Source organism: Portunus trituberculatus, chromosome 44 (assembly GCF_017591435.1).
Source record: "Portunus trituberculatus isolate SZX2019 chromosome 44, ASM1759143v1, whole genome shotgun sequence".
Taxonomy (NCBI): domain Eukaryota; kingdom Metazoa; phylum Arthropoda; class Malacostraca; order Decapoda; family Portunidae; genus Portunus; species Portunus trituberculatus.
In genome coordinates, this window is record NC_059298.1 from 18,055,198 (window position 1) to 18,199,376 (window position 144,179).

General features: G+C 39.0%; 5 protein-coding genes across 10 annotated transcripts; 2 read left to right on the forward strand and 3 right to left on the reverse strand.

Moving 5' to 3' along the window:
- Positions 1–5,720: 5,720 nt before the first annotated feature.
- Positions 5,721–23,122, forward strand: LOC123518675 (dnaJ homolog subfamily B member 6-like). 2 transcript variants are annotated; one of them, XM_045279629.1, is made up of 3 exons: positions 5,721–5,900; positions 11,517–11,717; positions 19,461–23,122. In XM_045279629.1, the coding sequence occupies exons 1-3, from the start codon at positions 5,736–5,738 to the stop codon at positions 20,073–20,075; spliced, it is 981 nt and encodes a 326-aa protein (XP_045135564.1). In that variant the 5' UTR covers positions 5,721–5,735; the 3' UTR covers positions 20,076–23,122. The 2 variants fall into 2 exon arrangements, with proteins under 2 accessions (XP_045135564.1, XP_045135565.1); XM_045279630.1 differs by lacking the exon at positions 5,721–5,900 and adding an exon at positions 6,429–6,551.
- Positions 23,123–23,432: 310 nt separating this feature from the next.
- LOC123518676 (nicolin-1-like) lies at positions 23,433–34,734 on the forward strand. 4 transcript variants are annotated; one of them, XM_045279632.1, is made up of 8 exons: positions 24,259–24,409; positions 27,310–27,533; positions 31,123–31,253; positions 31,380–31,631; positions 31,819–31,974; positions 32,242–32,328; positions 33,306–33,402; positions 34,583–34,734. In XM_045279632.1, exons 3-7 carry the CDS (start codon positions 31,131–31,133, stop codon positions 33,357–33,359), a joined length of 672 nt encoding a protein of 223 aa, XP_045135567.1. In that variant the 5' UTR covers positions 24,259–24,409; positions 27,310–27,533; positions 31,123–31,130; the 3' UTR covers positions 33,360–33,402; positions 34,583–34,734. The 4 variants fall into 4 exon arrangements, with proteins under 4 accessions (XP_045135569.1, XP_045135566.1, XP_045135570.1 ...); XM_045279634.1 differs by lacking the exons at positions 24,259–24,409; positions 27,310–27,533 and adding an exon at positions 23,433–23,579; XM_045279631.1 differs by lacking the exon at positions 27,310–27,533 and having other exon boundaries at positions 24,254–24,409.
- Positions 34,488–63,005, reverse strand: LOC123518677 (signal peptidase complex subunit 1-like). Of its 2 annotated transcripts, XM_045279636.1 has the most exons (5): positions 62,893–63,005; positions 62,297–62,457; positions 41,440–41,499; positions 36,090–36,176; positions 34,488–34,685 (listed from the first exon to the last, which is right to left on the reverse strand). In XM_045279636.1, exons 2-5 carry the CDS (start codon positions 62,327–62,329, stop codon positions 34,560–34,562), a joined length of 306 nt encoding a protein of 101 aa, XP_045135571.1. In that variant the 5' UTR covers positions 62,330–62,457; positions 62,893–63,005; the 3' UTR covers positions 34,488–34,559. The 2 variants fall into 2 exon arrangements, with proteins under 2 accessions (XP_045135571.1, XP_045135572.1); XM_045279637.1 differs by lacking the exon at positions 62,893–63,005 and having other exon boundaries at positions 62,297–62,460.
- Positions 63,006–65,521: 2,516 nt separating this feature from the next.
- LOC123519098 (zinc finger protein 568-like) lies at positions 65,522–116,711 on the reverse strand. Its single transcript, XM_045280307.1, is given in 10 exon segments — positions 65,522–66,463; positions 66,466–66,934; positions 67,378–67,595; positions 81,465–81,570; positions 84,725–84,889; positions 111,889–112,002; positions 112,274–112,417; positions 113,305–113,388; positions 113,567–113,703; positions 116,263–116,711. Coding segments are annotated over 10 exon segments (2,397 nt in total). The 5' UTR covers positions 116,423–116,711; the 3' UTR covers positions 65,522–65,663.
- Positions 99,071–102,204, reverse strand: LOC123519099. The gene is made up of 3 exons (XM_045280308.1): positions 102,002–102,204; positions 101,277–101,314; positions 99,071–99,543 (listed from the first exon to the last, which is right to left on the reverse strand). The coding sequence occupies exons 1-3, from the start codon at positions 102,190–102,192 to the stop codon at positions 99,104–99,106; spliced, it is 669 nt and encodes a 222-aa protein (XP_045136243.1). The 5' UTR covers positions 102,193–102,204; the 3' UTR covers positions 99,071–99,103.
- Positions 116,712–144,179: the final 27,468 nt, after the last annotated feature.

Consider the following 144,179-nt stretch of genomic DNA (forward strand, 5'->3'; position numbering starts at 1 on the left):
TCTGTGGGCTTTATACCAGCGTTTAGCCACGACTGTGACAGCCGCATCGAACACTTTTCGTTTAATAAAGGATGGTATATCGTTATTTCTCTTTGCAAATGACATAAATTTCAAAACATGACACATCTTCTTGTTGGCATGAAGCTTTACAGTTTCATGCTCTCCTAAATACATATAGTTCTCACAGTAATCTATTCTACTATCATTATATGTTATTGCCTCTCGATTTTCATTATTACCATTCACAACCATAAGCTTTGTCTTATTACTCTTAATTACCATGCCATGCGACCTACAAAAATCATACAAGATACTAATTTTTCTTAACATTCCTTCTTTAGTTGTAGGCAACAGTACGGTGTCGTCCATCACAACGCCACACACACACACACACACACACACACACACACACACACACACACACACACACACACACACACACTGTGGTATTTGATTATAAGGATAAGTATGTTTCGTGTCGCAGCAGGTGTTTCCAAGTCTCCAGCCAGCTGTGTGCTATCTCCATTCCCTCTCTGGTTAGCCTGATCCGCTGTGATGTGCTAACAGAAATATTAGCAGAAATAAATTACTGATACACTCGTTGACGTAATGAAGAAGCTTGTTTTTCAACTCATTACAAACAGAAACTATTTGGCGATTTCCTTTCTATCATGAAGTGTCTGATTACTTACCACAGGAAAAGTTGTAACCATAAATTCCAGCAACCATGATTTTCATGTGTGTGTGTGTGTGTGTGTGTGTGTGTGTGTGTGTGTGTGTGTGTGTGTGTGTGTGTGTGTGCGTGTGTAATTCACCTCGGTTTTCTGCTGGTCATAGACCGATCTTCGGGTAGGACTGAGACCACATCACACACAACACACACTGGGAAAGCGAGGCCACAACCCCTCGAGTTACATTCCGTATCTATTTACTGCTAGGTGAACAGGGGCCACACATTAGGAGGCTTGCCCATTCGCCTCGCCGCTTCCCGGGACTCGAACCCGGCCCTCTCGATTGTGAGTCGAGCGTGCTAACCACTATACTACGCGGTGTGTGTGTGTGTGTGTGTGTGTGTGTGTGTGTGTGTGTGTTTATTGCCACTATTAACGAACTGCCATCCAAGTAAAGTTTTGTGTCAACAGTTGATCAGTTGTAAATAAGCATCCCATTGGTGAACAGTATCAGTACATACAGCTCGCCTCGCGCTCTGCCCTGCACACCCTTACCTTTACTAAAAGTTTGCTCAAGCAGGTTTTGATATTATTGGAGATTTACTTCCGTTTGCTTTGTTTGTGTGTTTTCATCTATTTTGTTAATCTTTTTGTTGTTTGTCTATTTTCATGGTTTTGCTTTTTACATCCAACAAGAGGTGATGAAAGTAAATTAGAGCACGTTAGAAACTAAATACGCAACCTCCCCCTGAAGCCTCATTAATCACCAGGTGGCAGCAGGTGTGTGAGTGAAGGATTTCCACGTTGACACCTGAATCTCAAGGACTCGCGATGCTTCCTGTCTCTCTCTGATCCTGTCCGTTGCTCCGCGCCTAAATTTAATCAGTGAATCATTCAGTCTCTGATCCTTTAGGTCTTTATGTCTCTCCTGTTGAATTAATACAAACTTCCTTTATCTGGCAAAACTTGTCAGACTAGAATAAATTATGAAATTGCACTCATTTCAGAATATAATGCAACTAGTATGAAAGAATCTTATTCTTAAGAAAAAAGCTTTCGTTTATCTCGTAGTACTTATTGAAAATGACATTAATGTTTTTGATTATGAATTCATACATAATAAGTATGAACCCGATGTGTGTGAACCCCAAACTGGACATAGCGATAATAACATGGAATAATGAACAAATCGTCGGCACCTACCTGCTAGTTCTCACAATCAGTGCATCATGGGATGCTGTGAACTTGTCTTTGAGTCACCTGTAACCTCCCAACGTTTCCCTTTGTGTCTCACAACACAAGAGGACAGTTACATCCTGCCCTATAAAGAGACAACTCTCTTCCTTCATACAACATTACATGCACCTACACGCAAACGTACACTGTTCATCAAAAATTCAAAATCAATAAAAATGGCGACTCCAACACCAGCCTGGGAGTCCTCGTCTGGGCCGCATCTAATATTGAGCCTAAGTATCTTGAAATACTCAACTTTTTCCGCCATTGACTTCTGCTACATTTGCAGCCTTAGATCTCATTTTCAGTTTGTGCAAGGCAAGACGAGTAACGGTGAGTCAAACTGCATACACATAGACTTCATTTTTTTTTTTTTTTTTTTATACCATGTGGGCTTTACACGGGAATTTATGGGCTAAAGGGGATAATCTTAAGAGTACCTCCTATCTCAAAGCCAACCCGCTAAGAAACTGCTGCCCTGAGTGAGGAAGCCCAACTTGCACTCAGACCGTGGACAGGATTCGAACCCGTGCCCTAAGCTTGGAAACTCCTCTGATCACAAGCGCGCATTGTTCCACTGTACCATGGCGACCCCATTTACATGTATATTCTTTCCTTCTCTCTCTCTCTCTCTCTCTCTCTCTCTCTCTCTCTCTCTCTCTCTCTCTCTCTCTCCACCGCAATGCTGCATCTGTTACAGTCTTTTACTGTTATTTTCACGCTAACTGCTCTTCTGACCTTGCTAATTTAATCTTTATACTCTCCTACGCTGTCTCGCAAGACTTTCTACTTTCTCTCATCCCTATTCTATCTACCTTTTTTAATGCAGTATTCACAATTTTTCATTCCTATCACTGTCACCATGTCACCATGGTTCTAGGTGGTTGCACCCAAGATAAGCTTCGGGGGTGATATGGGCCCTAATACGGGTACCACTATAAATAAAATTGCCTGCGCCACTAATGGGCGGAAGCTGAGCAGCGCTTCCCATACACTCTTCAAGTGTGCCTACAGGCGTTATAGGCCTTAGCGTAAAAAATCAAAAAAAATAAAAAAAAAATCTAGAAGTTAGTGCTTGCTTTATTCCCCACTTTCTATGGCTTGAGTTTTCAGCCGAAGGATTTAAACCATTTCTACAATTTTGGTTTACCATTTTGGCCCTTCTTTGAGGACAAACAACTCTGTGTTTTTTTTTTTTTTTTTTCTATTTCTATACATGAATTTTGTTGCTCTTAGCCAGTACTCATCTTACATAAAAAGCAAATGAACAGTTAAACTATTGGATACTGGATATAGATGACTAGATAGAACTAATATAGATGCTGATTATGAACGAAACTGTATTTTGTGCCAAGTCTTTTATTCCATTCATGTATTTCATCCCATTACACTACCATCGTAATTACTTGCTGAGATCCATACAATAGTTTTGTATGAAGGAGTCATCTCACTAGTGTAACGGACAGAAATAAAGATAAAACATGGAAAGGGCGCAGTGTTCCTAGCCGTGAGAGGCACTGAGGCAACTAATCCTTCGCTCTTTCAAACCTGTTACTAAGTATCACATGTCCTTAAGATGCCTTGCTGTTGATGGCTCATGTGTCCTAATGTTTATCACCCACCGCACAACATATGATATAAAAGACTTACGTTGCATAAATTATTGTACGTGCTGCGTCTGAAGCTTATGTTGTATGAATTATTGTAGCTACATGTCATTAAGACCATTTCGCCGCCCTATAGGAAGAACTTTCTCGACCTGATCCAACCTAATGCAACTTAATAAATCGCGTGAGGTATTATTTAGGGGACATTCTGTGAGTGGAATGCTCTCGGAGAAAATCGTTGGTGGTGAGAATATCCAATTTCATGACATATCATCTATGCCTGTCTCTTCCCTAACAGTGTAAACACTTATATTCAAATACTCCTTCAACAACAAAAGAACAACCAAGGTGACGATATACATCCTTGCGCCATTATATATTTCATTTGTATGTTTCACCCACTCTTCCTTTTAAATTAATCCATAGCAAAGGTATTGTCGAATGTCATAAAGGACACACTTATTTTTAATTGTTTGTTTATTTATGTGTTTATTTTTTTTTTGCAAGGTATCATTACTGTGGAATAATATCCTTTCGCTGATATGGAGGCACTAATGTTTATGATTTATGTAGCTATAATGCATGGACTCGCATTCGTTATTCTATCTGACTTGTAGTAAATATTCATTCACTCCGTCCCGAAATTAATACATACGTCTTGCTCTCGTCACAACTATTCTTGACGCTTTTGGGGCGTATTTTTTTTATGATCCCATGTATCATCGACCTCCAGTTTCCGCCACGTTTCCCACCCGCTAGCTGTACTGTTAGCTCTTTGTGTCGCTTAAGACTCATAAAAAACGCTTCGTATCTCTGTGGATAAGTTGTTCGTGTCGGTCAATAATATCCACTACTCATATTCTTCCGCTCGTAGTGGGATATAAGATGCATTATTTTGTTTTGTTTTTCAGTACCTTTCACCAGTTAGTCAGAAAAAAAAATGAGATATACGATAACAAGTATTATGCAATGAAGTACAACGTCAGTTCGGAAAGGTGGTCCAACTGTGCTAACACTCCTACTAAAAACCATGCGTAGATAGCGTGCAAGTGAAAGTGAGCTATGGGACTAGGATGCCGCGTGGCTTTTTTTTTTTTTTTCTTCTTATCTCTTCCTTTCTTCTTTCCTTCCTTCTCTCTTCCTTTCAACTCTCCCTATCAACATTCTTTTTTTGTGGTAATGCCGAAAAGAACAGATCCTTCGAACGCGAGTTTTAGTGAACAAAATCCGCCACCTGGATGATGATATTGTTGTTGTTGTTGTTGTTGTTCGTCATATTCACAATAGAAACTTGCTTGCAGATGTAGTCAGTGTTCTTGAAACAATATGATTCTCTCTCTCTCTCTCTCTCTCTCTCTCTCTCTCTCTCTCTCTCCTTATACTAGCTTCATCAAAGTAGAGTTTACATAGCTGTTAGTGTTTCTTGGAAATTCGTATTACTTTTGTTATTCTGACTTTATCATCATTGGACATTTTGAATTGTTTTCATTTTTACCCATCCTTTTTTTTTTTTTTTTTTTTTTCTTAATCAGTCCTTTTTTTGTGCGTATGTGTGTTGGACTTTCTACAAACAATCCATGAATGTAAGTAGGATGTAACTCACTTTTATATTATCATCTGTATTCAGCTCACAATCCCCATAAGTTTGTAGTTAATTCTCTCTCTCTCTCTCTCTCTCTCTCTCTCTCTCTCTCTCTCTCTCTCTCTCTCTCTCTATATATATATATATATATATATATATATATATATATATATATATATATATATATATATATATATATATATATATATATATATATATATATATATATATATATATATATAACGTAATTAAGGAAACAGCTTGAAAAGATTATTAATTCAAAATTATGGGTGGTATGTGTTGAAGTAGGTCAGCTTAATATATACCTATTACTGTATGTGCATGACAATATTTGTTTATGCCTGTTGAGGATGTATTTCCGTTTAATCCTTTGCTGGTTTATTTGTCCCACAACTAAATGAAAAAAAATGCAAGTGAATGTAATTGTCATATAAGTTACACATAATAATGTAACACAAGTAAAGAGAGGAGACGGAGCGAGGGTGGTGAAACACTCGTTTGCTGGCGATACCCCAAAGAAACACCTTAACAAGGCATTCAAGTCAAATTGTTCCAGATATAAACACAATTTTAGATCATGTTCTGTCGCGACTTTTGTTCTGTTACCATTTCCGTTAAATGCGTATTCAGTGTTTCCTCGCGAGACAGCGCGAGGAACTAAATGTGGTGGCCAGCGACACCCGGCAGTCCCGCCCCACTGCCTGTGCTGGCGTCCTCAGTGTCAGCTGTTCCCTCCAGGCTGTGCCAAAACATTACAAATTACAGGGTCCAGCCGTGTTTACTGTAAGTAGTACATGCATCAAATAAGTATTACACGTCTTACTGCTTAGTTAGTGTTCTAATATTTGACGAAATTGTGTCAGTATTGATATGTCTGAAGCGATATTTATTTCAGTGCGCTTAATTTTATGTTTTATGAGATATAGACTGATTTGCATGTTTTTAGCGGAAAATTAACATCTGCATGGTTAAAGATTGCTTATGTCGTATGAAATGCGCCGATTTTTAGGAGAAACCATATGAGTAAAGTGGAGGGTTTCCAGTATCTGTCATTGCATGAAAGGGGAAATAATCCTGTAGGCATTTGTCCACTAGAAAGGAACTATAAAGTGGACACACCAGTTTATTTGAAATACATATGCGATAACCACCAAGTGAATTGATTAATATATTATGTATTCCTCTTTATTTGGCATTGGTATAACGTGCAGGTTTCTCAAGTAAGGTTATAAATCAACGATTTTTTTTTTTTTTTCTAAAAGCATATACATCAAAAATACATACTTCCTCTGCTTGGGTGAGCTCCAGTAAGTTCCTGAGATGTGTGCCAACTTCTTAAAGCTTGCTGCTTTTAACACTCGGCGGCCGCAGTTGGTTTCCCGGGAGTGAACATAGAGGAAGGGTCAGAAAAGTGAAGTGGTCACAATGAAGCAAGTGAGGATTTGTGAAGTGTTGGTGTGTGGCTGTAGACCGTCAGGATGGTGTGTTATGACCCAGCAGTGTCACTGTGTGCCCAGTGGTGTGAAAAGTGAATGAATGAACAATTTTTATCGAGTTATCCAAGCATATTTCCATAAGTTTTGAGTATCCAACAAAAACAGAAATGTGTTTAAATAGATCTCTTATTATCTTAAAGAAATTGAAACAAGCGCCTTTTTATTATTATGTAATAGCCAATGGATATTTCAAATTTGTCTTTACCTAGAGTCTGAAAGATATTAAAGCTTCAGTCATTTTAAACAAGTTGTAGCAAAGAAAGATTGGTCAGTTTTGAATTTCACTGAACCAAAGAATTTTTGATGAGCCTTATGTTTATCAGGTGATATTTACATAAACATCTTTCATCTCTTGCTCTTTGTAAATGTGTAGTTTTCAAGTTACATAGGTATCTTTGTCATATTATCTCTGTCTGCCACCCTCCTTTCCAACATTACTGAGGAGCCTGTGAGGAATTATGATTTTTGATACGGGAAATATTGAATCAAGAGGCAATTTCAGATGAGGTTCAAATCAAATTAATTGCATCAGAAAAATCAGCTGCAAAATGTACAGTACAGTAGAAGCAGCAATGGCAGTGGTATGTGGTGGCATGACAGCCTTGGGAAATTCAGTGCTCAATTAATGGTTGGAGTAATATACTTTCATTTCAATAATAAGATAATATATGCAGTAATGCCTTATTCATTATTAACATTTCAGTTTGATATTCCCTGTCGAAAAGCCATGATTTCCCATAGATCTTTAGACGTTGTAACAGAAGAGAATAGTACACACAACAGATAAGAGCATAGCTAGAATACTACACATTTTGGTGAAAAGAACATTATAAATCAGTGAACTCTACATCAGAATTTTTTTGCTAGGATGGAAAACTCAGAATATATATATATATATATATATATATATATATATATATATATATATATATATATATATATATATATATGTTTGTGTGTGTGTGTGTGTGATTTGAATAAATATAAAGATATCAGATATCCAAGCTAACTTGTATTTACCAAAACTATAAGGTCCCATATTTTTATTTTGATCTTTGTATAATTTTTGAGAACTGTTTTGATATTAACTTGAATATCTACAGTTGCATAGGTACTCATATTAACTTTGCTGAGCCAAGAAATTCAAAATCAATGAAGATTTTAGAGTAACTATTGTTTTAATGACAAGGTTAAATTAACAGTTACAATTGGTAACTTCAACCACTTGTGGGGTTTAGAGTTAAAAATTCTCTCTTCTCGAGCATTTTTTATATATTAAGAATGATGGTCATTTTGAAAATAATTGTAAAGTTTTGTTTCACTTGTTTGGATATCTGCCAGTGGTCTGTTTGTCTTTATAAAAGGATTTGAACTTCCCAACATTCATCAGCAAAATAAAGAAGCTGATGAACTTTAATCTGTGATATATGGAACTATTTTTAGTTCTCAAGCTTTATCAAACTTTTTAATTGTTTTGAACTTTTCACAGTATTGTACCAACTTAAGAATTTTCTGGACCATTTGTAACACAAGTATTCACAATATGTAGCTAAATAGAAAAATAAATTTTTGCCGTCAGCAACCACAGGACTTGAATTAGATTAGTGATTTGTGAATGAGGAAATGACATTTTCTTAGTCATTTCTTAATAAGATTCTCTAGAAATTTAGATGGGTGGCTATACAGAAGATGACAACAATGTGAGCTTCTGTCAGTTGAAAGTGTCTTTGAAAAGAATAACTTCTTAATAATTAGATTATTGTTTGATATTTGATTACATTTTTAATATATTTTGTTATGTATATGTGTTGGGTAGATCAGTGGTTCTCAACCTTCTTGTCTCAATGATTCTTAACAATCATGTGGCTCTCCTTCATTTATCTCCTAAATCTGACCCCAACATTGTACAAACAATTATAATTATGTACACATATATTCACACATACACATCCAATAGTAATAGGTGGAGAACTGCTGGTTTAGATGGTTTGGACTACTGGAAATAATAGATTGCTGTAAACTATTAAAGAGAATAGTAATGATATGTGAGGTGAAAGGTTAAGAGGAAGATGTGTCTGAAGTGGATGAACTGTGTAAAGAGAGCACTGAGTGACTGTGCTGCAAGGAAGAGACTTGCATTATAGGGGTTAATGGATAGGAACAGTGATGAGTGCAAGAAAATTAGTCTTGTTGGCCCATGAGAGAGGGTGTGGGCAGACATAGCAGAGTTTATTGGCATATGGATCCAGTTAGGTTGTGTGGCTTTCTATATGAAGTACCATGCACTTGCTGTGGTCTCAGGATTGGAGCAGATGCAGTGTATGGAACTGTCATGAAGGAGTAAGAATAAACCAATGAATGTGTGTGCTCTATTGTGCTGTTCCTGGGTCCTGGGTGAGCCACAAGACTAAACTCTTCCAGTGTGGGCTAATGGGGGTAGGATCGTGAATGTTTGTGCCGTATGTGCATTACTTCATGCAAGATTGTCAGTTTGGAAAATAGATAGATAGGTATGGGATATAAACAACCCTGAATGACAGTAGTACTTATCAATATGACATTCATATCTTGTTAACTTTATTCAGTCATTTCTAAATAATTATCACATTACCAATACAGTGGGTAACCTTTAAGGCTGTGAAAAAAAATGCTTGTGAACTGATGAATTGGTATACATGATGAGATACATGTACCTGTCAAAAAGAGTGCTGCTCCTTTCCAATATGCTTTCCTTCTCATGTTTGTGCACATTTTACTGCTCTGATGATGTGGCTAGACATGATGTTTGCCTTATATGGTGGTGTTAATCTCTTGTTATCATCAAATTTTTGCTTGTGAAAGGTACATTTTTGCATGGAACAATATTATTTGACAGTTGCTCTATGGAAAAAAAGTAAATTTTTTTTATTTACAAAAGTAAGATAGTTACCATTTCTTATATTTTTTTTAGTAATCAGTGGCCTCTAGATACATCATGTTTTGTGAAATACTTTGCTTTGCATAATACCAATAGAAAGTTATTATATAATGCCTAACTTACCCCTTTTGTAAAAACAAAAGCACCTTTGTATATACTTGTGCTTTAGAAGTTAGGTAATTATGATTAATTAAAATGTCCTCCATAGCTTTGGAGAATAAATAATTATCATATCACACAAATATATATATATATATATATATATATATATATATATATATATATATATATATATATATATATATATATATATATATATATATATATATATATATATATATATATATATATATATATATATATATATATATATATATATATATATATATATATATATATATATATATATATATATATATCAGGAAAGAAAGAAAATTATGAGAAGCAATTTTTAATATTTACTAAAAGATAGCTTTTGATACCAGTAAAATTATTTTGCTTTATTCATTCATTCTCCCCTTCCCCTGAGGTACAAGGTAGTCATTGCATGGAACGGCAATATATAGAATCAAAGGATATGTACAAGACTGAAATTACGAACTTTGAATTAGTCCCTGAAACAACAACATAAAGAAACACATTGTCAGATGCAGCAGATGTTCAATTATAATGTGAATGGATGGAACTCTGAATTCACCTAAATTTTGCATGGATTGTTACTTATGCTGATTGAAATATAGAGATAGAGAAGAAAAAAAAACTTGTACTAAAAACCAGAGTAATTTGGCAGTCATGGTGGGCTCAGGGTGTGATTACAACACTGCCACCTTGAGTAAAGTACATGTTAAGAAATAATTGTCACATAGCAGATGATATGTATTACTCTTATTCTAAAAATAATTATGAAGGATTTTTTTTTTTTTTTTTTTTTTTTTTTAACTCTGTCTTCCACAACATAGGAAAAAATCAGCAACTACTCTTTACTTGAAGATTTGTGTACTTTCAGGAATAAGACAGGGATATCTAAAATGCTTAGGTCTCCTCTATTTTCTTTATTTCATTGATCCCATTAGTCATCAAGTGAGTTGAAAAGGCATATTGTTATTGAACATATTTTGATTGATTCTCTGAATTATGACACAGCAACTTGTACTGTAAAAGTGTTTAGCATAAAGTTGTTGTACATGTTATGCTGGATGATATGGGAAATTTGCTAAATGTAGTGCAGTGATCATGTGCTATAGAATAGATCATAATGTATAATTCAGTAATGAGTGCATTATTTAAATATTCATATTTTTGTATGAAGACAGATTGTGTATATTAGTAAAATTTTGTTTTTTTGGATTATGATGTGTAGACAGTGGTGTGTATTGAAAATAGCTCAAGAATGTGAGTGTGCTCTGCTTTTGAAAGAAATACTTGTCCAACAAATTAAAAATTCACCTGCAAGCTTAGGATAGAGAGTATGAGTGATGTAATGGTAATGGGCAAACTGTGTTAGCTTAACCATATGGAGAAATATGAAATGGGTAGATTTAACAAAATAAGAAAGGACGTGAAAATCAAAGCATTAATAGGGAACATGTTCAGAACACAACCATAATTTGGTCAGATGATGCCTTGTCTTTCAGATTTATAGCAATGATGGGTATGTACTGTATGTTGATTTTGACCAAAGTATGGATAATAATTTTAAAGTTTTAATTGAATTAATTTAGGCAGGTAAAGTTGTATGAAAAAACTTATGTAGGATAGGAGATGATTATGAAAAGGATATGTTACAGCAGGGTTACATAAGTTCAATGCACCATCTCAAAAAAAGTATGAGAACCAATTCACTTGAGTGTTAGATTGTTTTTTTTTAAGAGAAAGATTAGAATGCCATTCAGGGTTGCAATTACTTGGCTCTGTTCAGATTACATGACCACTAAATCTGAATCTTGCAACTTTTTTTTTTTTTTCTTCTTTTTTTTTTTTTTTCAGAAACATTCCACAATGGTGGATTACTACAAGATCCTGGAGGTCAACAGAAGTGCCTCTGTGGCTGAAATTAAAAAAGCCTACAGACGCTTGGCTCTAAAGTGGCATCCAGACAAAAATCCAGATAACCAAGATGAAGCTACTAAGAAATTTAAGGAAATCTCAGAAGCTTATGAAGTGTTAAGTGATGAGAAAAAGAGAAAGGTAAGAATAAACATATGCATCTTTCTGGTAGTGTGTGTGTGTGTGTGTGTGTGTGTTTGTGTGTGTTTGTGTAGATATTGTTTGTGATTATTTATTCATTACAGATGCAAATGTTTTTCTAAATAGAAATGTGATGATACATTTACATTTATAATATTGCATTGGATCCTCAGACTGGGAACATAATTTATTCCAGAATGCTGTTCCATGTCCAAATTGTTCCAAGTCTAAAACTGTTTTCCTCAAGAAACAATGTAAATCACTTTAATTTGTTCCAAGACCCTAGATTTTTACCTTAGTAAATAAGAATTGAATTATGTAAAATCAATGTTATTTACCTTTTGGTGGCAAGCTACATGTCACATAGATGATGGTGTGGGAGGACAAGGTAGGCTTGGCATTACTTATGTACTAACACAGATGGTTATTTCTGAGTGATCTTTGCTTTTGAGGCTGTTCCAGGTAGGGGCACCTAGCTAACACACAGTAGTCCAGAAGGTTTAACATCTGAGTTACAAAGATTTTGTGGGCAACACAGCATACTTGTATTAATCCAGCCAGATACAGAATAACAAGGGTGGAGTGTAACGGCATAAAACACTACCACCAACTAAGAGAGACGTTGAGGCGAGCAAGAAAACATGAGAGGGCACATGCACAAGGTACATATGTGAATACAATACAGTGCTATTGTAATGATAATAATAATGATAGTAATGATAATAATAATAATAGTAATGAAGATATGTGGGTGACCACCATCACAAGGCTACACCAGTAATGTAAATAATTTTAACCCGTTCTAAGATCCAAAGTTTTTATCTAAATAGATAAGAATTTAACTATGTAAAATCAATATTATTTATCTTTAGGTGGCGAGCTTCACTTAACCAGGTATTAAGGATATACTGGGTTGTGGCAGCACTACCATTATCATAGTCTGCTAGTCCTATGTGGATTCTTTGTTTGATATGTTACACCTGATCACTACAGTAGTTAAGAAATATTATCGTTAGTTACGAGATCAGTGTACTTACTATACAAAATATAGTGGAGACTCAATACTCAAACTTAATGAATTCCAAATGGCTGTTCAAGTATCAAAAAGTTCAACTATCGATACCTATAAATCAGCTAATTCGTTCTAATCTTAGCAAAACCTGAAGTTTATAAAATTTCAGTGTATCTTTTTATGATTTTGAATTATACATACTGTAAGTGAAGGCTAGTGATGGATAACTTAGAAGATGAAGGAAGAAGAGTTAGGGAGAAGGAGGGAATTCGTCTGAGGACTGGTCACCACCCATGAAAACGTCTCTGTAACTTTTCTCCTGGTTTGATTCCTGTGAATCCACTAGCTGAGTGTTGTGGCTCAATAACTTGCACTCTCACCAGATTTTCATCACTAATAAGCCTCTTTGGTGCCATCGTAAGTTTCTAAACTAAAAACTACTGACAACATAAGAATGTTGTTTTCTCAAGACTGCGGCAGGACTAGGGATGCACACCGGCATCCGGTATACCGTTTCACCAGTTTTACCAGTAATACGATATCAGAACGGGACAGTGGCAGCTGCGAGAAGGGAGAGGACAGAGCTTTGTATATGACCAAATGTGCGGCTGTTTAATTACCAGATATTTTCACCACTAATAAGCCTTTAGTGTCAATGTAAGTTTGTAAATGAAAAACTAGAAAGAATGCACAAGAATGTTATTCTGCCGACCATGGCAAGACAGTTGGTGGAAGGAGGGGAGGGAGAGGCCAGGAAGCCTTTCTTTACAACCACATGTGTGGACATTGGTTCGACTATCAAGTATTTTTTTTTTTATTAAATTCAACTTTTGCGTTCAAGTATTGAAAAGTTCGACTATTTAGATGTTCAAGTATTGAGTCTCTACTGTACTACTCAGCTATCATATCTAGTCAAATGGAAAACTGATCAAATGTCCTGATCACAGCTGAGAATAAGAGCAAAGCCACAATGCAGAATCAAAACAAAGTGGCAACTTATGTGTACCTTCTGCCAATGGCATCACCCTCACCCAAATTTATCGGATTCAGCTGCCTTCAGATTATTCCAAGTCCGAAATTTGTTTCAACACTGAGGGTAAAAATTATTGAAATTTTTGTTCCAAACCTGAATTCTTCAAAGTTCAAGGTGTTCCAAGTCCACTGTACCTCATCATTCACACAATAAAATTGACCTTCAGTGACATTGCAGTTAGAAATACTTCATTTCATTCCACAGCAGGGGAACAACTGAATTCTACAGGAACAAAATAATGCAAATGGAGGTGTACTTGGAAAAAAAAATTCTGCTCTTGAAAAGAAATACAGTAACCCCCAGATAAGTTAGACCTATTGGGGTTGGGGGGGAAGGTCAATCCAAGTTAACCTAAATTAGTAGTTTTTTTTTTTTTTTTTTTTTTTTTTTTTTTTTTTTTGGGTGGGGGTAGAGGAGTGTCCTCACTTATGGTCTCAGGCTTAGCCAGGTTCTTAGCTTGCAGTGGTTTGGTGGCTTCACAATCACTTTCACTTTTGCATGTATAATTTTCGATCTAGTAGATCAGCTCATTATTGCTATCTGTTTCATGCCACATCTTATCACTATATAGAACAAAATGTAGATGCCTGGTATACCAAGCTCTTTCATTTTTAGCAGACACCCACCGAAACAATAATTTTCTCCCAGTGAGGTCTAATAGCACTAGTTTAGAGCAAACTTCCCATTAAAGCTGGTTGTGATCTCACCGAACATTTCCCTTTGTGTTCCACAACTCAAGGGGCAGTCACAGCCTGCCCTCTAAAGACAGCTCTCCTTTTCACAATTCTACATGCACTTATCACACACACACCCTTCACTTAAAAATTCAAAATAAAAAAAAAGGTGACTCCAAATCCAGCCTCAGAGTCCCCTTCTGGGAAGGGAACCAGAAATGTCCCCAGGTTGGACTGTTCTCTTGGTGGCAACTTAAAATGTCTTGACACCTCCCTCAACTTTTTCTTCATCCACTTCTGCAACATTCATAGTCTTAGATATAATTTTCAATCTGTGGACCACCACCTCTCCTCTGCTAAACCTCATCGTCTTTTCCTCACTACTGAAACACAGGTTTCTTAGGTAACTGACAGTAGCCCCTTTTCTGTTCCTTCCTACTTTCTCTATCCTAATTTTTGTTCCAAAGCTGGATGTTGCATCAATGTGTGCAACAACTTGGCTTGCTCTCATGCCCACGCTCTTGAATCTTGCGAGTTTTCTACCATCTGGCTTAGACTCGATAGTCACTCTCTAACTAGATTTATCTGTGCTGTCTATCTCTCCCCTAATTCCTCTGACTAGTAAATTCTTTGGCTGTTTAACTTCCAAAGTGGAGAACATTCTATCCCTCTATCCTTTCACAGAAATCTCCATTCTTGGAGATTTCAACGTTCAACACCAGCTTTGGACCATCCTGGTGAACTAGCCTTTAACTTTGCTATCCTTCATGACTTAGAGCAACGGGTGCAACACCCAACTCGTATTCCTGTCATTTTCTCCGTTGGGCTCCTCCAATCACAATCTCATTTCTGTATCTTGCCATATTTTTCCAGTTCCTCCATAGGATCCCAAAAAAAACAGAGGTGCCTCTGATGCTTTACCTCTGCCAGTTGGGGAGACCTTAGGAGTTATTATGCTGATTTTCCCTGGAATGATTACTGTTTCCGTGTCAGAGACCCATCTCTGTGTGCTGAATGCATAACAGAAATGATAATGGCATGGAGGTGTACATTCCTCATTCTTTTTCTCAACCTAAACCTTGATTTAACACAGCCTGTTCTTGTGCTATACATGATTTAGAGGTTGCCCACTAAAGGTACTTGAACCTTCCATCTTCTGAATCTCATGCACTTTATATTTCTGCCCGGAATCATACCAAGTCTGTTCTTCAACTTGCCAAACACTCCTTCATAAATAGAAAATGTCAAAATCTTTCAAACTCTAACTTGTCTTGTGACTTCTGGCATCTGGCCAAAAACATCTCCAATAGCTTTACTTTTTCATCTTTCCCTCCTTTATTTCATTCAGAGGGCACCACTGCCACCTCATCTGACTCTAAAGCTGAACTCTTTTCTCAAACCTTTGCTAACAACTCCACCTTGAATGATTCTGGGTTTGTTTCTCCGTCTCCTCGCTCTGACTATTTTATACAGTCAATCGAAGTTCTTCGTAATGATGTTTTCCATGCCCTTGCTGGCCTAAACCCTTGGAAGACTTATGAACCTGAATAACCTCGGTCTTTCCTTTACTCATAATCTTAACTGGAAGCTTCACATCTCATCTCTTGCTGAAACAGCTTCTATGAAGTTAGGTGTTCTGAGGCGTCTCTCTCAGTCTTTCTCGCCTCTCTAATTGCTAACCCTGTTTAAGGGCCTTATCTGCCCTTGTATGGAGTACTCTTCACACAGTTTTATTAGATAGGGTGGAATCAAAAACTTTTTGTCTCATCAACTCCCCTTGTCTGATCGATTATCTTGAGCCTCTTTCTCACCGGTGAAATGTTGCATCTCTCTATCTTTTATCACTATTTTCATGCTATCTGCTCTACTGGTCTTTCTAACAGCATGCCTCCCCTTCTCCTGCGGTCATGCTACACAAGGCTTTCTTCTTTCTCTCATCCTTATTCTGGCTAACTCTAATACAAGAATTAACCAGTACTCTCAATCATTCATATCTTTCTGGAACTCCCTAGCTTCTTCAGTATTTCCATCTTCCTATGACCTGACTTCTTTTAAGAGGGAGGTTTCAAGACATTTGTCCCAGACTTTCAGCTAATTCTTTAGTATTCTTTTAGGGAGCTTGCATTAAAGTGTTTTTTTTTTTTTTTTTTTTTTCCCTTCTTATGATTTGTTGTCCTTGGCAAGTTTCCCTCTTATAGAAAAAAAAACTTAACACACATTTCACTTCGCCTCTGTAGAGATTAATACTTCACATGGAAAGTATAGAACAATTTTTGTTCAGTTTTCCATATAAGGAAAAGAAATAGCCTTAGGGTGATGCAGTATTTTTATCACTGTGTCCCTAAGCTGTGTCTTGCCATAGCCTGAACATGGTATGCCTTTACACTAAAAATATCTCATCAGGATGGCCACTGTTCATTAGCAAGGTCTCTGTGATGCCAAACATGTCTATGTAAATTGAATTGGTTGCCAATTGACAATCTCATTATCAGACTTTGTAGTCAACCTCCTTGCCTAGAAAAAAAATATATGTTTACAAACTTTGCATTATCAATTGAGTAACAAAGTAGTTTTTGTCCCAGGGATAGAGATGTATGAAAAAATACAATACATGATTATAACATTAATTTAATTAAGGCATTTATGCAGTAGATATGTGTTTGAAAATACTTAAGTTATATTATTATATTGGTATTGTGATAGTAGAATATCCAAAAATATATGATATGCAGTTGACCACCTTTTCTGTGAAATATTACAATATCTTGTGAATCTGGCAACACCAAAGTGAGTTGGATCCTCTTCTGTTGGTAATTTATCACTCCATTTCCATACAATTTGTTATCAGTAATGAAAAAAATATACCAGTGTTACTAAAAACATAGGTAAACCTGTTCATATGCAGTGGAGACTCATTACTCAAACTTAATTTGTTCAAAATGGCTGTTCAGGTATTAAAAAGTTTGACTATTAATACCTATAAATCATGTAATTCGTTCTAATCTTAACTAAACCTCAAGTTTACAAAAAATTTCAATGCATTTTTTTTTTATTTTGATTTGTATATACTGTAAGTGAAGACTGGTGATGGATAACGTAGAAGATGGGGGGAGGAGGAGGGAGATTGTTGAAGGATGAGTCACCATCCATGAAAATGCCTGGTAACTTTGCTGGTGTGATTTCAGTGAACCCTCTAGGGGAGGGCTGTGGCTCACTAACACTTGTATTCTCACTACATTCCTTATTTTCACCACTAATAAATCTCTTTGGTGCCATCTTAAGTTTTTAAGTGAGAAACTAGAGACAGAAGGGAGAAGAATGTTGTTTTTCTCATGACTGCAGGACAAGGGATCTGGTTTACCAGACACCGGTATTTTGCTACAGTATTACTGGTATTACAGTATTAGAATGGGACAGTGGCAGTGGCGGGAAGGGAGAGGCCAGTGCTTTGTTTATAACCATGTGTGCGGCCGTTCGATTACCAGATATTTTCATCACAAATAAGCCTTTGGTGCTATTGTAAGTTTCTATATAAAAAATACAAACAATGCAGATGAATATTATTCTGACGACCACAGCTGCAAAACTGGCGGAAGAAAGAGGAAAGAGGCCAGGGAGCTTTTGTTTACAACCATGTGTGTGGACATTCAACTACCAAGTATTTTTTTTTAGTATTAAATCAAACTTTTGTGATCTAGTATTGAAATGTTTAACTATTAAGACATTTGAATATTGAGTCTTCACTGTATTATTAATGGTTAGATTAAGAAAGTGACATCATTTTATATAGCAATCACCTGACTGTTGACAAAATTATGCTTTAGGAGATTGTCATTAACCCTTAACGTATGGCGATCGTTTCGGGACGACTGTACCATCGCGTGCGGAGAGGCGGGGATTGTTGAGGGAATCATGATTTTTCCATGCTAAACATTTGAATTTCTCCCCCTCACTATTGGTCCTGGGGCAAGTGGAGGTATCTGGCAACTTTTCTCTCTTGCCTTCTCAAGCCTTGAGACATATGTTCCCACACATTATGTCATCTATTCCCATTTTGAAGCGACTTCTGGCAATCCCCATGACCTGGAGGGAGGAAACAGTACTCTGAGTGATGTTATGTCAGTGTTACTAGGTAGTGACATTAAGGATAGTGATGAAAATGAGGACTGATTTTTTTATTGAGACAAGAAAGTGAAGACTCCAGTAGTGATTATGATAGTGATCAGGCAGACAGAGACCAATCCTCACAGCGACATTCATAAACCTCACGTACTCCCCTCGAGCTATGTGCTGGTGTGTGTCAGCCATGGTTGCCTCTACAGGACTGTGCTTGTCGGCCAAGTCATGTGACTCCCATTGCTAATAAGAGTTGCCGAATTCCAATTATTATAGAAATCTACAATACTTGTAATATGTGGTTTCTTTTCCTTTTCCTGTTTTGTACATCATTTCGTATATCTGAGTCCGCATTTTCAAGACATGAAAGTATAAAAGTTCCTACTTTTACATCAGATTCAAATGCCTGAAAGGAGAGAGAGAGAGAGAGAGAGAGAGAGAGCACGCGCTCTGTGTTATCGGAGCTTAGGGGGAGATATTTCTTAGCAGCTGGTTCTGCCACAGGTTCAGGGAGAATTTTTTTATATGCAATAATTTTGTTTCAGAGGTCATAACATGTTGAAAACTACATTGTTGTACTCAGAATAACAAAGAGAAATATGCTTTTATAAGGAACAAAATTTTAGCATTTTCGACAGGTGTGATTTTTACCCACTGTAGCAGATGGAAAGTAAGCTCTTTGGATTTTAAGGGTTAATCATAAAACAAAAACTAGAAAAGTTTGACTTGTGATCCTGCTCATGTAGGACACTTTATAATACTGTGGTAATTTTCTGGTTGGACTAGTGAACTAGTTATGAATTAAAAAGAAATAAGACAACATATTTTTAATTAGTGGTGGAAGTTTATGAATTATTTTCTTCATTATAGAAACATGTATTTTAATCAACAAAACTTTGTCATTCTAGATTTATGACCAGTTTGGAAAGGAGGGTCTGCAGAGTGGTAGTGGACCAGGTCCTACTCGACCCCGCACATCTCGCACCACAAGGCATCACTACAGATTTGATGATGACTTTGACTATACCTTCCCAACCTTCACCTTTAGAGACCCAGAGGAGGTATTCCGAGAATTCTTTGGTGGAGATCCTTTCGCTGAACTATTCAATTTTGATCCATTTGAATCTATGGGCCACAGTAGCAACAGGCGGCGACGGCAAGGTCGCAGAGTTCCTGGCCAGCCGGGAGGACCAGAGCAAAATCATCATCATAATTCCATCTCTAGCGGCTTCTTGTCACCTTTCTCCACACTGTTTGGTGGCCCTATGTTCTCTCCATTTGGAGGACTTGGACTTGAGGGTATTGAGGGTGGTGGAGGATTTACCTCATTTTCATCACACTCATTTTCCAATCTGGGAGGTCCTGGTGTGAAGCGATCTTCAACATCTACCAAATTTGTCAATGGAAAGAAAATAACAACCAAGAAGATGTGTGAGGGTGGCCAAGAAACTGTGATGACCTTTGAAAATGATGTTCTGAAGTCAAAAACAGTCAATGGTGTTCCACAAGCCTTACAGTATTAGGATGAAAAACTTCATGGACAAAACTTGTTTTTGAAAGTTTTGCTGGATTACTTGAAAATACTTTGAAGATGTGAGATATATTCATGCTCATATCTATGTAACATAGGTAACTGTATACTTGTGGAAGCTGGACAGTGATTGAACTTAAGTTACTCTTCAGTGCTTTTAAGTTATTTCTTTGTAAGTGCATATATTAGATTCTAGAGTTTTTATGGTTGTTATCCAGTCATGTACTTACCATTTTTTTTTTTTTTCATCTTAGATTTTTATAGAAACTATGACACTATGTGAATTACTACTCTATTCATTTTGATATTTACATGTATAAGTTATTATAAAAGAATCGCACATTCACATATTTACTTAATTGTGAGAGGAGTGTCTCCCTGTATGGGGAAGTTCTTATTAGCTATATGTGTGTGTATTAACTTCACAATCTTGTATTATGTTGAATATTTTCAATTATTCATCAGAAAAAATGTTATATACAGTATATACCTAAGTTTCATTTAGTTTAAAACTCTATTTTGGGGGAATAACACATATAGTTTTGAAGAAATTATGCATCATTCAGGAAATTTGGAACTTGGAACAGCACTAAAGGTGGTGCATTTTTTGTATGTGATAATAATGAGTACTCAGAAGAAAAAAAAATTAGTCATATCAGTAGCATCCATTGTATCTCTAGGTATTTGAATGTTCATGTTAGATTATAATACTGTGCTTGTAAAATATTTGCATGATCACAGAGGATGAAGAAAGTCACCATAGAGTTATTCTCTAACTATTTCAAATATGATGATGCATCCAGAAAAAAAAAAAAACACTATATTCTCATCTTATTGTAGAAAGAAAAGCAAGATATTACAAACTGTAGATATTGCAGCTTCATTTAGTATACCCAACTACAAACATGGTGCCTGTCACTGTACCTTGCTGTTATCGGTGAAAGTACAGTTGGATCAGTTCAGAATTAAGAAGGGTTCTGTATGTCTTATGTTTCCTGATGGATTATATCCACCCTAGCTTAATGCTGAAGCACTAGTTATAGTTGATAATGCACAACAGGATGTATAGTATTGGCTCCATAAAGTTGTGGACTAGTTTTTTTTTTTTATGTAGTTTCAAATGAAGTTAGAATTATGTAATTACTTTCATTTAAGTAACTTTCACTTAAATAAGGTGAAAAATCCAGTTTCTAATTTTGGCACTACATTGAATTTTTTTCATGATTAGGCTGTGGTTTCAGAGAGTAATTTTTACATTTGCCTTTATTTACTGTGCTAAAAGATCAAAGTATTTTATTTTTTGTTGTTCCTATGTGTATGCAAAGTTATGATCCTTGTTCAGGGGATTGCAGCCTTAACTTCATGCCTTCAAAATACTGGGAGTTTTCATATTTCATCAGCCAGATGTATATTTGTTATCACAATTCTTACTTGAAGTCTAACATTTCTCTCAAACTAAAAACACTAACATTTCTACCAAACTTTTGCAAAAAATGACTGAATATTAAAATGTATGTGTGTGTTTCAGTCTGCCACTTTGTCTATCTGCCTGTCTGTCTGAGTGAATATGTGTGTGTGCAATAAGTACATCTTAAGTGAATTTGTATCCATGCAGGTGTACATGCACATACATTCATGTCTAGCTACATTTTGCTTGGACATCAACTTGGGATGTCTTGTTATACAAATCTAATTCTGTTTCTGCTGCTAACACTCAAACCCTCTTAGTCCCAGAATGTATTGTGAAGAAGGGAAAGGCTGATATTTATCTTGTGATGAATGTTTTTATTTATTACTTTATCAGACCATAAAAAATGTATTCTTGATCATTCTTTTCTGAATACTTTAAGGAACATTTTGCTTTAAGGTATATGCTGACTGAATGTCAGATGTTAGGGAGTAGTTTTTTGTTGAAGTGGTTGTATTTTCCAAAACTGATATTTTATCCAACATGCAACTACTGCCTACCCTTATTAGTATTTATAAGAGCATTTTACTTGCCAAAGATAGATTTGTGCTGACTTGCAAATATATGCATAATTCCAGCATATTCATGGTCTTATAGAGTTGATGCAAGTATTTTATCATGCAAGTTGCTTCTTTCTTAGGTGTCATTTCATTTGTAGGAAAAGGGCAAAAATTATTACCCCCCCCAAAAAAAAAGTAAATACTAATGTATGTACGTACAATGATTTGGCAACATTAAAGAAGAGAAATAGAACTCTTTCCACATAGGTTAGATAAGGCTTCAGTTCCTGACCATAATGTACCAATCAGTCTCTACAATGTACAGTGCTACTCAGCTTCTCTGTGACAGTAAATGATCAACATTGGCTTGAGTGTAATGTTCATTATTCACAAATCCCTCAGCAGTGGACATCCAACTCAGGCTGATTTTCCTTTCTCCCAGTCATATGTTTCATTCATGAAGTACAGAAATTCATAAATTCTTATGAATTTATGAATTACTTTTTTTTTTTTTCCAGAAGTATTCCAAATGGATCCCATTTCTAACACAAGGTTATTGTAGTGATATGTCAAATTACTGATCTTGATTTTTTTCTATTTTATTTATAATTTTACTTATTTATTTTTTTATTTAGTTTATCCATTTATTTTTTTCGTGGTGGGGATAATCAGCAGAATGACTTAGACATACCAATCTTGAAACTCCTTGCTACCAAACTAACGATTTTTTTTTTTTTTTTTTTTTTTTTTTTTTAGCTTACATGTTATTATGAGAGTACATTTTCGGAGTGCATAATTTGTCATCGTTTGCTGGTAAGTCCATGGTTAAGTGAAGTCTATGTTAACCTGTTGCATGAGAGAGCTTTGCTATTTGTCCAAGCTCCTCGCAAGCTTCCACTTGTTTATAAAAGTCTTAATTTTGTGTGGAGTTGTGGGTAGGATGAGGTACAGATGTTTGTAATGCACTTGCAAGGTACCCAAAGATATTTAGAGTAATGCTTAAACATGCTTTAACTGTACATGTAATATTTATGTACACTTGAGTAATAAAGTGTTTATTATCTTTACCTATAGATGACTATGCTTTCTAAGTCATTTTTAAGAATGCTCAGAAATAGGTTACCATCGAGACTAGTCGGGATTGCAACTACTTTATTTGCATGCATCAAAATTATATGAAAATAGTGTTAATACGATCTCTTAACGTAGGTTGCTTGGATGAGATGTGGCAATGTTAGTAAGTCTTCCTCTGTTTATAGCCTCTATGGATGGTAGTACGTACACATACAAAAGGTCAAAATTACAAAAAAGCGGAGAGAGAACGTATACTATGGCGGGGCGAGTGGCTCCCAGGCGACGCCTCGGCAATATCAGATCTGATACGCCAGTCGCCGAGCGTGGGATTGTATGAATCAGTGACTGGCTCGTTGCCTAGTGACGGTGGAGGGAATCTGCCCAACAAACAGTTTCAGTGATGAGTAGGGTCACTGTGACGGCCACTCTATAGTATGGTTGTGTAGGTGCACCAGTAAGTATTTCAACATTTGATAATGGTAATGTTTGTTTTATATGTTTAAACAACTCGTGGTGTTTTTGCCATCAGAAACTCAGCGGCCCAAATTGTACGCATAAATTAGCATTAGATGTCCAACAGTCCAAGGGAAATAGTTTCGGCCTCTATCAGTCCTTTCCCATCTTCCTGTTGATGTCGCCGTAATATCGTGCTAAGTATCGCCTATGCCATTATATTGTAGGAAGGGAAGTACAATTTTGTCGTTAGGCAAGAGATTCAGTATGCTTCGGCTGGTGAATCAATGTAAGCAACAGTGGCTAGCATGTTTATTTAAAAGAACATAGACCTGATGTGGGTCTCTTTGTCCTCTTCTCAGCAGGTCGGTGTACTGGGTGTGTCGTTGACTTGTTTAAATTTTGGCTTTAAGCATAGGTAGGAGTCTAGTATTTTTTTTTCTTATTTTAACCTTTTTTTTTTCTAGAACTTAATTTTGTCAGAAATAGGTTCATTTCCAACAAAACCATGATTAACGATGATGAATATTATTACAAGCTCAAATTTAAGAACCCATTACCTAACTTAAATATGTAGCTACGTTAACTATAAAAAAAAAAAAAAAATAGTAAGGAACGAACCATATTCGAGGTTCCGAAATTCCGTACCGCCGGCCGCGGCACGCGTGACGCATGCCGCACAATGCATTCATTTCAATGACCTCTGTGGTGTGGAGACGTCCCTCCACTTTTTTGTTCCTGCACCTCATTTTGGTTGATTTGGCGCCCCCCCTGTTCTGCTTTGTCAATTGGCTGCAGCTTCAATAGTTCCTTCATATCATGCAACACCTGGTAAGTTATTCCCACGTCCATTTTTGCATAGGCCTTGGCAGACAGACAATTTAAGGTGTAAAGAAGCCTCCGTACATGGCGGCCTCCTCAGGTACCTAAACAAGAACACTTTTAGCCTTAAGAGTAATTATATATATATATATATATATATATATATATATATATATATATATATATATATATATATATATATATATATATATATATATATATATATATATATATATATATATATATATATATATATATATATATATACACACACACACACACACACAATCTATACCCATTCGTTGAAAGAACCCATTAGGTACCAGTCTTAACTCAAATACTAACACCACCACTAATTGTGCCACTTGTAACCGGATACCTAGAATAGTCGGTGAGGATTTTATTGGATGTAACCGGTGTGGAAAATGCCGGTTTTGTCCTACCAGTATTTGTGTTTGCCTCACTGACCAGCAGTGGCGTAGTGACATAAATTTACATGGTGCGAAACTTGGAAATGCTCCCCCCAAAAGTAATAAATATGTGAGATTTGATCGAGTACATTTGTTTATTATACATACATATATTATACTGTACATCACGAACTTTGAATCAAGATTTTGCGCTCCTTCAATTTGCAAAATCTAAAAAAACTATCTGAACATCAACATTCTCAGTAGCCATGCTTGTGCTGCTCCCTGAGAAATGTGCCGCCCTGGGGTATTCACCCCGCTGGCTCTCTCATCTGGTACTCTCACCTGCTAGACCACCACTTGTGAGGTACAGTTCCACAGAGGGGAGAATGGACATGCAAAGTGGGGGCAGCCAAACTCGCACGCCATTCCCATTACGTTTTAATTACAAATGAGTATTACTGAGTTGTGTGCCTTATGCATTAAGTGGTAGTGCAATCTGTCATTTGTAACTTTAGTCACATTACTCAATAAGTTTGAACAACAAAAGACCAAGTGTAGAATGTAGAGCTGTCTTAAAGGCCTCCACATACTTCAAAGCAACAACAGTCATGTGATGAGTTCCACACATTAACACACCTCAAACTAAAGAAACGTTTACAGCATGCAAGAGAAGAGTGCAGGTGAGCCAGTTTGAACCTTTGTCCCCAGATGCCAACAACTGCAGCCAACACAAACAAGTTCTCAGGATGGATACAAGATTTATGGTGAAATATTGCCCAACATTTAATTATATCAGCTCAAAGTAAATGTCCTTGAACAAAATATATGTCCAAAGCAGCAAGTCATTCACTGTAGGACAACAAGACATCCCCTCAATCAGCTTTATCCATCTCCTTTGAACTGACTTTAGAAGACAAAAGTCCGATACTGTGCCACTGTTGACCAGTTAATTGTTAGAATCCAGGAATATGGTGGAGATGCTATGGCATATGAATGTGCTGAATGTCGTGCAGATATTGGCGCAGTGGGTTCCTCACCTGTGAACCCTGATTTTAAGCAACTCCTCCGGACAGTTAAGAAATTATGTGAGACTTTTCAGTCACTTTTGGCAAAGGTTGCTAATTTAGCTAACCCTTCTGAGTCAACTATGCCACCAGTAGCCTCTCTTAATGCACCTGTTGTGAGTCCTGCTCAAACTGAATCTGAATTTTCTGTTGAACAAACATAGCTTATAAGAGAAGAACTCCATGAAATGGATGAAAGACAAAAGTGGGTGTCTTCTCACTGTAAGGGAAGTAAATGTCTCTGACAACAATCATATCATTGGCATCTTTCATTCAGTGATGGAACACCTTGATACTCCTGCTGAGTTCTTTGATGTCACATGTATTTCCACCCAAAAAAAGCTGTATATAGATAAAAAATCAACGGAAGTCATTGTTAGATGAAGCAAAATGCCTTAGATTCTCAGTTCTCTGGCATATACATAAACAAAGATTTAATTTTTACCTAATGTAAGGACTTAGCCTGTCATCAGCAAATATAGATTAACATGAGGATTAATCATGAGTTAGGTAATCAACCCCACAGTGGAGTTGGTGTCAGTACATCTGGGATCAACAATATCTCGCCTGTCAATGATTCTCAATCTACTAGGTGCCACTGCTAGTTTATCTGGGGATGGAGATCCTCTGGTTGCTTGCATTGATGCCAAGCACACTGGATCTCCTGATGCTATGAAAAGATAGTGGGGAAGTAAGAAGTGGTCTTGTGGTGATCCCCACCTGAATAATTTGTCAGCCATCTATATCAAGATTGATGTTCCTATCATATCTAGCCTTGAATGTGGCTATTGATGGAGCAGTTACTAGCTACACTTTCTGGAAGTGCACTCCAAGGGCAAACCAGTTCCCCTTCATAGTGGTATGCTCAACTCTCTGGAGTAGCCTTTGATATGGTTTGTGTTTGACTGGAAGAACTTTGTGTGGGGAATATCCTCATAGCCTTGTAAGATCTTGAAGGTCTTTATCATATCCCCTCTCACTCTTCTCTCCTCCACTGACTGTAGTCCAAGGAAGCGACAGTGTGCCTCATAGGGCAGTTGGGCAAGGTCTGGTACTAGTTTGCCCTCCTCTGTACTCTCTCTAGGGCCTCTTGGTAAGTAAGGGGACTATGACTGAGCTCCATAGTCCACAAAGGGCTGGTCCAGAGATAACTAAGGTGACATCATGATGTCTTTGGTGAGCACCCTAAAATATCTCTTGATAATGCCCAGCCTGCTGTTTGCCTTGGCTGTTTTTGCTGCTACATGGGCTGAGGACCTGAGATCATTGGAAACAATTATGACAAGCTCCTTTTTCCTTGGGTCGACTTATCTAATCTATTGCCGTTCAGCTGATTGTCTATTTTCTGGTTGCTGTGGCTTATATGCATGGTCTTGCACTTATTTGTGTTAAACATCAGTAATCGCTTACTGCTCCACTTTTGGCATTCCAGGTCTCATTGGAGGGTCTCTGAATCCTCTTTGGCCACCAGGATTCTGCATATCTTTCCATCATCTGCAAACAAACTAGCTGTCATCTCAAGGTCATTAACTAAGTCATTGATATACACCAGGAAAAAAACCAGTCCCAAGACTGAATCCTGTGGCACTCCGCTTAGCACTGGCAGCAACTCTGAGCATTCCTTCCCAATGTACACCTTGTGACACCTGTCTGCAAGTAAGCTCTCAATTCAATCCAGGACATTTCCTCCCAATCCTAAGTCCCTCAGATTAACTAGTAATTTTTTACAGGAACTCTGCCAAACAAACACTGCTACCAACCACCTCCAAAACTCCACCTTATTACCTTTGTTTTCAATGGAAAAATTATGTTTGAATAACGCAATTTTGAATAATGCGATGTACGTTTCCAGGACCGTAACCCTCTCATTAATTGAGAGTTGACTGTACATATTTAAAATAGCTACTTCAAATATCATCGGAGGGCATCTTTTTAAGATTAAGCATTCTCATAGCTTCTTGGAGACTAGGAAAAGGTTCTTCTCTTTGAGGTGTGTTAGTCTAAGGCAGTGGTTCCCAAACTGGGGTCCCCGGACCCCTGGGGGTCCCTGAGAAGGTCCTAGGGGGTCCGCTACTTCTCCCGCCAACCTTAGGAGAGAGGATAGAAGGTACCCGTTTTCTTTCACTTTAGCCAGGTGCCGGCGCAGCCGATCGCCACGCACACCGATGATAGCACCTCATTCAACCTGTGATATTTTGGTAACCATAGCATCTAGATGCTTCTGGTTTTTTGCATTGCAAAGAGGAAGAGTCGGTTGTGGACATAATATCATTTGTACTCACTCTTTATTGAATTTCCTAGTATAATCAGTATGTGAATACAAGCTATTTTGTGTGTTTCTCGCCAAACCTCCCGAGTTAGCGCGAGTGAAAAGTCTTAAAGTCCCCGAGGTTTAAGGGTTAATTTGAATTTATTACGACGTAGTGTAATGCTCAAATATGTAGGAATGATTTAAGTCTAGAAAGGAAATTATAAGTAGTATTATTATCTTTAAGTAATCTTAAGTATGGAATTAATTATATAAAAAATGACTCACTACTTGAATTGATCACAAATAACTTCCCTTTTGTTTTTCTTCTTCTCACTAACACTTAAACAAAACACTTAAGCACTTAAAATTCAGCGATTGCGCCATGTGTCGTCAGACTTTTTTGAAAATATTTCAAATGTTTATTTTAAGACTTTCTTCGTGTAGGAATATGCAAATAGTAAATTTACTGCATTGTAATCATATAATGGGTACCTTGGTATGGTAATAGTAACTTCTGATTGGCTGGGGGTCCTCGGATGGGACTTAAATATCTGGGGGGTCCTTAGCATGGTAAAGTTTGGGAACCTCTGGTCTAAGGAACTCCCTTCCTAATGAAGTTGTGTCCCTAAAACTCCATGTAAGCATTTAAATCTGCCATTCATTCATTTTTGGATCCTACTCTGTATTATTTCAGTGAATGATCTCTCCTTCCACACACCCTCCATTATTAATCCATGTAATTCTTTTTCATTTGTTTATATTACTTTTAAACAACATTATAAGGTGACCATCAAACTGATCTGGTTAGAGTACACAACTCAAGTTTTTTTTTTTTCTTAGAATTCATCTCTTCCAGTAATTTCTTTCCTTATAAACTGACATACCCATAGAATTTGGCTATCCACCCCCTTTTTTTTTTTTCCTCATATGTTACTTTTCTGTCTGCCTAACTATAGCAATAAGAGATAGCCAACCAGGTGAGTGGGGCTATGCTATGTGGTCTAGACTAGACACTTGTGTAGCAATTTTCAGCAACACTCAATTCATCCACCAACTGCTCCCAGTGCAACTGCTTACCACTTCATGATGAAATTCTAGCATAGTAAGTGCTCTCAAAAAGTCTCTGGCCTGTGTATTTTTGGGTATACTAGCAGCTGGAGCACCCAGAACTACACAGGCTGCTGTGAGGAATTGTGTGTGCTGTCGCCCCACGTTTAGTGTTCTGCTAAAGTTTCCTGGACTATCTCCTGCAATACTCTTTGCTAAGCCTGGTTGGTTACTTACTTCACTTACATAATCATTATTCATTCTAGAAGTGATTGAGCCTATGATAGAGAAGAGACTTAGATAAGAAATTCTCAATCTGTTAGCAATATGACTGCTCAGAACATAAACAATTTACCATTATTTTACAATTACAACATAAATTGTACACATATTAACATATTAGTATAGGTTTTAGTTCACCGAGCCAAAGCTTTATGGTAAACATACTGTAAGTATAGAGTTTTAAAAACAGTAGCCAAGATAGCATGCCCTCATCCCTCCTACCTATATCTGGCCCTTTTGCAGCCTACTGTACATCAATAATTTCCTTGATCTTTGTTGTGCATGTAACATAACAGGTGTAGATAAAATAACTGGTAAATTACAAAGTAAACTTTAGCTCAATAACAGAAATGTGCTTTTATAAGGCAGAGAGACATACATATTTATTATTTATTATTAATTTTTTTTTAGTTAAAACACAGCCTAAATTAATATTTACGGGCATAGATTACAACATACGTATGTTATAGTCTATGCTACAGATCAACCTCTTCATTTCAATTCCATGTCCTCCAGGTCATCTTTTCCAGCCACAGCAATTTCTTTAAAAATGCTGTCTTTATTCATGTTCAAAATTGTAGCAAAAGTTGCTGAAAATTGATGGTGTGACTTTGCTTAATTTGACTTTTGTCAACCTGCAAACTCACAACTTGATGTTTACATAAAAACATGGAGGCTCTTCTGTGGCCACCTATTTCAGAAATATCCAGAGAACCTCACAAAACAAAATCCAGAACACTAATAATAACCTAAAAAAATAAGAGAAGCTGTAAGCAACCATCAAGTCTTCACATGTTTTAAACATGCATCTTTTTATTTGGAAAACAGTTTCCTTTTTTCTTTTTCAAGCTTAAACTCATTATTCTTCCTTTAACCTAATTACTGATTTTGAGATGTGCTTACATCACTCTTGTTACATCCCCTGTATGACTTAATTAGACCTCAATCAGATTTCCTATTATTACTTTGCGTAGGGAATTGAATTTAAAAAGCTTTAGTCTCGTTACATAAGGAATGTGTATCCTCTATTTCCTGCACTTTTTTAGTCTTGTTGGTAATGATTGTAAAAGATCTACAGCCTTCCTATAAAAAAAGGAATCAGAAAAGCACAACATAATCTAGAAGTCTGATTAGTGCCAAATGTAGAAAACTATAACATGACTTTGGGGTTTCTATTTTTAAGTCCTAAAAATTAATCCTAATATCTGATTTCCTTCATTTCTGCCCTGTATACAAGTTTATCAGAGAAAAACTTTCTGGGCTAACCTATGTTCAGTCTCTTAATATATTGAGGAAGTGATATCCTTACATTTTTTATTGTAAACCTTTATTTAGAACCTTTTAAAGCCAGTAGAAGTTTTTGTGAACTGGTGTCAATGTAATGAAAGTGAAAGCAGACGGTTGACACATTGGGTTAAGTAAGTATTTGTTTTATTTTCATAGATTCAAAATTTAAAGAATCCTAGAATAGAGTATGAACTAGGTTTCTCCTGTGGCTATTCTCTTCAGGAAGAGCCATAGTGGGAGGCAAGGCATCAGAGCTACACAGCCATGTTTTGAGTTTAGCAAGTGAAGCCCAAAGCATATTATTTTACCGTGCTTGCCAGAATGAAGGCTGTTTATAATTACAGTGCTCAATATTTATTTATTATCGTACGTTTGCAGGTGTGACAATGTCCCGAGAAACGGTAACCTTTGCACAGTCTGGGCCTACACCTGTGTGTGTGGATGAGGGCACCCTTCCTTCACGCACAGGCTGCTATGTCATTACTCTCACCTTTCCTCAGCCAACTCAGGTATCAACTTTTCACACCAGTGTTTCTGGAAAGTGATCATGAAGGAAAACTTATCACAAATTTTAACCACATTCATGTACAAGTTAATGTGTGATGTTCTCTGCCACTTATATATATTATCTGCAGGTTGGAGAAATCACCTTCAGAAACCACTACACCTGGGCTGTGGGTGTGCATGTGCTGCGAGCAACATCATCCACTTCTTCGTCAGGAGGTGTTGTAGGAGCCGGATTGTTGGGTGGAGAGGGTGGTGGTGATGCAGCCTGGGTATGGAAAGATCCTGCAGCATGGCAGGTGGGTGTGAGGAACAAGGTCATCATGCCTCATCCTCACACAGAGACTGCCAGCCATGACTTTGTATCCATCACATGTCTAGAGGTGAGGGAAGAGATGTGTGATATACGAGTACAAGATTTTGCCATGTGTGTGACTTGTTTCATATTCTTTGCACACACATTTCTTCTTCCTCTTCTATCTTTTTTTATAAGTTACTTTTGTTATTTTCAAGTACTACATGCATTGTAATCCTTTCCAATATACAGTTACTTTTATTATATATTGTTAGAGTCGCATTGACTGGCAAGATGTGATTGGTATGCGCCTGGTACTGCGGCAACCATCTCCTGTATGGCGCACCTTCTTCATTGAAGAGATTACAGCTTATAGGGAACTTCCTCGTCTTCCTCCTTTCAGTGTCCCCATTATAACTCAGGATGGGCAAGTAAGTAAGTAGGTTTTATTTTTAAGTGTTACATTTTGAGGTTTATTCTGTAGTTGCATCTTTTCCTCTTCTATTGCAGGACTTGCACTTAATTATAATTCTCAGAATGTCTAATTTTTACATAATACACTATTATCCATATCCCACAAATTTTCTTCACTCTACCAAGTTTTATTCCAATTTTGTTACAGCTTACAAGTAGCTTCTCCATAACATGCAAATTAAAGTGTTTTATATATACCTTCTAATGAAATGCTTGTCTTGTAGAGCTCAAGGACCCAGCAAGTGTCTATAATGGAACGTCTGGCACAGCAAACAAAATGTGCCATGCTCATTCCAGATGACTCACTTGAGGTAAGTTTTGCTTTTTCCTCAAAATAAATCTTGTAGTTTTATACATCTGTATACATCTTTAACCATTTTATTGTTATTTGACATTTTCTTGCTTACAAACCACTCTGAAACATCTTTAGTTGTTCCACAGCCACCTCCTAACATTGTAGAGGATATAAAATGCTAAACCTATCATTTTTTGTTTTCTGCTTTCTTGTATATACTTTAAAAGATTTCATATTTTAGTGCTGTAAATTATTGTATATCAGTGAATAGATACACAGGTAATATTCACTATCAAAGCCTTTGTACTTGTCATTGAGATATGGTAAAGTATTTAATTTGAACTAGTACAGGAAAAATCTTAGGTTGAATTAGTAAAAAGAGTTAATTAATTATCCAATGGGTGTCTTCAGCCCTTTGTGTCTTGATGTCATGGGGGAAAGGAGGAAGGTGCAGTAACCATACTACCCAGTGTTGTCAAGGTTTGTAAATTATTGTATATCAGTGAATAGATAAACAGGTAATATTCACTATCAAAGTCTTTGTACTTGTCATTGAGATATGGTAAATTATTTAATTTGAACTAGTACAGGAAAAATCTTAGGTTGAATTAGTAAAAAAGAGTTAATTAATTATCCAATGGGTGTCTTCAGCCCTTTGTGTCTTGATGTCATGGGGGAAAGGAGGAAGGTGCAGTAACCACACTCCCCAGTGTTGTCAAGGTTTGGAAGATTGTAACCACAAAACACTAGTTGTCAGTTTCACTCAAAGCATTCATTGTTAGGAGGGAGAGGGAAGGATAGGTGGCATCCACTCATCCCTTCCACATTCATATCACCAACCAATGAATACTATTGTTTCATGATTACAATCTCGCCAACCTTCTCAGCACTTAATATTTTAGATGAAACTAAATAATACATCAGTGAAAATAAAATAAAAATTATACTGCATATAAGTAGTACACATTTTTCATAAATTTCGCTATTCAACAGGGTGGACTTTCAAGTGGAGGCTACGATATTGCAGCATTACAGTACACCAGCTAGATGGAAGTATGGCAAACATTCTCCCACAAGAACTATTTTCTTGGTTAGTATGAAATGATGTATGCTTGTAAAGTCTTTCGTCAGTTTTGTGGCTTACCTAACATATCTCAAAGTTATCTGCACTGTAACATTTTTTTTATTTATTTATACCCTGTGGGCTTTTCATGGGAGTTTATGGGCTAAAGGGGATACTTTTTGGGGATACCTCCTATCTCAAAGCCCACCCGCTAGGAAACCGTTGCCCCGAGTAAGGAAGCCCAACCTACACTCTGACCGTGGACAGGATTTGAACCCGTGCGCTTGGAGACTCCTCGAATCCCAAAGCACGCATGGTTCCACTGTACCACGGCTGCCCCCCTATTTGTGTAGCTTTGAGTGGTAGAGGCTTTACAAAACAAGCAGTTACAAAATTGAGCTGTGATCATGTAGGGAAAAAAATTAATGAACATACATAATGGGTGTAACAAAGCCTTGGCTTACGTTCAGAAGTAACTAAATGCTACACTACAACCAATCATGTGGGAGCCTAACATCATTCAGGTGCCAACATTTTCTCACATATTTACCCTTAATGTGTCATTGTCTTGGCACTGATGAACATCTGAATCTTTTTGTTGAGTATTGTATGTAGTGTACATACTACACACAGTTCATAGGGAGCAGGTTGACAGGTTAACATGGAGGCAATGAAAGGTAGAGTCTTTAGTGTTATTGGTTACATGCCTTCATTTCTTAAAATATCCACAAGGTTTGAAGAGAAAAGTTCTTGTCAAATGAAACAAAGCAAATGGTACTGATCTTTATTTAATCAGTGTGAGTTACAGTATAGGAGACCAGTATTTGGTGATTTTGTCTAAAGAATGCATCCATCATCAGTAAATCAAATAACATTTTGTCTGTTTTCTAAACAACAATGACTAGACTATTCATTTTTATCATGTGTAGTGGTGGAACAGGTAGTTATTTTCAATGAGAAAGCATTTTTTGTTTTTTGCATAACAGTGTAGATTTCCATTGCATCTGCTGTATGTTAAGTCATGTTACTCAGAATCTTGCTGTGAAGCTAATGAGACTCTTAGTAAAAAAAAAAAGTACAGCATACTATGGATTGGGAGTGAAAAACCTTGATGTGAAGGAGTAATTTTATTCCTTTTACAACAAAGTAAACTTACATATGCCATGAGAGGATTTCAAGATAACCTATTTTTTCTTCTTCTTACTAGATGTGTTTTCTTGAGATGAGGTGGAAGGAGTGGAAGAGGTATCCTGGGATGGAGCCCACTTCAGAGGATAGCGACGATAGATCGGCCATGGGGGCAGAGTCACCTGCAAAACCGAACATCCAGCTGTTCAATAAAAAAGATAGTCCAAGATCTACCAAGTAATTTTTTAATATGAAGGTATAGATTATTTTAGTCCAAGATCTACCAAGTAATTTTTTAATATGAAGGTATAGATTATTTTATATCATCCAAGATCTACCAAGTAATTTTTTAATATGAAGGTATAGATTATTTTATATCACTCTCTTTCTAACATTTGTAGCCACTAAACTTTTTCTCTTTATCAACAATTACTGAAAGGTGGCTTCCTTCAAGCAAGTCATTTTGCAGGCAGAGTTCAGGACACCTGCATAAGAGGAAAAAAAAAAAAAAAAAGTCCAATGAAAGTTTTGTAAATAGTGCTAAAGGCAAAAAGTACAAGTTATTCTAAGCAGAAAATCTTGTGAATTTGGAGGTTTTTTCAAGCTGTGGAGTGTAAATTCAGGTACAATGAGGCAAGATCCAATAGCTATGCTGGTGACTATCATACATACTGTACAAACAGTGTTAACATATCCAACCGTCTTGGTGTGAAACTTACAAATAGGATTTGCTGCCAACCTCCTTCCCCATTTAGGTAGGCAGGGTGTCATGTAGCCTATATAATTCTGTCATTAAGTACAGCCATAGTAACATGGGTAATGTTTATCAGTAGTAAACTGTTTCTCCCTCAATACTTCTTAACTACAGGATACTGCAATACCCTGAAAATTGTAGAAAAGATTTGTTGACATGGCTTCTGTGATGATGAAATTGCAAATTATTCTACCATCACTTCTACAAGTTTTGGAGTATTGCAGTGTCCTGTAATGAAACAAGTATTGATGGGCAGGGGATTTATCAAAAACATTATACAAGGTTAGCATGGCTGTAATTAATTATATAAATTAATAGGCTATGCAACATGTTGCCTCCTGGTTAAGTAGAGAGGGAAAACATGAAGCTAGTCAAATAAATGTTTATTAAGTGTTTTGCAGTGCATTTAGAATATACTACATGACTTTCAGAAAGAGAATAATAAAAACTTGAAAATGCCACACACTGAAAATATTAAGGTGGAGTATATTGACACTGTTTCTATGACATAAAACTGCTGCCCAGCATAGCTGTTTTATCTGTCATCTTACCAAACTTAAATTACAAACCACAGCTACACAAATCCATGCAGCATATGTGTAAAGAAAAAACTCATTCTAACATCTACTTTCTCCTATAACAACGTTTGCAAAAAGTTGTATTACAACACTCTATTTATAGAGAGGGTAGCAATATTGTGAATAGTTGGGAAAATTCTCTCTCTCTCTCTCTCTCTCTCTCTCTCTCTCTCTCTCTCTCTCTCTCTCTCTCTCTCTCTCTCTCTCTCTCTCTCCAGAAAAACAAGTAATTGAGTAAAAGAAAATTAGCTTACCAAACAAGCCAGGAGGAATCCAGCTCCCAAAGTGAGCACTGTCATGGAGAAGTCCTGAATGTAGTACCCATACAACCATCCCACTGCCTGAATAAAGAAAATTTTGATTCATGAAATATAGCTGGAAACAATAATGCTAAATTTAGAACTTCAAGAATAATAAGAAAGACTGAATAATTCACAATTCCACCAAAAGACATCCAGGTCTTTTACATGATGCAGTGGATATCCTCTCAGCCAGGCCAATGTACTTATCACACGAATTTCACACCAAAGTTAAACAGTGCCTTAAACGCATGTATGCAAAGAATCTTTTTGGCATAAATCGCCCTGTACTTTCATCTGTGGCTGTATCCATGAACTTGTGTTACACCCTGTATGAAGGACAACCACCCAGAATTCACCTTACAGTATGACTGTATTTTATACAACTTTGTATGAGGCGTTCAAAACAGTAGTGACGTAAAAAAAAAAAAAAAATATATATATAGTGACGTAAAAAAAAAAAAGAGGCTTTATTCTAACTTTTTTTTTTTTTTGCCCTTGGCTGGCCCTCTTCCCTACGTATAAAAAAAAAAAGTGCCACCCTCGCCGATTTTGAGGTTTGTATAGCATTTTCTTCATCTCGCCTTCAGCGTTCTGAATCTGCAACGTCCAAGTCAAAATTTGGTCCGCAACATGGTCGAAATTCCCATTCTTTGGAGGGGTACGCACGGCCGTCGACAAAAACCTCTTGTGGGCAGTCAATAATGACGTATGTAATCGGGCAGGCAATGGGAGGCCTGCATTTTCACTCAGGTGTGTCTCAGCCAGCTGTGGTATAGCACTACAGTAACAGTAAGTCCTCGTTACACAGTACATAATTATGCGTTCCTGAAAACTTTACCGCATATCGAATTTACCGTAAACCGAACCCATTATAACATGTAATAATAGGGAATACGTTCCAGCCTGTCAAGTCACCCCTACAGAAATGAAAATACATGAAAATAATAAAAAAAAAAAAAAAAAAAGTACTGCGCAAAAGAAAATGTTTTTATTTACCTATCAATTGCTATGTATTCTATCAGATGATGTCCTTCCCGAGGCTAAGAGATTTCAGCCCTTATTCATCTTACGCCGAGTGGGCAGACAAGGATAAGACGTCTTCGTCTGCACTGTCAGAAGCAGATGCAGAAGGGCCAGCTGTAGCAGGGTCAGCAGGTGTGATAGGGACGGCATGTCAGACTGGCTTGAAGAACGAATGGATGAAGGACTGTTTAGTTTTAGTTTTGTTTTTTTCATCATAAATTTTTTGATAAATCTTGACGCTTTTCTCTACGTCATGAGCCACTTTGCAACTCCTGGCAGGGTTTGGGTCATGATCCTTCAGGGTTTCCAGAGCTTTTTCGATACCACCAAGACATTCTCTAAGAGTTTTGATGTCCAGGCCATGCACAGGTTCTTCCTCGTCTCCCTCTTTTTTCTGCCTCCTGTGATGCCTTGTCTAGCTCTACAAGTTCATCATTTTGAGAGAGATTCAGCATGGCTTTCCAAAAGATCTTGAACATCATCATCATCAATTTCATCGAAGCCAGCCCTATGGCACAGATTTACTAAGTCATTTCTGATTGCACCGATGTCGTCTTCAGCGAAGCCTAGGAAGTCATGCGCGCATTCTGGCCATACTTTATTCCACGCCAAGTTAATGGTAGACGTCTTCACTTCGTCCCAAGATGATTTGGCATGCTTGATATTATACAACTTCCACCATTCACTGATAGTGGGCTTGCCAGGCCAATCTGTGCCCTTTATCAGTTGCTGCATGGTTTGCCGCTGGTAGTAGGCTTTTAGTGTTTGCCATGATTATTCTGAATATATTTGTGCTTACAATAGACCCTTTAATATTCCATTTATTCATCTAATAAATAATGTATGTAAGTAATATGTAATGCAGTTAAAAAAAAAAAGGGGGAGGGAAGAGATAATAGGCTCCAAGCGTGGTCAAGTTAAAGTCAGTAGTGTGAGTGGCACACCAAGTTCATGGAAGACGTCTTCACTTCTTCCCAAGATGACTTGATGTTATCTAAAGCGTGCTTGATGTTATACGACTTCCACCATTCACTGATAGTGGGTTTGCCAGGCCCATTTGTGCCCTTTATCAGTTGCTGCATGGTTTGCCGCTGGTAGTAGGCTGTAAATGTTTGCCATAATTATTATGAATATATTTGTGCTTACAATAGAGTTTTTGAATAGACCCTTTAATATTCCTTTTATTCATCTAATTGGTAATGGGCCCTCTCGGATGACATGAGCGGATACCGTATGTGAATTTTTCTTACCGTATATCGAATCGAAGGTATTAATTTCCAAATACCGAAACTGAATTTACCGGATAAAGAACTACTGTATAATGAGGACTTACTGTATCTTCTTCCTATTGTGTTTGGCTCGCATCTGTGCAGTCATAAGTATTATGGTAATAAGGGTGAAATTCCGCTAGTAGGCATTAATCGACTGTTTTGGCATCACATTAAAGTGACCGCACAGTGAATTTTACACCAACGTATCTCCACCCAGGCCACTCAGCGACCAATGGGGAAGCAGGGATGCGGTGACGTGACTGATGACAGCCAATGATTAATGTTAGTACGTAGTATTAAATTTTTGTTCCGAAAACACAGGAAAAACGCAGTTAAAGAGCAACTTCAAAAATTACATTTTGCTTACAATGGTTGCAAAGCCCTGTTATAGAGCTTCATTTTGCAAAAAGCTAGAGCTTTCTACCTCATCTCAGTAAAAAGTGATTGCATTCTGAATGTTGTAAATCTTTAACTGCGTTTTTCTCCGTTTTTTTTTTTTTTTTTTCTGACGCTTACGTCACTACTATTCTGAACACTTCGTATCATATCACCCATAAAGCTCATTTAAAATATTTTGCAAATAGAGGTACTGCAATACTATTCTGATTGCCTGAAAAAGGTGAACAAACCCAGGTATCTTCAGCCACATATGATTAACCTGTAGTAGTCCCATCAAATAAATAAATAAATGGAAAATATCTGATTTTTCATGAAGTGGGATGCAATAAACAAAAAGGAGCCAATCACATCAGTAGCTAAAAGGATACAAGCGAAGGTAGTCACAAGCACAGAGCACCATAGCATGTCATCCTACAAAAATATAAGTAAGGGCAAACATTAAACTGAGAGAGAGAGAATGTCTCCATTAGCAAAGGTGTGAATTCTCTGTCATCTATTTCCTGTTTCTAAGAGAGGAAGATCATTTGTTTATATTTAAAACCCCAAACACTGCTACCACATATACAGAAGAATCTGGTCTCTAGATGTTTATTCCTATAAAATAACCAGTTTTGACTAAAATATACCTACTATAATATATTTTTGTACGTACATACTGGAGGGGAATACGAAAAAAATTGATAGGGCATTGGCCTCCGCCTCCCCAAGCCCATCTAAAATCTAGGCTGCTTCAACCTTTTTCTGCCATAAGATGCATATCTTGTTATATTCTACTACAGGGATTTCTTGAATTATGCACGGGATACATTCCTGAAGGGATCGTGTAATGTAAGAATTGCATAAAATGAAAATGATTACTGAAATAAACTGTACAAGAGAGAGATGGGTAGTAACCACTTTTGATTCTTAGAGCCAGTTCCACCTTAATGGTTCTGCATGAATAGAGATAGTAGATATGCATGAGTTACAAATCACAAACAGTATATTAAGCTTAGAATATACATATTATTTGATATTACTTAGGAATTATTGCAAATACCAGCATCTACAGATGAGCAAGTAGAGTATAATACAATCATAGAGGTATACTTTGCATCCATTATTCAAAGAAATTGCACAAATATATAGAAACATTTCATTCATGCTGGCCATTGGTCAAGAAGAGTAGGCACTGATTTAATGTTGCCAAATCATAATAATTTCTTTGTACAATAAGGCCCCAAATTTAGCGAAATCCAGCTTAGCAAAACCCTTATTTAGCGACTGTCTGGAAAAAGGCCAAGCCCTCAAGTTTAGCGATTTTCTCATATTTAGCGAATGTACCACGCTACACTGTCCCGCCTCCCGCTCGCTCTGAGCCAATTGTCCTGCCTCCCACTTGCTCTGAGCCAATCGCGTGTCTGTTTGGCCATGATGTCAGCCCCACAGTGCCTTCAGCATTCCCGCTCGACACTTGAGCTATTGTGCATGTTAATCCAGCGTGTGAACTCATTTTTTGTGCTCCCATCCTCGCTGTTTAACGAGTTTCACTATCACCATGGCCTCCACTAGTGGTTCGGGGGGTGCTGATTCTCGTGAAGGTGGCGATGTTGCAGCTATAAATGGGGACTCGAAATGGGGACTTTGGGCGGACGAAAGACTGATTGGTATTTTTCCCTATTTAAAATAGTATTCAAATTTGGCAAAATTCCAATTTAGCGATGGTTTCGGCAGACTAATAGGATCGCTAAATGTGGAGGCTTACTGTACTCTGATTGATAGATATCCTATGACATCATAACATAGGGTATATTTACTGGTGGAGTTAAAGGTGCACATAACTAGATTATATCTAAGTTTCTGGTATTAGAAAAAAAAAAATGTATTACGTTCAAATCTAGTAAAACAATGGCATCAAAGCAAAATAGAACACCTCCAGTGTGGAATTACATGGAAAAGACATTGTAGATTATCAAACGAATCCTGTGTGAGATTAAGAGTAATCATTAGGTAAACTGCACATCCATTCACATTGGGTATCCATCACAGATCATAAGGAGTCAGTACTCTGTATTCTATAATCATGCCAACCAGTATTCTAGATGAATCCTGGAACACCACACACTGTCCTGGTAACCATCAAGCAATGCACAGGTGGTATTCACTAGCCACGCTTTACCAATTTCACATGGAACCAGTTCTGAAACCAGTTCTTTGAATACTTGAATTATTGGTACCTACCCACCACTAGTAACAATGAGCTTTGAAGTGCTATGCAAAGGGGCAGTGTGTGTATACATAGGGAACACCTGGTGACACCTACTGGCTGCATCACGGAACTATACCAGCTGAGTAACTTGATTTTCTTGTCATGTTAATCTAAATAATCTGTGTAATATGAAAAATTGACTAGTTTCTTTTACTTCAAGTTATTCCAAAATCACATATTCTAAACATGCATAAATCGAGAAATCCCTGTATTTTTTTCACACCAACTTATTTTTACTTACTGCATTATTTTCTCTTGCTATCTATTCATATAATTCCCCTTTCCATCATTCAAGCTTACATTTCATCACTAACTGCTTGTATATTTCAAAGAAAACACATGAAAATAATGATCCACTTACCCCAAATGCCACCACAATAATCTGGAACAGTCTCTCAGCCAACTTTTGACCCTCAAAGTCCTGTAGAAAGAAATGAATTTGTTTTAAACTTGCTCAGCAGTTACCTATGACGACAGGTTTGAATGTTTTAGTTTCTGTTAAAGAAAATCACACACACAAACACAGACACACATACACACACACATTAATAAATCAATGGGGCCTGATGGCATATCTGGGAGGTTGCTGAAAGAATGTAAAGATCAATTGTTGAACCCCATATTTGATATTGTGGAAACCTCCATACGAACAGGAATAGTCCCGAAAGAGTGGAAAAGAGCTGACATTGTGCCTATATATAAGAATGGAAGTAGAATGGAACCATTAAATTACAGACCAGTATTGTTGACTAGTATATTGTGCAAGGTATGTGAAGAAGTAATTAAAGCAAAGTGAAGTGAGTATCTAAAAAGTGAAAACATTCTGAGTGAAAGGCAGTTTGGTTTCAGAAAAGGAAGATCGTGTGTATCCAATTTATTATGTTTTTATTCAAGAGTGACTGACATACTACAACATAGAGAGGGATGGGTGGATGCTATTTACCTGGACTTGAGAAAGGCCTTTGATAAAGTACCACACAATAGACTGATGTGGAAACTAAAGAAGATTGGAGGAGTAAGTGATAAACTAGCAAAATGGATGGAAAATTACTTAGTGGGAAGAGAAATGCGAACAGTGGTGAAAGGAAAGAAGTCAGAGTGGAAAAAGGTAACCAGTGGAGTTCCACATCATGTTTTTGATTTATGTTAATGATATGCCAGTAGGAATTGACAGTTACATGAATATATTCGCAGATGATACTAAAATTATGAGGAGAGTAAAGAAGTTGGAAGATTGCAACAAGTTACAGGAAGGTCTTGATAAAATATTTGAGTGGAGTAAAAAGTGGCAGATGGAATTTAATATAAACAAGAGTCATGTTATGAAAATGGGAAGAAGTAGATACAGACCAAACAGGGATTGCAGGCTGGGTGATGAGAAAATTGAAGAGACCAATGAGGAGAATGACTTAGGAGTAACCGTGCAAAACACTTTGTCACCGGAGAAACACATTAACAAGATATTTGGGAAAACATATAACATGCTTCAAAATATTGGTCTTGCATTCCACTACCTAGATGAAGGAATGATGAAGAAGATACTATGCACTTTAATAAGACCCTAGTTAGAATATGCAGCTTGAGTCTGGTCTCCGCACATGAAGAAAAATGTGAAGAAGATAGAAAGGGTACAGAGGTTGGCAACAAGGATGGTGCCAGGATTCAGAGAGTTAGACTATGAGGAAAGACTGAGGGAACTGAGGGTGACCACATTAGAAGAGAGAAGAGCAAGGGGAGACATGATAACTATGTATAAATTGGTGAACAAGATTGACATATTGGACAGAGAATTGATAAAGGTGACCACAAGTAATCATCTCCGAGGACATGGAAAAAACCTAATAAAGACATCTGTCTAAATGACGTGAGAAAGTACAGTTTCCCGCATCGTAGTATTGATAAGTGGAATAAACCGAGCAGTGACGTCGTTGATGCAGTGTGTGTCAATCAGATGAAAGAGAGATATGACAGGAATGGACAAGGAGACAGGACACAGAGAGCTTAGCTCGGGCCCTGTAATACACAAATAGGTAAATACAAATAGATAAATACACACATAACGAGCTAAGAGTTGTGGGTTTGGAACACATGGAGTACTCAGAGACTGAAATCACAATTTTTCTCTATTTATAGTAGATTGCTACACAGTGCAATTACAAAATACTAGAAAATTTTTCATAATCATTCAACAGTGCCACGTAACATTTTTACCAGATCAATTCATGAAGCCTTCCTACCCTTATTTCTAAGTACAGCAACATGTCAACTCAAGGGATTTTAATGGGTAAATATCATAGGCCAGAAGTAATAATGTGTCAGTTAAGCTAAATAAAGAAAACTGAAGGTCTGAATGAAGACTCGATTAGGATACATGAATGGTCATTGAGGTGGAGCTGGAGTTTAATGCCTAGAAATACAATGTGCTGGAATTTGGAAAGAGTGTAAAAAACAAAAGGAAACTACCATTTTAGAAATTAAGAAATTACTACATAAAAGAAAAACAGAAAAAGATTGAAGAGCAACCATTTCTAATAAAGTGTCATTTGAGAAGCATATACACAAGATAACAAGAGAAAATACAATCTACTGAGAGATATCAAGATACTATTCACCTATACTGATGAGGACATAAAAAGAAAATGATGACAATAAAGATACGTCCAAGATTGGAGTACGTAGCATTACTGTGGTCATCAAATTTAAAGAAGGCTGTCAGGAAGCTAGAAAGAATCCAGAGATGAAGTTATAGTTATGAAGAGTGACTGAAGGGATTGGGCCAAACTAGAGTGAAAAAATTAGGGAAAGAGGCAATTTCATAGCACTATATAGGATACTGGAAATTGGACATGGACTATCTTGTGTTACGAGATACAAGTAATACCAGAGGATGTTTACCAAAGAGATGTCAAGAAATATAGCTTTCCTCACAAAAGTATAGCAGCATGGAATGAACTTACTCATGAAATAGTGTGTGCCAAGACAACCCATAATGTTAATTTAATTTAAGGAAATTTAATTTAATTTAATGAAAATTTGGATTAAAGTTGATATGGAGATGAAACAGCATAAGCCAAATATAGCTCTTTTCCTGTATCTTATAACACTGAAAACACACACACACACACACACACACACACACACACACTGAGGAAGTGGTTCATAACCCAGAAAAGTACAGTAAGAAAGGACTAAAGAAACTTACGTATGAGCGGAATGTAATGTATTCCAACATAAATGGAGTGATATCGGGGATTTTAGAACTCAACGATTACTTGAGGGACAAGAACCCAGATATTGTGGGTCTTACTGAAACAAAACTGAGAGAGGGAGAAGACCTGATGATGGTTGGAGAAGGGAAATATAATGTTTGGAAAAGAAATAGAGTAGGTAAGATGGGAGGAGGAGTGATGTTGCTGGTTAAAAAAGATATAAAGGTGGATCAAGTGAAAGAAGGTCTGGGAAAGGCAGAAGTGCTAAAGATCAGAGCAGAAACTAATGAAGGAAAAAAGAGGCACTACATAGTGGTGTACGTACCACCTAAGACAAATGCATGGTCAGTACAGGAATATGAAGAAATGATAAGAGATACAGGAACATGTCTGGAAGAAATGTTGGGTGGCTGTGAACAAACTATAATGATGGGAGATTTTAATTGTAAAGAGGTGTGTTGGGAGGACTGGTCAATGGAGGATCAGAGACAACATGGGAAATACACTATTGACACTGGCAATGGAAAATGTGTTAACTCAGTGGGTCAAAGAAGATACTAGGTTTGGAGGAGAGGGAGCATCGTCAAGACTGGACTTGGTCTTTAGTACAGAGCCAATGGTCATTGAGGAGATGAGGGTGGAGTGCCCTTTAGCAAAGAGTGATCATGCAGTTTTGGAGTTCAAGGTGATAGATGAAGAGAAATCTAGAAGAAATGAAGAATATAAAGTGGGAAGATGGAATTATGCCAAGACAGATTTTGGAAACCTAAAGAAATTCTTTCAAGAGACAAATTGGATGAAATTCAAGATTGCTAAGGAGCAAATGAAAAGTGGAAGGAATTTATAAAAATATACAAAGAAGGTGAGAAAAATTTGTACCAATAAGACAACATAGAGAAGTTGGAAAGCAGGACTGGTTTAACGATAGATGTGAAAAGGCTAGAACAAGAAAAGAGGATGCATGGAAGAGGTGGAGAAGGAAAAGACGGATTAAGCAGTGGGAAAGTTACAAAAGAGCAAGAAATGAATATGTGTTGATTAGAAGAGAAGAAAGAAAGAAACAAGAAAAGGATATAATTGATAAATGTAAAGACCAACCAAGGCTTTTTACAGACATGTGAACAACAACATCAAAAATAGAGAAAGTATTGAAAGTTTAGAAGTAAATGGAGTATGCAGTGAGGATCCCAGGAAATGGCAGAGGCTATGAATGGATGCTTTCGGAAGGTATTCACAAAGGAGACTGCTTTTGACAAACCACTGGTAATGGAACAGAAAGGGATTATGAAGGAGTTTCAAGTAACTGTGGAGGAGATCAAGAATATGATGGGGAGTTTAGAAGTGAGAAAAGCTGTGGGACCTGATGGGGTATCAGGATGGATTTTAAGAGAATGCAGGAGCAACTGGCAGAAAAAGTTTGTGAAGTAATTGATGCCTCATTAAGGGAAGGTGTAGTGCCCCAAGACTGGAAAAGAGCTAACATTGTCCCAATTTATAAATCAGGTAACAAAGAGACCCATTGAACTATAGACCAGTGTCACTTACAAGTGTGGTAGCTAAGATGTGTGAGAGGGTGGTGAAGAATAGATGGACAGACTTCTTGGAGAAAAATGACATACTTTGTGAGTGTCAATTTGGTTTTAGAAAAGGGCGTTCATGCACGACAAACCTGATATGTTACTATTCGAGGGTGATAGATGTAATACAGGAAAGAGATGGTTGGGCTGATGGAATATATCTGGATTTAAAAAGGCCTTTGATAAGGTACCACACGGAGACTGATCTGGAAACTTGAAATGGTAGGAGGAGTGCATGGCAGTTTACTAAAATGGATGGAAGACTTTTGGTAGGAAGAGAAATGAGAACAATAATTAAGGACAGACCATCAGAATGGGGCTTGGTGGAGAGTGGAGTTCCACAGGGATCAGTGTTGGCACCAGTAATGTTTGCGGTCTACATAAATGACATGGTGGATGGGGTGTCCAGTTATGTGAGCCTATTTGCAGACGATGCAAAATTGTTAAGAAAAGTGAGATGTGACAAAGATTGCGAACTACTCCAGGAAGACTTGGACAGAATATGGAAATGGAGCTGTACATGGCAAATGGAGTTCAACACGACAAAATGCAAGAAATTAGAGTTTGGCAAGAGTGAAAGAAGAATCAGGAGTATGTACAAGATAGGAAATGAAGACATAAAACCAGTCATGAAGAAAAAGACCTTGGGGTGACAATTACCAATGACCTATCGCCAGAGAGACATATAAACAAAATAATTGGAGAAGTATTGAACTTATTGAGGAACATAAGAGTGGCGTTCAGATATTTAGATGAAGAAATGATGAAGAAAATAATTACTGCAATGATAAGACCAAGGCTTGAATATGCAACAATACAGTGGGCTCGAACTTAAAGAAACACATAAGGAAACTAGAGAAAGTACAGAGGGCTGCAACAAAAATGGTGCCTGACTTAAGAGATTTGACTTATGAAGACAGACTGAACAGAATGCAACTTCCGACCCTGGAAAACAGAAGAGAAAGGGAGACCTGATAGCAATATACAGAGTGATGATTGGCATGGAAAAATGGATAGGGAAGATCTGTGTATGTGGAATGAAAGAATGTCGAGAGGGCATGGGAAAAAACTAAAATGGCCACTTATAGGAGAGATGTGAAAAATATAGCTTCCCTCATAGAAGGGTGGAAGCATGGAATAGTTTAGACGTGGAAGTGGTCAACGAAGGAATATTCATGATTTTAAGAAAAAGCTGGACATTAGTAGATATGGAGACGGGACAACGAGCATAGCTCTTTTCCGTATGTTACAATTAGGTAAATACAATTAGGTACAACACACACACACACACACACACACACACACACACACACACACACACACACACACACACACACACACACACACACACAGAATTAAAAGTCCAAATAGCGAACTATAAGAAATTGATGGAAGAAGGACTCGGTAAAGCCGAGAAAGAAAAGAAAAGCTAAAGATCTAGTTAACAAAGAAGAAGAAAGAGTACAAGACGTGATTAAAAAGAAGTACAAGCATGGAGAATCCAAGATAAGAAAGACAAGGAATCATTTCAAGAAGTATTTCAAGAACAGTTAAAAGAAAGAGATGAAAATATGACAAGCAAAATGATAGGAGTCCTCAAGAAAAAGAAAATTTAGTAAGAGAAATCGGAAAAAAAGAAGAGTGTAATTATTTTGGACTGAAAGAAAAAATGTTAAATATAGACCAAGAAGGGAAAAAGACGAAATGAAATCAGTAAAAGACCTACTAAAACATCTGAATGACGAGGATAGACAGAACTTAGAAGAGGAAGTAGAAGAAATCCATAGAATGGGACCATATCAAGAAGGAATAGTGAGACCAATTAAGATATTACTAAAATCACAAACAGCAGCAGAAGAAGTACTATATAGAAAAACGAAACTCAGACAAACAGAAGGTTGCAAAGATATATATATAAAGAAAAATAGAAACGAGGAGGAAAGGAAGAGACACAATGAACTGGTGGCAGAAGCAAGAGAAAAAAATAATGAAAGGTCAGAGGAGGAGAAGAAGGCATTTTTTTTGGAGAATTATAGGAGACAGGATAAGGAAATGGTATATAAAAGAGAAAGAAGAGAAAAGAATGGAGCAAGTTTAACTAAAAATGATAAGAACAAGAGATTAAAATGATGTATACAAACATAGATGGGATTTTATCTAGTAAATTAGAATTAAGAGATTACATAAAGAAAGAAGAACCAGATATTGTATGCCTGGTGGAAACAAAGTTAAATGAGGCAATAAAAATAGACATAGATAAAAGGTATAATATATGGAGGAGAGAGAGTGGGTAAAGGAGGAGGAGGAGTCATGATGATGTTAAGGAAGGAGATAGTGGTAAATCAAGTGGAGTTTGGGAAGGAAAATCAGAAATACTGTATGTTAAGATGCATATTAACAAAAAGGAGTTAACAATCATTGGAACATATGTGCCACCAAAAACAAACTCATGGACTAACCAAGAATATAGAGACATGATAGATGACACAATAAGGAGTCTTACAAGAATCATTAAGGAAAGGAGAAAAGTGATATTGATAGGAGATTTCAACTGTAAGGAGGTAGACTGGGAAAATTATGAAAGTGGTATGGGGGAAGATGCCTGGGAGATAGATTCCTGAACCTAATGATAGATAATTTGATGGTCCAAAGAGTAAAGGAAAACACAAGATTCAGAGGAAACGATGAGCCGGCAAGATTAGACCTAGTTTTACAAGGGATATACCAATTAACGATGATATAAGATACAAGTGCCCATTGGGAAAGAGTGACCATGTAATATTAGAGATGGATATAGAAGAAGGAAAGGAAGATAGAGATGAATCATACAAAGGAGACCGATTAAATTACAGAAAGGCTGATATTGAGAATCTCAAGAACTATTTTAAAAAAGTAAACTGGGAGATGGAAAACTCATTAACGGTTCAAGAGAAATATAACTTATTTTTGGAAATATACAAAACTGGGGTCAGGAATATGTTCAAATATAGACCTAAAGAAGAAAGAAAGAAAGATTGGTTTAATGCAAGATGTGCTAGGGCAAAGGAGAAACAAGATGGAGCATGGAAAAGGTGGAGAAGAAACAGAAATCCAGAAAATAAGGAAAACTTCAAAACAGCAAGAAATGAATATGCTAAGGTGAGAAAGGAAGAAGAAAAGAACTATGAAAAGGACATTGTCGAAAAATGTAAGGAACAACCAAAATTGTTCTACAGATTCATAAATGGAAAAATAAGACAAAAAGAAACAATAGAAAGGTTAAAAGGAGAAACGGAATGGTGGAAGACCCAAAAGTATGGCAGAACTGTTAAATAGTAAATTTCATGAGGTCTTTACTAAGGAATCCAAATTTGAAAGACCACAGGGTAATAGAGACTGTCTATATGAAAGAGATTAAAGTAACCAAGCTTGAAATAAAAAGTTGATGACGGAATTGGATGAGGAAAAGGCAATGGGACGGATGAAGTCTCAGGCAGAATACTGAAAGAATGTAGGGAAGAACTAGCAAGTCCAATATACAACATCATAAAATGTTCAATAGAAAATGGAACAGTGCCAGTGGAGTGGAAAAGAGCTGAGGTGGTTCCCATATATAAGAGCGGAAGGAAGGAAGAACCTTTAAATTACAGGCCGGTATCACTAACTAGTGTAATATGCAAGATGTGTGAAAAGTAATAAAGAAGCAATGGATCGGGTTTCTTGAAGACAACAAAATATTATCAAATAGCCAATTTGGTTTTAGAAAAGGTCGGTCATGTGTGACAAATTTATTGAGTTTCTACTTAGAATAGTTGATAAAGTACAAGAGAGAGAGGGATGGGTTGACTGTATTTATTTAGATCTAAAAAAGGCTTTTGATAAAGTGCCACATGAAAGATTACTATGGAAGTTAGAGGAGAAGGGTGGCTTAAAAGGAAGCACATTGAGATGAATGAAGAATTACTTAATGGGAAGAGAAATAAGGACGATAGTTAAAGATATGAAGTCCAAGTGGAGAACAGTAGACAGCGGAGTGCCACAGGGGTCAATATTGGCACCAATACTTTTCTCGTATATATAAATGACATGCCAGAGGAGTGAACAGCTACATAAATCTGTTTTGGATGATGCGAAACTGTGCAGTCATTAAACAAAAAGAGGATTGTGAAATACTACAGGAAGACTTAAACAAGATCTGGAAATGGAGCAAAAAATGGGAGATGGAATTCAATGTGGACAAAAGCCATGTCATGGAAATGGGAAAAAGTGAAAGACGACCAGTGGGAATCTATAAGATGGGAGATGGAGTAGAACTAGAAAAAGTAAAAAAGGAAAAGGACTTGGGAGTGACAATGGAAGAAAATAATCAACCGGTTAGCCATATTGATAGAATTTTCAGAGACGTATAATTTGCTAAGGAATATTGGAGTAGCATTTCACTATATGGACAAGGAAATGATGAAGAAATTGATAAGTACTAAAATAAGACCTAGATTGGAATATGCAGGAGTTGTGTGGACTCCCATAAAAGAAACACATAAGAAAATTAGAGACTACAAAAATGGCTACAAGAATGGTTCCAGAATTTAAAGGGATGGCATATGAGGAGAGACTAAAGGCAATGGATCTACCAACCTTGGAGCAGAGAAGAGAGAGAGGGGATCTGATACAAGTTTATAAATTGATTAACGGAATGGATGAAGTGGATAATGAGAAACTGATCCTGAGAGAAGAATATGACATTAGAAGCACAAGATCGCATAGTAAGAAACTAAGGAAGAGACGATGTCTGAGAGATGTTAAAAAATTTAGTTTCCCGCAAAGATGTGTTGAGACTTGGAACAGTTTGAGTGAGGAAGTGGTATCAGCAAAGAGTGTACATAGTTTTAAAGAAAAATTGGATAAGTGTAGATATGGAGACGGGACCACACGAGCATAAAGCCCAGGCCCTGTAAAACTACAACTAGGTAAATACAACTAGGTAAACACACACACACACACACACACACACACACACACACACACACACACGTGTATCGAACAGACGATTTGGGTTCAGGATAGGGCGGTCATGTATATCAAACTTATTAAGCTTCTACTCAAGAGTTACTGCAGGACTGGAAAAGAAAGACGGATGGGTGGACACAGTATACCTGGATATAAAAAAAAGCTTTTGATAAAGTTTCTCATGGAAAACTACTTTGGAAACTAGAGAATATGGGATGATTGCAAGGAACTTTGCTAGAATGGACAAGAGATTATTTCAAGGATAGGGAGATAAGAACTGTGATCAGAGATACATACTCATCTTGGAGCAAAGTAACTAGTGGAGTGCCACAAGGGTCAGTGTTAGCCACTACGTATTATGTTTCAGATTTATGTAAACAACATTCACATTGGGGTAAACAGTTACGTATATTAATTTATTTGCTGATGATGCAAAGCTGCTGAGTTATCAAAACCAGGGAGGACTGTCTGCTGTTACAGGAAGATATAAATAAAATCTATGAATGGAGTAAAAAGTGGAAATTGGAGTTTAATGCCAAGAAATGTCACATAATGGAACTAAGAAAGAGCAAAAGAAGACCAGTATGGAACTATTTGATGGGAGAGAAACAAATAATGAAGACTAAAGAGGAAAAGATCTGAGGGTGATCATACAGGAAAATCTGATCCCCAAAAAACACATAAGCAAGATATTTGGATTAACATATAAAATACTGACTAATAAGAGTGGTATTTCAATACATGGACAAAGATATAATGAAAAAAAAAATCATCACAAGCATGATATGTCCAAAGCTGGAATATGCAGCAGTGGTGTGGTTTTTGAGCTCTAAAAAGGATATAAGAAAATTAGAAAGGATACAAAAGATTGTTACAAAGATGATGCAAGAACTAAAGGACCTAACATATGAAGGACCGAAGGAAATGGGACTACCAACCTTACAAGATAGAAGAGAACGAGGGGACCTAATAACAATGTACAAGACATTCAATGGCATTGGAAAGATAGACAAGGAAGACCTGGTGCTGGTGACAGAAGAAGATAGGACAAGAAGACATGTAAAGAAGATCAGGATGAGGCAGTGTGTGAAGGATATTGCAAAATACAGTTTTCCGCACAGAACGGTGGAAAAGAGAAATGCATTGAATGAAATTGTTACAGCACATAATGTGCATAACTTTAAGGAAAAATTAGATAAATGGAGACATAGAGACAGGACACTTTGAGCCCTGCTCGAATCCTGTACATTACAACAAGGTAAATACAACTAGGTAAACACACACACACACACACACACACACACACACACACACACACACACACACACACACTCACACTCACACACACTGCATAGTGTAGTGGTTAGTACGCTCGGCTCACAACCGAAAAGGCCCGGGTTTGAATCCCAGGTGCGGCGAGGCAAATAGGCAAGCCTCTTAATGTGTAGCCCCTGTTCACCTAGCAGTAAATAGGTACGGGATGTAACTCGAGGGGTTGTGGCCTCGCTTTCCTGGTATGTGGAATGTGTTGTGGTCTCAGTCCTACCCGAAGATCGGTCTATGAGCTCTGAGCTCGCTCCGTAATGGGGAAGGCTGGCTGGGTGACCAGCAGACGACCATGGTGAAATTACACACACACACTCACACACACACACACACACATTATAGTTACACATGTTCCACCAAAGACTAATACATGGGGATCAGAAGAGCATAAAGATATGCAAAGAGCCTAGATAATATGATAAGAAGAGATAGAAGAATACTCTTAGTTGGAGACTTCAACTGTAAAAAAATTAACTGGAGAGAGATGGAAGTGATAGATAATGCTGGGCAGTGGGGTAAGAAAGTGTTACAGTTGACTATGGTTAATACAATGGACCAGTGGGTGGAGGAGTCAACAAGGCACAGGGGGGAAGAAGAACCATCGTTGCTTGACCTAGTTTTCACAAAGAAACCAGAGTCCCCTCCAATCATACAATATCTTAGTCCAATGGGGAAAAGTGATCATGTGACATTAGAGGTGCAAATGCAGGAGGAAGATGAGATAAGATACAGAGAGGACTATAAAGGAGAGAGATTAAATTATGCAAGAGCAGATTTTGAAAAAATAAGGAGTTATTTTGCTGATATTGAATGGAGTGATATTATGTGCAGGAAGACTGTACAAGAGAAATATGACATATTCTTACAGAAATACAATGAAGGAGTAAAAAAGTTTGTTCCTGTTTATAGAATTCAGAAAAAAATACATGCTTGGTACAATGCTAATGTATACAAGCAAAAAAGGCAAAGGATAAAACGTGGAAGAAACTCTTAAAGCAGGGAAATTACTATAATAGTCGGCAGTACAAAAATACTAGAAATGAATATATTAGAATAAGGAAAGAGGAAGAAAGTAAGTTTGAGAAAGATGTAGTGGATAAAAGCAAGGATGAACCCAAACTTTTCTACAAGTTTATAAACAGCAAAACAAAGAATAAGGAAACAATTGAAAAAAATAATCAAAGACGGGAAGACATATTAAACAGAGAAGGAAATGTGCGAAATAATGAAGGACTTCAAAACAGTATTCACTGTAGATGATGATTTCACAGAACCTAATAGGACATTGGATTGCCAAGGATTACAGGAGATTGCAGTGCACAAACAGGATATTGGAAGATTACTGGATAAGTTGGAAGTCAGAAAAGCAATGGGGCCAGATGGTTTATCAGGCTGGGTGTTAAAAGAATGTAAAGAGCAATTACTGGATCCAATTTGGGAAATAATTAAAAGTTCAATAAATGAAGGGAAAGTTCCACTAGAGTGGAAGAGAGCCAACGTAATACCAATATCTAAAGGTGGAAAGGCAACTGAATCACTAAAGTACAGACCAGTGCCACTCACAAGTGTCGTAGGGAAGTTATGTGAAATAATTATCAAAGAAAAATGTGTTAAATTTCTAGAAGAGGAGCAAGTCATATGGAACAGACAATTTGGGTTCAAGACAGGGCGATCATGTGTATCATACTTGGTAAGCTTCTACTCGAGAATTATTGCAGGACTTGAAAACAGAGATGGATGGGTAGACACAGTATACCTGGACATTAAAAAGGCTTTAAATAAAGTCCCGCACAGAAGACTTCTTTGGAAACTAGAGTACATAGGAGGACTACGTGCAACCTTGCTCGAATGGACAAGAGATTATTTAAAGGATACGGAAATGAGAACTGTGATTAGAGATACATACTCATCTTGGGGTAAAGTAACTAGCGGAGTGCCACAAGGGTCAGTGTTAGCCCCCATTATGTTTCAAGTTTATGTAAATGACATTCACATTGGGATAAACAGTTACATAAATTTATTCCCTGATGATGCAAAGTTGCTAAGAGTTATCAAAACCAGAGAGGACAGTCTGCTGTTGCAGGAAGATTTAAACAAGATCTATGAATGGAGCAAGAACTGGAAATTGGAGTTTAATGCCAAGAAATGCCACATAATGGAATTAGGAAAAAGTAAGAGAAGACCAGCATGGAACTATTTGATGGGGGAGGAGCAAATAATGAAGACTAAAGAAGAAAAGATCTTGGAGTGATCATACAAGAAAATCTGAGCCCTGATAAACAAATAAACAAGATATTTGGACTATCATATAAGATGTTGACTAATATAAGAGTGGCATTTCATTACATGGATAAAGGTATGATGGAAAAAAAAACATCACAAGCATGATATGCCCAAGGCTGGAATATGCAGCAGTGGTATGGTCTCCGAGCTCTAAAAAGGATATAAGAAAATTGGAAAGGATACAGAAGATTGCTACTAAGATGGTGCCGGAATTAAAGGACCTCATATATGACAAACGACTGAAGGAAATGGGACTGCCAACCCTACAAGATAGAAGAGAACGGAGGGACCTAATAACAATGTACAAACCCCGCTTAACGAAGGGGTTAGGTATGTTCCTAAAAAACCCTTCATTAAGCAAAATTTTGTTAAGGGAACCAATTATAACAAGTTTAACCCCTGATTTGAGCTTCCATTGAGAGTAAACAAAGCAAGAGTGCACCATAGTACAGTAAAAGGTTTAATGAAAGTAAAAATTATGAAGTTAAACATTTAAGCAGTTTAATTTAAGACTAAGTCATTATAATGTACACTAATGTATGTATGTAAGTAACTTTATAATGTTGATGATCTTAAATTTATGAAGGGAGGGATAGTGGAGCAGGAAATACGCTAGCTGGCAACCTGTGGAATGTAAACAATGGGCGCATCATTGTATGGCATACAAAACTTATGTACCACATTTCCACAAGGCTTCCCATTTTATTCATTGCAGAGTCACGAGTTCAGGTGGTTCTTTTAGCTTGCAAGGAAGATATGATCTCACCAGCCTTCTTATCAGATTCTGCTGACTTGAAAATTGTAGACAGTAGATGGAATCAAACCATGGTGGAAAGCAATGCTATTAGTTTTCTCGCCTCTCTCATGTCTGTAAATAATATCTAGCTTCACTTCGAGAGTAAGAGACTTCCTGGTCTTCTTAGCAACGCTAGGCGACATTGCAGGGTGTTTTGGTGGCATGTAGAAGGAGGGAAGACGAGCTGCTGCTAACGCTGTTATTGTTTTGAAGTAGGGGGAGTGAGTGGTGCGTGTTTTGTCCACGAGAGGCACTGGTGTATTCAAAAGCCTGTTGACTTGCATGACACGGCGGGACTTTCAAACTTGGAAAAAATTACCTGGATAAAATTTTGTTAAAGCGAGTTTGGTGTTCGTTAAACGAGCAGATGGTAGTAAAAGGAAACCTTCGTTGTAGCGAACTTTGTTGTGTGAACCTTCGTTAAGCGGGGGTTGCCTGTACAAGATAGTAAATGATATTGAAAAAATAGACAAAATAGACCTGGTGCTGTTGATGAAAGAAGATGGAAGGACAAAAGGACATGAAAAGAAGATCAGGATAAGGTAGTGTGTGAAGGATATTGAAAAATACATTTTTCCACACATAATGGTGGAAAAATGGAATGCATAGGATAATGGAATTGTTACAGCACATAGTATGCAAAACTTTAAAGAAAAACTAGATAAATGGAGATATGGAGACAGGACATTATGAGCCCTGCTCATAATGTAAATACAACTAAGTAAATACACACACACACACACACACACACACACGGTAGCTCAGTGGTTAGAGCGCTGGCTTCACAAGCTAGAGGACCGGGGTTCGATTCCCCGGCCGGGTGGAGATATTTGGATGGGTCTCCTTTCACGTGTAGCCCCTGTTCACCTACCAGTGAGTAGGTACGGGATGTAAATCGAGGAGTTGTGACCTTGTTGTCCCGGTGTGTGGTGTGTGCCTGGTCTCAGGTCTATCCGAAGATCGGAAATAATGAGCTCTGAGCTCGTTCCGTAGGGTTACATCTGGCTGTCTCGTCAGAGACTGCAGCAGAGCAAACAAACAGTGAAACAAACACACACACACACACACACACACACACACACACACACACACACACACACACACACACACACACACACACTTTGGTAGCATTGATCAGAAAGAAACCATGGAAGGCAAGACAGTAGTCCAAGAAAAGTATGAAATATTCCTAGACAAGTATAATAAAGGGGTAAAGAGAAATGTTTCCAAATACAGAGTAAAAGAGAGCAAACACATCGTATAATGGTATACATATGTGGAAAAGCTGAAAAGTGTGAAGCAGCAGCTTAAGAGCAACTAAATGAAGTAAATAGGAAGCAGTATAAAGAGGCATGATATGAATATATTAGAATAAGAAGAGTGGAAGAAGAAATTTTGAAAATGATGTAGTGAAGAAGAACCCAAGCTTCATAAGTATATAAATGGAAAAATGACAAGAGACCATCATTAAGTTGATTAAGGAAAGAGGATATCTGAAGAAATTAATGAACTTATGAATGAGAGCTTCAAATAGTATTTAATGAAGGAGATTTTATACAACCAACCATGTGACACATGAAGGATTACGAAACATTTTGGTGCACAAACAGAAAATTGGCGAATAAATTACAAGAAAATGTGGATGTCAGATGGAGTGTCAGGATGGACACAGAGAATGTAGAGAATAATTGGTGGAACCAATCTGGGATGTGATCAACAGCTCTTTAAAGGATATGAAGGTACGAAGGGAATGGAAGAAAAAAGACAGAGTCCCTAAATTATAGACCAGTGTCACTGACTAGTGTTATGGGGAAAGATCTGCAAAATCTGTGATCAAGGAAAAATGCGTAGAATATCTGGAGGAAAATTAAATAAATAACTCCCAATTGAGTTTTAGAACAGAAAGATCATTTACAACAAATATAGTAAGTTTCTATACAAGAGTAATAAATGAGGTACAAGAAAGAGATAGATGGGTGGACAGTGTATTTAGGTATCAAAAAGGCATTTGACAGAGTACCACATAAAAGACTTATGGAAGATGGAATGCATAGGAGGAATACAAGGAAATATCTTAAGCTGGATGATTTAAATGGAAAGAGAAATGAGGAATGAGGTAAGAGACCTCATCAAGCTGGAGCAGTCACTAGTGGCATACCACAGGATTCAGTGCTGGTACTAATAATGATCCATATATATATTAATGATATACAAGAGCTTAAATGGCTACAGAAATTTGTTTGCAGATGATGTGAAACTATTGAGAGTAATAAAGAGCAATGAGGGCTGTATGAAATTCCAGTGATATTGACAAGACCTAGGAGTGAAGCTTAAAAGAAGAATTAGAATTTCATGCCAAGAAGTGCCATGTGATGAAAATGGGTAAAAGTAATAGAAGACCTATGTGGGAATAGTACAAATTTGGAGAGGAGATGATTATAAAGAAGAGGATGAAAGAGAAAGTCCGGGGAGTGGTTAAGAAAGACACCCTGAACTCAGAAAGAAATATAAATGGATTATTTTCTTCAACATATAAGACACAAATAAATATTTGGGTGATGATGAAAAATTCATAACCACTATGGTAACACATGGACTTGAATATAGAGCAGTGGTGTGGTCTCCACATATGCAAAAGGATATCAGGAAATTAAAGAATTCAAAGGACAGCTACAAAGATGATGCTAAAGATGAAGGATCTTACCTATGAAGAAAGACTGAAGGAAATGGGACTACCAACTTTGAAAGAAAGGTGGGAGAGAGAAAATCTAATAACGATATATAAAATAGTAAACCGTATGGAAAAGATAAACAGACAAGACCTGGTATTACTAATAGAGGATAGAGATAGACAGACGAAAGGAGACTCCAAGAAAATCATGAAGAGTCAGTGCTTAAGGAATAAAAAGTTTAGTTTTCCACATAGAACAGTAAATCTCTGGAACAGCTTCAATGAAGAGATTGCAACAGAAAATGTGCACATACAGTTAACCCTCGGCTATCGCGCCCAATTAGGGCCAAAATAGCCGCGCTATAGCCGAAAACACGATAGCCGAATTGATCTTGGCGGGAAGGCAGTTTTGGCCAATGAGCGCTCAGATAACCCATGACGTCATGGCTGGGCGCGCGATAGCAGGCATCTGAGGTCGCGATAATGAAATTTTAGCAGCTTTTCATGGGTGTGTGATAGCAATAAAACACAATAGCAGAAGTCGCGATAGCCGAGGGTTGCCTGTATTTAATGAAAACTTGGATACAAGTAGATATCAAGACAGGTCACTATGAGCCCTGCTCAAACACTGTAATATAAAACTAAGTAACTACACATATATGCTAAGAATTCCCCTATAATTTGCTGTTGAACACCATGATGATAAAATATATACTACTTACTATAATGTATGTACATCTGTAAAACTTTTAAATAGTACTGAAATCTACAAGTAAGGAGGTTTCAAAGGAGAAGAAATTAGAAGAATACGGACGGACCTGATGAGTGTAATGAAGAAGGTACAAACAGGTGTGGAGTCGGATTTTCAAAAGTCCGACTCCAACTCCGACTCCAGGAAATTTGAAGGTTGCGACTCCAACTCCGATATTTTTTTTTTTATACTACAACGATATAGTCTATTTTTTTTACATCAGGGATGGTAGACAAGGCAAAAAGCCCGCAAGTTGCCACACCCAAAAAAGACGAAAGTTAAGAGAATCAATACTTACATATTTTCGAGTCAATCCATAAAAGTGTACTTGACGATTATATAATTATCATAAATTAATAAAAATTATCTTTATATGTAGTGCTTGATTGGACACATCCTCCACAAAGTCAATTTCTCCCAATTTGTAGGAATCTCCAATCTCCATGAAGTGGAATCTTTTCTTGAAAATTTACCACGTAAAGGAGTCGGAGTTGCTCATATTTTTACTGACTCCGACTCTGACTCCAATTCCGACTCCGACTCCGGCCAAAAGTAGCTGACTCCTTGACTCTGACTCCGACTCCACACCCCTGGGTACAAATATACTAAAGGAATACAATAAAAAGCTATAGACATGGGGCTCAAGATACTGTGAGTATTCCTATATAGAGGTATTTTGTGGCAATAATAAAAAAAATAGGAATCCCTTCAGTGACGATGACAACAACAAGCATCTGTTTGAGCTCATCCATGTGCTAAGTGACATAATGATAATTGTGGGAAATTTTAATCAATTAGTTTAGCAAAAATCGAGAACAAACGTTTAATCATAAGGCAGAAATAAGATAAAGGTAAGGTATAACTAAAGCACTTTATTTTTCCAATAATTTTTTCCATACCTTCACAAAATCTATTCTATACATATACAATAGTATAAAGGATAAATCTTACCAACAGCACTTCCTTAAGTATTTTTAAATACTCCCCGTTTCCCCTCAGCAAGCTGGGAAGCACAATTTGCTCCTCAAAAAAGTCTATGGATCCCCTCGACCTAAACTAGCTAGGATGCTGCACCCCCTAGACCCACCCCCTAGGGTCTTTACCCTAACATAACCAAACTTAATCTAAACTTCTAGCAGGGAGGCTGCACCCTCCACCCCTGACAAGCTGGGAGGCTGTGCCCCCCTGATCCCCTGTATGGTCTTTACCCTAACCTAAACATCTTCCAGCAGGGCTGCATCCCCCAGACTCCTCCTAACGTCTTTACCCTAACCTAACCTAAACATCATCTAGAAAGGGGGCTGTGCTCCCCCAGACCCTTCCATGGACCCCTAATGTCACATTGTACTAGGTCACAGTGGCAGCATGCCCACCAACACCTGAACATAAGCTTAACTCTCTTTGCTCATGAGCAGGGCAACAAGCTTAGTCATTGTGGACTTAATTTTTTTATTTTTTGGGAGGCACCTACCAAACTTTGAGAGCTGGCCGCCAAATAAACCACAAAAAACATGTTGGGCATTAACTACTTTGTCACTAAATGTCAGTATTCTACCGTTTTGTTAAGAATGCTATTGGTAAGATTTACAGTAAAGACAATCTTGGAAAAATCACACCAATCCTCTACCCTAAACAACCTTGGAGATCTGTGGGAGTGTAGGGCTTTCGAGTGGGTGACACAAAAATTTGCATTTTCCAGAGGTTAAACCATCAGAATCAACTAAAATATGGCAAATACATGATATATTAGGTTAGGTTTGATTATGGGATTTTTTTGACATGGTGTGAAATTTTCGGTATTATTGCAGTTTCAGCCAATACACCACACGTAACTATACACATTCTCACGGTCTACATCACACTTCTACGACCATTTCTAGCCCCATTTTACCCTATCGGAAATTAGTAATAACTTCAGCACAAGCCTTCAAATGTGCGGTGTTCGGCGAGTTTTCTCTAAGTCCAGCAAGCTGCGGCGAGCCACGGAGCTCCATCACACTCAGAAATGAGCAATATACTGACTTGCATTTGTTTATAGCTGGGGTTTGTGGGTAACTGGTGAATAGGATTCTTATTGTGTCTATAGTTCTTTTGTCCAATGACATGCCACCACCTCTTAACACCACGAGCTGCGCCAATGGGAATTTGCTATATGTATTCGTAGGCAGGGCACAGCTGGGCAAACAGGTGGACAGAGACATCTGTGTGTGCAGTTCAGCCATGGCCACCAGTGACACTAGTTGTGAAGGTTGCGAATTTGATTACTGGGAAATCATCGCTCCTGCGATGCAAGTCAGTGTACAATCAAGAAGAGGACCAGCCAGGACCTTCATCCTTTCGTTAAGGTATTGTAAGGAGGGGTATTGGTAGAGGTAGGGCATATTGTGTGAAGCTATAAGAGAACCGGTGTGGGGGGAAGGAAGCTGCCCCAAAGCAAGGATATGGTAGGTTAGGTTTATGTTAGGGTTAGGTTAGTGTTGTAGGGGTGTAGGGGGTTTCCAGGGGGGGGCAGCCCTACCTGGCTAGGTTAGGTTAGGTTAGGTTTATGTTAGGGTTAGGTTAGTGTTGTAAGGAGGGGGGGTCCATGGGGGCACAGCCCCCCCTGGTTAGGTTAGGTTACGTTAGGTTTTTATCCTTAGATCTTTTGGAACGTTAGGTTTGGTTATTTTACCCCCCCCCAAGCTAGCAGGTTATTATGTTAGGTTAGGATAACTTCAGTGAAAAGTAGTCATGAATTTTGTGATTTTCCCCTTTTTTTTCTTAAAAATTGGGTATTTTTTCCTTAGATTTTTTCGGACCCCCAAATTGTCTAAATTTTTCTTTTCCCACCCAAAAACTCTGCTTTCCCAGGAGGTCCCCAAGCTTGTTAGACTTAGGGAAAAATAAATTTAAGATAGGGTGTATTGGCTCAAACTACAAATTTACCAAATTTTCCCTAGATAATTTGCCGTTATTATTGTAGAAAGTGTTTTCCTGGGGCATATGAGTGATAACTTACTCCTCGAAAATTTCTTGTTTTCATCTCATCCCACCAAGCATGTTGGGGATAGACCATTGGATGTATCCTTCAGTCTTTTATATTATCTTATATTGAATGTTTTTTTTTGTGAAGCTCTGGGAAAAATTAGTTAAAAAATATGGTGCTGGAATTATACCAAACCTTTACCAAAATAATGTCCCTCACCACACTTATATAGCCACAGTTTGGAAAATAATTATGTGGCCTTAAGGCTCCATTACTATCAAATAACCTAACCATATGGCATGATTCTTTAGCGTGTTCCCGTTATGGTAAATGTTACAAGAAGAAACTATAGCAACATGGTATTCACTAACTGTCATACGAAGCACATAAGCCGGGAAATATTCCGGCTTTAAAATAATTTAACACAAGAAAACTCCACGGTACAGGAGGAATGTTATTTCCGTCCATTGCACTATGGTGAAAATTTTCAAATTTAGCATGATTAATGAGTCGCCGAGATACATTTACAGTCGTAGTTAGGATTGCTGAAATACTGAGTATCATTAGCTAAAATTGTGAATGAGAAACAATAAATTAAAGTTGTAGGCTGTCAAACATGTGACCCCCACAATTATTTCCGAGTTAAGTACTTACCATGTGAACCGAAAATCCCATAAAGGTGTCCATGTTAATCGGACAGCCGCTTGGAATGAGTATAGGGTGCAAGGAGTCCCGGTATAGTGAGGAAGGAGGCGGAGGTTGGGACCGGTGTCGTGTCACTCCGCCATTGACTGTTTGCTGTCACCTCACCTCCGCTATAAACAATCAAATGACCTTCTCTCACAATGCGATACTTGTTACCCTATTCATATAAAATATATGTATCAATATTCTGAAGATATATTACCTGCTTTCATTGTTTTCATAGATAGTTATATTAGAAAGGGACTTCAGATAAACTAGGTACTTAATTGTACATCAATGAAAATTAATTGTCTGATTACGAGTGACTTTACGGTAAATATATTGGATTGTAAAGTGCAAGCAGTTAAATCTAAATGTATTTTTAAGTAAAGTTATTACGTTTATTAAAAAAAAATAAAAATAAGTGTAAATGTAAGACGTCTCTGCCCTCTCTGGAACGTCAGCTCATAGGCCGATGGCGACGTCATCAAACATGTTCAAGCAATCTGATTGTTCGGATTAACAATGTCCTTCAAACATTGTGGCTAAGGGTGTTTTAGACTTACTTGCAAATAGAGTTGTATTGGTCCCCTCGGACATCTCAATAGGCAAATAAAATGGTTAAGATCCGGAGAGGTGGCCGACTTATGAGTAAACTACAGCACTCAATTCCTCCACTGCAACACAACCAGCTATGACGCTCGTCGCCCAGCAGGCTCACATCTTATAGCTGACACTGTAGGTGGGCAGGCACTACCCAGAGTCCTAGACAGAGAGACTGGCAACATAAGCATATACAGGGTCTGCTGCTCCTTAAAACTATACTATTCAAGGCTTTTTACTAATCCTTACCTAGCCTTTCACAATTTTCATGCATTCATCGCAGTGGACTGAGTGTACTAATTATACCATGCAATGGTTATATTCTCATCTTCAAAATATGTAAGAAAGTAGTTTTGCTGTTAATATTCATCCTTTATAGTAGGCATAATTATGGCCTTCATAGATTTTTGTTGGAAATGTAATTGCATATTGTTCTACTAGGATAAAAAACTAAAACAGGTAAAAGCAGTTGTTTGCATAAAAATATACATCAGAGGTGTGTAATTCACCACGGTCGTCTGCTGGTCACCAAGCCAGTCTTCCCCATTACGGAGCAAGTTCAGAGCTCATAGACCGATTTTCGGGTAGGACTGAGACCACAACACACTCCACACAGGGAAAACGAGGCCACAACCCCTCGAGTTACATCCCGTACCTATTTACTGCAAGGTGAACAGGGGCTACACATTAAGAGGCTTGCCCATTTGCCTCGCCGCCTCCGGGACTCGAACCCAGACCCTCTCGATTGTGAGTCGAGCGTGCTAACAACTACACTACGCAGTGAGAGAGAGAGAGAGAGAGAGAGAGAGAGAGAGAGAGAGAGAGAGAGAGAAAGGGGGTGGAGGGAGGGAGATCTCAGTTGCATTGTATTATTACTAACTTTTCTCTCACACATACACACATGCAGAAGAAAAAATGTTGAGCTATTTTCTCCATTCTTTATCTCCCTTATCCTCCTTTCTCTTTGTATTTTTTTTATTTACAAATCTGCCTGTTCTGTTTGTATACTTACAACTAAGACTCCATTCTATCAATCCTGCTTCAGTTATATTCCTTGTGAAAATTGTACTAAATGAAATAATTATTTTCTTGACCCTTGTACATCCTGCCACGATTGCATCCCATTATATGTATATGATTTCTCTATGTATTAGCCTCCCAAAACAAGCATTCACTAACACTAATTTAAAGAACCTAATTATTCCCTGATAAAATGGGAATAGTGTGTGTGTGTGTGTGTGTGTGTGTGTATTTGTATATGTGTAATTCACCACAATTGTCTGCTGGTCACCCAGCCAGCTTTCCCCATTATGGAGCGACCTCAGACCTCACAGACCAATCTTCGGGTAGGACTGAGACCAAAACACACTCCACACACCAGGAAAGCAAATGCCACAACCCCTCAAGTTACATCCTGTACCTATTTACTGCTACGTGAACAGGGGCTGCACATTAAGAGGCTTACCCATTTGTCTCACCGCTTTTCAGGATTCGAACCTGGACTCTCTCAGTTGTGAGTTGAGCGTGCTAACCACTACACTATGCGGTGTGTGTGTGTGTGTAATTCACCTCGGTCGTCTGCTGGTCACCCAGCCAGTCTTCCCCATTACGGAGCGAGCTCAGAGCTCATAGACCGATCTTCGGGTAGGACTGAGACCACAACACACACCGGGAAAGCGAGGCCACAACCCCTCGAGTTACATCCCGTACCTATTTACTGCTAGGTGAACAGGGGCCACACATTAAGAGGCTTGCCCATTTGCCTCGCTGCCCCGGGACTCAAACCCGGCCCTCTTGATTGTGAGTCGAGCATGCTAACCACTACACTACGCGGGGTGTGTGTGTGTGTGTGTGTGTGTGTGTGTGTGTGTGTGTGTGTGTGTGTGTGTGTGTGTGTGTGTGTGTGTGTGTGTGTGTGTGTGCATAAATCTATAATCTGTCTATATGCTAGGATAGTAATCACATATGGGATTCCCCTGGCAAAGCAATACACAGGTACACACCATACATACTCTTAGCCATGTCAGCACCTAGTCCATAGGGAGTCTCATGGACCATCATACTACACTTCATGCATAACACTGTTGGCTACATATATCCACTGCAAGGCCAGACAGCACACACTTGTTTATTTTTGTCTCTCCATACTGAGACTGTTTCCAAACCTAAACTTACTTCAATCCTGAGACCATAGTAGATACAGGATACATACTTCCTACAAGGCCCCACATCCCAACGGGGTCCATATACCAATTTGCTCTGTGAAGTGTGCCTGCACCCAATCACAAGGGTTAACAAGACTATGTAATTCTTATGCACACACCACTATTTCTCTCCATTCAACTCTATCATGCACAATCACTCTTGCTTACTGAGCAGTAATTTCTTTCTCCTCTCATTCAGTGTTCTCTTTACAATATTATTCCTCTCTAGGTGGCCTTTCTCTTAATCTTTAATTGTTTATATCTCACAACATTATTCCCTTTACCAGTTTACAATCATCTATAATCTCTACAACATGCTTATACCATCTTAACACACACTTATCTGTACTATAATGAAACCAATGGAAAGAGAAATGAAAAATAATAATTTCTACTTCAAAAATTATGTTAAGAGAAATTTATACATGTCAAGATTAACACAATGTACAATTTCAAAATCAATAGCATGAGCAACACAATATCAGAATGGCCAGAAGGATCACAATTCTTGATGCAACAAAAGAATACCTCTAAAAGTCCTCTGAGCGGACCTCCACGACCTGCCCCTGAAGTTCAGCAAAGAAATGGTCCATGTTGCCCTCTGGAACACGTTCTGATGAATGTATAACATAACGAGTAGTCTCATCAGTTTCAATTATATGCACTGGTCTAGAAGTGATCTTGACCACTTTGCCATCCCTCATGATTTGTGTTTGCTCCTCTACTGCTTGGTGGGGGGTGGCTTCTTCTGCCAACCTCACAGCATGAATAGCTTGTGCTGCTTCTTCCTCTGCTGTAGCTACTTCATGGCTGTTGGCTAAGAGACTAGGTGAGTTGAAGGTAATATAGGCCTCAGGATTATTTATTTGGCCATGTACAGCCAGGTGAGAAACACATAAAGGCTTTCTCATGAACCCTGCACAGCACACTTTACATTCATATGGTTTCTTTTCCGAATGGATGAACATATGGGCATTGCGGTTCTCCCTGGAGGCAAAAGTCTTCTCACAGATCTGGCACTTGTGGGGCTTGTCTCCTGTGTGTTTCCTTATGTGCCTCCTAAAGTAGTGTGGATATACAAAGGTGGCACCGCACATCTCACATTTGTATGGACGATGACCAGTATGGACACTGTTTATGTGGTAGTCCAAAAGTCGCTTCCTCACAAAAGACCTCTGGCATAACTCGCAGTGATAGTTCTTTTCATGGTAGTGTGTGGCTTTTATATGTGTGAGCAAGTTGCTCCGTTGCCTAAATGTGGAACCACAGATTTCACATTGGAATGGTTTTTCACCAGTGTGGGTGAGAATGTGTAGCTCAAGAGTTTTTGAGTTGAGAGTGCCTTGCCACACAGCTCACACACATAGTTTCTTGAACCTTCATGAGATCTTAAGTGTGAGTTTAGATGGTAACGGGTATAGAAGGATTTATTACACACATGACAATTGTGAGGTCGGTCACGGTCCACATGTATCTTGAGGTGAGCTTTGAGGCGATACTTAGAAGAGAAGCTCTTCTCACATTCTTCACACTCATAAGAGTCTAAGCGGTCATGTACCTTTATATGATTTCTGACAGCAGCCTTAGTAAGGAACTGTTTTTGACATTGGGAACAAGAAAATCTTTTGCCCTGCTTTTCTTCTTTTACCAACACCTCTTCTACCACCTCCAGCACATCCTCCTGCAACTCCATGTCTACATCATCTTTGGTTATGGGTATTTCCACCTCCTCCTCTTCTGCCTCAAGAGCCTCTATCCTTACCAAAGTTTCTTTGGTGTCTTCAACAGAATCCAGATCACTCTGAAAAAAAAAAAAAAAAGAGAGAGAGAGAGAGAGAGAGAGAGAGAGAGAGAGAGAGAGAGAGAGAGAGAGAGAGAGAGAGAGAGAGAGAGAGAGAGAGAGAGAGAGAGAGAGAGAGAGAGAGAGAGAGAGAGAGAGAGAGAGAGAGAGAGAGAATGAATCAGCCACTCCATACTGTTGATGCCCTAACAAATTATCCTATTCTTATTATTCTTTGAAGGAACATTTTCTATGAACACTTATCATGAGATGACATTAATTGCAGTAGATAAAAATTGTATGAAAAGCTGACATTGCCTTTATAATATCACATGTATAGATAAGATATACACATATACAGAATTAAATCTTCATAGAAAGATGCAACTGGTTTCTATAGAAACAGTAAAAAAATAGTCAAATAACATAAACTGGATCTAATGTCATATCACAATCCTGCTCACCATGATATCCTCCTTTTTTATCGTTTGGAGAGGTGTAGGAGATTTTAATCTTTTAAGAACAGGTTGTTCCTCAGGTGTCTCTTCTAACTCCAGTTTCACCAGACAGCTCTCTGAGGTCTTCTTTGTTTGTTTAGCTTTTCCCTTTGGCCGACCCCTTCCTCGGCCGCGCAGCCGCGGACGTCCAGGAGGTCTTCCTCGTCCTCGGCCACGTTTATTACCTATTGAAAATGGTCGTCTCTTTTTTTTTGTATACACTACATAAAACTATTTTTTACCCATCAAATAGTCTAAAAAATATTCTAATGAACATCATTTACTGAAAATAACACAACATAACATGTAGTCTGTGAAGTATTATTACAAATGCAGTGGAAACCAATGATCAGTGACATCCAGTTTAACCAAGAAATTTTATATTAACTCAGCCTAAGAAACATTTGTTCATTTGTTGAGAAATTTTAAATAAGAGGTTTAATAGCCATTGAAAAGAAGTCTTATTGTAAAAAAAAAATAGCAACAAATGTAATCAATGCAAAAGTCATCAAGAAATTGCAGAAAACTCCATGTCAACTTGCTAATTATTTGCATAGATGAGAGTGAACCAGTTAACTATTATCAATATCCTTCACAAGGGACATTGGAAACCTTACTTACATTCCTCTTTTAAGAAAGGTTGAACTCTGGCTGTAGGCGAGTGAGGAGCAGGATTACCAATCTAATACAAAAATCTTATTGAGATTCTTACTCTGAACAGTGTACATAATCATAAACACATATGCATGTGCATGCCCTCTTCTTCAATGACACTCAACTGTCTCCCTCTTCTACACTGAATATCTTTGGTCTGTCCTTTACTCATAATCTTAACTGGAAACTTCACATCTCATCTCTTGCTAAAACAGCTTCTATGAAGTTAGGCGTTCTGAGGCGTCCCTGCCAGTTTTTCTTACCCCTCTCACTGCTAACTCTGTATAAGGGCCTTATCTGTCCCTGTAAGGAGTAATTTTCAAATGTTTGGGGGTTCCACTCACACAATTTTATTAGATAGAGTGGAAGCCAAAGCTTTTCGTCTCATCAATTCCTCTCCTCTGACTGACTGTCTTCAGCCTCTTTCCCACCACTGAAATAGATCTCTTTCTATCCTTTATTGCTATCTTCATGCTAACTGCTCTACTGATCTTGCTAACTGCATGCCTCCCATCCTCCTGCAGTCTCGCTCACAAGGCTTTCTTCTTCCACTCATCCCTATTCTGTCCAACTCTAATACAAGAGTTAACCAGTATTCTCAATCATTCATACCTTTCTCTGGTAAACTCTGGAACTCCCTGCTTGCTTCTTTATTCCATCTTCCTACAAGTTAACTTCTTTTAAGAGGAAGTTATCAAGACATTTGTCCGTCTTTTGGATAATTCTTAATTTCTTTAAGGTAATTAGCAATCCAATGAGCCTTTTTATATTGTTTCTTGGCCTTGGCCAGTCTTCCCTTGTGCATGAAAAAAAAAAGTGCACACACATACAGGAAGGATTATGAAACACTGTGGTGCATAAACAGAAAATTAGTAAATTACTAGAAAAGATGGATGTAATAAAGGAAATGGGACCAAATGGAGTGTCAGGATGGACACTGAGAGAATGTAGAAAACAACTGGTGGATAAGGTGGTGAGCGTGGGATTGAGCAGACATCCATGCATAGGTTCAAATCTCACCACATACTGCCTTGAAACATTGCCATTTGTCTAGTGGTTTAAAGTTACCTACATGTCACCATGATACCCAGGTTCTAGGTGGTTACACCAAAGATGCACTAGGGTGGTGATATGGGGCCTAATATGGGTACCACTATAAATAAAATTGCCTGCGCCACTAATGGGTGAAAGCTGAACAGCACTTCCCATACTCTTCACGTATACCTACAGGTGCTATAAAAAAAATAAATCAATTAATAAAAAAATAAAATAAATAAAAAAAAAAAATCTGGGATGTGATCAACAGCACTTCAATGGAAGGGAAGGTACCAAATGAATGGAAAAGAACAAATATAGTTCCAATACACAAAGGAGGAAAAAGACAGAGTCCCTAAATTATAAACCAGTGTCACTGACTAGTGTTGTGGAAGAGATCTGTAAAATTGTAATTAAAGAAAAATGTTTAAGCTTTTTATACAAGAGTAAAAGATGAAGTACAATGGGGAGATGGGTGGGTTGACATGGTATATTGGATATTAAAAAGGTTTTCAATAGAGTACTACATAGAAGACTCCTATGGAATATAGAATACATTGGAGGAATTACAAGAAAATATCTTAAAATGACTGATGGACTACTTAACTGATAGGGAAATGACGACAATGATAAAAGACATCCCCATCAAGTTGGAACACAATTATTAGTGGCATACCACAGGGTTCAGTGCTGGCACCAATTACTATGTTTCAAGTATATAGGAAATGCCATGTAGTGGAAATGGGTACGAGTAACAGAAGACCAAGGTGGGAATACAATATGGGAGAAGAAATCATAATAAAAAAGAGTGAAGAGAAAGACCTGGAAGTGATTATATAAGACATCCTGACTTCAGAAACACACATGAATGACTTATTTACTTCAACATACAAGACACTAACAAATATCAGGGTAGCATTCAAATGCATGGATAAGAGTATGATGAAAAAGATCATAATCACTATAGACCTAGACTGGAATATGCAGCAGCAGTGTGGTCACCATACAGGCAGAGGGACATCAGGAAAATAGAAAGAATCCAAAAAGAATTGCTACAAAGATGAAGCCAGAAATAAAGGATCCTCCCTATGAAGAAAGACTGAAGGAATTGGAACTACCACCTTTGTAGCATAGATGGGAAAGAAGAGATCTAATAACAATGTATAAGTTGGTAAACTATATGGAAAAGATAGACAGACAAGACCTGGTATCATTGACAAAGGATGGAGATAGACAAACAAGAGGACATTCCATGAGGATCATGAAAAGTTAAGTCAGTGTTTGAGGGACATTAAAGTCTAGTTTTCCACATAGTATGGTGGACATCTGGAATGGATTGAGTGAAGAGATTGTAGTAGCAGAAAGTGTGCACAAATTTAAGGAAAAGTTGGATAAAAATAGATATGGAGACAGGTCACTATGAAACCCACTCAAATCCTGTAACATATAACTAGGTAAACTACTAGGTAAATACACACACACACACACAGAAATACTGTATGTTAAGATGCATATTAACAAAAAGGAGTTAACAATCATTGGAACATATGTGCCACCAAAAACAAACTCATGGACTAATCAAGAATATAGAGACATGATAGATGACACAATAAGGAGTCTTACAAGAATCATTAAGGAAAGGAGAAAAGTGATATTGATAGGAGATTTCAACTGTAAGGAGGTAGACTGGGAAAATTATGAAAGTGGTATGGGGGAAGATGCCTGGGGAGATAGATTCCTGAACCTAATGATAGATAATTTGATGGTCCAAAGAGTAAAGGAAAACACAAGATTCAGAGGAAACGATGAGCCGGCAAGATTAGACCTAGTTTTTACAAGGGATATACCAATTAACGATGATATAAGATACAAGTGCCCATTGGGAAAGAGTGACCATGTAATATTAGAGATGGATATAGAAGAAGGAAAGGAAGATAGAGATGAATCATACAAAGGAGACCGATTAAATTACAGAAAGGCTGATATTGAGAATCTCAAGAACTATTTTAAAAACGTAAACTGGGAGATGGAAAACTCATTAACGGTTCAAGAGAAATATAACTTATTTTTGGAAATATACAAAACTGGGGTCAGGGAATATGTTCCAAATATAGACCTAAAGAAGAAGGAAAGAAAGATTGGTTTAATGCAAGATGTGCTAGGGCAAAGGAGAAATGAGATGGAGCATGGAAAAGGTGGAGAAGAAACAGAAATCCAGAAAATAAGGAAAACTTCAAAACAGCAAGAAATGAATATGCTAAGGTGAGAAAGGAAGAAGAAAAGAACTATGAAAAGGACATTGTCGAAAAATGTAAGGAACAACCAAAATTGTTCTACAGATTCATAAATGGAAAAATAAGACAAAAAGAAACAATAGAAAGGTTAAAAGGAGAAAACGGAATGGTGGAAGACCCAAAAGTATGGCAGAACTGTTAAATAGTAAATTTCATTAGGTCTTTACTAAGGAATCCAAATTTGAAAGACCACAGGGTAATAGAGAGACTGTCTATATGAAAGAGATTAAAGTAACCAAGCTTTAAATTACAGGCCGGTATCACTAACTAGTGTAATAAAGAAGCAATGGATCGAGTTTCTTGAAGACAACAAAATATTATCAAATAGCCAATTTGGTTTTAGAAAAGGTCGGTCATGTGTGACAAATTTATTGAGTTTCTACTCTAGAATAGTTGATAAAGTACAAGAGAGAGAGAGGGATGCGTTGACTGTATTTATTTAGATCTAAAAAAGGCTTTTGATAAAGTGCCACATGAAAGATTACTATGGAAGTTAGAGGAGAAGGGTGGCTTAAAAGGAAGCACATTGAGATGGATGAAGAATTACTTAAGGGGGAGAGAAATAAGGACGATAGTTAAAGATATGAAGTCCAAGTGGAGAACAGTAGACAGAGGAGTGCCACAGGGGTCAGTATTGGCACCAATACTTTTCTCGTATATATAAATGACATGCCAGAGGAGTGAACAGCTACATAAATCTGTTTGCGGACGATGCGAAACTGTGCATAGTCATTAAACAAAAAGAGGATTGTGAAATACTACAGGAAGACTTAAACAAGATCTGGAAATGGAGCAAAAAATGGGAGATGGAATTCAATGTGGACAAAAGCCATGTCATGGAAATGGGAAAAAGTGAAAGACGACCAGTGGGAATCTATAAGATGGGAGATGGAGTAGAACTAGAAAAAGTAAAAAGGAAAAGGACTTGGGAGTGACAATGGAAGAAAATAATCAACCGGTTAGCCATATTGATAGAATTTTCAGAGAGACGATAATTTGCTAAGGAATATTGGAGTAGCATTTCACTATATGGACAAGGAAATGATGAAGAAATTGATAAGTACTAAAATAAGACCTAGATTGGAATATGCAGGAGTTGTGTGGACTCCCATAAAAGAAACACATAAGAAAATTAGAGAGACTACAAAAATGGCTACAAGAATGGTTCCAGAATTTAAAGGGATGGCATATGAGGAGAGACTAAAGGCAATGGATCTACCAACCTTGGAGCAGAGAAGAGAGAGGGATCTGATACAAGTTTATAAATTGATTAACGGAATGGATGAAGTGGATAATGAGAAACTGATCCTGAGAGAAGAATATGACTTTAGAAGCACAAGATCGCATAGTAAGAAACTAAGGAAGGGACGATGTCTGAGAGATGTTAAAAATTTAGTTTCCGCAAAGATGTGTTGAGACTTGGAACAGTTTGAGTGAGGAAGTGGTATCAGCAAAGAGTGTACATAGTTTTAAAGAAAAATTGGATAAGTGTAGATATGGAGACGGGACCACACGAGCATAAAGCCCAGGCCCTGTAAAACTACAACTAGGTAAATACAACTAGGTAAATACACACACACACACACACACACACACACACACACACACACACACACACACACACACACACACACACATCCGGTAGCTCAGTGGTTAGAGCGCTGGCTTCACAAGCCAGAGGACCAGGGTTCGATTCCCCGGCCAGGTGGAGATATTTGGGTGTGTCTCCTTTGACGTAGCCCTGTTCACCTAGCAGTGAGTAGGTACGGGATGTAAATCGAGGAGTTGTGACCTTGTTGTCCCGGTGTGTGGTGTGTGCCTGGTCTCAAGCCTATCCGAAGATCAGAAATAATGAGCTCTGAGCTCGTTCCGTAGGGTAACGTCTGGCTGTCTCGTCAGAGACTGCAGCAGATCAAACAGTGAAACACACACACAAATAAGTTCATGAAAGAACATGAAGAGAGAGAATTGGCCAAAACTATTATCAAAAAGGTCCAGGACACCACACAGGAACTGGAACAGGAGGTGGAGGAAGTGATTAGGTTAGGAAGATTTAGTGAAGTGAGGTAGGAGACCAACGAAAGTGAGAAAGAGATTGCAGGTGGCGGTGGAGGAAATTATAACAAGAAAAGGGAAGCTGGCCGATGATACTGAACATAAAGATGTATGAATAAAAAAGGGATATAAACCTAGAGGAGAGGGAAAAAGAGAAAGTGTTAAGAAATGAAGCTAAGGAAAAACAAGAAAAGCACAGATAAAAAAAAAAAAAAAAATTCTACTGGAGGGTTCTAGATATGAAACTAAAGAAGTGGTATCTACGGAAGGAGATCATAGAGGAGGCAAGAAATTAAGAGTGACTTATATAGGTGGGTTGTTATCCAGCATGTTGAAGATTAGGGATTATTTGAAAGAAAAAAGCCAGATGTAATGTACACTGTTAAAGAAAAAAATAAGAATGGAGATCCATGTTAACTTTAAGGAGGAGGGATATACATAATAGCTGGAAAAGAGACGGGAAGGGTAACGGGGGAAGGAGGAGTGCTAATAATGGTTCGTGATAATATATGTGTGGAGGATGTGCAATATGGTGAGGGCAAGGTGGAAGTAATGGGAGTAACAATCAAAACAGAGAAATTGAAAAAAAAAAAAAAAAAAAAAAAAAAAAAAAAAAAACAGTTACATATGTGCCAGTTAAGACAAATACATGGGGAACTAAGGAACATAAAGATATGCAAAAAGAAGTGATTATGTGCTTAGATAATATGTTGAGAAGAGTTGGAAGAATACTTTTAGCTGGAGACTAACTGGAAAAAAAAAAAAAAAAAAAAAAAAAAAAAAAGAGAGATGGAAGTACGTAATGGATAATGCTGGACAGTGGGGCGAGGAGGCGTTACAGTTGACTATGGTAAATACAATGAACCAGTGGGTAAAGGAGTCAACAAGGTGGAGGGAGGGGAAGAACCATTGTTACTTGACCTAGTATGTATTCACAAAGAAACCAGAATTCCCTCCCAGCATACAATACCTTAGTCCAATGGGAGGAAGTGATCATGTGACATAAGAGCTGGAAATACAGGAGGAGGATGGGATAAGTTACAGAGATGACTAAAAAAGAGATTGAATTATGCAAGAGCAGTTTTATGCTGACATTGAATGGAGAAACATTATGTATGAAAGGACAATACAAGGAAAATATGAAATATTCTTACAGAGATATAACGAAGGAGTAAAGAAATACGTACCTTTTTATAGAGTTAAGAAAAAAATACATGCTTGGTACAAAGCTAGATGCACATAAGTGAAAAAGGCAAAAGATAAAGGTTGGAAGAAACTCATAGAGCAGAGAAATGATAATAACAGACAGCAGTATAAAGAGGCACAAAATTAATATATTAGAGTAAGGAGAGAGGAAGAAAGAAACTTTGAGAAAGATGTGGTGAATAAAAGCTAAGACGAACCCAAGCATTTTTACAAATTCATAAATAGCAAAATGAAGAACAAGGAAACAATAGAAAAAATAATCAAAGGAGGGAAGACATACCAAACAAAGAAGTAAATGTGTGAAATAATGAATAAGAGCTTCAAAACTGTGTTCACTGTAGAGGAAGACTTTATAAAATTTAATAGGACATTGCATTGCCAAGGATTATAACAAATCACAGTGCACAAAGAGGATATTGGAAGATTATTGGATAATTTGGACATCAGAAAAGCAATGGGGCCAGATGGTGTATCAGGCTGGATGCTAAAAGAATGCAAAGAGCAACTACTGGATCCAATTTAGGAAATATTTTTAAGTTCACTAAATGAAGAGAAAGTTCCACTAGAATGGAAAAGAGCCAACATAATACTGATATTTAAAGGAGGAAAGATAAATGAGCCATTAAATTACAGACCGGTGTCACTTACAAGCATTATGGGAAAGTTGTGTGAAATAATTATCAAAGAAATATGGGTTACACATCTGGAAGAACAAGTCATATCAAACAGACAACTTGGGTTCAGGACAGGATGGTTATGTTAAACTTATTAAGCTTCTACTTGAGAGTAATAGAAGGACTGAAAAGCAGAGACACAGTGTAGTGACACAGGGTGGACACAGTATACATGGACATAAAAAAGGTTTTTGATAAAAGTCCCTCATGGAAGACTACTTTGGAAACTAGAGAACATAGGAGGACTGCGAGGAACTTTGTTAGAATGGACAAGGGATTATTTGAAGGACAGGGAGATGAGAACCATGATCAGAGATACATACTCATCTTGGGGTAAAGTAACAAATGGAGTGCCACAAGGGTCAGTGTCATTATGTTTCAGATTTATGTAAACAACATTCCCAATGGGATAAACAATTACATTAATTTATTTGATGATGATGCAATGCTGCTAAGAGTTATCAAAACCTGGGAGGACTGCTTGTTGTTACAGGAAGATATAAACAAGATCTATGAGTGGAGTAAGAAGTGGAAATTGGAGTTCAATGCCAAGAAATGTCACATAATGAAAATAGGGAAGAACAAAGAAGACCAGTATGGAACTATCTGATGGGAGATGAACAAATAATGAAGAGGAAAAAGATCTGGGAGTGATTATACAGGAAAATCTGAACCCCAAAAAACAAAAGCTACATATTTGGATTATCATATAAAATGTTGACTAATATAAGAGTGGCATTTCAATTCATGGACAAAGATATGATGAAAAAAATCATCACAAGCATGATACGTCCAAAGCTGGAATATGCAGCTGTGATGTGGCCTTCAAGCTCTAAAAAAGACATAAGAAGATTAGAACAGATACAGAAGATTGCTACAAAGATGGTGCCAGAACTAAAGGACCTAACATATGAATAACGGCTGAAGGAAATGGGACTACCAACCATACAGGATAGAAGAGAACAAGAAGACCTAATAACAATGTACAAGACAGCCAATGGCATTGAAAAGATAGACAAGGAAGACATGGTGCTGGTGACAGAAAGAGATAGAAGGACAAGAGGTCATATAAAGATCAAGATGAGGTAGTGTGTAAAGGATATTGGAAAATACTGTTTTCCACACAGAATGGTGAAGAAGTGGAATGCATTGAATAATGAAGTTGTTACAGCACATAATGTGCATAACTTTAAGGAGAAATTGGATAAATGGAGACAGGAAACTATGAGCTCCGCTCGAATCCTGTACAATTCAACTAGGTAAATATACACACACACACACACACACACACACACACACACACACACACACGTCACCGCCGAGAGAGGAAGTCCTGAACCGGGGAATGGGAGAAATTACCTATGGTGTTTGCAGGGCCCGGGTATCTCTGTGGGTATAGTTAGTGTCCTGTGTAGTGTCCTACTCTCAAAAAGTACAGAAAGTGGGCCATTTTCAAGTGAAAATGGAGAGTGGTGCTTGACTGAAGAGTGTCGGCGGTGTTTTGTTTTATTTGGCCGAAACAGCTGGTGATAGCAATCATGACAAGTACTCCTAGAAATGTGCAGGACTTGAGGGTTTTGTGACCACTCCAAGTGGACTAGATAAATTTGACATGGATGCAAGAATTCAGGCATTACAAAGTAAGTTTCTAAATATTAGATCCATAGAAGAAAAGCTAGATAGAGTCATAGCAGAGAACGATACCTTCAAAAAAGAAATCTATATGTTAATGAGAGAGAACAAAGAGCTATTGAAAAAAAGTGGAAATGGAGAAAGAAAATCAACATCTAAGGAAACAATGTAACAAGATGAAGGCTAAACTCAAAATGGAAAAGAAAATATCCGAAAGATACTTGGGGAAGGAGGAATGCCTTAACCTAATTGATGCCAAGATGAAGGAAGTGAAACATGAACACCAAGAAGTACAAAAGTCCTTTAATGAGATAATGAAAAGACAAGAAGAAGAAAATAAAGTGATTACACAGAGTGAAATGGTAAAGGCATTGAAGGAAAATGAGTATGTGGTGAGAGATATTGCTGAAAAGAAAAAATGCGTGATCATAACAGGTTTGAGGGTGGAAATTAACAGGAACTGGCAAGATAGGAGGGATAAGGAAAATGACAGGATAAAGTTTTTACTGAATAAGATCTCCGAGGAGGAAGAATGCCTATATGCTGAGGTAGAGGAAAGTGTGAGACTAGGAGCTTTTGAAGAAGGCAAGAGTAGACCATTAAAATTGAAATTAAAGTCTCAGGTGACAGCCGAGGCCTTGCTGAGGAGGGCCCGGAAACTTAAAGACTACGAGGAAACCAAAACAATTTACATAAGAAGAAATATGACACAGGATGAAAGAATAAAAATGAAAGAGCTTGTAACTGAAGTGAGAGAGAAGAATGAGGAAAGAACCGAGGAGGAAAAGACCAAGTTTTTTTGGAGGATGAGAAATGGGAGGCTGAAGAAGTGGTGGATAAAACAGATGGAATAGACATTACACAGATTGAAACATGGAAGAAAGAGATTAGGAATGGAATTCAAGTGACTTACACGAATATAGATGGATTTCTGTCTAAGAGGCTAGAATGTATGGATTACCTAAGAAACAATGAACTGGACATAATGTGTGTGAAGGAAACAAAGTTAAGGCCCGAAATAAAGCTAGATTGGTTTGATGTAAAACACTACAAAGTATGGAGAAATGATAGAAAAAATAAAAGAGGTGGTGGTATAATGGTTTTAACTAAGAAAGATCTGATAGTGAAGGAGGTGAACTTTAGTAAGGGAAATGAGGAAGTGATAAGTATGTTTATAACAGATGGTAAGAGGGACATTAATATTATAACAGTATACATACCACCCAGAACCAGTGCTTGGAACTATGAACAGTATCAATTGGTGAAGAGAAATACTCTGGACAGAATGAAGCAAGAACTCATCAGAAAGGATAGAGTGATGATAGTTGGGGACTTTAATTGTAAGGAAATAGTGTGGGAAGACTACGAAGTGGTGAATGGTGGTGAGTGGGCAGAGGAATTGTTAAACGTAGCAACAAATAACTTGATGACACAGTGGGTGAGATCACCAATAAGGTGAAGGGGACAGGTTGTTGCAGCGAGGTTGGATTTGGTATTTACCAGGGCATCTCTAAAGAGGAAATTGAACATGAATGTCCCTTGGGAAAAAGCGACCATGATGTCCTAAGTTTTGAGCTGGATACGGAATTAAGCATGGAAAAGAGTGTGGAGCACAAGGAGGAAAAATTGAATTATGTTAGGGCAAATTATAACCATATAAGAGAGTTCTTTAATGAAATTGACTGGTCTGTGGTATACCAGGAAGGGGATATGCAATTGAAATACAATAAATTTATGGATTTATATAACTCTGCAGTAAAGAAGTTTGTGCCATATCACAGAAAGAGGACTTTAAATAATAAACAGTGGTTTAATAGAAATTGTGAAGAAGCAAAAAAGAACAAAGAAAAGGCATGGAAGAAACTTAAGAAAAACAGTGATGTATTATCAAGAGAAGTCTACAAAACAGCAAGGAATAGATATGTTGAAGTAAGGAGAACAGCACAAAAGGAATATCAACAGAGAGGTGGAAAACTGTGATAGTGACCCAAAATGTTTTACAAATTCATAAATGGAAAACTAAATAAAAGGAGGCAATAGAAAAAAAAAAAATGGGAAGAAGTATATGAGGATGCTAGAGATATAGCTGAAATATTGAACAACAACTTTTGCAAAGTGTTTACAAAGGAGGAGCATTTTACAGGAGAAGGCCTACGGAAATAAAGCAAATGCAGGACATCATGGTTACTAAAGAAGATATAAGGAAAATTATAAGTAACTGGATATTAATAAATCAATGGGGCCTGATGGCATATCTGGGAGGTTGCTAAAAGAATGTAAGGATCAATTGTTGAACCCCATATTTGATATTGTGGAAACCTCCATACGAACAGGAATAGTCCCGAAAGAGTGGAAAAGAGCTGACATTGTGCCTATATATAAGAATGGTAGTAGAATGGAACCGTTAAATTACAGACCAGTATCGTTGACTAGTATATTGTGCAAGGTATGTGAAGAAGTAATTAAAGCTAAGTGGAGTGAGTATCTAGAAAGTGAAAACATTCTGAGTGAAAGGCAGTTTGGTTTCAGAAAAGGAAGATTGTGCGTATCCAATTTATTATGTTTTTATTCAAGAGTGACTGACATACTACAACATAGAGAGGGATGGGTGGATGCTATTTACCTGGACTTGAGAAAGGCCTTTGATAAAGTGCCACACAATAGACTGATGTGGAAACTAAAGAAGATTGGAGGAGTAAATGATAAACTAGCAAAATGGATGGAAAATTACTTAGTGGGAAGAGAAATGCGAACAGTGGTGAAAGGAAAGAAGTCAGAATGGAAAAAGGTAACCAGTGGAGTTCCACAATGATCAGTGCTTGGTCCCATCATGTTTTTTATTTATGTTAATGATATGCCAGTAGGAATTGACAGTTACGTGAATATGTTCGTGGATGATACTAAAATTATGAGGAGAGTAAAGAATGTGGAAGATTGTAACAAGTTACAGGAAGATCTTGATAAAATATTTGAGTGGAGTAAAGAGTGGCAGATGGAATTTAATATAAACAAGAGTCATGTTATGAAAATGGGAAGAAGTAGATACAGACCAAACAGGGATTACATGCTGGGTGATGAGAAAATTGAGGAGACCAATGAGGAGAAAGACCTAGGAGTAACCGTGCAAAACACTTTGTCACAGGAGAAACACATTAACAAGATATTTTGGAAAACATATAACATGCTTCAAAATATTGGTCTTCCATTCCACTATCTAGATGAAGGAATGATGAAGAAGATACTATGCACTTTAATAAAACCCCAATTAGAATATGCAGCTTGTGTCTGTTCACCATATGAAGAAAAATGTGAAGATGGTGGAAAGGATACAGAGGCTGGCAACAAGGATGGTACCAGGACTCAGGGAGTTAGACTATGAGAAAAGACTGAGAAAACTGGGGCTGACCACATTAGAAGAGAGAAGAATAAGGGGAGACATGATAACTATGTATAAATTGGTGAACAAGATTGACATATTGGACAGAGAGTTGTTAAAGGTGCCCACAAGTAATCATCTCTGAGGACATGGAAAAAAAAACTATTAAAAGACATCTGTCTAAATGACGTGAGAAAGTACAGTTTCCCGCATCGTAGTATTGATAAGTGGAATAAACTGAGCAGTGATGTCGTTGACGCAGTGTGTGTCAATCAGATGAAAGAGAGATATTACAGGAAGTGGCCAAGGAGGCAGGATACAGAGAGCTTAGCTCGAGCCCTGTAATACACAAATAGAAATGATGAAGAAATTGATAAGTACTAAAATAAGACCTAGATTGGAATATGCAGTTGTGCGGACCCCCCATAAAAAGAAACACATAAGAAAATTGGAGAGACTGCAAAAAACGGCTACAAGAATGGTTCCAGAATTTAAAGGGATGACATATGAGGAGAGACTAAAAGCTACGGATCTACCAACCCTGGAACAGAGAAGAGAGAGAGGGGATCTGATACAAGTTTATAAATTGATTAACGGAATGAACCAAGTGGATAATGAGAAACTGATCCTGAGAGAAGAATATGACATTCAAAGCACAAGATCGCATAGTAAAAAGCTGAGAAAGGGAAGATGTCTGAGAGATGTTAAAAAATATAGTTTCCCGCAAAGATGTATTGAGACGTGGAACAGTTTAAATGAAGAAGTAGTGTCTGCAACGAGTGTGCATACTTTTAAAGTAAGATTGGATAAGTGTAGATATGGAGACGGGGCCACACGAGCATAAAATCCAGGCCCTGTAAAACTACAACTAGGTAAATACAACTAGGTAAATACACACACACACACACACAATGATTACATCATGATCATCTATTGGAGAATCTAACATGAAACCATCAAGAAATTCATATAAACTGGTCATGAAAGACCATCACTAAAAAAGTAACATGACAAGACACTAAAAATCAATGCATGTTAGTCATTATCAATCATGCTAAAATTATTATGAAGACTCAAGTATGCTTTGGTTAGCACTGACTGTCTTACCATAACAGTACATCTACTCACTGTGTGAGGTAATGTCAAAATCAGGATCATCATCTGAGTGAGAAATGGTGAAGGAAGGTTTCTGGTTCACTTCTGATATTGTCCTCTTGTACTTGTTAACAACTACCTAGAAGTAAACAAATATTAGTTTCTTAAACAATATACTTAATTTCAATAGACAGGCAGATTAATATCATCCTTTGTTTGTATTAAAGATGAGCTACACACACACACACACACACACACACACACACACACACACACACACACACACACACACACACACACACACACACACACACAGCGCTAACAAGTGAAGGTAAGGAAAAAAAACAAGAAAAGTACTGAGATAGAGAAGAATTTTTACTTGGGGGTTCTGGATATGAGACAAAAGAAGTGGTATATACCTAAGGTAAAAAGAGGAGGTTGTGGAGGAGGCAATAAACTAAGAGTGATTTATACTAACATAGATAGGTTGTTATCAAGCATATTGGAAGTTCGAGATTATTTGATAGGGAAAAAGCCGGATGTAATGTGCATCATTAAAACAAAACTGAAAAAAAAAGAGATCCATGTCAACTTTAAAGAGAAGGGATATAATACCAGGAGGAAGGACAGAAAGGATAAAGGATAAAGGGGGAGGAGGAGTGCTAATAATGGTTCATGATAATATGTGTGGAGGATATGCAATATGGTGAGGACAAGGTGGAAGTAATGGGAGTAACAATCAGAACAGAAGATTTGAAGAAAAGAAAAATTATAGTTACATATGTTCTATCAAAGACTAATACATGGGAATCAGAAGAGCATGAAGATATGCAAAGAGAGGTGATAAAGTACCTATATAACATGATAAGAAGAGATAGAAGAATACTCTTAGTTGGAGACTTCAAATGTAAAAAAATTACCTGGAGAGAGATGGAAGTAATAGATAATGCTGGGCTGTGGAGTGAGAAAGTGTTACAGTTGACTTTGATTAATACAATGGACCAGTGGGTGGAGGAGTCAACAAGGTACAGGGGGGAAGAAGAACCAGAGTCCCCTCCAATCATACAATAGCTTAGTCCAACGGGGAAAAGTGATCATGTGACATTAGAGGTGCAAATGCAGGAGGAAGATGAGATAAGTTACAGAGAGGACTATAAAGGAGAGAGATTAAATTATGCAAGAGCAGATTTTGAAAAAATAAGGAGTTATTTTGCTGATATTGAATGGAGTGATATTATGTGCAGGAAGACTGTACAAAAGAAATATGACATTCTTACAGAAATACAATGAAGGAGTAAAAAAGTTTGTTCCTGTTTATAGAATTCAGAAAAAATACATGCTTGGTACAATGCTAGGTGTATACAAGCAAAAAAGGCAAAGGACAAAGCGTGGAAGAAACTCTTAAAGCAGGGAAATTACTATAATAGTCGGCAGTACAAAGATACTACAAATGAATATATTAGAATAAGGAAAGAGAAAGAAAGTAAGTTTGAGAAGGATGTAGTGGATAAAAGCAAGGATGAACCCAAACAAAGAATAAGGAAACAATTGAAAAAATAATTAAAGAAGGGAAGACATAACAAACAGAGAAGGAAATGTGTGAAATAATGAATGAGAGCTTCAAATCAGTATTCACTGCAGATGATTTCACAGAACCTAATAGGACATTGGATTGCCAAGGATTACAGGAAATTGCAGTACACAAACAAGATATTGGAAGATTACTGGATAAGTTGGAAGTCAGAAAAGCAATGGGGCCAGATGGTGTATCAGGCTGGGTGTTAAAAGAATGTAAAGAGCAATTACTGGATCCAATTTAGGAAATAATTAAAAGTTCAATAAATGAAGGGAAAGTTCCACTAGAGTGGAAGAGAGCCAACGTAATACTGATATTTAAAGGAGGAAAGGCAACTGAACCACTAAACTACAGACCAGTGTCACTTACAAGTGTCGTAGGGAAGATATGTGAAATAATTATCAAAGAAGAATGGGTTAAATTTCTAGAAGAGGAGCAAGTCATATCGAACAGACAATTTGGGTTCAAGACCATGTGCATCATACTTGTTAAGCTTCTACTCGAGTTATTGCAGGACTTGAAAACAGAGATGGATGGGTAGACACAGTATACCTGGACATTAAAAAGGCTTTTGATAAAGTCCCGCACAGAAGACTTCTTTGGAAACTAGAGTACATAAGAGGACTGTGTGGAACCTTGCTCGAATGGACAAAAGATTATTTAAAGGATAGGGAAACGAGAACTGTGATTAGAGATATATACTCATCTTGGGGTAAAGTAACTAGCGGAGCGCCACAAGGGTCAGTGTTAGCCCCCATTATGTTTCAAGTTTATGTAAATGACATTCACATTGGGATAAAGTTATATAAATTTATTCCCTGATGATGCAAAATTGCTAAGAGTTATCAAAACCAGAGAGGACTGTCTGCTGTTACAGGAAGATTTAAACAAGATATATGAATGGAGCAAGAAGTGGAAACTGGAGTTTAATGCCAAGAAATGCCACATAATGGAACTAGGAAAGAGTATGAGAAGACCAGGATGGAACTATTTGATGGGGGAGGAGCAAATAATGAAGACTAAAGAGGAAAAATACCTTGGAGTGATCATACAAGAAAATCTGAGCCCTGATAAATACATAAGCAAGATATTTGGACTATCATATAAGATGTTGACTAATATAAGAGTGGCATTTCATTACATGGATAAAGATATGATGAAAAAAATCATCACAAGCATGATACGCCCAAGGCTGGAATATGCAGCAATGGTATGGTCTCCGAGCTCTAAAAAGAATTTAAGAAAATTGGAAAGGATACAGAAGATTGCTACTAAGATGGTGCCAGAATTAAAGGACCTCACATATGAAGAACAAATGAAGAAAATGGGACTGACAATATTACAAGATTGAAGAGAACATGGGGACCTAATAACAATGTATAAGATCGTAAATGATATTGAAAAAATAGACAAAGTAGACCTGATGCTGTTGACAGAAGAAGATGGAAGGACAAGAGGACATGAAAAGAAGATCAGGATAAGACAGTGTGTGAAGGATATTGGAAAATACAGAACGTTGGAAAAATGGAATGCATTGGATAATGGAATTGTTACAGCACATAGTGTGCATAACTTTAAAGAAAACTAGATAAATGGAGATATGGGGACAGGACATTATGAGCCCTGCTCAAACCCTGTACAATACAACTAGGTAAATACACACACACTAAATGCCACATTCCAAGTACAACACTATATAAGTAGTGCAAACACAAACCTGCTTCTTATTAATCACTTGTTCTTCTAAGGAATCAATATCATCTATAAGATTGAAACATTTACTGCACACAATATTGGAGTGGACACTGGCTTTCTGCAGTTGTTGGTTTAAGATTCCTCCCAGCATAGCACTCAGTTCCTGTCTCCGGTGACTTGTTACTATCTGAAGATGAACACATGGATAATTCAGTACATATTATAAAGAAACACAGTAAATCTAGTATACTCCTACTTTTAGATTTATAAGATTTAAATATATAACTTTCCTTGTAAATGTGGTAATGTTCTATAAAAAGAGCTAGAAAATATCAGGAAAATAGATCAACTGAGAGAGGTTTCACATTTGTTAAGAACCATGGGATTATGTACAAAAATATTATAACAATTATGCATTCTTTCATCAGAACTTACCTCAAGCAAATGTTATCTTGTATGTAAAGAACTCACACATTTCTATGAGGTAATATATACTGTATGTATGTATGTATGTATGTATGTATATATATATATATATATATATATATATATATATATATATATATATATATATATATATATATATATATATATATATATATATATATATATATATATATATATATATATATATATATATCCGTGGTACCTTGAGATTCAAGCAACATGAAATACAAGTTTCTCGAGATACAAATTATGATTTTTTTTTTTTTTTTTTTTTTTTGAGATACAAGCAAAATTTTGAGACATGAGTCATGCTTGGGGATGTTGCCGCAGGTCACCGGCTCAGCACATCAGTCCAGCCTCAGCTGAGCTAGTATCTATGTGTTTTCCACAGATCTCATACACTGTGATTGTTGTTTCATCATTTTCACACTATTTATTGACCTTTTGCATTTAAAAAGTGCAGTTTTAAGTTACATTTAATTTTACCTGTGAATGGTGCCTGCATCCCTTCCTCCCTCCTCCTCTGCCATTCACCACCATTAGCCAAAAACATCGGTCTCCAAGATAAGAATACTAAATAAACTTTTGCTCTTATTTTACATATTTTCATGCATTGGTAAAGTATGCATGTGTACGTAACTGAAAAGGCGGAACAAATTTCTCCTATCTCCACCTACCTCCTCCACCGATGCTCATTACTGAGAGAAGGGCGGGGGGAGAATGTAAACAAACCTCTGCAGCAGTGGTAGCACGGCCTCTATCCCCCCACCATCTCTCTCTCTCTCTCTCTCTCTCTCTCTCTCTCTCTCTCTCTCTCTCTCTCTCCTGCCTACGTAAAACTTCATTTATTCTATGAATAATGTTTACAAGGTCTTCAACGAGCTCTTCTGTGATAATTAGAGCAGCCTGTCTTTCATGGGTAGCTATATTTGTACACTCCAGCTGATCGACAGATGTAAGTGAGGATGTGGATGCAGGAGGGTAATGTCCCATGGAATGCACCTTCCAAGATAAATATACAGGCAACCCCTGCTTAACGAAGGTTCACTTAACGAAATTTCGCTACAACGAACATTTCCTATTACTACCATCTGCTCGTTTAACGAACACCAAACTCGCTTTAACAAAATTTTATCTAGGCAATTTTTTCCAAGTTTGAAAGCCCCACGGTATTATGCAAGACGACAGACTTTTTAATACACAGGCGCCTCTCATGGACAAAACACACACCACTCACTCCTAGTTCAAAACAATAACAGCATCAGCAGCAGCTCGTCTTCCCTCGCTCATCATACCACCAAAACACCCTGCAATGTCGCCTAGCGTTGCTAAGAAGACCAGGAAGTCTCTTACTCTCGAAGTGAAGCTGGATATTATTCACAGACATGAGAGAGGCGAAAAAACTAATAGCACTGCTCGCCACCATGGCTTGACTCCATCTACTGTTTCTGCTATTTTCAAGTCAGCAGACTTGAAAATAGCAGAGGCGATGGCATAGTGGATAAGGTGGTGAGCGTGGGATCGGGCAGATGTTCACACGTAGGTTCGAATCCCACCATGTACAGCCTTAAAACACTTTGCCATTTGTCGAGTGGTTTAAAGTTACCTACATATCACCATGATACCCAGGTTCTAGGTGGTTACACTCAAGATGAGCTTAGGCGGTGATATGGGCCCTAATATGGGTACCACTATAAATAAAATTGCCTGCGCCACTAATGGGCGGAAGCTGAACAGCGCTTCCCATACACTCTTCAAGTGTGACTACAGGCGCTATAGGCCTTACCGTAAAAAAAAGACTATTAAGAAGGCTGGTGAGACCATATCTTCCTTGCAAGCTAAAAGAACCACCTGAACTTGTGATTATGCAATGGATAAAATGTGGAAATGTGGTGCTTAAGTTTTGTATGCGGTACAATGATGCGTCCTTTGTTTACATTCCACAGAGTGCCAGCTAGTGTCTTTACCGCTCCACTCTCCCTCCCTTCATAGATTCAAGATCATCAACATTATAAAGTTACTTACATACATTACTTTAGTGTACATTATAATGACTTAGATTAAACTACCTAAATGTTAAACTTCATAATTTTTACTTTCATTAAATCTTTTACTGTACTATGATGCACTCTCACTTTGTTTACTCTCAATGGAAGCTCAAGCCAGGGGTTAAACTTGTTATAATTGGTTCGCTTAACGAAAATTCGCTTAACAAACGGTTTTCTAAGAACGTAACCCGTTCTTGAAGCGGGGGTTGTCTGCACTTTATAAAAGTAGTTTATCTATATAGATAAACTTTCTTTTATGTTTTATTATGTTTCTATGCAATAACTATTATTTATAAATACCTTTTTCTTACTTGATAATATGTAAAAAAATTGGGGTGCTCTTTTTGAGAAGGTTGGAATGCATTTAATGGTATTTCAATGCATTTCAACGGTAAAAATTGCTTTGAGATACAAGCTCCATCACAGAATGAATTAGACTTGTATCTTGAGGTACCAATGAATGCATGTAAACTCGACCCTCGAAACAACGGACAAATGCGTGCACAACCCTGTCCGTAGATTGCAAAAGTCCGTTCTTTGCAAAAGTACATAAAAAACTGTATAAAATGTACGTAAAATACTGTGTAATCATTTGGAATTATTCAAGCAGTATTACAAAGCATTAAGTACAACACTGGAAGAGCCTTTCGATTACGCTTCACTGGTTTACTAGGTTTAGGAGGCATTTTGGATAGATTTAGCACTCGTGGGAAGGGTACAAATGCATAAAAAAGCCGTGGTAAGCACTGGACAATGTTCTCTGTTGGTTAAAAACGCATGGACTGAAGATTAAACGTGGCGGCCAACAGCTGATGACACGACTGACCCGCCACCTACCGGACAATAATTTGCCGGGAACAGACAATCGCACGCATTTTAATATTCGTCCGTAGATTAAACCAGACTCCAGATTTTGTCCGTAGTTTCCGAAATCCATCGATGGGAGGTCCGTTGTTTTGAGGGTTGAGTGTATATGTGAAAATATATATATACATACATATATATATATATATATATATATATATATATATATATATATATATATATATATATATATATATATATATACAGTAAAGTCCTGGGTTACGTCGGTCTCGAGTTACGTCAAACTCGTAGTTACGTCAGTCCACTATAAGGCAATTTAAGATTAAAAAAATAAAAAATTTATAAATCGTAAAGTGCTGGATTTATTGTTATTGTTGGTGGTTGCCCGCCACACCGCCCGCCTCACGCTTGAATACAATAATACCCTGCCTCAGTTCCACCACACCATCGCCCCTGGCAAGAGTGTTATCCTACTTCTGCGTTTACTGACTAAAGTTCTTAGTATCTTGCTCAATGGCACCAAAGAGAAAACTTCTTAGTGACAGCAGTGATGCTAAGAAAAGAAAAACCATTATGCTACAAGAAAAAGAGGACATAATTAAAAGACATGAGAAGGGAGGCAGCAGCTGTGTGTGAGGGAGGGAAGAAGAAAAATGGGAAACCCGTTACCATGACAACGGGGAGGTTGATGACCTTGAGGGCTCGCACACCCATCACAACAATAACAACTCTGGAGCCTTCGCCTGGGCCACACGACACTTGCAGCTGACTTGCACTGTCTGCGCCTGTCTGCTGATCCCTATTGCCCTTTCCAATTGCATTTTCTGCCCCGCTGCCCACGCTTCTACTCCCACCACACTGTACTACGCTCCCAGCTGTCCGCCCTGTGGGTGTCACAACATTCGACCTGCCCACCCTCCTGGCGGCCTCAGGCGTCCACCCCTCTCGGCAACCTGCAGTCCTTCCCGTTTGTGGCCCTAATCAACAACAAAAACAAGCTTGTGTTTCATATTCCTACATAGTTGTAAATAATATAACAATATAACCTTTAACTTACTTGAATGACCATAAACAATGATTGGTTGAAAACTCGATAATATGCTTTGGAATGTACGGAAACTCGAGTTACGTACAAAATCGACTTACGTCATGTTTCAGGAACGTAACTCTGACGTAAACCGAGACCTTACTGTATATATACAGTCAACCCTCGGCTATCGCAACTTCAGCTATCGCGTTTTATTGCTATCACGCACCCATGAAAAGCTGCTAAAATTTCATTATCGCGACCTCAGATGCCTGCTATCGCGCGCCCAGCCATGATGTCATGGGGTATCTGAGCGCTCATTGGCCAAAACCGATACCAGAATTTTGGCCGATTCCGATACCGATACCACCTAATTGGACAGATATCGATACTACTATCGATACCGATACCACCGATACCGATACTACTACTTATAGTGATTACTGCACTGGACACCAGGATGAGTTGGTGGATGGCAATCGTTATCAGATGGGAGGTTTTGTTTTGGGGATGCTGTAAGTCCTTCTGAGAACGTTTGTGAAATAGGAGCAATTCTAGAAGCTTTTTGAAGCCATTTGCAAAGGTATATTACTCAGTAATCAATATCTTATATCGAATATATCACTAAGTAGTAAATTCCTTTTAGGTACTGTAAGTATCGGCATAAAATAAGCCGATATCAAGACCCAAAAAATGGGCCGATACCACCGATTCCGATACTGATACTGATGCATCGGTACATCTCTACTAAATACAATGAGCTGATGTAATTTTTCTTATGTTATAACCTTGACATGTTTTAATTGGTACCAATGGATTATACAGTAATTTAAAAAGAAGTAAAAATGAGGGATATTAGGAGTAAAATTTGTGGTTGCGGTACCAATAACAATTTTCACCATTAGTTGTTTAATTCGCTATCGTTTTTGTTATAGCGCAGCTATTTCAGCCCCAATTGGGCGCAATAGCCGAGGGATAAGTGTGTGTGTATATATATATATATATATATATATATATATATATATATATATATATATATATATATACAGGCGACCCCCACTTAACGAAGGGGTTACGTACCTAAAAAACACTTCGTTAAGCGAAACTTCATTAAGCGAACCGATTATAACAAGTTTAGCCCCTGATTTGAACTTCCATTGAGAGTTAGCAAAGCGAGAGTGCATCATAGTACAGTAAAAGGTTTAATGAAAGTAAAAATTATGAAGTTAAACATTTAGGTATTTTAATTTAAGTCATTTTAATGTACACTGATGTATGTATGTACGCAACTTTATAATGTTGATGATCTTAACTTTATGAAGGGAGGGAGAGTGAAATGGAAAATACACTAACCGGCAACCTGTGGAATGTAAACAAAGTGCGCATCATGGTACCACATACAAAACTTATGTACCACATTTCTGCAAGGCTTTCCATTTTATCCATTGTAGAGTCACCAGTTCAGGTGGTTCTTTTAGCTTTCAAGGAAGATGCGGTCTCACCAGCCTTCTTAATAGAGTATGCTGACTTGAAAATAGTAGACAGTAGATGGAGTGAAGATGGTGGCAAGAAATGTTATTAGTTTTCTGGCCTTTCTCATCTGTGAATAATACCCAGCTTCACTTCGAGAGTAAGACACTTCCTGGTCTTCTTAGGAACATTAGGCCACATTGCAAGGCATTTTGGTGGTAAGTTGAACTAGGGAAGATGAGCTGCTGGTGACACTGTTATGTTTTGACTGGGGAGTGAGTAGTGTGCGTGATCTTGATCTTGATCTTGATGCTACAGGTGACGCAGAATTTCTTCTGAGTCAGGCCTTTGTATCGGCAGCACCTGTGTTGTCCACGAGAGGCTTGATCTTGATCTTTATTCTACAGGTGTCTCAGGACTTCTCCTGAGGCAGGCCTTATTACCAGCAGCTCCTGTGTATTCAAAAGCCTGTCAGCTTGCATTATACGGTGGGGCTTTCAAATTTGGAAAAAATTACCTGGATAAAACTTCGTTAAAGCGAGTTTGGTGTTCGTTAAACAAGCAGGTGGTAGTAAAACGAAAGCTTCGTTGTAGCAAAATTTCGTTGTGTGAACCTTCGTTAAACGAGGGTTGCATATATATATATATATATATATATATATATATATATATATATATATATATATATATATATATATATACATATATATATAGGGTGTTCCGCGAGTTAAGGTACATACACAGAGATATGATAGTTCAAGTGGATCTGATTAAAAAATACTCTATTAACATATGCTGTTTTTTGCTTTATTCAGTTAAAAATTGAAGTTGAAAATAGAGCGGTGGTGTGTGTTGCGGGAACCGCTTAGGCAGAATGGAGGAGGAGGATCATCAGCAAGGACGCCGCTGTGTTTCGCTGTAACCTGTAATATCAAGATAATGTGTACAATGCAAACACCCAAATACCTACAAAAACTATTCAAAGATGAGATTATTATTTTTGTTGGTTTATAATAAAAACAAATGTAGCCTACATTAAACATAACACCGCGTTATTTTATTACACCATTTTATTCGTACTTGGCAACTCACCACAGCTGGCCAGAGTCTCGTCGCGATGAGTTCCCACGCTTGTAAATTAATGTCTAGTCTCACAAGCCTCCTGTCATGTGTTCCTGTGTTCTTTAATATTCAAGGCTCACAAGCCTCTTGTCATGATGTGTTCTCGCATCCTGTAAATGTCACAATTAAGACATTATTTAAGATTTCTAACATTATTCAATTTCGTTCATGACAAGAGGCTTGTGAGCCTTGAATATTAAAAGATGCAGCAACACATGACAGGAGGCTTGTGAGACTTGACATTAATTTACAAGCCCGGGAATTCAATGTGACGAGAGACTGGTCAGCTGTGGTGAGTTGCCAAGTACGAATAAAATGGTGTAATAAAATAACGCGGTGTTATGTTTAATGTAGGCTACATTTGTTTTTATTATAAACCAACAAAAATAATAATCTCATCTTTGAATAGTTTTTGTAGGTATTTGGGTGTTTGCATTGTACACATTATCTTGATATTACAGGTTATAGCGAGACATGGCCGCGTCCTACTGCTGCTGCTGCTGCTGTTGATCCTCCTCCTCCATTCTACTCAAGCGGTTCCCGCAACACACGTCACCCCTCTGTTTTCACCTTCAATTTTTAACTAAATAAAGCAAAAAACAGCATATGTTAATAGAGTATTTTTTAATCAGATCCACTTGAACTATCATATCCTTGCACTCGCAACCTTAACTCACGGGATACCCTGTATACAGGCAACCCCCGCTTAACGAAGGTTCACATAACGAAATTTCGCTACAACGAAGGTTTCATTTTACTACCATCTGCTCATTTAACGAACACCAAACTCACTTTAACAAAGTTTTATCCAGGTAACTTTTTCCAAGTTTGAAAGCAACGCCGTATCACGCAAGCCGACAGGCTTTTGAATACAACAGCGCCTCTCGTGGACAACACGTGCACCATTCACTCCCCCTGTTCAAAACAATAACAGCGTCAGCGGCAGCTCGTCTTCCCTCGCTCAACTTACCACCAAAATGCCCTGCAATGTTGCCTAGCGTTGCTAAGAAGACCAGGAAGTGTCTTACTCTCGGAATGAAGCTAGATATTATTCACAGACACAAGAGAGGCGAGAAAACTAATAGCATTGCTCGCCACCATCTTGACTCCATCTACTGTCTCTACTATTTTCAAGTCAGCAGCTCTATTAAGAAGGCTGGTGAGACCGTATCTTCCTTGCAAGCTAAAAGAACCACCTGAACTTGTGAGTCTATAATGGATAAAATGTAAAGCCTTGTGGAAATGTGGTACATAAGTTTTGTATGTGATACAATGATGCGCCCTTTGTTTACAGTCCACAGGTTGCCGGTTAGTGTCTTTCCTGTTTCACTCTCCCTCCCTTCATGAATTTAAGATCATCAACATTATAAATTTACGTACATACAAACATTAGTGTACATTATAATGATTTACATTAAACTGCCTAAATGTTTAACTTCATAATTTTTACTTTCATTAAACCTTTCACTGTACTATGATGCACTCTCACTTTGTCTACTCTCAATGAAAGTTCAAGTCAGGGGTTAAACTTGTTATAATTGGTTCGCTTAATGAAGTTTCGCTTAACGAAGGGTTTTTTAGGAACATAACCCCTTCGCTAAGCGGGGGTTGCCTGTACACAGTAATCGCCCACATATCCAGATCGCCACTATCTGGAATACGCTACTATCCAGAGCTGCCCCCAAGTGTATTCAAACCTGCTGTGTGTGCGATCCCTCAATCCCGCTAGACAGCAGCACTTACTCCCTTGCCCTCCCACTTCCTCATACCCACGCTGCTGGCCCATTCCGCTCTCACCCACAGACAGCTCAAGTAATGGCGACGCTATTCAGCAAGTTTATGGTGTTCTTCATCATTCCAGCATGGCTGGAGTGCCTACTGTTTCTACACATGGTGACATGTGTCATCAGTTATGTGCTTTCATGCATTGTTTTCTTACCCATTTGGGTTATGTACATATTTTTCTCAATTCATAAGTGGTTGGGATAGGAAATTCCACGTATCCGGATATTTTGCTTATCTAGGAAGGGCTTGGCTGCTATAATCCACATACATTGGCAATTACTGTATATATATATATATATATATATATATATATATATATATATATATATATATATATATATATATATATATATATATATATATATATATATACAGTGGCTGCAAAAAAAAAGTATACATCACTGAATTTTAGTTAGCAAAACTATACGCTACAAAATAGGGCTGTTTTATTTAGAATTTTATCTTATAATTAGTATTTGGACATATTCCCCTGTACTACAGAACACTCTGGATCCTCCTAGGCATGGAAGCAGCAAGGCTGGAGAAGTAGGAGGCATCGAAGTAGATCCGTATCTTTTTCAGCTCCTCCGTCAGGTTCTCGATACTGCTGGGAAGCAGATTCTCCAGCTTGGTCTTCATTACTTGCCAGTCTTTTTCAATGTGGTTGAGGTCTGAGGAGCTGCCTAGCCAGTTGAGAACATGTTTACTGTTTTCACCATGAACTCCTTGACAGCCTTGAACATATATGTTGGTGCTAAGTCGATGCATAAAATATTCTGCTTTATGAATGGTCCAAAATGTCAGCCTGTCCTCCTCCAAGACCTCAATATTATTAGTTGCCTTCATTGTCACTTCCTCAGGAAGAAAGTAGAGTCCAATAGAGCCCTTATGACCAATGAATGCTCCCCACACCATAACACTGTTTAGCTGTTTGACTGTTTTGACAGTGTACTGAGGGTCATAACAGGACATGTTACTGTGCCTCCTCATGACCATGGAGTCACCCCTGACAAGCCAGAAGGTGCTTTCATTGCTGAACATTACTTTCTGCCAGTCTGCTAATGTCCACTCCTTGTATTTCCGCCAGAAATCCAGACATCGCTTCTTCATGGCCTCCATCAGAAGTGGTTTCTTGGCAGCGCGGTTTCCTGGCAATTTTAAGTCCTTCTGAAGGCAATGTTGAATAGTTTGCACCGAGACGTTGTGCAGGAGGTTGAGGTGTTTCTCTTTCAGACTGACAGCTGTAATCGAAGGGTCTTTCTTCACCTCTCTTGCCACGACCTTGCTTGTGCACAGAGACATCATTCTCAGTGCCGCAGAGCCTGGTTTTCTGGCTGTCATCACACCAAGACAGAGGTTCTCAGCTATGGTTTTTAGCTTGTAAATGGTCCTCCTTGTCACCTTTTATTCAGCTGTTATGCATATGACAGCCCAGCCTTTGACTAGGAGGGTAAAGGCCTGAGTTTTAACTTCAAGAGACAGCTGTGCATAACCCATAATAATGAGTGTGGGGTATCTAGTAGCATGTTGAAGTTGGCGCGCAAGTAGCAAACTGAGGCGCTCAGGAGCAGCATAACAAAAACCCACTCTGTAAAAGGCCTGAAGGCACACTGAGGCCTAGTGTGGTAAGGAACAATGAAGAGAGGTGGACTCTAGCCGATCAACATCATCACTAGCTCCACCCACTCTGCTGGTGGCGGAAACACAATTAAATCCTACATGGATATTCACTTGTGTACTTTTTTATTGCGCTGATAATGTATACTAGTTTTTTGTGCCCACTGTATATATGTATATATATATATATATATATATATATATATATATATATATATATATATATATATATATATATACAGTAATACTCCGGTTAACGAACAGGATAGGGGGTCTCAAAGCTGTTCGTAGAGCAAAAATTCATTAAGCGGACGTAATTTTCCCATAAGAAATAATGGAAATAGGGGGGATGCGTTCTGGGTTGGTCCCCAACATACCACTTGGGTAAAAAAAAAAAAAAATTATATATATATATATATATATATATATATATATATATATATATATATATATATATATATATACAGGCAACCCCCGTTTAACGAAGGGGTTATGTTCCTAAAGAACACTTCGTTAAGCGAAACTTCGTTAAGCGAACTGATTATAACAAATATAACCCCTGATTTGAACTTCCATTGAGAGTAAGCAAAGCGAGAGTGCATCATAGTACAATAAAATGTTTAATGAAAGTAAAAATTATGAAGTTGAACATTCAGGTAGTTTAATTTAAGTCATTATAATGTACACTGAAGTATTTATTGAGGTAACTTTATAATGTTGATGATCTTAACTTTATGAAGGGAGGAAGAGTGAAACGGGAAAGACACTAACCGGCAACCTGTGGAATGTAAACAAAGTGCGTATCATTGTACTGCATACAAAACTTATGTACCACATTTCCACAAGGCTTTCCATTTTATCCATTGTAGAGTCACGAGTTCAGGTGGTTCTTTTAGCTTGCAAGAAAGATACGGTCTCACCAGCCTTCTTAATAGAGTCTGCTGACTTGAAAATAGAGACAGTATAATATGGTGTCAAGATGGTGGCCAGCACTGCTATAGTTTTCTGGCCTCTCTCGTGTCTGTGAATATCTAGCTTCACTTGGAGAGTAAGAGACTTCCTGGTCTTCTTACGAACACTAGGCCAATTACAGGGCGTTTTAGTGGTAAGTTGAGCTAGGGAAGACAAGCTGCTGCTGACGCTGTTATGTTTTGACTGGGGAGTGAGTGTTACGCGTGTTGTCCACGAGAGGCTTGATCTTGATCTTGATCTTTATTCTATAGGTGTCACAGGATTTTTCCTGAAGCAGGCCTTAGTACAAGCAGCTCCTGGTGTATTCAAAAGCCTGTCAGCTTGCGTGATATGATGAGGCTTTCAAATTTGGAAAAAAAATACCTGGCTAAAACTTCGTTAAAGCGAGTTTGGTGTTCTTTAAATGAGCAGATGGTAGTAAAATGAAACCTTCATTGTAGCGAAATTTCATTGTGTGAACCTTCGTTAAACAGGGGTTGCTTGTATATATATATATATATATATATATATATATATATATATATATATATATATATATATATATATATACGTTTGGCAGCATATTAGGCCACTGGTTTACCACTACAGGGAGTCCTCAGGTTACAACGTAGATCTGTTCCTGACACGCGTTGTAACCCGAATTTCTGTGTAAGTCGGAACATTGGAAAAAAAATTCTTACTTCTATTCCTTTGGTTGGCTTGCACATTGGAAGGAGGCATTGCAAGGGAGGGAGAGACAGGCTTATTGTGTAGAGGAAGCTGCAGAAGGTGCTGGAGATACTGGGGCTGGTGAATCAAGAGAAGTAGAACCTTACGCTTGGGAGCCATAACCAAAAGAGAGAGAGAGAGACAGTGCAAACAACCAAAATGGCGTATGTTCAGAGACTTGAGACGCCGTCTTCCTCGCCTTACAACCACAACAAAGCATATTCTTCCGCCGCACGCCCGAAACTAGTCTGTGTTTGTTTACGTCGCTTACTTTGCTAAACCACGTAAGACGGAATGACGCCTAATATTATTTTTTATGTTTTAACCACGAAACGCCGTAAGTCAAGACCGTCGTAACCCGAGGACTCCCTGTACTTTTATGATGTCATATGAGTCATTGGAAGTTAGAGGAGCTACGTACAAATTCTCTCACATTCTCGCATTATGTTCACAAAACAACATTTCTATTAGCTTTTTACAAACCTTGCCCCCAAGAAAGGATTGTTTTGTAATGCATAAAATGAAATCTTAATGGAATACCAAAAAATAAAGCAGAGATGAGATGAGCCACAAACGAAACGGGAGACTTACAGCGACTCGGCCGCTTCTTCTTCTTCTTCTTGTGACCCTTTTAGCCTGCGTGTTGTCTTTCCCCATGATATTTGTTTCCACTCCTCTCTTGCCTGCTATAATATATATCATATCTTAGTATTCATATACGCTCATGCCATGAGGATAACCACAACTGCGTGGTACTGAGTGACAGTAAATTATTAATGAAATACCGCAGTATTTCATTAGTAATTCACTAACACTCAGTGCCACGGAGTCAAGGTTATCCTCGTAGCATGAGCGTATATGAATACTAAGATATATCCATTATAGCAGGCAATAGAGGAGTGAAAACATAAACATCATGATGAAAGTAACACTCAAGCAAAAGGGTCACAAGAAGAAGAAGTGGCCGAGTGGCCAAGAGTCTCTCGCTTCGTCTGTGGCTCATCTCGTCTATGCTTTATTTTCTGGTATTCCATGTAAGATTTCACTTTATGAATTACAAAACAATCCTTTCTTGGGGGCAAGGTTTGTAAAAAGCTAATAGAAATGTTGTTTTGTGAAAATAAAAGCATATATAAGACAGTAACACCACCTCCAGAGGTGGTGTTCCCAGCAACCTCAGAGCAACCTGAAAGCAACCTTGTCACCGTCCTCCAAACGTTCATGGATGCCATTTCGCTGCAAGAGGTTGCTCTGACGTTGTTAAAGAATCTTGGATCCAGCTCAAGGAGCGTTAGAGACAGAGACGGGGAGCCAGCCAATCATAGCAATACTACTGCGTTCGGTCCCTCAACTTAGCAAATTCAAACCCGGAAAATTCACTAAAACGGATGTGGTTGTACGTTATGCGGATTTTTGGTCAAACTTTACATAGTACGTTAAACCAGAAATTCATTAAACGAACGTTCATTAACCCTTTCCTTCCAGCAATCATATATATACGTAGCGACGACGATCATACCCGTAATCAAGAATTTTCGCGCCTCAATTTTGAGTTCCAAGCACGGTTTCTCGAGTCAGATGGTGAGTGGAAGTGTCTGGCATGTTTCCACATATAGTGTTGTCACTATAGCTCTGGAAATTTAGCGGTAACTAAGCTATTTCCCTTTCTCCAGGCGACACTTGGCAACCCCAGCGACCCGCCGGGTGGAAAGCACCATGATAAGTGCAAAGAGACATCCTGATAAGAGCGAAGGATCTCAGATCATAACTCACCATGGAGCAGGACAGAACATATGTATTTAGCAGTGCTTCTGAGTTTGAAGACAGTGACAGTGAATATTTAGAAGAAGAAACTGAAGAAAGCGAAGACATTAGTGAGGACTCGGAAAGTGAAACAAAATATTACCTATCATTCTTTCATGTTAATTTTTTCATTATCTTCGATTTTATAATAAAATGGTAGAAGGTAACTTGTCAGAGAGAGAGAGAGAGAGAGAGAGAGAGAGAGAGAGAGAGAGAGAGAGAGAGAGAGAGAGAGATCCACTAACAGGTTGGCGCATGAAAGTGTGTGTAATTCACTTCAGTCGCCTGCTGGTCACCCAGCCAGTCAATTGTTTGTTCTTGTGGTCTAGCCACTGTAGAAGGTTCTTTGGGAGTGATAGAGGTGCGAGGGAAACACACGAGTAACAGAAGTCCGGTATATTTCCCCAAATACAGAAGAGGGTGTACAGCGCGTCTCTCCCCTAGCTAGCGCGGGAAGCTCCTACCGTGTAGCCTGGCGTAAGATGATGCCAGGCTGCACGTTGTCGTACAGACACTAGCTACTGACTAACCCACACCTCCCTCCCCCCCCTTGGAGCTCATAGCGACGTCTTGAGCTTCATGCTGGCGTGTCCCGGCGTTGACGTAGTCGCTCGGAACGTCTAGGGCCAGGAGGAGCCTGGGGTACTGCATCATCAGCGGCAGGGGCAGGTGCTGGGTCTCCGTCTCCGGGCGGCACTGGGCGTAGGTGAATCCTGTTGCGTTGGATGGTGCGGCCACTGGGGAGGCGGATGTCATACTGGCGGGGCCTTGGTTGTGCCTCCACTGTCCCTGTCTGGTACCATCTGTGCGACACTGGGTCCTGGATGCGTACGCGTTGGTGAAGGGGCAGGACTGGAAGCTGACGGGCCCGATTGTTGTAGTGACACTGGACGTCGAAATCTCGCTGGGTGGCACGCATTTCACACTCTTCAGCGTTTGGCTGCCATTCTGGCCGAAAGGAATTCGGGTGGGCAGGGACACAAGTGCGAAGAGAGTGGCCAAAAAGAATCTGTGCCGGAGAACGTCCAGAGTGGTTAGGGGTGTTCCTCATCTCTAACAGTCCGCGGTCGAAGACTTCGGTCCTGATGTTGCCTGAAGGCGCCACCTTGAGGATAAGGTGCTTCAACGACTTAACAGCGGCTTCTGCATGACCATTGGACTGGGGATGATGCGGTGAAGTGAGGATGTGTTGGACCTTCCAGCGTAGTAGGAAGTCCGAGAACGCCTTGGCAGCAAACTGTGGACCTCCGTCGGTGCGTAGGCGGACTGGGGCACCGTGGTCGCTGAAGTACTTGCTGAAGTGATCTATCGTGGCGGCAGTAGTAGTGTTGCTGCCACATGGGTAGACATCAGGCCAGCCAGACAGTCGGTCAACTATGACAAGGAAAGATTTCCCCTGCGACTTGAAAATAGTCAGCCGAGATGGACTCGTAAGGTCGCGTCGGCTTGTCATCATTCCTGTATACTTCACGCTGTTGACTGGGAAGGAGCATCTGGCAGGCGTCACAGGCACGGACAACATTGGTGATGTCTGAATTGATCCCGGGCCAAAACACTGTTTGCTGAGCTCGGCGCTTGGTGGCTTCAGCTCCGCGATGGCTATCATGCAGGCGTCGCAACACAGACTTGCGGGACGCTGCAGGTACTACGATGCGCGGACCGTATAGGACTAGATCGCCATCACAGTACAGCTCATCACGGATCTTCCAGTAGTCGAGTAGAGTGGAGTGTAGGTCGTAGCGATGACAGGGGAACCCATTGCGTACGCAGTTCAGGAGCCTGATGTAGGTCTCATCGGTGCGTGCTGCCTGCTGGAGTTCTTCGAGTTGGACGTCTGATGTGGCTGGCTGCGAGTCGTCAGATGAGGCGAGGGAATATATCGCTCGTACGGTGACTGCTGCATGAGCTGAGACGTCAACTAACATGTCGTCTTCATCTGTAGGGCTGCTGACAGGATGGCGGGACAAGGCATCAGGAATACAGAGTTTCTTGCCGGCACACCAACGAGCAGTGAAGATGAATGGTGACAGTTTTTCTTTCAGCCTTTGTAGCCTGGGATTCTCGACTGCATCCAAGGTGTAGCTGTTAAGTATGGGGATGAGTGGGCGGTGGTCTGTAACATGTGCAAATGTCTGAAGTCCTTTGAGATAATATCCACACTTATGCATCGCCCAAACTGTGGCTAACATTTCGAGTTCGATTGTGGCGTAACGTGTTTCTGTGTCTGTCAAGAAACGTGAGCCACACTGTACCAGCCGGAGGTGGCCTCCTCCATGATCTTGTAGCAGGGCGTAGCCGACACCATAGAGTCTGGATGCGTCCGTCTGAAGGATGGTGGGCAACTGCGGGTCGAACACGGCCAATACTGGAGGACTGGCCAGTGCCTTCTTCACCCGTTGGAATGCAGTGTCGTGGTCCACGGTCCATGTAAAGGCACGCCTAGGACTCATAAGTGGGCGTAGTGGCTGTGCTGCTGTCGAGATTTCAGGGGAGAACTCTGTCAACTGGTTGACTAGTCCCATGAAGGATCTCAAGTCAGTGATGTTGGCTGGTGTGGCGAACTCAGCGATGGCCCGTACTTTCTCAGGGTCTGCAGATATCCCTTCTGTTGAGAGCACAAATCCACAGAACGTAACTGCGGGTCTTGCAAGGGCGAATTTCTCCGCATTCAGGGTGATTCCACTGGCCCGGCATCGTGCGAGAACTTCGTTGACTCGAGACAAGTGGGGCAGGAGTTCCTCGTCGTACAGGAGAACGTCGTCGACAACCTTGACGCAATTTGTGATCCCTGAAGAGCTACATCTCCTTTGCGGCAGAAATCATCACCAGTCGCAGCGAATCCCATAGGGCCCGTAGGTACTTGTAGCGACCGTAGGGCGTTATAAAGGTTGTCAAGTGTTGATCCTCTGCCGCAAGCTCCAGCTGCCAGTACCCGTGAAGAGCATCAACGGTAGTGAAGTACTTGGTACCTGGCTTGACACTCCTGATGGCACTGAAGGGCGTGGGAGACGGGTGGGCGGGCCGTGAGACTTGACTGTTCAGTTTAGATAGGTCTGTGGTAATGCGTACTCCTCCCTTGGGTTTGGGCACCGCAACAAGTGGGTGGCACCACTGTGAGGGAGCATCACCAGCTGGAGCAATGATTCCTTGAGCCTCCATGCTGTGTAGTTCCTGCTTGACGTCATCTTGGTATGCCAAAGGGATCTGCCGTGGGGTATGTATAGCGAACGGCTGAGCATCATCCCGCAAGTGGATACGCATCGGGGGCCCCACCATGGGGCGGAGCGGCATCGTCTGCAGATCCTCTTTCTTGACAAGTACATCAGCATACTCTTCCAAGAAGTATGACTTGGCCTGTTCAGGAGTAGTGTTACTGTTGAAAGGCAGGTGTGGCAGGAAAGCATGGGGAACGGAGACGTCATCGCCTGCTGTGATCTCCAGTACTCTGTTGGTTTCGTCAACAGTCTCGGTGTCTCCATTTCTCACAGCGGCGTGTGTCACCTGTGCAATAGGGGCAGGGAACCGCTCAGGGATGAGGGCTAGGTCCCTGCATGCCCTGTAAGACAGCAAAGGGACAGGTATGTCTGGATACACATGAATCCACTCCTCAATGCTGTGTCCTTTGACCGTCATCTTCACCTGTACAGAACCGATGACAGGCTGCATGGGTGATCCATCAGCGCTGTACGTTGGCCTCTGTGGAGATGAGTGGAGGTCAGCAAGTGTCAGGCCAATGTCGTTAAGGTGGTCTGCTCCAATGATGGTTGTGTCAGCACCCGTGTCCGGCAACAAGGTAAGTACACCTGTCCCCTTGACATGACTAATCTCGACGACTACAAACGGAGAAGTCTCAGATGGGGTGTGTGTTGTCCATAATATGGCGAACACTGGGGTACTTGTTCTTGTTCCTCGGGTACGGTCCTGGTGACTTGTTACACTTGGCGAGGGCCGAGGAGGATGCTGCAGGTTTGGATGAGCGACAACACCTGTCAAAATGACCTTGTTTTCCACAGCATTTGCATGTAGCGTTGATGGCAGGGCACCGTGGCATCCGTACTCGATGGCCCTTTATACCACAGTTGCTACAGATAACTAGTGCTGCTGAGCATTCTCCTTTAGCATGTGGGCGTCCGCAGCTGTCACATGCGTCTGAGAGAGGTTGAGTCGGTGCAGAGGCGTGCTGCCTTGCCTTCTTGTCCTTCTTGTACCTTGACACAGCACAGAGGGCTTGTGCAGGAGAAGTGATGGCGTTGGCTGTGCGTCTGGCGGCCTCAAATGCGTAGCAGTGTTGCACAACTTTATCAAGTGAGTGTGTAGGGATGATGCCAATGAGTTCCTGCACTAACTCCTGGTCAATCACTCCCATGAGTATCACTTGTTTCATCTGCATTTCTTCGCAGTCCGTGTTGCCCCCTTTACACACATCCACAGCCTCTACTAGATTCTTGACTCTCACAAAGAACTCATTAAACTGCTCTCCAACACTCTGACGGCAGCTGAACAGTTCTCGTCGCCGTAAGGCTTCATTGGTCTGAGCCTTGAAGTAACTATCAAGCGTGGTCAGCAGGTCTTCTATCGGTGTTGAGTCGTCTTGAGGAATCTGAAGGCGATAGTGAAGGGTGTGTAGTACCTCTGGGCTCAGGCAGGCTCTCAGTTGAATGTGACGTTTACTGAGAGGCAAAGTAGTCAGGTCCGTCATCACTGCGTAGTCGCGCCATCGTCTGCTCCATTCTCGAAAAACCTGGTAAGGCACGTCAGGCTGTAGAGGAGGAGGCGGTGAGATGACAGCTTTGGCGTGTGAGTGTGGCGGCCTGGGTGGCGGGGGAAGACGGGGCGAGGAGGGCGGGAGGGTGGGGGCTGGATGACACCGCGCCCGCCCCAGCTGTAGACACTGCAGAGCTCATACCCTTACTGAATGCTGAGAGAAGGGCAGCAAACTCGTCCTGTCTGATAGCTGCCTCCTGTTTGCGCAGTTCCTGTTCCTCCTGCCGTCGTTTCTCGTCCTCCTGCCGGCGTTTTTCGTCCCTCTCTTCCATGTACTGTAGAAGGGTGAGTAAGTCTGACGGTGGTGGTGCAGCCATGGTTGTCTCAGACTTTTCTGGTGTTGATGAGACTGTCTTCCCATGTCTCTTTCCACGCGGTGACATGAATCGTGCCTGTAGACCGGATCCACTCCTCGGAGTCTGTAAGCAACGAAACAATCACTGTGGAAGGAAATACGTGCAGATGCAAATGGGTGGTGTGGCGGTGAGGGAGATCCGTACGCCCGGCAGCGCAAGGCAGCAGCCCTGCGGCATGCCAAGGAGCGCGGCAGTGGTCCCCGAGCAGTGACGAGGGAATACGTGACGCTCGCCGCTCTAGCGTGGCGAGTGCGTGCGAGTCTCACCCTTAAGCATAGGTACCATAAGAGCGAGGCAACACTACGCACAAATATCACTGCACTGCACTGTCCACGGCACTAGTACCACTGCACTGCACTCCACAAGTCACTGTAGGTCCACTGTAGTCGCTGGGTAGACTGTAGAGGTCCTGGAGTGTAGATCCAAGTGGCGGGCTGGGGTACACAGACGCTACCGGCTTCACCAAGACACTCGACAGCACATATCACTCGATACTCACTGCGCCATGTTTGTTCTTGTGGTCTAGCCACTGTAGAAGGTTCTTTGGGAGTGATAGAGGTGCGAGGGAAACACACGAGTAACAGAAGTCCGGTATATTTCCCCAAATACAGAAGAGGGTGTACAGCGCGTCTCTCCCTAGCTAGCGCGGAAGCTCCTACCGTGTAGCCTGGCGTAAGATGATGCCAGGCTGCACGTTGTCGTACAGACACTAGCTACTGACTAACCCACAAAGATCAAGATCAAGCATCTCGTGGACAACACAGGCACTGCCGATACAAAGGCCTGACTTAGAAGAAATTCTGCATCACCTGTAGCATCAAGATCAAGATCAAGATCACGTGCACCACTCACTCCCCAGTCAAAACATAACAGCGTCACCAGCAGCTCATCTTCCCTATTTCAACTTACCACCAAAACGCCCTGCAATGTGGCCTAACGCTCCTAAGAAGACCAGGAAGTGTCTTACTCTCGAAGTGAAGCTGGGTATTATTCACAGACTAGAGAGAGGCCAGAAAACTAATAACATTGCTTGCCACCATCTTGACTCCATCTACTGTCTACTATTTTCAAGTCAGCAGAGACTATTAAGAAGCCTGGTGAGACCGCATCTTCTTTGAAAGCTAAAAGAACCACCTGAACTCGTGACTCTACAATGGATAAAATGGAAAGCCTTGTGGAAATGTGGTACATAAGTTTTGTATGCGGTACCATGATGCGCACTTTGTTTACATTCCACAGGTTGCCGGTTAGTGTATTTTCCGTTTCACTCTCCCTCCCTTCATAAAGTTAAGATCATCAACATTATAAAGTTACGTACATACATACATTAGTGTACATTATAATGACTTAAATTAAACTACCTAAATGTTTAACTTCACAATTTTTTACTTTCATTAAACCTTTTACTGTACTATGATGCACTCTCGCTTTGCTTACTCTCAATGGAAGTTCAAATCAGGGTTAAACTTGTTATAATCAGTTAAACAAGTTTCGCAATGAAGTGTTTTTAGGAACATAACCCCTTCGTTAGCGGAGGTTGCCTGTGTATATATATATATATATATATATATATATATATATATATATATATATATATATATATATATATATATATATATATATATATATTGTGAGGGACACCACCTAATTTCCCTTTTATTTCTTATTATTTTGTGTGTATGGCAGCCCCAGCACAGCCTCTCACTGTTCCGCTGTGCGGCCACCCTCCCCGTTTTCTGTTCCCGCAATCTCGTTGTGCCTGGCAGAAAACACCAGTACTGAGCCAGTCTTCAGCGGAGGTAGACACATGCAGTCTTGGGTTCTGGCACAGGGTTGAGACACGTGTTGCTGGGCTGTTCTGGGTGCTCAACAGTCTCGGTCTGGGAGTTGTGCCCTCCTTTTGGAGTAGCTGGTTTGCTGCTGGTTTGGCCGTGACGGTGTGGAGCAACAGGTTTGTTGTTCCAGGGGAAAGTGTAGCTGGTTTGGCTGTATTTCCAGTGTTTTTGCGCTTGTCCCCTCTTGTTGAGTGGCGACACGGAGGGACGCAGTATTGTCTCGTCCCGATTGTTGTTTTTTAGGTGGCCGTGGTCACCAATGTGGTTTGGTGGGCAGCTGTGTGTCACCACCATCGCTTTGTGTAGTTTCTGTAGTATATTGAGTATAGTGACCTTAGCCACACACACTGGTTGTCTGGTGGGAAGCTTCATGCTGTCTCCCAGTCGACGTGCAATAATCGTCTGTACAACCTGTTAGCTACGAGTATCTTGACTCCCTGCGTGGCTGGTTGTCACCCGGAGTTGGTAGCCGGGCTTGTGTATACCACCGGATGTGGTATATGCATCATGTCTCGTAGTAAGCCGTAGGCACGGGGAGTCCGTCTTGACAGGTGCTGGTAAGCATCTGTTGCATTAAGTAATATAGTAATATACACTGCGCGTCTTGTTCCAGTCTGTAGGCACTTACAGTCTGAGAACAAGACGTGTGGAGAGGCATTAATACTCCCATAGAGAAGCGGGTGGAATTGTCCTTGTGGGCGGCTTCTCTACGGAGTATTAAGGCTTCGCCCTTAACACATAACTTATATACCATCTATAAATTCTACTTGGTTTGGTGTAGGAAGAGAAGGAGTTGCTAAGGAGATTCCCTAGCAGTGGGGTAAGTTATACACTGCTGGCGACCTCTATTTGTGTAGTATTATTTGTCTACTACTAGAGGGTGGGTGTGCAAGGCTAAGGGAAGGGATTGGTACATGCTGGCACCATTACCAGACCCTTATTAGGCACGAGTGAGAGCGGAGTATCTCGTCGCCTCTTAGGGCAGCTGTGAAGCCGTGAGGGAACAGCAGTCTATTAGAGTTTACACATTTTTAGCAGAAAGAACCTGAGGGTTGCAGCTGCTGTGAAATATAGTGTTGGGGACCCTGTGGAGCGTTATATTCCCTGGTGAGCAGCAGTTAACCGTAACAATATATATATATATATATATATATATATATATATATATATATATATATATATATATATATATATATATATATATATACAGACAACCCCTGCTTAACGAAGGGGTTGTGTTCCTAAAAAAACGTTCATTAAGTGAATTTTCTTTAAGTGAACCAATTATAACAAGTTTAACCCCTTGACTTGAGCTTCCATCGAGAGTAAACAAAGCAAGAGTGCATCATAGTACAGTAAAAGGTTTAATGAAAGTAAAAATTATGAAATTAAACATTTAAGCAGTTTAATTTAAGACTAAGTCATTATAATGTACACTAATGTATGTATGTAAGTAACTTTATAATGTTGATGATCTTAAATTTATGAAGGGAGGGAAAGTGGAGCGGGAAATACGCTGGCTGGCAACCTGTGAAATACAAAACTTATGTACCACATTTCCACAAGGCTTTCCATTTTATCCATTGCAGAATCATGAGTTCAGGTCTTTCTTTTAGCTTGCAAGGAAGATATGATCTCACCAGCCTTCGTAATAGAGTTTACTGATTTGAAAATGGTAGACAGTAGATGGAGTCAAGCCATGGTGGGAAGCAATGTTATTAGTTTTCTCACCTCTCTCGTGTCTGTGAATAATATCCAGCTTCACTTAGAGAGTAAGAGACTTCCTGGTCTTCTTAGCAATGCTAGGCAACATTGCAGGGCGTTTTGGTGGCATGTAGAGCGAGGGAAGACGAGCTGCTGCTGAAGCTGTTATTGTTTTCAACTAGGGGAGTGAGTGGTGTACGTTTTGTCCACGAGAGGCGCTGGTGTATTCAAAAGCCTGTCGGCTTGCATGATACAACAAGGCTTTCATTTCAAACTTGGAAAAAATTACCTGGATAAAATTTCATTCAAGCGAGTTTGGTGTTCATTAAACAAGCAGATGGTAGTAAAAGGAAACCATTGTAGCTAAATTTCATTGTGTGAACCTTCATTAAGCGGGGGTTGCCTGTATATATATATATATATATATATATATATATATATATATATATATATATATATATATATATATACACAGGCAACCCCCGTTTAACGAAGGGGTTACGTTCCTAAAATACACTTCGTTAAGCGAAATTTCGTTAAGCGAACCGATTATAACAAGTTTAACCCCTTCAATACGGTGACGCCTATGTAGGCGTCATGAAGCCCCAGTAGCAAATACAGTGACGCCTACGTAGGCGTCATATTTCTTTTCTGAGCTTTCTTCAGTTCAGTTGTCCCGTATAGTGTGTTGGATATCAACTACACACGCCGTATGCTGTCCTTAAAATCCTAGTGCTCCTTCCATGCTCCTCCTTGTCTCCACCAATCACTAAAGATAAGCTACATGCATCCCGCCTTGTGTCTAAAATTACCCAATGGCATAGACTGTTCCCATCTCTCTCTCTCTCTCTCTCTCTCTCTCTCTCTCTCTCTCTCTCTCTCTCTCTCTCTCTCCTCTCCTCCCATCTCCTTTTCCTCCCTCTCCATCTCCCTTTCCTCCCTCCTCATCTCCCTTCCCTCCATCCCCCTCTCCCTCTTGAAAGATAAGTTACATGCATCCCGCTTTGTAACATTTGTGAACACACACACACACACACACACACACACACAAACAAAAACAAAAACAACAAATTTTCTAATCTCTCTCTCTCTCTCTCTCCTCCCTTCGTTTCCCTCTCCCTTCGCTCCCTCCCCTTCTTCCTCTCGAATGATAAGCTACATGCATCCCGCTTGTGTCTAAATTATTAGCAAATGTCACTCTCTCTCTCTCTTTTTCTCTGAAGAGAGAAGCGTCCACTTTCCTCTTTGAAGGCGAAATAGTGACTAAAAAATAGCAGCATAATACAGAAAGACGACAAGTATGACAAGCTTCCACGAATTTTCCGCGCTCGGGCACGCGGCACTACCACCCGTATATCATACAGGCGGGCTTTTTTAACATCCGGCGCAAAGGGGTTAACCCCTGACTTGAACTTCCACTGAGAGTAAGCAAAGCGAGAGTGCATCATAGTACAGTGAAAGGTTTCATGAAAGTAAAAATGATCAAGTTTAACATTTAGGCAGTTAAATTTAATTTGTCATTATAATGTACACTAATGTATGTATGTACGTAGCTTTATAATGTTGATGATCTTAAATTTACGAAGGGAGAGAGAGTGAAACGGGAAAGACACTAACCGGCAACCTGTGGAATGTAAACAAAGGGCGCATCATTGTACCGCATACAAAACTTATGTACCACATTTCCACAAGGCTTTCCATTTTATCCATTGTAGAGTCACGAGTTCAGGTGGTTCTTTTAGCTTGCAAGGAAGATACAGTCTCACCAGCCTTCTTAATAGTCTGCTGACTTGAAAATAGTAGAGACAGTAGATGGAGTCAAGATGGTGGCCAGCAATGCTATAGTTTTCTCGCCTCTCTCGTGTCTGTGAATAACATCCAGCTTCACTTCGAGAGTAAGAGACTTCCTGGTCTTCTTAGGAATGCTAGGCCACATTGCAAGGAGTTTTGGTGGGAAGTTGAGCGAGTGAAGACGAGCTGCTGCTGACACTGTTATGGGAGTGAGTGGTACGTGCTGTCCACGAGAGGCTTGATCTTGATCTTGATCTTGATTCTATAGGTGTCCCAGGATTTCTCCTGAGGCAGGCCTTAGTATTTGTGGCTGCTAGTGTATTCAAAAGCTTGTCGGCTTCCGTGATACGGCGGGGCTTTCAAACTTGGAAAAAATTACCTGGATAAAACTTCGTTAAAGCGAGTTTGGTATTCGTTAAATGAGCAGATGGTAGTAAAAGGAAACCTTCGTTGTAGCGAAATTTCGCTGAGTGAACCTTCGTTAAACGAGGCTTGCCTATATATATATATATATATATATATATATATATATATATATATATATATATATATATATATATATATATATATATATATATATATATATATATATATATATATATATATATATATATATATATATATATATATATATATATATATATATATATATATATATATATATATATATATATATATATATATATATATATATATATATATATATATATATATATATATATATATATATATATATATATATATATATATATATATATATATATATATATATATATATATATATATATATATATATATATATATATATATATATATATATATATATATATATATATATATATATATATATATATATATATATATATATATATATATATATATATATATATATATATATATATATATATATATATATATATATATATATATATATATATATATATATATATATATATATATATATATATATATATATATATACATACACCTAACCCTGTATTACCACACGAAATTGGTGCCTCAAAAAACGCGCAATAGCGCAAAATGCGATAACGAAAGTAAAGAACAAATAGGAAATAAATAAATTGGTGTCTCAACCCAAAAATTTTCCTAAAAGGTTTTCCTGTTACCCTATATTTACTATGATTAATATTGGAGTAGCTTATTAATATTTGGCAATCTGAAATGAATGGAAACCAGCTCTGAACAACAGAATACCACATGCAAGACTGAGGGGTGGTGGTGGTGGTGGTGGTGGTAAGCAGTGACCAGAACCAATCAGCTCCTTATTCAAATCACGTGACGTGAATACACAGAGATAATTGGCTGCTGGCTCTTCCTCTTTCTCATGATGATCATCTTTCTCCCCCCTTCACATTCGTCGGTGTGTGGTTGGGACATGAGTACTACTACTACTACTACTACTAATACGGGTGCACGATAACGACTTTCCAGATACGCTAAAACTGAATTTTGCAGATTTTCATAAGTGCGCAATAACGCCTAAATGTGATAACAGGAGGGCACGATAATGGAGGGTTAGGTGTATATATTTTCTTTCCTAATAAGTAGTTTTAAAAATGATATACAGTAAATGTATGAAACAAAAGGGTAAGTATAAAAATATTTTGTAAAATCTGAATCATGTTCAATCATGAACAAACACATAGGATAATAAAATTTCACATGAAATTCTATAACATAAAAATCTCCAAAATTCAACATCCTTCAGTCACTGATGTTACCATAAGTGAACACTACTATACTCGTTAAATAATATGGCCAGAAGATTTATAATAAATCTGAAATAAATTCACCTAGTATTTAATAACAGGCAGACTACAGAGGTTATCTCTAACAATTCAAATACAGGTTTCCCTCGTTTTATGATTGGGTTATGTTCCTGAAAACCAGGTCAAATAATGAACAATCGAAGACCAAACTTAAGGTTCAATAGGATCTAATTTAATGGGGAGAGTAACTTAGGCCTAGTTTGTAGTGAGAGATAGAGAACACTTTTCCGCGCTACCTAAAGAGGTAATGTCATAGGCTCATTATTTTTTTTATACAGTGGTTTTCCCTATAGACCTATATCCACTGGCAAGAGGAGAAAACTAAGCTTCAATTAAGTTAGCAAGTGCCACTTGGCAAGACCACAGCCTTGGCTCCCTCTTCCTCGTTAGTGTCTTTATCATTAATGAAGATGTCTCACCTGCTTTCTTCACACTTGCTGCTTGCTTGGTGATGGTGGAGACAGTGGATTGGGGAAACTGCAGGGTTCTGGCAATGAAATTGGCTCCCTAGCTCCCTCATGGCAATTAACAATTTCAAGCCTTTTCTCTAAAGATAAGCTTTTCCTTGGTCTTTTGGCCTTCAATTCACTAGCACTAAGTGTTGCAGGCCACTTGAAAGACATCATGCTTGTATCACTCATAGTACCCAACAATGAATGTGAATTTTGCAAAACACAACACTGGTGACTGAACTCTTGAACACAATAAATAATTGAAGGACTGATCTAGATGCTACAGGTGGCTCGAGATCACTCCAGAGCCAGGCCTTTGTATTGGCAGATCCTGTAGAGAACAAACAAAAGACAAGCAGGAAAAAACAGCAGTATCCTGTTCACTAACTGTCCCTATATCTAGCGGGAAAGTGTTTTAATGGGTGGCGGCTGCAGCGTAAGTAGTACTATGATCACAGTGCATGTGTTTTTACTCTGGTGACTGGTTGATGATCGGATACACGAGCCCGGACAATGGAAAACGAGTGAGTAGACATAATTCATGATGATTGGAGAATCAAACATCGAATAATGGGGCATCAAATAGCGAAGGAAACCTGTATTACCACATGCATGATTTGAATTTTTATGCAAACTATATATTTTAAATGAGCTCCTCCTTTCTCACCTTTCCAGTGAACAGAGGAATGGCAGATCTTGTTGAGGTAGAGAGTTTGCTGTTACAGATCAAGCAGTGTGGCACACTACCATTTACATCTGCTTTGGTGTCTTGTACTACTCTCTGTAAATAATTATATGGAGATGCATTATCATCTTAGTGTTAAGATTAAAAAACAAGTTATTCTAACTACTTTCCTCCAATTCATTTTACATGTCAAAATAACAGGAGTGTTCAAACAATATGCAGAAATTGAAAGAAACATGATAAGTTTGCTTTAAAAAAATAACATGTCCACTTTGAAATATCGGCAGACAATAAATCAAAACACACTAAGATTGTGTCCAGTTATCATAATCTGACATTCTACAGTAGAAGTAACGTTTGTGATTACCTTCGTCAAAACAGTATGGAGATGAAGTTCTGGGGAAGGAAGATAGACGTATATTCTGCGTTCCGAGCGAACACTTCCACAACAAATGTCATCCTGGAGTATCTTAGACCACTTTTCCTTTTCACATTTTGCATTGCCCTCAATCTAAAGAAAAATAAAAGGTGAACACTATGTACAAAGTCTTGTGATTCCAAAACTATATTTCAACACAAAAATTATGAGCCTTAATCATTCAGATCCATAAGCTAACAATCACTAACAATCAAGGCGGTGAGCATGGGATTGGACAGACGTCCATGCGTAGGTTCAAATCCCACCACATGCCATCTTGAAACTTCATTATTTGTCAAGTGGTTTAAAGTTACCTACATGTCACCATGATACCCAGGTGGAGGTGTAATTGCCTTACACCAAAGATGCACTTGGGTGGTGATATGGGCCCTAATATGGGTATCACTATAAATAAAATTGGCTGCACCACTAATGGGCAGAAGCTGAACAGCGCTTCCCACACACTCTTCAAGTATGCCTACAGGTGCTATAGGCTGTAACATTAAAAAATAAATAAATAAATACAAAAAAAAAATAAATAAATAAATAAAATGATCCCAAATAACATATCAATGTGATGAATAAGTAAGCTTGCACTAGTAGTTGTCAGTACATCTAAGTACATATATAATCCATACATACTTTCTGCACCAATGAGGCTTATTGTAAAAATAAAAGTAATACCATCCAAAATTCTTTCTCTCTAAAACTTAATCATCGAAGCATGTGACTCAAGCACCACAAGAGAGTACATCTGACACACAATTTACTTCACAAGAAGATTTATTTCACTACACCATGAAAGTGTGATTTAATGTAAATGACTATATAGAGCTAAAAGAATCAGAAACAATGGTATGAGTATGATTTTAAATAAAAGCTAAAAATATCATTCTTTGAAAATCAAAGGCTATAAATTCAAGATAAGTATTTCAGAGAGGACTCAACTAGCACAACAACTTACACACAATTACTTTTACCTTGTAGTCTGGAAACTTAATGACTTCCTTAAGTACCACTTTGGCTGGACAACTGAGGTTCTTGGAACTGTCTGTGGTAGTTTTCTGGTGACATATAAAGTAATCTATTAGTTAAATATTCACATAAATAAAAAATACAGTTACTATAATCTGGCACATTTTCTTATAGTTTACTTTTTCCTTCTCTTTAGATAAATTTCTTTGCTTTTAAATTGCACACTAAATAATACAAATCAGCTAACATCACAGCAGGGAAACTAACCTTGGTGCCAATACCATAGTGACATAACAGCTCCTTGGTGGCCACAACAAGGAAAGGAACTCCATCAAATTCCAGTGGTTTCCCCAAGTATTTATCTCCCTCTTCCCATAATAAGTTGGTTTCTACCTCAGCCCATGCTGAAAGCAACACAAAACCATACATTACATTAGTATGAAGTTGGTTGATGATTTTAGGTATTGTTGGAAAACAATACTAAATTTAATTTCATACTTACTTGAAAATAAGAGCAAGAGCATAAGTACCATGTATGCTAACAAAGAGTTATTAGTCTTTTGATGTCCAAACTTCTACAGCTAATGTTTTTTGTGTTTATACCCTCCTGGAAACAAGACAAAATTACAATTGAACTTGTATAATTTTCTATTTTGCATGCTCTAGCAGGGTTGTAAAATAAGGAAGTAAAACAAGTTACAAGTTTCCAAATTCGTTCAGTTCATGCTAAGATAATGAATGTGGTTGGCAAGGATGAAACAAAAGAGAGGAAGATGAGTCATTGCCTACCTGCCACAAAAGCTTATCACTTGGACTTCAGTGGGTGACAATACTCTGAGAGATGTACTGTGGCAGTGAGGATTACAGGCTGCTGTTAAGTAGCTACAGCTGAGAGAAACTTTAGTCTTCAGCCTCTGCCCCTGCATTATATTTGGAGATGTGTCTTGTGTTTCTGCCATGAGTCCAACTTGTATGTGGATGCCGGTGATCATGTCTGGCATGTATGTCTGGCATGTGCTGTATTTGAAACTCAGTTCTCTATCAGGTAAAAGTTTTAGTGTTTATGATATCTTCGTTAACTGGACCCTCCTTTTAGATTTTTTTGTTTTTTCTCTTTCTCCTACTTTCCTCTCAACAGGGCCTGGCAACCAGCGGGATTTTTTTTTTCCAACACTTTGTTTTCCCTTGGCCAGTGCCCTTGCAATGTAAAAAAAAAAAAAAAAAAAAAAAAAAAATCTTGCATGAGATTTCATAAATATGAGATAACTGTGACTTGTTCTCTAATGAGGATATAAATACATGTATATGTCTGTGTTGCACATATAGCTTTCTTATGTCCTTAGTCCTTACTGTCTTGAGTTAAGACCAGTTTGTCATAACTAAATGCAGTCGTAAGTCAACGACTCCCTGCAGTTCAATGCCTCAAATATTCAATTCCTGTCTGTCAACTTGACACAACCTTCCAGATAACTTTTCCCCTCTTCAGTCACACTCTTCTACATTAAACATCCTCAGTCTGATCTTTATCTATATTCTAAACTGGAAACTTCACATCTCATCTCTAGATGAAATAGCTTGTATGAAGTTAGGAGTTCTAAGTTGTCTCCACTTGTTTTTCTCACTACCCCAATCCCCATCTTGTTTCTGTATTTACCAGAACTGGATGTGACTTTTATTTTTTTCAGCTTTGAATTTGTCAACAGATCTGGTGCAACTATGACTTCATGACTATTTTTGGCCCCCTAGAATGACTTGCGACTGCAATTTTTTTTGCCAGTGCAACTCCATTAAATTCCATAGTAAACTTTAGGACAATAACAGAAATATCTTTTATAATGCAAAGAAATGCATATTTATTAATTTTTATTTATTTTTTTATTTAAAACACAACCTAGCTATACTAATATCTACATTTCATTCTCTCCTCCTCCATATACTCCTGGTCCATCCTCTCTTCCAGCCACAGAAATTAATAAAAAAAAAGTCTTTGTTCCTGTTCAAAGTCACAGCAAAAGTCACCAAAAAATTGATGGTGCAACTTCATTTAGTTCAACATTTTTAAAACAATTGCAACTTTCGGCTTTGAGACTTCAAAATTCATGGTGCAGCAAAGTCATAACTTGGTGCTGCAACATTCAGCTCTGATATTTACTCAATCTCATATCTAGAACTCTTTCAAGAAGGAAGTTTGAAGACATTCGTCCTTTAATATATGATAGACATTTTTCACTCTGTTTGGGGACCAGCACCTCAGAGTCCCATCAATATCTTACAGTATTATTTTCCTTGACCAGTGCCCCTCCTGGAGAGAGAGAGAGAGAGAGAGAGAGAGAGAGAGAGAGAGAGAGAGAGAGAGAGAGGGGCATCTAATCAGGGACCTGCACCTCTCTGTACCACCCTGAGGGATACTAATCTAACCGAGTAACCTAACCTAACCTAACCAGGCTGGGACTCTCTTCAGACTCAAGAGGCTATAATAGATTTTTGTGGTTTGAAGCATTAGTTTGGGAAATTTAGTGGGAACTGTCTTTGCTTATTTCGAAAACTATGGATTTCCCTTGGAGACTGAAAGACGTAAAAATCGTATTCCTAATGTTGTAAGGGTAACTCTAAAACAATGCCTATATTTCTAATACGGTTAAAATTTTGAAAAAAATAAAATAAAATTACAACTCAAGTCACAAACGTTTGTCTTTGTTCATGCAATAATCATTATGAAGCTGATTCTTTATGAAATAGGTATTTGAGTCCCGCTGTCCAGGGTGCAGGGCAGTGTTGGCCACAGGCTCACCGGGCACCAAAACGGACCATACTATGCAAAGCTTTGTACATGCATTACAACCTAACATCCACTGGCTTACAACAATCTACCTCCATAATGTGAGATTCCTTGTCAATTCATTATTACAATAGGGCCAGCAGGATAAGAGTAAGGCACTGAGAGAACCAGTGGGGGTACTCACCAGAAGTCCCGAAGGAGGAATCATCCTTGTCAGAGGTGTAGCGAGTACCTGTTCTGTCTTCATGTGCCTTTACTTGCTTCTCTGCCTCCTCTAATGTTAGCCAGTAGTCGTGGTAAGACTTTGGGGGTTTAACATCGTCGGTCCCGGAGGGGTCAGCCATCTTGCCTTGGTAACACTACAGCTGCAGTATAGCCGCCCCGCCAGTGTAGGGCTCAGTGGGGTTATTACTTACTATACGCTCTCCTTAATATGATTGAACTGTTGCTCTTATAATTATCTAACGGTTACTCTGGCAAAGTAAATACACTTCTCGACGGTATCCTGAGTTCCTTTTGCGTGGCTTCCTTTTTAGCAGGTCAGACTAGTCTGAGCATCGGGCATGCACGGCGTCATATGTGATGGTCATCTTTACTAACATCATAATATTGAACTGCGACAAATGACAAAAGAAAATGAATGATACATACATACCGATACCTATCACAGTATTGCCAATTTGTCAATCGAGGGTTTGTTTTCGTTACAAAGAGCAGTGTTGCCAGCTGTATACATCAGAGGATAATTCTATATGTATGTATGTATGTATGTATGTATACACACACACACACACACACACACACACACACACACACACACACACACACACACACACATATATATATATATATATATATATATATATATATATATATATATATATATATATATATATATATATATATATATGCATGTATTAAGGGCAGTAGCTGTCTACACACACACACACACACACACACACACACACATAAAAAGAAACACATAAGGAAATTGGAGAGGCTACAAAAAATAGCTACAAGAATGGTTCCAGAATTTGAAGGGATGACATATGAGGAGAGACTAAAGGCTATGGATCTACCAACCCTGGAACAAAGAAGGGAGAGAGGAGACCTGATACAAGTTTATAAATTGATCAACGGAATGGACCAAGTGGATAATGAGAAACTGATCCTGAGAGAAGAATATGACATTCGAAGCACAAGATCGCATAGTAAAAAGCTGAGAAAAGGAAGATGTCTGAGAGTTATAAAAAAATATATAGTTTCCCGCAGAGATGTATTGAGACGTGGAACAGTTTAAATGAAGAAGTAGTGTCTACAACGAGTGTGCATACTTTTAAAGTAAGATTGGATAAGTGTAGATATGGAGACGGGGCCACACGAGCATAAAGCCCAGGCCCTGTAAAACTACAACTAGGTAAATACAACTAGGTAAATACACACACACACACACACACACACACACACACACACACACACACACACACACACACACACACACACACACAATCGAGAGGCCCGGGTTCGAGTCCCGGCGCGGCGAGGCAAATGGGCAAGCCTCTTAATGTGTGGCCCCTGTTCACCTAGCAGTACATAGGTACGGGATGTAACTCGAGGGGTCGTGGCCTCGCTTTCCCGGTGTGTGGAGTGTGTTGTGGTCTCAGTCCTACCCGAAGATCGGTCTATGAGCTCTGAGCTCGCTCCGTAATGGGGAAGACTGGCTGGGTGACCAGCAGGCGACCGAGGTGAATTACACATGAAAAGTCAGTGTTTGAGGAATATTAAAATGTTTAGTTTTCCACATAGGACGATGGACATCTGGAAAGGAATGAGTAAAAATATTGTAATAGCAGAAAGTGTGCATAAAATTTAAGGAAAAGTCGGATAAAAGTAGATATATGGAGGTCTACCATAAGCCCCGCTCAAAGTAATACAAGGTACACACACACACACACACACACACACACACACACACACACACACACATATCCTCCTACTTTCGAAGTGCGGACCATATATTGGGAGAAAAAGTGTGTTGCACACTTTTCGAGGTAACAATCCCACACCGGACAATCCAAACACAATTCCATCGGCCCTCCCCAGCCCACACACAATTCATTCATACTCAATTCTACTACTACTACTGCTAATGCTACTACTTCTATTACTACTACTACTACTACTACTACTACTACTACTACTACTACTACTACTACTACTACTATTACTACTACTATGTACATTGTTGAATTTGTTGCACACTTTTCCGAGGTCAACAATCCCACACGGGGCTATCCAAAAACGAGGATTCGATCCTCTTCCCACCCCCTTACGGCCTAACCCCTCCACACACACGTCATTCACAGTCACTACTACTACAACAACTACTACTATCACTACTACTTCTACTAATATATATATATATATATATATATATATATATATATATATATATATATATATATATATATATATATATATATATACTACTACTACTACTACTACTACTACTACTGTATTAATACTACTAGATCACGCAGGGACGCCACAGAACGCCTGACTTCTGACCTTCCTAATATTTCTGATTGGGGTACGGAAAACTGTTCAATGTCTCAAAAACTCAATTCCTCCATCTACCAACTCGACATAACCTTCCAGACAAGTATCCCCCCGTTCTTCAATGACACTCTCCCTCTTCTATATTGAATATCCTCGGTCTGTCCTTTACTCATAATCTTAACTGGAAACTTCACATCTCATGTCTTGCTAAAACAGCTTCTATAAAGTTAGGCGTTCTGAGACGTCTCCGCCAGTTTTTCTTGCCCCCTCCAACTACTAACTCTGTGCAAGAGTTAGTAGTTGGAGAACTCTTCACATGTTTGTGGGGATTCCAGTCACACAGCTATATTAGATAGGGTGGAATCAAAAGCTTTTCGTCTCATCAACTCCCCTCTTTTGACTGACTGTCTTCAGTCTCTTTCTCACCGCCGAAATGTTGCATCCCTCTCTATCTTTTATCGCTATTTTCATGCTAACTGTTCTACTGATCTTGCTAACTGCATGCCTCCCCTTCTGCGGCCTCGCTGCACAAGACTCTTCTTCCTCTCATCCTTATTCTGACTAAATCTCTAACGCAAGAGTTAACTAGTACTCTCAATCATTCATACCTTTCTCTGGCAAACTCTGGAACTGTCTGCCTGCTTCTGTATTTCCGTCTTCCTACGACTTGACTTCTTTTAAGTGGGATTTCAAGACATTTTTTTCTTAATTTTGGCTAAATCTTTATCTCTTTTTTAATATTTTGTTGCCCTTGGCTGGTTTTACTCTTGCATAAAAAAAAAACTACTAAACCCCCTCACACAATTCTATTTCTCATTCTTTCCTCTTCCTATTACATTTTTTTTCATTTCGTCCTTGAAAAAATATCTGGAAATACTCGGAAGACAGTGGAAATTTGAGTAAGTATTGACGGAGAATCTATATAGGCCCGATGACTTCATTGTGGAACAACCATCACATTATTTGAGGAATCTTATTTATCCATTCTCATAGTTAATTCTGGCTTTCCTCTACTCTCTGAGTCGGGAAACATTAGGTACGTACTTAACATATATATATATATATATATATATATATATATATATATATATATATATATATATATATATATATATATATATATATATATATATATATATATATGTGTGTGTGTGTGTGTGTGTGTGTGTGTGTGTGTGTGTGTGTGTGTGTCAGTCATAACCATTCCTTCTTCGTCTTCTCTCTCTCTCTTCTCGCTGTTTATATGTGTACTTCCCAAAACAATGGCGGCTTTACAAGTGTCAATTTGCGACTGAAATTGCAAGTCGCTGGTGTTGTCTGGGGGTAGGTCGGCATGAGTCAAGTGAGCCTCGGTTTCTCTCTCGCTCGGGGCGCTGCTGGAGGTGGATGAGCGGTGGGCGCCTGTCTGAAGCCGCACGTGTTTTGTTGTAATTTATGTTGAATCTCTAGTGAGTTTTGAGTCAGGGTGATGGCTTTGTGAGGTAGAGGATTGTGTGGGTGGAATAGTATGTTATTACGGTGTATTGTGTGTGTTGTTTTGTGATTGAGCTTGGGGTGAGAGACGTGGCGGTGTATCTCAGCGGTTCTTTGTTAATTAATTTGGTGCGTTGTTCTGGGATTGAGTATGGGAGAGTGAGACGTGCTGGTGTATCTACGGGGTTATTTGTGTGGTGACGAGCCCGAAAGAGTAGTGTGTTATCATTGTGTGACATTTCCTTAATATTAATAATAAAGTGTAATTTATATGTACTAGGGTGTGATTATTTCTTATCTTTGTTTATGGCTGCCAGTTACTCAAAGACTAGGCCACTGAGAAGCGAGTCGTGACACCAAATACCACTAGCCTCGAGCCTTTGGCCCCAAGCCATAAACCACCAAGCTCATCAATACAAGCAGTGACAGTTAATCAACCAACACAAGAACTGGCAAGCGAATACTCATCAATACAAATACTGTTAGAGGTGCCCAAGGAACACACCCACACAAATGGTAAGCAGCGGGAAGCCAACTAAAACAAATAGCGGCAGCTCAACCTACTATAATACAAATGCTCACATCGGTGTTCAAGAAGTTGTACTTATATATATATGTGAGGATGTTGCTCTCCCGGTATATTTATAATATCAACGTAACGTATGTACCGTACTCTCTCTCTCTCTCTCTCTCTCTCTCTCTCTCTCTGCTTATTGAGATTTCTTAGAAATAAAGACCAAAAATTCGATAAATTAGAATTACTTTGTTGAAATTGTAAATTTGTAATGGCAGGACAGCCTCATATACTGTTCATCTTTCCCTGGCTCTCGTGGTAACAAATCTACAAGCATAAGGGAATGCCGCCCTAAGCTCTCACCATCACTGCCCGTGCTCCAAGCTCCAAGCTATCTTTGCAAGCGTGTGTGTGTGTGTGTGTGTGTGTGTGTGTGTGTGTGTGTGTAATTCATCACGGTCGCCTACTGGTCATCCAGCCAGTCTTCTCCATTACAGAGCGAGCTCAGAGCTCATAGACCGATCTTCGGGTACGACTGAGACCACAACACACTCCACACACCGGGAGAGCGAGGCCACAACTCCGCGAGTTACATCCCGTACCTATTTACTGCTAAGTGAGCAGGGGCTACGCATTAAAAGAGGCTTGCCCATTTGCCTCGCCGCTTCCCGGGACTCGAAGCCTGGCCCTCTCGATTGTGAGTCGAGCGTGCTAACCACTACACTACGCGGTGTGTAAATTGAATACGCAGCTTCTGTGTGTGTGTGTGTGTGTGTGTGTGTGTGTGTGTGTGTGTGTGTGTGTGTGTGTGTGTGTGTGTCCTAAACGTTCATATTGAGAGAGAGAGAGAGAGAGAGAGAGAGAGAGAGAGAGAGAGAGAGAGAGAGAGAGGTGCGGGTGAAGGAAGGAGAAACGTGGTGGGGAAGAGATACGGGAAAGGAGGATGTAGATTGGGAGAGCATGACGTCAGAGACAGCTCTGGCCAATGACAGCGACCATGAACAAAAAATACGATAGATGTCATTTTAGTTATAGATATTGGTAGGAAAACGGCTTCATCAAGTATGGAGCTGACTGGACGCAACAATGTTTGTTCTGTAGTCTATTATCATCTCTGGTTTTCTTTATGTTTCATTCTAGTATGGGAGGACATAGACGCTCCCTTCTACTGATATATGCTTGTATTGACAAGGCTAGATATAAATGTAGTAAGCAGCGTCGTCATATATGTCTTGGCCTGTAGCGTCTGTATAGCTAACTTGAAGAGTATTGGAAACGCTGTTAAGCTACCACCCATAAGTAGCGCAGGCAATTTTATTTATAGTGGTACCCACATTAGGGCCCATATCACCACCCAAGCGCATATTTGGTGTAACCACCTAGAACCTGGTATCATGATGACATGTATAGGTAACTTTAAACCACTCGACAAATGTATCAAGGCGATACATGGTGAGATTCGAACCTACGGGTGGACGTCTGCCAGATCCCACGCTCACCACCTTGTCCACTCTGCCACCGCCTCCCTAACTTGAGAGTTCTTTCTGCAGCGATGGAAGACAGTATACAGTAATACTCCGCTTAACGAACAGGATAGGGGGTGTCAAAACTGTTCGTAGAGCGGAAATTTGTTAAGCGGACGTAATTTTTCCATTGGAAATAACGTAAATAGGGGGGATGCGTTCTGGGCTGGTCCCCAACACACCACATGGGTTAAAAAAAAAAAAAAAATATATATATATATATATATATATATATATATATATATATATATATATATATATATATATATATATATATATATATATATATATATATATATATATATATATATATATATATATATATTTCTATTAGCTTTTTACAAGCCTTGCCCCTAAGAAAGGATTGTTTTGTAATGCATAAAGTGAAATCTTACATGAAATACCAAAAAATAAAGCAGAGATGATGAGATCGGCCACAGACGGCGGAGACTCCGGCGACTTGGCCGCTTCTTCTTCTTCTTGTGACCTTTTTAGCTTGGGGTGTTGTCTTTCACCACGATGTTAAATTTGTTTCCACTCCTCTATTGCCTACTATAATGGATATCATATCTTAGTATTCATATACGCTCATGCTCATGCCATGAGGATAACCTGGACTCTGTGGCACTAAGTGATAATGAATTACTAATGAAATACAGCGGTATTTCACACTCTTGCGAATAGGGTTCCTCATCTCTGTGGAGTTTGAAAAATAGTGGCCATATAACATATTTTCAAAAGACTCTTGTTTCAATCAAACGAGTTTTTAAGGGTAGTTTGATGGTTCTACTGACAGATTGACATGATATCTGCTTTATCAAAAGCATAAAAACTCTTACGAAAAAGATTCTTCATCTCTGTGGACTTTGAAAAATAGTGGCCACATAACCTATATTTCAAAAAGACTTGTTTAAGTTACACGGGTTTTTAAGGGTAGTTTGATATAATTCTATTGGGAGATTAATATGATTTCTATATTATACATAGCAAAAACACTCTTACGAACAAAGTGGACTTTGAAATATAATGACCACATAAGTTGAATTTCTAAAATACTCTTGTTTCAGCAACACGGTTTTTTAAGGATAGTTTCATGGTTCCATTGACAGATTAACATGATTTCTACCTTATCAATAGCAAAAACACTGCTATGGATAAATTTGAAAATTGACAAATATAGTGGCCACATAACATATATTTTCAAAAGACTCTTATTTCAGTCACACGGGTTTTTAAGAGTAGTTTGATGGTTCTATTGACAGATTAACGTGATATCTATTTCATCTTACGAAAAAAGATTTCTCATCTCTGTGGACTGAAAAATAGTTGCCGCATAACCTATATTTTTAAAAGACTCTTGTTTAAATCACACGGACTTTTAAGGGTAGTTTGATGGTTCTATTGATAGATTGAAATGATGGCCGCATAACCTGTATTCTTAAAAGACTCTTGTTTAAGTCATACGGGTTTTTAAGGGTAGTTTGATGGTTCTATTGACAGATTAACATGATTTCTTCTTTATCAATATCATAAACACTCTTGCGAATAAGGTTCCTCCTTTTTATGGACTTTGAAAAATGGTAGCCGCATAACATATATTTTTAAAAGACTCTTATTTAAGCCACGTAACTTCCCACCGCGTGCGTGGGGTGTCTCGCCTCCGGTGTGAAACATCCTTAAGGTAAACACGTCGGCCACATGGCCAATAAGCCGCCAACACCTCCAGGAATGTATACTGTACAGGCTTCGTTCGCTTCCTCTTGCTAAGTCCACGTTTATTATTTGAAACATATAGCATAAATAGGAAGCTGTGCTAGACTACAATAAATGCTTTATGTAATGCGTTGGTATAAATGACTGTCAATCAATCAACCATGGCGGGCATACGTCGGGGGGCGCCTCGCCTCGCTTATACCCTATGGCGCCACTCCAGGCGGTCACGCCTCGCGAATAAGTATTGATATCGTATACAAACATCTTTGATCGACTTTTTTTCATAGTCGTTGATACCGAGGCGGATGGGTACTGTACTCGGGTCCTGAAAGACACTTTTTTTTTTTTTTTATATACCGTGTGGGCTTTTTGCCGGAATTTATGGGCTAAAGGGGAAAGCCCACCCGCTGGGAAACCGTTGCCCCGAATGAGGAAGCCCAACCTACACTTAGACCGTGGTTTAAGTGCTTATTGGCCTCAGAGACACTCGGTGCTGAAATCACTTAGTTCCTTAAAATATCTCTAGACCCAGACGTCTTTGCATAGACTTCGTAGAGGCAGCATGTGGATCCACACACACACTAATATGATATTCGTCAAGCCACCCACTTATTTATTCAACCATATTCTTGCATCCATTCAATCACTCTTCCAATCCACTTATCCATCCATCCACTAGCCAATAATCCATCCGTTCACCCACCCATACAATCATCTACTTTCTATCCACCAACCTACCAATACATCAATTCATATATCCACCTTCTCACCCACCCACCTATTCCCACAATCATTTATCCTCTCATCCACCTAGAAATGCAGTGTGAGTCAGTCCTCGCATGCAGCTCCATCCATCAAGTAAGGAAACCCTGCATAGCCAAGCCTCCTCCAGGATACGCCCATAAACGCTGTTGGTTTAAATCGTAAAACAGACAAATGGAAAATAAAGATAAAAGAAAGGGAGGAAACCTGCAGCGTCTTCTTCACCTCTGCATGCTCACTTTTCATTGCCATGTTTGCATAACCCTGCCTCTCCAGCCTCTCACGGGCCAGCTGTATAATATTGGCCCAGCTCGTATCCTCTCCTGACTCTTACCAGCCTGAAATACTTCACGTCGTGGAAAGGCAATAAAATCACCTCGTTTATTCTCCTTTCAAACATTCCCATCTGGGCGAGAGATGCCAGAAGAGAAGGGAATCTTGGGTGGTTCGTAAAGTAACAACGTGATGTTATATTAGGAAAAACACAAGGAAGGAATGGGAGGACTAAAAGGAATGAGTATATGAAGCGAACTATTGATTTAGAAAAAGAAGTTAAAACAGAAATAAGAGGGTGATGTAGTGAAAAGTAATTCACAAAATAGAAGATATTAGAGGGTCAAAATAAAGTAATAAGGAGGAAGGCGTATATACATGGAATTATTAGTAGCAATGTTACACTAGATTTATTAAAGAAAGTAAGTGAAAAAGATAACAAGTGATGTAATAAGAAAATAACACATGTAGAGATAGTCATAGGGTCAAAACAAAATATCTATCAAAGAAGGAACGAATATAATGGAATGTGTTTGTTGCATATAGGGTATATTAAAGAAAGGAAGGGAAAAAGATGTAAGGTGACTTAGTGAAAAGTAAATACACAGCATAAAAAGATTAAAAATAAAGTAGCAAAGGAGGAAGGTGTGTTATACGCAACGAGAAGAAGTATGATTTACAAAAATCTAGGGAAAGAAAGAGACAGATAAGAGGAAAAGCTAATGTAACGTGAAAAGAAATGAAACACTCATGAACGTGGAAGAATTAAATAACGAAGAAAAAACATTAATCCAAATGAAATTCACAAAATCAATATAAGTGAGCCAAGCACCATAATTAACATAACAATCCACTTCATACAAAAAGAGTAATTCATATATTTCATGGGCGAAAAAAAAAAAAATGACGAAACTACGTCGACCTATAGTACTTAAAAAAAAAAAAAAAAAAAAATGCTCGTAGATTTAAAATTATACACTTCTTGAGGCGCCTCACATCTGTCACCACCAGTGAGAAAACATATAACCCATAGAACTAAAAATAGTCGGTTCGTTACAACTCACTATTTTCAAGAGCTACCCGCATACCAAGGACGAGCAAATAAACATATAGGGATCAGTGACATCACGGTGCATCCGGTGAGTCCTTGGAGGCACCTCTTGGCACCTGAGGGGCGAGTGTTTGGCTCCGCGTTAGGTGAAGAGAGATGCGAAGAAGCGGCGGAAGGGAGGTTTCTTAATACGATGTTTGGTGTGCATGGTCTTTTTAATGTATGTCTTTTTTGGGGTTCTATATCAAGGATTTGACTTTACCGCTTATTATTATTATTATTTTTCCTTTATCAGTATTGCTCGCATTGAGTCGAAATGCAAACAGGAAGCTTGGGTGCACAAGAGCCACTTTTTTGTAGTCAGTGGCCGCCAAAAAAAAAAAAAAAAAAAGCTGGTCAAAACAGAATACACACATCTCTATGGCTGCATACACACGGGCCACTTTTTTGTGGCGACTACAAAATAGTGACGAATAGTGGTGGGAGGGTCCATTTTTCCAACCACACAACTGTGGCCGGCTACAGTGCATAGCCAACGATATAAGCCGCTATTTCCAATGGCAGCGTGCACATGATGCCGCCTTGTCACCCGCTTCACAGAGTCAACTATTCCTACTGTGAGCGAAGAGGGTGCAAGACATGTTTGAGTGATTTGACTGTTAAGCATTGATTGCAGAAGTCGAGAAAAGGCCAGGACTTCATGATTTCCATCTGAAGGAATACACCGATAAGAATATTAAAGAAAAATTGTGGACAGAGGCGTGTGAGGCTGTGGTTACCGACTGGAGTAATCTTTCGCCTGAAGAAAGAAAAAGAAATGAGAAAGGTAACACAATATACTTTATTGAAAGAAAAAAAACATTGCTGTGTCTGTCTGTCTGTCTGTCTGTCTCTTTCCATGTTAGTATATGTGTGCTTGTATATATGTGTGTGTTTGTATTTATGCGTGTATACGTTAACATGAGTGTTTGTATATAATATGTAAGTGTGTATATGTGTAGCTAGTGTGTGTGTGTGTGTGTGTGTGTGTGTGTGTGTGTGTGTGTGTGTGTGTGTGTGTGTGTGTGTGTGTGTGTGTGTGTGTTTATATATTGATATTTTTTTCTTATTATATGATGACAATGATCTTATTAATGGCCTCTACCAAATGACTCGTGTATAAAGTGCACCTACTCACCACTTTTCGAGGCGACCATTTTTTGTGGCGGCCACTCACTACAAAAAAGTGGCTCATGTGCACCCAGCTGAAGGTTCATCGGCTGGTTAGCGGGAGCTTACAAAAGGCAGCTCAGTTGTGACGGTTTAATAATGTAGTTAATAATATCATTATAAATAAAATTGCCTGCGCCACTAAAGGGCGGAAGCTGAACAGCGCTTCTTACACACTCGTCAGGTGAGCCTACAGGCGCTATAGGCCTTAACGTAAGAAAAAAAAAAAAAAAAAAAAAAATATATATATATATATATATATATATATATATATATATATATATATATATATATATATATATATATATATATATATATATATATATATATATATATATATATATATATATATATATATATATATATATATATATATATATATATATATATATATATATATTTTTTTTTTTTTTAAATGCGAGTTACACTATTTCATTATTACATTAAGATAGTCCAACTCCACGGTCTATTACAATGGTTAGCAGATTAAAGTTACATCTGTCACATAAAGCATATCACTAAACACATATTTGAATAAAGGGTTACAAGACTGCTAATGAAATTAGTCTTCATAATTTAGTTCAAGAACTTAACCCACTCAGAGCAAAATCAAACAAAGACTCGAGAGAGCTACAGTTAGAATATTCAATTAATATAAAGCTAACTCAAGATAATCAAAACAAAAACAGTGATAGCAATATCATAGTAAAAACCTGAGTGTGTATGCAATAATACGTACTGTACAATGAAAGTATTAATTGTCTCGAACTTTTACAAGATATACATTTAACAATTTGAAATAAGGGCTCAACATGTCAATGAGACAGTAAATAGTCTTAATGAACCAAATCTTCAACTCAAGCGACTTCATTACTATGTAAGATAAGTAAACACCTAATAATACCCGAATTTCAAACTCCTGAAAAAAGTTCATGGGTAACACGTCCACTGTAAAAATACTCCTTGGAAGAAAACTCACGGTGACCACAGCGATTGAGACCAACAGTGAACGATGCAGCTCCATCAGATTAGAAGTATTTCATTTCCACAATTTCTACGATAAAAAAAAAAAAAATGTATATGACTGATAACTATGTGTTTTTACTTTGTTCCCCCAAAAAAGTCTGCCCAGTATATACACTTTTCATGTACAAGAACAATCACAAAGGCGACTACTGAAGGTCCCAGTCCCAATAGAGTAATAAAAAAGGATTATCCAAATTTGAGATGTCATGAAACCTTGAAACCTAATGCTAAAATCATGCACAAATATATCAACTACTACCGCATAAAATAATTGATAGCCAAATATATAAAATACCCGTGTTCAGAGTCCATGTGCTTTGATAGCTAGTCTTCCTCATACAAATGATTAGTGATCAGTGTATCCGAGGACTTATAAAAATCAAGGAAACCCACGGTAATTAATTATCCTAATGAGCTTCATGAGTCGCCATTCCTTATAATGCTTCTTGCTAAAGAGATGGTATCGTTCGCTCCCTCCCTTTTATTTCAAGCTTTGATCTTTGGACTCAGGTATCGGTCGCGTCACACGAAGCAAGCACGAACTCCATCCATCACTTTTGTGCATTAGGCATATGTATTACGGCTATTCCATTCGTCACTATAACACGCCCATAATTGTCAGAAGCTTTCTAGCCTCCGTGAGTATGGGAGCATGAAGCGGTTGTGGTTCATTATGAACCACTAAAGCGAGTTACATACTAAATGAGCTGGCTATGTTTGCATTTATTATCCGAGTATTGGGTGCTCACAAGTCAGGATACCTTTGTCTTGAGATTGATGATCGTCAGGCTTGACATCCCCTGTGTCGTCCTCGGAGATAGGCCGTGTGTGTGCAGCTGGCAAGACTTCCATCTTGGTGTTCACTTGTGCTCGAGTCCCGCTGCAGCTGCTTCGTCCTCCTTTGGATCTAACGCGGCCCTGGATCGACACTCTCACGCCTTCCAGCAGCCTGCAACACCACAACCACCACCACCACTCATCTCCGTTCCCAGTGCCATTATCACAGCGACATTCCTTTCTACACCACCACTACCACCAGTATTCAAAATCAGCACCACGAAAACACCACTTTTACCTCTGGCATCCACCACAACTACTACCACTCCGACCATCACTCAACAACAAGAACGACGACAACAATGACAACAACAACAACAACAACAACAACAACAACAACAACAACATAAAATAAACAAACTCTATTACCATCACTCCTCGTCTATATATCGTTACAGCCAAGCCTAAATTCTGGTTTTTACACTCTCTACGAATCAAACATTTCTAAACAACTAAACAACTGAGGGCTGCTACTCACCGCTGGAGGCTTCCACATGTCCCACAAGGCCTTACGCACAGCGGGCAACCGTACCGCATAGATGAACGTATCCGTGAACACCTGTATGGGTATGAGTGCGTGTGCTGTAGCATACGAAAGGAGACCAAAACTATCAAATTTATATTCTTTACAGGCAAAAAATAATAAGGGTCTTAAGATGGTGCTTCTCAACCTTTTCTAAGTTCATGTACCCTTCCTGGAGCTATTCAGAAGTTCATGTAACCTTCGTGCCTAATTACAAACGATAGGTATATGAATGTTTCACTTTTTAGTAATTTTTGAAACAGAAAAATGTTAATAGAGTATTAGACATCTTTCTTAAACATAGCAAACGGATACTCTGTACTAAATAACTAATATATATATATATATATATATATATATATATATATATATATATATATATATATATATATATATATATATATATATATATATATATATATATAGATAGATAGATAGATAGATAGATAGATAGATAGATAGATAGATAGATATATATATATATATATATATATATATATATATATATATATATATATATATATATATATATATATATATATATATATATATATATATATATATATATATATATATATATATATATATATATATATATATATATATATATATATATATATATATATATATATATATATATATATATATATATATATATATATATATATATATATATATACACACACTGGTCATGTTATGCATATGTTACATCATACAATCTTTCTTCTAAAACTATGTTTACAACCGTGTACTCTTGTCGCACACTGGCCATGCCACGTACCCTTCCAAATGCACCATTATTTACATGTAACCTTTGATAAAAATCATGCACTTAGTTGACAATCACTGACATAGTGGATATAACGAAGGTGACCCGAGCAAAATCCTTAGCGTCAATAATGAAAACAGGACAAAAGCCATTAATTCATGTTTGATCAAGTTAGAAAAAAAATTGAAATTGATTCTAGAATTGTGTGATAGATCAATGGATAATATTCAGTACGTAATAATGATGTGGATATTGAAACTAGAGGCTGGATATGGTTCTATTGTTAATGAGATAGGATAGATGTAAAAGAAGAGATGAAGTGGCACGCAGCACAGCACGCTCACACTTACCTTAAGCGTGAAGAGCGTATTGAAGGCAGCCCCAAGGTACATGCTGGTCTGGAGTTCGAGGTCAGAAATGAGGCAGTTCTCACACACCAGCACGAACTTGGCCACGGCAGGACCCCAACCCAGTATGAAGGTCACCACGAACATGGCGGACAGGCGGACCATCTGAAGAGCGAGGAACATCTATAACTATTGAATACCTTGTGCAGCGGCTTCTTTTATTTATTCATTAATTCATTTATCACTTTATCTCTTTCCGTAACGGGCCTTTCTCTGTCTATGTATCTGTTTATCTATTTCTACAACAGTTTTTTCTAACTTCTGTTGCCCCTCTTACATAAAAAAAAAAAATATTATAATGGTATAATATTATGAAAGAGACGTCACTGCTAGATATCAACTAAAGTAACTCACACGCCCCTGAATTTTACGGAAGAGAAAACTAAAAACTAAGAAAATGAGAAACTTGTTACTTGGAACTCGAAATGTTCTGACCAGTATGCATAGATGTAAAGTCAAGGGATAGTTGGATGTGGGAAAAAAAAAGAAAGTGAGGAAGGAATATGAAGGCAAAATATAGTCACTTTACCATGTGTGTGTGTGTGTGTGTGTGTGTGTCATCAGCCTTACATAAGTTATATCCTAAGCGCGCTCACACACACACACACACACACACACACACATAAAGAGATACAGAGGACTAAAACAGGAGAGAATGGAGAGGAATGCATACATACTAATGGATGGGTGAAGACAAGCAGAGACTGATGGAGACGAGAACCCAAAATCAGTCAAGATGAAAGAAGAAATCCGAGACGATAGAGATCAAAGGAGAATCCCATTAGCTGAATGTCTCCCTCGCGATCTCTGCACCAATAAACTCGCTTTATTTTCCACCAGTAGAAGGAAAAGGACACGTGACGATTTTGTAAAGTAGAAAACTAACAAGTAGGGATCTCTCTCTCTCTCTCTCTCTCTCTCTCTCTCTCTCTCTCTCTCTCACTTAGATGAAGATCCGTTTAATGTACGACTGGTTGCGTTTGTTTCATACATAGCCACGCTGTGTGTTTACAATGACATATCATTCCGCACTGGACATGAATGTAAACTATACTAAGTTACGGAGGAGAGGGATTGCCACGTGAAGGCCTCATGGCTACTTGCAGCTTCCCTTCTTTTCGTATGTTCTTATGTTTATTCTTTCCGTTATTACTACTTCATACATCTAATATATTTATGTATTTATTTACCTTATTTATTCATTTCCTTTTACTCATGGAAGAACAATTCATACATATTTCTCTCCTTCTATTGTATTTCCACAATTTCAGAGTATAAAGTAATTTACAGCACCAATGCAGTATACGCACTCCGCTGCTCACCTTAACATTGAAATGTTGTGTCATCGCCATGGGGGTGTCCCGTAGGTAGATGGAACGCTGCCGTAACAGGTAGAAGATGTGACAGTACACCAGCACGATCACAACTGTGGGGCCGAAGAAGATGCACGACCACACCAGACGAAACTGAGACAGGGAAAAAGGTAGTGTACTGTGTATAGGTGAGTTTGCGGCAGAACACCCCGGCCAATTTATTTTCCAAAGCGTAATGCATAAAGATGGGCGTTACTAAACAGGATCCATCAAGTGCAACAAAACAGCAAACAGTAGGATGGAATATAGACATTGGTAAAGAAAGAAAAAAAAAAAAAATCCTTCCTTCACAAACATCACCTTGAAATTATTGCAATGCCTCCACAAGAAAATAAAATAACAACTAGGGACACTGTTGAGTTAGAACTGAAGAACAAGGTCATTTAGGATAATTAACCGAATATAAGGTGGATAGAATAATAGATAAAATAATAGAAATGATAAAATCATTATCTAATACTAATAAACAGAATCTAGATTAGATTTGCTTTGATGAGTAATTAAATAGATCAATAAAAGTATCGTTTCTTAAACCAAGTATGAATATCATGTGTATGATGTATGTAATAGTATGTACATATAATTGTGAAGACTGACCGTCACTTCCTGTTGGTAAAAGGTAATGTTGGCGCAATCCTCTCGGGAGCGGAAACCCTGCCCAGGTACGCTGGCGAACACCACAGCTACTCCCACCACTAGGAAAGGAAAAATATTACTAGTCAGTGTAGTCACCTCGACACTAATCCACACAAAAACCGCCACCACCACAGTGATACTTACGTGGCACTATCCACACCACAGCCAGGATGAGCCTGAGGGCGGCGGGTGTGGCAGTGGTAGAGTAGTGCAAGGGTCGCAGCGAGCCCAGGTAGTGACTCAGCGCCACAGCCAACAGGTGCAGCACTTGGACCAGGATGCTGCCTAATCGTAGCACCTCCAGAGTCAGCATGAAACAGCCGGGCACCGGTACACACTGTATCATCTTCAGGTAAATGTTCACCACCAGGTCTGTGTAGAGAAGCGTGGTTAGGAGGGCATTCAGAACAGCTCAGTATGTCGTGCCCTATCACCTGTTGTGCGATACCGACTTGGCGGCCACAAAGACCTGTTTGCTTATTATTGCTACAGCATAAAGCTGAAAGGAAATAATAAACCCTGTTAAGATATTACCTTCCTAACACAACGACCTCCTGTGTCACCGCATGTTCCTCACATCAAACAGTAAAGGGTCACTGAATCACATTCGTCTCTATTGACGACATACAGCATAATATAAAAGCTTACACAAGGTCCAGGTGACGGCGAACAGGGTGTTGGCGGCAGACAAGGAGAGGGAAAGCCGGACCGATGCTGACATAGGCCGCATGACCCAAGGGGCGCAGCATGTCACCACGCAGCTCACAACGCTCGTGACCACCGTGAAGGCGATCAGCATCTGTCGTCCAGTAATCGAGGTTATCATGAATTAGCATCAAAGGGTACAAGAAAATTACCGCTACCAGATCATTGCTTATGAAGCATGTATACGTGCATAAGTACTTTGTGTGGGTTTGGTGGTATTGTTTATGTGAATCAGGGTCTCTCAAACGCGGCACGTGACCCAATACGATCACGCTGTGTAGCCGTATGGGGTCTAATGAACTAAGCATGCTAAGCACTTTGCTTCTGGATTACAAGTTATATTGTTGGTGTTGTTGTTGTTGTTGTTGTTGTTGTTGTTGTTGTTGTGTGTGTGTGTGTGTGTGTGTGTGTGTGACGGAATGAGGAACCCCTTGTAGATATCACCCATCCTCAGCGCCAGCGCCACTACCACCACCTTGAGTAGTAAACATCAGTAAACAACTAGAGCTATTTACGTGATTTTACTTTCTATTACGCCACATCCTCACGTACCACAAACATTAACTTACAATTATTAATGCTGCATACATTAATCAGCTTGACATATGTACAGAATATTTGAATTTCTTGGCCTTACTCAATCACTCACTCATTCTCAATTTCATGACACAATAGCACCGAGCCCCCAAAGTTTGTCCCGTGAATTTCACCTCCTTACCGGCAAAAAAGCTCTGTAGAAGTTGCAGAAAACGTGGGTTTCTTCATTGCAGCAGGGCACGATCGAGACACCGATTTCTTCTTGTGCTTCGGGGGAATGGTGATATTCCGTGTAGTTCAGGTCGGATGCAGAGACTACAGCGGAGAAACTTTCAGTAGTGTTTTCCATCTTACCGGGATAGGTCTGAACAATGAACAGTGACTATGATAATGTGTTCCTGGTGTGAGTACTTCTTTCAGATATTATTAACTTGTTATAATGTTTTACGAGATGAATGTTTGGGCCTGAATAGCTATCGCGTGGCCACATGCAGCCTGTGCCAATCTGATACTAAACAGGGGCGCGCCCTTGCCCCTCCCAGCTTCCAACATCAACATTCCCAGCCCGCGTCACTTACTCCAGCCCACCCACCTTAACGCACATAGATAAATTTAATCTAGAAGTGTGGATCTGAAATAGCGTAAAGTTTAACAATGTAAGGGCACCGCGGCCACGTTACACTTTAAGCGGAGCGCCTCCTGGCACTGACGAGTGTGGAGTTATTACTTTATATACCAATAAACAAAACATGAGACCTTTTGACGTTAGAAAAGGAATAAACATTGTTTGAAACCGATGTGAGCGATATATAAGTGTGAGTGTGTGTGTGTGTGTGTGTGTGTGTGTGTGTGTAACAACGAGTATCGGTGAGGGTTTCCAGTAGTAATCAGTAATCAGTCTGAATGACACGTGACAGGAGGAGGTGCATGGGCGCCCACTGAGATACAATGATCACCACGTACTGATGAACAAAGAGTTACTCTTCTGTTTGAACAAGTGAATGAGTAAGTGGCATATGAAAAAACACACCCTTACCCATAAACTGAAAGCATGATTTCAATCATAAAGACTGAATTCATCTCATGTGACTTCCACTTATCACAGTGTCGCGCTGGGGTTAATCTTTCCATATATTTACCTCTCTCATTGCCGCTTATGAACTAGCGACGATGCGATAATTCTAAGAGTCAACAATCAATCAAATAATCAATATCAGCAAAGCTTCCGGTAACTTTAAGGCGTTTCATACCGGAGACGAGGCACACGACGCACGAGAGTTGGGCCTACTTTGGTTAAGGTGGGTTCACACGTGCCAATTTACGACTGATATTTTACGTACGTAGAACTTCTGACTCATCCCTTCTAGTCTGAAAGTGTCAGACGTAGCGCCTGGAAAGTATCGGCTAGTTGGCGCCTTGGTGGGAAGTAAATGTAAAAACAAACAGCTACCCGCAAAGATGTCTTCCTCCAGTAACGATGCTGAAGCTGTGGTTGCTCTTCTTTTGGCGTACCAGAAGAGTCAACAGGAAAGAAAATGCCAGTGCATACGTCCCTGGCTAAGTAGAAGGAAAGAAAGGAGTGGCTACCACACAATGAATTACACTACATTTGTCATAAGAAAATTGTTAATCTTTAAGAAGATTATGCACAATTGCGATCAAATTAAATCCTGGTAAGTCTTCAATCCTCACCTCCAACAACACCCTGCATTGTGGGAAACAGTTCTAGTAGAGTGGCAGATATTTCTTCGAACGACGATTTGAGCAAGATTTTTTTTTTACTGTAAACCTTACTCCGTGACGTTATCACGTAAATAAAGTCGTAAATCGACTAGAAAGACCAACATGTGTCTTGTTTTGCGACTACTTTCTGAAGTCACTAGTCACCGATTGTGAGTCGGAAACTCTACGTAAGTAAAATATCGGTCGCAAATTGACACGTGTGAACCCGCCCTAAGGCAATGCATCTAGCACTTTGCCTGTCCGTGACTGCGTTTACTTTAGATTGCGTCATTTTTTTATTGTGTTTGCTTATGAAGGCCTTTACTTAATTGGGTTAGAATATACGATTAATTTTGGCTATTAGAGAGGGAATATGTATTATAATATTATGGTATTATAATAATGCTGAGGTGTCAGTCTATCCCCCCCCCTCCCCCTTGGTTTTCCTCTCTCTCTCTCTGCAGCGGCAAGTCGATCCCCTTCTCCCCTCCCCCCTCACCTTTTTCTGACACAGACATACACAACGACAACGTGTATAACTCTCAGTGACAAGTTGATGCGCGATGCGATAATAGGGGCGCGTTAGCGTCCACTGCACCAACTTTACGTGAAAATGCTAGAAAACCAGCATTTTTTTTTCTAGGATTTTTTTTTTTTTTTTTTTTTTTTTTGAGGGTGCTCGTGTGCCCCTAGATACATTGCGCCCTGGGCGGTCGCCCACATTGCCCATAGCAAAATCCAGGTTCTTCATGGCGTGAAGGAAGGCCAGAGGGTTGTGATCGGTGAAGACCTTCGTAGTTTGAGGGCCAGGATGAAGGTAGCACTCAAAACGTTGGAGCGCCAGGACGAGTGCCAGAGCCTCCTTCTCGATGGTGGAGTAGTTGAGTTGGTGTTTCTTCAGTTTGGTGAAGTGATAGGCGATGGGATGGAGGATGCCGCTTGTGGGGTCCGCTTGTAGGAGGACAGCACCCACTCCAACTCCACTCGCGTCCACTTGTAGATGGAAGGGGCGGGAGTGATCTGGCGTCCAGACCACTGGGTCCGAGGAGAGGAACGCCTTGAGATGTTGGAAGGCTTGGTCACAGGTCGGGGTCCAGTGGAAGGGGACGGAAGTGCTGATAAGGTCCGTCAGGGGGGCGGCCAGGGTGAAGTTCCTACAGAATCGTCTGTAGAAACCAGCCATCCCCAAGAACTTCATGAGAGCTTTCCTGGTGGTAGGGACAGGGAAGCCAAGGATGGCCTCTACGTTGGCTCTCTTGGGGCGAACCTTGCCGTTCCCCAACGCATGTCCCAGGTAGACCACAGTAGATTTCCCGAAGGTGGACTTGGCCAGGTTGCTTGTAAGACCGGCTTCCTGCAACCAACCCATCAGCCTCCGGAGACGGGTCAGATGTGTCACCCAGTCATCCGAAGTCACCACCAGGTCGTCCAGATAGGCAGATGTTCCCTCCAAGTTCTGGGTGATGTAATTTATAGCCCTCTGGAAGGTGGCGGGAGCATTAGATAAGCCGAAGGGCATCACTGTGTATTGGTATAGCCCGAAGGGGGTGATGAAGGCGGATATTATTCAGGCCTCGTCCGAGAGGGGAATCTGGTAGTAACCTTTAAGTAAATCTATTGTGGTTACAAATTTAGCTACTCCTATGCTATCTATAAGGTCCTCTATCAAGGACAATGAGTAGGAGTCTGGTACTGTCACTTTATTTAATTTCCTGTAGTCAGTGCAAAATCGACTACTGTCATCTGGCTTACATGTTAACAGGCAGGGAGAAGCCCAGGGGGATATACTAGGTTCTGCAAGGTGATGACAGAGCAGATAATCTACCTCTTTTTTCATCAAGTCTCTTTTAATGGGTGAAATGCGATAGGCTGGTTATCTTATAGGCTTGATATTAATGTTGTATCATGCTGGATAGTAGTACAAAGTCCTGGAAGGTCACCTGTGATTTCTGAAAAGTCTAGCAATAACTTTTTAAGATCAGACTGTTGTGAAGGTGTTAAGGAAAGAAAAACCTCATCAAGGTTGGACATGATTTGACTGTTTGAGGGGTGTCCTTTAAGTGACGAGAAGAGGAATTCGATGTCGGACTCTTCCTTGGGGGGCACAGGACCAGACTCCTTCCCTACCACACATACAGGTACAGTGTAAGACAAGTCGTCCTCTGGTTCTCTGGAGTGGTAAGGTTTCATTAGGTTAATATGAACTAGTTGAGAATCCTTACAACGGTCAGGAGTGTGGACCACATAGTTTAATGGACTTAGTTTTTGAGCCACAACATAAGGTCCCATGAACTTACTGTGAAAAGCATTGCCTGGAGTAGGGAGAAAAAGTAAAACCTTGTCTCCTGGTTTGAAGCTTCTCATGACAGATTTGGGAAGAGAATTTTGTTGCATTTTAGTTTCAGATTTGAGGAAGTTTGATTTAGCAAAGATCTGACTTCACTGATTTTATTCTTAAGGTTACTGATGTAGTCAGACACACTGGGGCTTGAAGGAGTATTTTGAGTAAACCATTGATCCTTTAATATTTTGAGAGGCCCCCTGATCTGTCTACCATAGAGTAATTCAAAAGGGAGTAACCTAAAGAATCTTGAGGAGATTCTCTTAAAGCGAAGAGAAGGAAAGAGATACTTTCATCCCAGTCTCCTTGATGCTCCAAGCAATACTTCTTCATCATGGATTTTAATGTTTGGTGAAACCGCTCCAGACAGCCTTGGGATTGGGGTGGTAAGCCGAGGAGGTTACATGGTCGATGTTTAGCTCATTCACTATCTGTTGGAAAAAATTGCTAGTGAAATTGCTACCCTTGTCAGACTGAATTTGTTTTGGAATTCCTACCGAGGTGAAAAAATGTATTAGATGTTTTACAATGGTCTTTGATGTGATGTTCTTAAGAGGAATGCTTCAGGGTACCTGGTAGTGGGATCCATGAGGGTTAACAAATACTGATTCCCTCGTTTGGTTTTGGGTAAGGGCCCTACGCAGTCCAGAACGATCTTTTCGAAGGGCTCCGTCTGAACTGGAATAGGCGTCAGAGGAGCTGGCACAAGGCGTTCGTTAGGCTTACCCACAATTTGACATATGTGACATGTTTTACATAGTGTGACACATCCTTTTCATTCCTGGCCAAAAAAATGTTGAAGAGCCTTCTTGTAGGTTTTTTGGATGCCTAGATGACCTGACAATCCATCATGAGCTAGTTCTATAATGGCTGGTCTTACAGACAAGGGATGACAACTTGATGTATTTCTGACCAGGTGTCTAGTTGTTTCAGTTCAGGAGGTCTGTAGGCATGCATCAGGACTCCTTCCTGATAATAAAAACAAGGCAATTTAGACATATCCTTTGTCTCACTGGCAACATGTCTGATCTTAGCCAAAGTGAGATCCTGTTCCTGAGCATTAATCAAATTCTCCTTTGAAATGATGTTATTGTACAAGTTGTCAGTAGAGGCAATCATTGGTGGAGGAGGTGATGAAAGGGCAGGGGACTTGGACTGAGACCTGGTGACTGCACACACTGGGAAGAAGTGAGGGGATGTTTCATCCAGGGTCTTAGTGGGACTTTCTGTTAAGGGAGAATCAAGAACAATTAAGTTAGGAACAGCCAAGTTACCCGCAAGATCGTTACCCAGTACAAGATGTACCCCCAGTACTGGCAGTTCACCAGGTTTAATGGTTACCTTAACCTCTCCTGAAATGAACAGGCACTGTAAGCTAATATTAGCCAAGGGATAGGAAAGCTGTGATTCGAGACCTGTAAGGATCACCTTCTCCCTAGTGAAAGCCTGTTTGATGTTAGGGATGACATCTTCCCTTAAGATGGATTGAGCAGCACCTGTATCACACAGAACCTTGACATTTATTGCCTTGTCTTTACCATCAGTCAGGGACATTTTACCTTGATACGTGTACAAGTCATAAAGTTCTAGAGGAGAGTTGACAGGGTTTCTTGTTCTCAAAGGTGTTAGGTTTAGGGGCCACAAAAGAAGGTTGACGTTGAGAAGCCTTGCAATTTGGGTGTCTACATTTTTGGATCGTGTGACCTGGTTTCTTACAGTATGTACACCAGGGGGAATTATATGCATTTGGCGAGAATCCAGTCGGCTTACCACCCGCGCCCCCAAAACCTTCCCCAAAGGAGGACTTAACATTAGATAGTGAACTACGACCTCTACTACCCAGGGATCCCATCAACAAAGCAAAGGCATCAGCCACTTTAGCGGCAAACATAAGATCACTCTCTCCCCCGTTCTTCCACATGCCTCAGAATATTAAAGGGTAACTTGTTCTTCCATTCTTCCAGGACCATTAGATTGAGCAACTCCGAAAAGGTGGTAATGTTAAGGGCGGCTAACCATTTCTTAAATTGTCTTAGTTTCTCACTAGCAAATTCAACATAAGTGTGAGACTCTGGTTTCACATACTTTCGGAACTGTTGTCTGTATCCGTCAGAAGTGATAGAGTAAGCGTCTAGAATGTTACCTTTGATCTCTTCATACTCTACCTCATCACTAAGGCCGTTGTATACCCTATAAGCTTTTCCTACTAGCTTGGGGACAAGGAGAGACACCCACTGATCCTTGGGCCATTTATTCCTATTAGCAATGCTCTCAAAAGCGCGAAATGACCCGTCAACATCAGATTCATCAAAAGGGGGAACTAGCGGAGCAACTGTAGCAGGATTAAAGCTTGCCAACTTTTTCTTTATATCTATTTCTTCCCCTCTAAACTTAGCATCATTTCGTAGGGTTAATTCCTGAATTTCTAACTTTCTCCTGCCTTTTAAGTTGTAACTGAAATTCTCTCTCTTACTTTTCTGCCTGTAGTTGCATTTGTCTTTCCTGCAATTCTCTCACTTCTCTTTCTGCCTATAGTTGCATTTCTTTTGCTTCTTTTTCTGCCTGTAGTTGCATTTGTTTTTCATGCATCTGGTATTCTAGTCTAAGCTTCTCAATTTCCCACTGACTTATCCTACTCTTATCCTGTTCTTCCTGGGGACTGTGTATTATAGTCCTCGTAGAGGCTGACATGGGAGTTAACTCTTCTATGGCATTTCCTAGCAACTGACCTTCTTGCACTAGATGTTCAACAACTACATTCTTAATGACCTCTTTAGTCATCTGAGACGTGATGGGAACATCAAAATGTTTAGCGATGGTCTTCCACTGGTCCTTTTTTATATTAGCACCTTTAAGTTGTTCCAGAGAAGGGTCAGCACAAAATCTTCAACGTTAAACTGAGCGGAAGCCATATTAAATAGATGTTAAACAACAACAACAAAAAATGATAAGCGAATTACTTAAGTGAGGAACTTGGCAGAGTGATAATAAAGGCAACCTTGGAAATTACCTAGATTATACTTAAGTAAACACTTATGAGTACAATCACTAATGAGGGGGGTAAACTAGAGAATTACGGCATTAAGAGGGATCCGGATTACTCTAGTTACGAGACTTGAGAGTGAGGAGCGAATTGTACTGAGACTTGTTATTGATAAGGAGGCGGATTAGTCTGAGGGACTAGTTAAAATGGCCAATTCTAACTAGCAAGAAAAATTATCCACAAAGTGAGGGGATTGAGGGTTCACATGAACATATGATGATCCCAACACTTGGATAACACTTATTACACACCTGCCTATGTGCAAAAAATAGAGATAAGTGCTATCGGTGAACAAGCCTTTCTACCTGGTTTCCTGCTCTACCACTGCTATGCGATACCAATGAAAGTCACGAAGCACTTTTAACCCAAAGGGAGCCACTTGATCGCACAAAGGTAAATTTAAACCACACGCAGAGTAAGTCACAGAAAAAAAACACATCAAAGTCACAACACCACAGAAACACAAAAAAATATTGTAATCACAGAAAAAAAGTCACTGGAAAAATGGAACACTGAACAAGGGTTATAATGGTCCTGTCACGGTCGCCAATTGTTACGTTCACCGGTTAAATGGGTAAGATTGGCATCGGGGAGCCGGTGAACAATAACAATAAAAAAAAAACACTGCAGGTTCAACTGGTGAGGAAATGCAAAGGGCTATTTAATAACCCAATAATGTAACTGACATATACATATAACACATAAATAAATATAACAAAGAACCCAACTTAATACCTAACAATAATACTAATCCTATATGGAGGCAATGTGGAAAACACGGGAGGAGGGGAAGTGATACTTATGAGGTGTCGCAGTGGTGAAGTGCTGGGTGAGGTGGATCCCACGGTAGACCAAGAGGCGTTGTGTTCACTGGTCGAGGCCTAGACCTCGACTCACTTCCAAAAAGCCGAGAGCTTGCTTAACACTTCCGCTTGAGTCGAATGGGCTGCATGAATCCAACTTTGGGACAGTAGCAGGGCTTCATGAGATGGTGACGTGGAGGGTTCATGAGACGGTGGCGTGGAAGGTTCATGAGACGGTGACGTGGAAGGGCAGGTGGAGAGGTGGCGAACGAGGTAGCAAGCGGAGGAGGTGATGGTAGTGGCGTATGTTACGGGCGGGCCGTAACAACACTCGTGTGTGTGTGTGTGTGTGTATTTACCTAATTGTATTTACCTAATTGTAACATACGGGAAAAGAGCTATGCTCGTACTGTCCCGTCTCCATATCTACTAATGTCCAGCTTTTTCTTAAAATCATGAATATTCCTTGCGTTGACCACTTCCACGTCTAAACTATTCCATGCTTCCACCCTTCTATGAGGGAAGCTATATTTTTTCACATTTCTCCTATAAGTGGCCATTTTTAGTTTTTCCCATGCCCTCTCGACATTCTTTCATTCCACATACACAGATCTTCCCTATCCATTTTTCCATGCCAATCATCACTCTGTATATTGCTATCAGGTCTCCCTTTCTCTTCTGTTTTCCAGGGTCGGAAGTTGCATTCTGTTCAGTCTGTCTTCATAAGTCAAATCTCTTAAGTCAGGCACCATTTTGTTGCAGCCCTCTGTACTTTCTCTAGTTTCCTTATGTGTTTCTTTAAGTTCGGAGCCCACTGTATTGTTGCATATTCAAGCCTCGGTCTTATCATTGCAGTAATTATTTTCTTCATCATTTCTTCATCTAAATATATGAACGCCACTCTTATGTTCCTCAATAAGTTCAATACTTCTCCAATTATTTTGTTTATATGTCTCTCTGGCGATAGGTCATTGGTAATTGTCACCCCAAGGTCTTTTTCTTCATGACTGGTTTTATGTCTTCATTTCCTATCTTGTACATACTCCTGATTCTTCTTTCACTCTTGCCAAACTCTATTTTCTTGCATTTTGTCGTGTTGAACTCCATTTGCCATGTACAGCTCCATTTCCATATTCTGTCCAAGTCTTCCTGGAGTAGTTCGCAATCTTTGTCACATCTCACTTTTCTTAACAATTTTGCATCGTCTGCAAATAGGCTCACATAACTGGACACCCCATCCACCATGTCATTTATGTAGACCGCGAACATTACTGGTGCCAACACTGATCCCTGTGGAACTCCACTCTCCACCAAGCCCCATTCTGATGGTCTGTCCTTAATTATTGTTCTCATTTCTCTTCCTACCAAAAAGTCTTCCATCCATTTTAGTAAACTGCCATGCACTCCTCCTACCATTTCAAGTTTCCAGATCAGTCTCCGGTGTGGTACCTTATCAAAGGCCTTTTTTAAATCCAGATATATTCCATCAGCCCAACCATCTCTTTCCTGTATTACATCTATCACCCTCGAATAGTAACATATCAGGTTTGTCGTGCATGAACGCCCTTTTCTAAAACCAAATTGACACTCACAAAGTATGTCATTTTTCTCCAAGAAGTCTGTCCATCTATTCTTCACCACCCTCTCACACATCTTAGCTACCACACTTGTAAGTGACACTGGTCTATAGTTCAATGGGTCTCTCTTGTTACCTGATTTATAGATTGGGACAATGTTAGCTCTTTTCCAGTCTTGGGGCACTACACCTTCCCTTAATGAGGCATCAATTACTTCACAAACTTTTTCTGCCAGTTGCTCCCTGCATTCTCTTAAAATCCATCCTGATACCCCATCAGGTCCCACAGCTTTTCTCACTTCTAAACTCCCCATCATATTCTTGATCTCCTCCACAGTTACTTGAAACTCCTTCATAATCCCTTTCTGTTCCATTACCAGTGGTTTGTCAAAAGCAGTCTCCTTTGTGAATACCTTCCGAAAGCATCCATTCATAGCCTCTGCCATTTCCTGGGATCTTCACTGCATACTCCATTTACTTCTAAACTTTCAATACTTTCTCTATTTTTGATGTTGTTGTTCACATGTCTGTAAAAAGCCTTGGTTGGTCTTTACATTTATCAATTATATCCTTTTCTTGTTTCTTTCTTTCTTCTCTTCTAATCAACACATATTCATTTCTTGCTCTTTTGTAACTTTCCACTGCTTAATCCGTCTTTTCCTTCTCCACCTCTTCCATGCATCCTCTTTTCTTGTTCTAGCCTTTTCACATCTATCGTTAAACCAG

Bases quoted from the DNA above. Each gene is read 5' to 3' on its own strand.
- LOC123518675 (XM_045279629.1), top strand. From the start codon at position 5,736: ATGCGTATTCAGTGTTTCCTCGCGAGACAGCGCGAGGAACTAAATGTG. The intron at 5,901-11,516 runs GTAAGTAGTACA...TTTTTTTTTCAG, and splicing joins AGGGTCCAGCCGTGTTTACT to AAACATTCCACAATGGTGGA. The intron at 11,718-19,460 runs GTAAGAATAAAC...TTGTCATTCTAG, and splicing joins GTGATGAGAAAAAGAGAAAG to ATTTATGACCAGTTTGGAAA.
- LOC123518676 (XM_045279634.1), top strand. From the start codon at position 31,131: ATGTCCCGAGAAACGGTAACCTTTGCACAGTCTGGGCCTACACCTGTG. The intron at 31,254-31,379 runs GTATCAACTTTT...TATTATCTGCAG, and splicing joins CCTTTCCTCAGCCAACTCAG to GTTGGAGAAATCACCTTCAG. The intron at 31,975-32,241 runs GTAAGTAAGTAG...CTTGTCTTGTAG, and splicing joins TTATAACTCAGGATGGGCAA to AGCTCAAGGACCCAGCAAGT.
- LOC123518677 (XM_045279636.1), bottom strand. From the start codon at position 62,329: ATGGACACCTTTATGGGATTTTCGGTTCACATG. The intron at 41,500-62,296 runs GTAAGTACTTAA...TTCTTTCTACAG, and splicing joins TGGGATTTTCGGTTCACATG to GACTTTGAGGGTCAAAAGTT. The intron at 36,177-41,439 runs GTAAGTGGATCA...TTCTTTATTCAG, and splicing joins TTATTGTGGTGGCATTTGGG to GCAGTGGGATGGTTGTATGG.
- LOC123519099 (XM_045280308.1), bottom strand. From the start codon at position 102,192: ATGCAGCCTGTCATCGGTTCTGTACAGGTGAAGATGACGGTCAAAGGA. The intron at 101,315-102,001 runs AGACACCGAGAC...GTAGCTCTTCAG, and splicing joins CACGCCGCTGTGAGAAATGG to GGATCACAAATTGCGTCAAG. The intron at 99,544-101,276 runs CTGTACGACGAG...CTGGACGTTCTC, and splicing joins AGGTTGTCGACGACGTTCTC to CGGCACAGATTCTTTTTGGC.